Source organism: Coptis chinensis, chromosome 3, assembly GCF_015680905.1.
Source record: "Coptis chinensis isolate HL-2020 chromosome 3, ASM1568090v1, whole genome shotgun sequence".
Classification (NCBI taxonomy): Eukaryota; Viridiplantae; Streptophyta; class Magnoliopsida; order Ranunculales; family Ranunculaceae; genus Coptis; species Coptis chinensis.
Genome location: NC_141458.1, coordinates 100994937 through 101139115, shown reverse-complemented (window position 1 = coordinate 101139115; position 144179 = coordinate 100994937). Strand labels below are relative to the sequence as shown.

Below are 144179 nucleotides of genomic sequence, written 5' to 3'. Positions count from 1 at the left end.
CAACTTGTGACATGTATAACCTGTTTAAAGATAAGTTTCCTTATTTTTTAAGATCTCATCATCCCAACTACCTAAAATAAACAACTAAAAGGAGAATGATTGAATTAACCGTCATATTGGGTCATTCGATAAAAATATGTTTCGTTATTCAATTTTCATTGATATGTAATTGAATTATGGATGATTTTTGAATTTTTTTGATAAATAAGATCGTGAAATACTAAATATTTTGCACAAATGTTATCTGTGAATCCAATCTGAAATTGACCGTTTTGTCACCCGTTTGGTAATTTAAGTTTAAGAAACTCGACACGATTAGTAATTGGGTCAGGTTTGGGTTTGCTCTCCTAGACGGCTAGACTTTTAACATGTGACCCGAATATGACACGACACGAACCCGACCCAACACGACCCATTGCCACCGTAAAATACCATGTAATTTGATCTATTGCCGAAAGTTTGGTTCAATATAATGATATATTGAGGTAAAAAGAAAAACCTTACTAGAGATATCAGGACATATCGGTCAAAATATATCGGAAGTATCGATATTAATTAGGCTATTTACTAATCTGTAAGTTCCAATTACTAGATTATTTTCTCTACAATGTTTTATCACTTTGTTTGTCAAAATTCAAGAATCAGTACCACGACCCCGTTGAATTGTTATTATTTGCTTCTTCAAAACCCAGCACCCGGATTCATCTCTAGTCTCAGTCCAAAACCAAATGTCACCGTGGATTACCTCGTAAACTCATGTGGGTTAACCCCAGGATCAGCTCTCAAAGCTTCCAAACACATTGTGCTCGATAAATCCACAACAACTAGACCCGACTCAGTTGTCTCCCTCTTCAAATCTTATGGTTTCACTGATGCCCACATTTCCAAAATCATTGCAACCGACTCTAGACTTCTCCTAGCCTCTCTTGAGAATAGGTTAATACCAAAGCTTAAATATTACAATAATATTGAAATTTCAGGAGCTTTGTTCAAAGTTATCTTTTGCTTGCTTCAAGTTTTGTTTTATGCAGCTCATCAATGCCATTTGTGAGGTAAAACTTAAAGCTTCAATAACGTGTATGTTTGTTTAAGTAGTCAAACAATCTCTTTTGTCGTCATATAAAAAAAATAAAAATAATTCAATAATTATGTAATACATTAAAGATATATATTCAAACTCATTGCACAAATAAACAATTAAATATTCTAAGATCCATTTTATATATGTAAAATAGATAATAAGTTCATATAATAAATGAAAACAACAGCAACAAAAATGAAGAAAGAAAATACGAGAGTTTGAAAAAGAGAGACGTTTATGGAGTGATGCAAGAGTTGAGAAGCGAACGTCATCTTTTGTTTTAATTGATCAAATGAAAAACAAACTTCAGTTATAAGACTGGTTTCCCAAGTATATCGCTCGCTCTGCCTTTTATTTTTCTTTTCCTAAATAATCCTAGATAATAGTGAGTCGCTTGATAACAGTGTTGTCCTAAATCATTGTTCCTATGAGAATAGGTTAATACCAAAGCTTGAATATTATAATAGTATTGGAATTTTAGGAGCTTTGTTCAAAGTTATCTCTTGCTTCCTTCAAGCTTTATTTTATGCAGCTCATCAATGTCATTTGCGACATAAAACTTAAAGCTTCAATAATGTTCATGTTTGTTTAAGTAGTCAAACAATCTCTTTTGTCGTCATATAAAAAAAATAATTCAATAATTACGTAATACATTAAAGCAATTCAAACTCATTGCACAAATAAACAATTAAATGTTCTAAGATCCATTTTATATATGTAAAATAGATAATAAGTTCATATAATAAATGAAAACAACAACAACAACAACAAAAATGAAGAAAGAAAATACGAGAGTTTGAATAAGAAAGACCTTTCTGGAGTGACACAAGAGTTGAGAAGCGAACGTCATCTTTTATTTTAATTGATCAAATGAAAAGCAAGCTTCAGTTATAAGATTGGTTTCCCAAGTATATCGCTCGCTCTGCCTTTTCTTTTTCTTTTCCTAAATAACCCTAGATAATAGTGAGTCGCTAGATAACAGTGTTGTCCTAAATCATTGTTCATATGAGAATAAGTTAATACCAAAGCTTGAATATTACAATAGTACTGGAATTTCAGGAGCTTTGTTCAAAGTTATCTCTTGCTTGCTTCAAGCTTTATTTTATGCAGCTCATCGATGCCATTTGCAAGGTAAAACTTAAAGCTTCAATAACATTTATGTTTGTTTAAGTAGTCAAACAATCTCTTTTGTCGTCATATAAAAAAAATAATAATAATTCAATAATTACGTAATACATTAAAGATATATATTCAAACTCATTGCACAAATAAACAATTAAATATTCTAAGATCCATTTTATATATGTAAAATAGATAATAAGTTATATAATAAATGAAAACAACAACAAAAAAAAGGAGAAAGAAAATACGAGAGTTTGAAGAAGATAGACCTTTCTGGAGTGACGCAAGAGTTGAGAAGCGAACATCATCTTTTATTTTAATTGATCAAATGAAAAACAAGCTTCAGTTATAAGATTGGTTTTCCAAGTATATCACTCGCTCTGCCTTTTCTTTTTCTTATCCTAAATAACCCTAGCTAATAGTGAGTTGCTAGATAACAGTGTTGTCCTAAATCATTATTGTTCATATGAGAATAGGTTATATTAATACCAAAGCTTGAATATTACAATAGTATTGGAATTTCAGGAGCTTTGTTCAAAGTTATCTCTTGCTTGCTTCAAGCTTTATTTTATGCAGTTCATCAATGCCATTTGTGAGGTAAAAATTAAAGCTTCAATAACGTTTATGTTTGCTTAAGTAGTCAAACAATCTCTTTTGTCGTCATATAAAAATAATAATAATAATTCAATAATTACGTAATACATTAAATACATGGTTGTGCCACTAGCAAGGGATTTGGGGATATCATCCGGCATGGGAAGATTAGGTCTTGAAAAGCTTTTTGGCGAATTACATGGAAATAACATTAATGAGTGTGAGATTGGGCATATTGGGGATTGGTTTGGTCACCGATCAACACATTATGGAAAGGGAGAATGAAGACTACCATGTAGTTTAAATATTTTATAATCTGCGGTTTCACTTTCACTAAGGACTGAGTAGTCAATTGGGAGCTTATTTTTGGGTTGCTAGGGGGGTGTTTTTGTTTTAAAAGAGTGCTTTAAAGCGGCCTTTAGGTGGTGGTCTCCCAATAGTACTGGGTTAGTAAGATTTTCTTTCACATCTGTATTATGCTTTTGTTTTGAAAGGGCAGTATTGATGCATGTTTTTTGTGTTTCTCAACATTTTTTTAGCCATAAATATCTTCAATTCATTAGAGTTCATAAAATTTACATCATGGATATGGTTTGGTTGACTGGTGTTGTTGGTCTTTGTCACAGCCCAAATTTCTAAACAATTAAAAAATGAATATTTGAAATATAAATATCTCAAACATCACTATATTCAATTGTCTAAAAACCCAGGCTATGACGGGGTGGATACTACACATGCCAAAACCGAAAACCCACATCATAAAAGAATCTTAACAACAAAAATAATCTCCAAAATTCTCTTTATTACTTTAAAAAAAATCTATCTTCCGTCCCAATAAAACATCAAACCACTCTAAGAATACCAGGTCTTCAACATCGTATTTTCATGTCATATGAAAAGAAAACTACGTTATTACATACTTCCAAAAGATCAGACCTAATAAAATAACCTCCCTGGACTGCTCCAGGGCAAGAATCCAAATCACACCACGGTTCATGCTTCAATCCCTTCCACCTATGTTCCCAAGAACACACCCACGCTAAAAAAACAAAGCAAACATGGGTCAACAAAATGGAATTTGCTGGTATGAGTAGACTAACCACATATAAACATTATCATACTTTAATTATCCAAACAATCACTTTATATTTTCCCATTACTGAATCATTCTCAGCTTGGAAGACAGGTAGTTCCGTCATTTCAACCGGCATAGTTTCTTCCCAAGCAAAACTTCCATTATATTAACTCATTCTAATAACTCGTTTTAATATCTAAATCATTGAATTAAAACTTACCGATATCCACTGATGTATAAAGGTAGGACCGCGTCCCTACACAAAATGTTATTAAGTCCTACCCTCCTGCAAAAGAAAGTTAGAACTTCTATATAACATATGTAGATATCCTATAGGTATTCAAAAGTAAACCCAAACACTCGCATAATCAAATCAATCAATACCACTAACCCGCAAGGCGAATACCTTAGTTCCTCTCTAGGGCAGTCCAAACAATCTGGTCATTCATGGCACATTCAATGAATACCCGGGTCATTCATGGCACATTCAATGAATACCCCTATATAACGCTAACGGGCCATTTATGGCACATTCAATAAATGCCCACCTAACATATGACATCAACAATTATAAAACTAAATCCAAAACTTTAGGCGTGGAGAGTTATAAAAGAGGTGGTAAATTGGTTTACGCATTATTGAACCTTATTGCATATATTATTTCAGAGAACGTAGGAGTATCTTGTTTCATGTATTTTTGGTTTACGCGTTATTAATTAGATTGATGTCGAAGTGTCATAACGTTGCATATCATAAAAACTGAAACATCACATAGTAGTTAATACACATACACACGTATACATAAAGGTCTTAGCCTAAAGCCAAGCATGCTAATAGCCCTAGACCTATCTTAATAGCCCAAATCATAATCCGAGTTAAAATGTCAAATTGGGTCAACTAGTCAAAGTCAACCCTGGTCAAAAGTCAACTCTGGTCCTAAACCGATTTATCTAAGCTAACCAGGTTCAACAACTTAAGCCTTAACCCGGCCCATAAACTGGTTTGGCCCAACTTGAAGATCCACTTAAAATACTATGGACCAGCCCCAAAAACCAAGGCCCGAAATCGAGGCCCAAAAGTCTAAATCCTTAAAGGCTCACCTTACCCATTTTAAGTCAAATGGGTCGGCCCAAAATAAAATAGAACCTGGCCCAACACTCTATTTAGTTTGGCCCCAAAACAAATATATAACTCGGCCCAAAAACTAAACAAGTTAAGGCCCAAACAAAACCAACTAGTTTCGGCCCAAGGCCCAACTGACCCAACAGGTCGTCCTCTTCCTCCAACATCTCTCCAGCAGCTCCTCTCCACCGCCAGCCACCACCATATTTCTCCTCCTCCTCCAATTCCATCATATCGGTTTGACTCCTCCCGAAAAACCCTACATGCCGATATCACCCAATTGAAATTCCATCACTCTTCAAAACGCGGCGTTTTGACGCCATTACTGGACATTCAAGCCTCACACCACCCATTAACAGCCCTCACACACACACTACACTACCCCATCACTAACAATCCATTCCAGTACACAACCAAAACCCCAACAATAAAGTTTAAATAATCTAAGCTACTGGGTGATTTCTCTGGCCGCCATTAACGTCCTTACGAGCTCCAACAGCCCACCCAATCATCAAATCAACAAATCCACAATCCATACAATATACCCATCACTTCATAACAATAGGAGTTTAAAAACCACCACTAAACAAAACGTTAAAATCAATGCAGCACAATTTTTGTGGGGCGGCGCCATTAATGCCTCCAAGCTTTGACAGAGCTTCGACAGTTTAAGTTCAGAGTTTCAAAACCACAGACAAAAAGAGTCTAAACGAAACACAAGCCGAAATCTTCTTTGTGGGGCTTTATACCATTAACGAACTGTTTCAAGCCCGACGGTTTAAGGCACAGTATCACAGTTTAACAGTTAAATATCAAATTCAGAGTTTTAAGTTTTAACAACCCGACAGATTTCAACCGAAAAGAAATCGATAGTAACAAGGATTTTATAAACTAAAAATCCATAAAATATCTACTCACCTTTAGCGCGCTCTGACTATCAACCAGCTACCAGGAAAAATCTTCCTTTTCTGTTGTCAGTAAAACTCCCTCTCTTTTTTCTCTCTGCTCTCTATAAAACTCTCGCTGTGTTTTTTGACCAACCCTATTCTGTTTTTGTCACAGCCCGAATTTCTAAACAATAACAAAGTGAATATTTGAAATATAAAATCTCAAACATCACTAGGTTCACTTGTTTAGAAACCCAGACTATGACAGGGGATACTACACATACAAAACCCTAATAGCCATGTCATAAAAGAAACAACTTAAATTAAAATAATCCCAATAATTATCTGCCATTGCTTTATTAAGATATCATCCATCCAAATAAAATATCAACCAAACTCTCATAAATAAAATTTCCTCACTACCATGTTCTCATGCCATTCAAAAGGTAAACTACGTTATTACATTCTTCCAATAAAGAATCAGACCTAAACGAAAACTAACGGACTGCTCCATGCACGAATCCCAATCACACGCCGCGGTTCCACTGCCTTCCACCTATGTTCCCAAGAACACACCCACGTTGCCAAAACAAAGCAAACATGGGTTGACAAAATGGAATTTGGCTTGGTATGAGTAGACTAAATACATATAAACATTTCAAACTTTACTTATCCAACTAACACTTTAAATCTATCATAACATAATCATTCTCAGCTTGGAAGACAGGTAGTTCCGTCATCTCAACCGGCATAGTTTCTTCCCAAGCAAAACTCCCATTTTATTAACTTCCATTTTATTAACTCATTCTAATAACTCCTTTTAATATCTAAATAATTGAATTACACCTACCGATGTACGCCGCTGTATAAGGGTAGGACCGCGTCCCTGCAAAAATATTATTAAATCCTACCCTCCTGCAAAAGAAAGTTAGAACTTGTATATAACATATGTAGATATCCTATATGGATTCAAAAGTAAGCCCAAACACACTCGCATAATCAAATTAATTTCTCTTGTCAATTAATCAATTTCTTTTCTTATACACCCACCCTTTAGTACCTACTCCACGATTTGCACTCCACACATTTGCCAAATCACACATTCCTGTGTGCCTCTCTCCCACCAATTACCACAATATCATAGCCATCTCTGGGCTTTCATACACATATTTCACAGCCTCTTTGGGCACAAAACTCAGGTCATTCATGGCACATTCAATGAATACCTTAGGTCATTCCCGCCACATTCAAGGAATACCTATCATATCACTAACGGGCCATTCATGGCACATTCAATGAATGCCCTGGGTCATTCCTACCACATTCAAGGAATACCCAATCCTACATTCCCGTACACTCAAGGAATACAACTAACCCGCAAGGCGAATACCTTAGTTCCTCTTTAGGGCAGTCCAAACCATCTGGTCATTCATGGCACATTCAATGAATACCCGGGTCATTCATGGCACATTCAATGAATACCCTTATATAACACTAACGGGCCATTTATGGCACATTCAATAAATGCCCACCTAACATATGACTTCATCAGTCATAAACTCAATTCTAAAACTTGAGGCGTGGAAAGTTCTAAAAGGGTGCGGTAAATTTTGTTTACGCATTATTGAACTTTATTGCATAACTTATTTTAGAGAACAAAGGAAAAATCTTGATTCAATTATTTTTGGTTTACGCGTTATTAATTTCATGAAGGTATAAGTGTCATAACATTGTGTATCGTAAAAGACTGAAAAATCACAAAGCAGTAAATACACGTACACAAGTATATTTATAAAGGTCCTAGCCTAAGTCAAACATGCTAATAGTCCTAGACTTATCCTAATAGACCGAATCATAATTTTAGGAAAAAGTCAAATTTTCGGGTCAAGTGGTCAAAGTCAAAGTCAAAGTCCACTCTGGTCAACAGTCAAAGTCAGAGTCCACAAACTCTTCTAACCCAAAGGGCCAAAGTCTAAGGACCAAAAATAAAATCCAAAAGTTATAACATACAAGCCCATCACGATTTGGCCCAAGCCCAAATCGTGATTCACTGTTCATCTCCTTCCTCATCCAACTTCCTTCCAGCCACCACTGACCACCACAACAGCCACCACCGGCCACCTCTAAACAAAAGGAACCCAACGGTTTTCATCCTTTGTCAAACCCCTACCTATCTATACTAACAAAACACGATTTCATCATACTGCAAAAATCCAAATTGACACCATTGATGCTCTACAGAGCTCCAATCATCCCTCCAATCGTCCCCTCTCCAGCACCCAAACAACCATTAACAAAACCTCACAACAAAACAATCAAACCCGACAACAGTTAAACAACAACAAACACGAAACGGTTAGGTTCTTGCTTGAACGCCATTAATGGTCGCTCAAGCTTCACAAAGACTTCCCTCATCTTAAACAACCACCTCTACTTCACCACGCCCAGTCCACAACTCCACAGTTCATCCATCCCAACAGTCTAACATTCATAAAAACAAAACAACCCATACTGACACAACAAAACTTTGGACGATTTGGTTATAGCGGTGACACCATTAACAACCCTCGTCAAGTCTTTGACAGTTAAACTCTCAATTGTCAGAATTGATTTACTGTAGTACTTAAAAAAAAAGGTAATGGTATCTAATAGAGTCGGCACCATTAACAGAGTTTTACATACTGTGGTACTGCAACATTCGTATATATCAGTCGACACCATTAAAGAGGTTTACACTATCTCAATTCGGAAAACAAGATATTTGGGATGAATAGCATAAACACATATAACAAAAAAAACTTCAGACTACTCACTGTTATAAACCGAACAGCTTTCCTTAAGCAGAAAACCCCCAAAGACTGAAGTCGACTGTCGCGCGAAACTGGACGATCTTTCTTGTTCAAACCCCCCTTTTTTTTTTCTCTCAGTAAAACTCTCCTTTTTTTTTTTCAAACTCTCGTTTTGTTTTTCCCTAAAAACTCTACGTGAGAAACCCCTATTTTCTAGTTTTTAAAGCCTCCCCGAAAAACAAGGGTTTTAAACCTATCTACTTACTTACGGGCTTTTATCCAAAACTACTGGATATCTTATCTCTGTTATTTATTTACATTATTATTAATAATATTAATATTAATATTATTATAGGAAAAGCAATTAAAAGACGGGGTGTTATAATATACACACCTTAAAAGGATCTCGTCCCGAGATTCAAGGTAGAGTGTTAGAGAAGAGCTCAGGGTGCATCTGCCTTATCTTATCTTCAAGTTCCCAGGTCACGTCATTTTCCCTTTCACTCCACTGCACTTTTACCAAGTTTACAATCCTCCTCCTAAGGTGTTTCACATCCCTATCTACTATCGTGATAGGCCTCACCGTAGTTACATCATCGTTCAACTCTAGCTCACTTTTGAACAACCTCGATGGGATCTTTCACACATTTTCGAGCATAGACACATGGAAGACATCATGAATCATCGCTAAGTTAGGCGGCAAAGCAAGACGGTACGCCAAACTACCAACGGAGGCTACTATCTCATATGGTCCAATATACCGTGGACTCAACTTTCCTTTCATGCCAAACCTCATAACTCCTCTCATAGGGGAAACCTTCAAAAACACAAAATCGCCTATAGAAAACTCTACCCGTTTCCTCTTCAAATCTGCATAACTTTTCTGCCTACTCTGTGATGTCTTAATCCTTTCTCTAATGACTTTAATCTGTTCAGATGTCTCTCTCACTATCTCAGGCCCAAGCAATACTCGGCCTCCCACATCTGCCCAACAAGCAGGTGATCGACATGGACGCCCATACAAAGCCTCAAAGGGTGCCATACCAATGCTCGACTGGAAACTGTTATTATATGCAAACTCCACCAAAGGTAAATGCTCCTCCCATCCTCCACCAAAATCCATTACACAAGAGCGTAACATATCTTCTAATATCTGATTCACCCTCTCCGTTTGTCCATCTGTCTGAGGATGATAAGCAGTACTCATCGCCAAACTAGTGCCCATAGCACGCTGAAAACTCTTCCAAAACTTCGGAAGTGAACAAAGGATCTCGATCACGAAACAATACTCACTGAATCCCATGTAACCCGACCACTTCCCCGAATGTACAAGGAAACCAACTTATCTCAGTATTTCTCGATGTTAATTAATAGGAATGAAATGAGTAGATTTCGTTAGGCGATCAACAATAACCCAAATAGATTCATTACCTCTCCGAGACTTAGGCAAGCCATCAATGAAATCCATAGAAATGTGCTCCCATTTCCACATCGGTATCTCTAATAGGCTGCAATAATCCGGAAGGCCTCGATGCTCGCCTTAACCTGGCGACAAGTTAAACACCGAAATATATTCTCCGACATCTCTTTTCATTCCTTCCCACCAAAAGGTCCTCTTCAAGTCTTGGTACATCTTCGTTCCTCCGGATGAATTGTAAACCGAAACGATGAGCTTCATATAATATTTCCTTCTTTAACTCTCTGCATCATCATCTGTACACATAATCTCTCATGAAATCTCAATCCTCCATTAGAATCTACTACCCAATCGACGGACAATCATCCAAAATATCAATGACCGGATCATCCAACCGACTTCAAAAGAAATCGGTCTCGTGGTTGCATGGCAATCACTCTCTTCAAAAATCACCGGCCTAACCTCCAAACTACATATATACCCCTCATCTGTATCTGGTGTAGTCCGGACATCATAAGCTGCTATAGTCTCTAAACTCTTCCACTCTTGCACCATAAGAGTGGTCAAAACACCAGCCAATCGACTAAGTGCATCCGCAACTACATTGCCCTTGCCTGGGTGATACTGAATCTCGAAGTCATAACTACTTATGAACTCCATCCATCTCTGCTGTCTCATATTCAACTCTTTCTGTGAATAAAGATACTTCAAACTCTTGTGATCTGTGTAAAGCTCGAACTTCTCACCATATAAATAATGTCTCCACACTTTCAAAGCAAAAACCACTGCCGCTAACTCCAGGTCATGAGTAGGATAACGTCTCTCGTGTATCTTCAACTGTCGTGAAGCATACGACACCACCTTCTGGTCTTGCATTAGCACACAACCCAAACCAGTTCCACTAGCATCTGTAAAAACCACTAGCTTTCCGCCTCTAGTCCCGGATTACTATAATTGAGTCAGAGTCAACCTCTGTTTCTTTCAATTCTAGGAAAGCTTTCTCCTGATCATTAGTCCACATAAACTTCACATCTTTCCTAGTTAACTTGGTGAGCGGAGCTGCAATAAGTGAGAACTTCTCAATAAATCTCCGATAATATCCAGCTAACCCCAAGAAACTTCTAATCTCTGTAACAGTGGTTGGTTGTTTCCATTCTTTCACTGCAGCAACCTTCTCAGGGTCTACAACAATCCCTTCACTAGATACCACGTGTCCCAAGAAAAGAATTTCTTCTTCCCAAAAATGGCACTTGCTAAACTTAGCATACAACTTCTGTTCCCAGAACGTTTGCATCACTATCTTCAAATGCATCTTATGTTCTTCTGTGTTTTGTGAATACACTAAAATGTCATCAATGAAAACAATCACAAATTTATCCGAAAAGGGCCTGAATATACGATTCATCAGGTCCATAAAGAATCTTGTGCATTAAATCAACCCAAAAGGCATCCGCAAAAACTCATACAACCCATACCGAGTTTTAAATGCAGTCAAAGGAATACTCTTCTCTTCAACTCCCATCTGATAATAACCAGTCCTTAAATCAAACTTCGAAAATATCTTAGCCCCTTTCAACTGATCCAACAAGTCATCAATCCTAGGAAGCGGATACTTATTTTTATAGTTACGGTTCAAATCCACAAGTCAATACACATCCTCAAGGTACCATCCTTCTTGAAACAAAATAGCGGTAGCACCCCATGGTGAGTTGCTCGTCATATGAACACGGTCATACACACCTTAAAAGATTCAAACCCATATACTCAAAAGATATGGTTAAGCCAAAACAAAATCATTAAACATTAAACTCTTTACCCCTTTCTTGAGTAATTCCTCGACTTGCACTTTCATTTTAGTCCAATAGCTTAGGTGTCAACCTCAGAAGCCGACTTTGAAACCGTGCGATCTCCTAATAAGTCTATCTGAAAACTCCACCTCCCTCTTGGGTGGCAACCCTGGAATCTCCTGAAAAACATCTTCGAAGTCTCTCACTACTTCCACATCACTGATATCCCTCGTGGGTATCTCTATAGAGCACAGGAAACTAGACATCACCGAGTCCTCCTTACTAACACAGGTGTGAATCAACCTCGGCATGCCAGGTGTATTCACTATAACCTCCCTCCTCGCACAATCCAAGGTAACATGATAACGCGTCAACCAGTCCATACCAAGTATATAACAACCCCAATTTTTAAACAACATAAATTAAATTATTTGATTGAAAATAACTATTATATTATGAAGTCTAGCTTATTATAAAATTTGTTTAGCTATTGTTGATTTTAAAAAAAAAAATTCATGTTTTTACTTGAATTGTTTGTTATAACTTATGTGGGTATTTTATAATCATTTTGGGCTTGAAAACATTGTTAAAATGTACCCATTCATATAGGTATGGACCTTGGGTGTTTTTAGACCCATTGGAGGCCCATAGGTTAACTTAAACAGACTTAAAACATGGAATAAAGAAGACCTGCGAATTTTTCTCTGTAAAAAGATGATTATTCAAAATCAAAACCCTAGCCTCCAATAAAAAGAAGGGGAAGAGGAAGAAAAGAGAAAAAGGGAATGCAAAGCATTAGGCCCACCGCACTATTGATATTCATAGTTGTTTACATCTTGTAGACTTAATAAGGTGAGTTATATTTCTTTCTTTTATTGTTTCCATAGAAATAGGATATGTTGTTTGTTATATGTGATCATATGGATTGTATATTGGGAGGATAAAGCCATTAATAAATTGTATAAAGTTTTGTGAAGAAGATGAACAGTTAACGGTAAACACCATTCTAGAAAAGTTGTCTGCGCAGTCTTTTAATTCTGTTCAGATGGAGATCTTTCCGTGCACGGATGTCTCTCAAATTTAATCTATAGTTTCCTGACACATTGTAGTCTGACATATTAAAATTTTAGACAGATCCAACGGTTGGATTTCTGTCGAGGCGCGCATAAGCGTGACAGGTCGTAGTGTTTCTACACCAGAAAAACTGCAGTGTGCAGTTTTTTGTTTCTGCTTAGATGGTGTCGTTTTCATACTCAGATTTGTATGAAATTTAATCCATAGTTTCCTGACACATTGTAGTATGACATATTAAAATTTTAGACAGATCCAACGGTTGGATTTCTGTCTAGGTGTGCATAAGCGTGACAGGTCGTAGTGTTTCTACACCAGAAAAACTGCAGTGTGCGGTCTTTTGTTTCTTCTTAGATGGTGACCTTTCCGTACTCGGATTTGTATAAAATTTCATCTATAGTTTCCTGACACATTTTAGTCTGCCATATTAGATTTTTAGATTTATCCAATGGCTTGATATCTGTCGAAGCTTCCATTAGTGGGACTAGTCGTAGTAGAAACTACACCAGAAAACTGATGGGTGCGGTCCTTTGTTTCTGTTTAGATGGAGGTCAACCTATTATCGGATTGATCTCAAATTTAATCCATAGATTCTTGATATCCAGTTAAATGACATATACAAATTTTAGGCAGATCCAATGGTGGGTTGTCTGTCAAGGCACGGATTAACAAGGTTGTTAGAATTAGCTAAAGTTTAAAATAGATATAGTTGGGTGGTTACATGATGGCATTAGATGGTCAGTGGTTATTATACTTTCGATATATTCTTACTATTGTGAAAATATTGGTGTGAAATGAAAATATATCTATATGTTTTATTTTATCGTGATTATTAAAATATTTGGAGAATTGGTTAAGAGCTACGTAAGGCTTGATTCTAATCTTAAAAGATTGGATACGTAGGCAGCCTTATGTACAGGTGCAGTCACTATATCTATAATATATATATTAGTTTGTGTGATAACTATGCGATTGTGTTAGAAATTACTGTTGTTTTGAGACTACATAAATATATATGTGTGAGATAGAAGTTGTATATGAATATAGACTTTAGTATATGTGGATATGTTTTGGACATTAGTGTGTGTGGACTTAAATTTGGGCTAATAAACTATTTGTTTACGATATTGTATATATGAGTGTGGTTATGTAAATTGTATTTGTTTGATTATAAATCTATTTATATTTAATGATATTTAAGTGCTTGATTTGCCTTGACGCGCGAAAATGACTCTCTGCATGTGTGGTCTATTTTGACATGAGTAATGCTAGTATAAGAATAAGTGATAATAATATTTTAATGTGTCGCCCACATCTTTATAACTCTCCACGCCTCAAGATTTGGTAATGAAAAGAAATGTTTATGACTTGTGATGTCATGTGATAGATGGGTATTCATTGAATGTGCCATGAATGACCGGGTATTCATTGAATGTGCCGAATGACCCAATCGTTTGGATTGCCCTAGAGAGGAACTAAGGTATTCGCCTTGCGGGTTGGTCGTATTCCTTGAATGTACGGGAATGGATGTTTGGGTATTCCTTGAATGTGGCGGGAATGACTCAGGGTATTCATTGAATGTGCCATGAATGACCCGTTAGTGTTATGATGGGTATTCCTTGAATGTGGCGGGAATGACCCAAGGTATTCATTGAATGTGCCATGAATGACCTGATATTTTGTTATGCCCAAAAGAGGCTTTGTGATTATGTGTATGGAAAGCCCAGAGATGGCTGTGACTCACAAGTTCTGAGTTTACAAGATGAAAGTATGTTTCACGGAGGCGATATCCCGCTTGGGACATATGTCTTGTAGTGGTACTTTCGGTGTGAGTGAAATACGGATATGTGTGATTTGGCAAATGTGTGTAGTGCAAATCGTGGAGTAGGAACTAAAGGTTGGGCTGTGTCTTTGAATAAATGAGTCAACAAGATAATTAATAAGCAAAGTAAAAATATTGATTTTACGTGTGATGGAGTTATTGCATATGATGTCTATGATTTCTTATGAGAAATGTTTACGTGGTTTGTATGAGTTGATACTCACAAGGGATGAATGTACTCCTTGGTTGTGACTTTTCCTCGTTCTCATAAGTACGAAAGTGATACTAAAGTAAAAGTATATGAATTGTGTGATGTTATGGATATGAAGTGTGACGGTGAATAATACTAGTAAATGATTGTGAGTTCTATGTGACTGTGAATTGACTATAACTTGATATGTTATTACGAAACTATTAATGACTTGTGATAGTCTGAGATCTATGATTATGCACGCATAAGCTTTATGACGTAATGATGTCATATGAATGACTACCCTTGATATAGGTATTATGATAAGTGGTATTCCCGAATATCTTGGGATCGAACCAGTCATATCAATTAGACTTAAATGTCTTAAATGAGGTTTGGTTATGAATGGAATTTTGACTGACTGGATAAATCATTTTATGGTGATGTCTAACTCTGTTTTGCAGGAGGGTAGGATCTATTAATCTTTTCTGCAGGGACGTAAATATCCTACCCTAAGACGACGTGTTGGCTTAAATAAGGTAAGGTATACCAAACTCATTTTTAATTAGGTTATCATATGTGCAGTTAATAAATGGAATGTAAGTGGTATTGTATTGTGAGTTATTTTGGAAAGTGGGAATGACGAGTGCTGTTATAAGAGATTCTTGGAATTTGTATGTTGGGGGTGAAATCTTACTTGGGAAGAAACTACACGCCGTTTTTGGAAAACGGAACTATATTGTCTTCCAAGTTGAAATTGTTTGTAATGTTATATTTATTCATTTGAAATATTATTATATATATTTTGTTGTTAGTCTACTCATACCAGCAAATTCAATTTGCTGACCCATGTTTGCTTAGCTTTGTTTTGCAACGTGGGTGTGTTCTTGGGAACATAGATGGTGGAGTGCAGTGGATAAGGACACGTGGTTTGGAGTTGCTCTTGGAGTCTTCTGGTTTAAGATTTTCTGAAGGGTACGGTTTTGTTTTGAGACAGATGTAATAGTTGGTTAGTTTCTTTATAGTTTAATAATGTGATTTAAAGATTGTTCATTTTAAGTTTTTTTTTTTTTCAGTTTTGTATATATCGTGTTTGATAACAGGGTTTTGGGGTTTTGTTTCACCCCGGGTTTCCAGATAATTGAATATAATTGTTTTAAATATTGTCTGGAAATTTGGGGTGTGACAAAGTATGAAATGGAAACCCTCAAACCCCAACACGATCAAGTCTACCATAAAGACACGGTCTAAGAAACACAACTTAAAACCTTTGCACTCGTCATATAAGGTAACAGAACCTCCTAACGGTGTCTCAACACACAAGGGCTTAGATAAAATGGTAGTTTTAAAACTTTCTTTCTCAACATACTGACGAGATATAAAGGAATGTGAAGCACCCGAATCAAACAAAACTCTGAATGTAAACTGAGATGAACTAAATGTACCTTCAACATTCCCAGGTCCTGGCATAGCTGCATAGGCTCTAGCACGAGTGACTGGTGCTGGTGCTCTGTTCTGCTGATTACCCTGCTTGGTAGGGCAATAACGAGATAAATGCCCCACCTGCTTACACTCCCAGCAAGCCCTTTCAACAGGAACTATGGCTCTGAGCATTGGTGTTGGTGCAGGTAAAAGTAATGATGCTGGTCGATCAAGAAGAGGAGCTCGACCACTGAAGGCTGGGACCACCGCCTTCGCCATCGATTCCCCGAGGTCTATAGCCTCCACCGCCTTTTGGCCTATAACCACCCTGCTGATGAAATCCTCCCTGGGGTCGGTATGCACCCTGCTGATGAAATCCTCCCTGAAACCCCTGGGATGGTGGTCTCTGAAATGGAACCCTCTGAGGTACATCATAAGGCTTAAACCTATTCGGCTGCCTGTTCTCAAAAGGCCTAGGACCAACAACTGGTATCTCACCAAACTTCCTCTTCCCCCTCGACTCTCTTAGGACTGCATTCTGCTCCTCATATCTCAAGGCCAAGTCCAACACACGATCAAAAGTGTCCCCATCAAAAAGAATCAACTTGCTGGACAAATGACTCTCTAACCCACGTATGAACTTTTGGTTTTTCTTCTTGTCAGTATCCACAAGATAGGGAGCAAACCTCGATAACTCATTAAACTTGGTCACATAGCCAGTCACAAACTTCCCGTCTTGAGTCAACTCAGAGAACTGTTGAGCCAACTGCTCTTTTACTGCCTTAGGAATGAACTTACTCTCAAATCTAATCTTGAAGTCTTCCCAAGTCAAAGTTCTAGTGTCCAGACTAGGGGTGAGAGCTCGCCACCAAAACCTAGCAGCGTCATCAAGTTGGTGAGCTGCCAACTCCTGCTTCTGAATCTCAGTAAGCTGCATACGCTCAAATACATTTTCACAACTTTGAATCCAAGACTCTGCTGCAATCGCATTCCCAACACCAGTAAATCGCTGCCCACCAAGAGTACCAAACTCCTTATTGCGCTTAGCAAAAGGATCTCCCTGAAAAGGATGGTTATTCTCAAGATAGCCTCGAATAACCGATTCAACTGTCCTCCCGACATCATCAGATGGAGTGTTCACCGCAGTCCATGAGTATTACCATTACGTGTCTCAACCATGATCTACAGTTCAAACAAAACTCCCATTAATATTCACATATATCCAAAACTCTCAATACTATAACCCATATTCCACATCCGAGGATCACTTCGACTTTCTAACACTAAGCTAACCTAGGCTCCGATACCAAAATGTCACAGCCCGAATTTCTAAACAATAACAAAGTGAATATTTGAAATATAAAATCTTAAACATCACTAGGTTCACTTGTTTAGAAACCCAGACTATGACAGGGGATACTACACATACAAAACCCTAATAGCCATGTCATAAAAGAAACAACTTAAATTAAAATAATCTCAATAATTATCTGCCATTGCTTTATTAAGATATCATCCGTCCAAATAAAATATCAACCAAACTCTCATAAATAAAATTTCCTCACTACCATGTTCTCATGCCATTCAAAAGGTAAACTACGTTATTACATTCTTCCAATAAAGAATCAGACCTAAACGAAAACTAACGGACTGCTCCATGCACGAATCCCAATCACACGCCGCGGTTCCACTGCCTTCCACCTATGTTCCCAAGAACACACCCACGTTGCCAAAACAAAGCAAACATGGGTCAGCAAAATGGAATTTGCTGGTATGAGTAGACTAAATACATATAAACATTTCAAACTTTACTTATCCAACTAACACTTTAAATCTATCATAACCTAATCATTCTCAGCTTGGAAGACAGGTAGTTCCGTCATCTCAACCGGCATAGTTTCTTCCCAAGCAAAACTCCAATTTTATTAACTTCCATTTTATTAACTCATTCTAATAACTCCTTTTAATATCTAAATAATTGAATTACACTTACCGATGTCCGCACAAAAGGGTAGGACCGGCGTCCTACAAAAAATATTATTAAATCCTACCCTCCTGCAAAAGAAAGTTAGAACTTGTATATAACATATGTAGATATCCTATATGGATTCAAAAGTAAGCCCAAACACACTCGCATAATCAAATAAATTTCTCTTGTCAATTAATCAATTTCTTTTCTTATACACCCACCCTTTAGTACCTACTCCACGATTTGCAATCCACACATTTGCCAAATCACACATTCCTGTGTGCCTCTCTCCCACCAATTACCACAATATCATAGCCATCTCTGGGCTTTCATACACATATTTCACAGCCTCTTTGGGCACAAAACTCAGGTCATTCATAGCACATTCAATGAATACCTTAGGTCATTCCCGCCACATTCAAGGAATACCTATCATATCACTAACGGGCCATTCATGGCACATTCAATGAATGCCCCGGTCATTCCCTCGCCATTCAAGGAATACCCAATCCTACATTCCCGCATGACACTCAAGGAATACAACTAACTCCGCAAGGCGAAATACCTTAGTTCCTCTTTAGGCGGTCCAAACCATCCGGTCATTCATGGCACATTCAATGAATACCCTTATATAACGCTAACGGGCCATTTATGGCACATTCAATAAATGCCCACCTAACATATGACTTCATCAGTCATAAACTCAATTCTAAAACTTGAGGCGTGGAGAGTTCTAAAAGGGTGCGGTAAATTTTGTTTACGCATTATTGAACTTTATTGCATAACTTATTTTAGAGAACGAAGGAAAAATCTTGATTCAATTATTTTTGGTTTACGCGTTATTAATTTCATGAAGGTATAAGTGTCATAACATTGTGTATCGTAAAAGACTGAAAAATCACAAAGCAAGAAATACACGCATTACAAGTATATTTATAAAGGTCCTAGCCTAAAGTCAAACATGCTAATAGTCCTAGACTTATCCTAATAGACCGAATCATAATTTTAGGAAAAGTCAAATTTTTCGGTCAAGTGGTCAAAGTCAAAGTCAAAGTCCACTCTGGTCAAAAGTCAAAGTCAGATTCCACTCTGGTCAACAGTCAAAGTCAAAGTCCACAAACTCTTCTAACCCAAAGGGCCAAAGTCAAAGGACCAAAAATAAAATCCAAAAGTTATAACATACAAGCCCATCACGATTTGGCCCAAGCCCAAATCGTGATTCACTGTTCATCTCCTTCCTCATCCAACTTCCAGCCACCACCGACCACCACAACAGCCACCACCGGCCACCTCTAAACAAAAGGAACCCAGCGGTTTTCATCCTGTGTCAAACCCCTACCTATCTATACTAACAAAACACGATTTCATCATACTGCAAAAATCCAAATTGACACCATTGATGCTCTACAGAGCTCCAATCGTCCCCTCTCCAGCACCCAAACAACCATTAACAAAACCTCACAACAAAACAATCAAACCCGACAACAGTTAAACAACAACAAACACGAAACGGTTAGGTTCTTGCTTGAACGCCATTAATGGTCGCTCAAGCTTCACAAAGACTTCCCTCATCTTAAACAACCACCTCTACTTCACCACCCAAATCCACAACTCCACAATTCATCCATCCCAACAAATCTAACATTCATAAAACAAAACAACCCATACCGACACAACAAAACTTTGGGCGATTTGGTTATAAGCGGTGGCGCCATTAACAACCCTCGTCAAAGTCTTTGACAGATTAAACTCTCAATTGTCGAATTGATTTCTTGTAGTACTTAAAAAAGGTAATGGTATCTAATAGAGTCGGCACCATTAACGAGTTTTACATATCTTGTGAGTAATCGCAACATTCAGTATATATCGGTCGACACCATTAAAGAGGTTTACACTATCTCAATTCGGAAAACAAGATATTGGGATGAATAGCATAAACACATATAACAAAAAAAAAAGACTACTCACTGTTATAAACCGAACAGCTTTCCTTAAGCAGAAAACCCCCAAAGACTGAAGTCGACTGTCGCGCGAAACTAGACGATCTTTCTTGTTCAAACCCCCCTTTTTTTTTCTCTCAGTAAAACTCTCCTTTTTTTTCTCAAACTCTCGTTTTGTTTTTCCATAAAAACTCTACGTGAGAAACCCCTATTTTCTAGTTTTTAAAGCCTCCCCGAAAAACAAGGGTTTTAAACCTATCTACTTACTTACGGGCTTTTATCCAAAACTACTGGATATCTTATCTCTGTTATTTATTTACATTATTATTATTATTAATAATATTAATATTATTATAGGAAAAGCAATTAAAAGACGGGGTGTTTTAGTTTCCTTTCGGTTTAAAAACAAACCCCCGAAATAGGGAAGAAGGTTTATCCCATAAACCCACGTCTCCTATTTCCACTAACACTTATCCTATTTTATTTTATCTACTATCTATTATTATTATTATTAGGAAAAAGAAAGAATAAAACACGGGGTGTTATAGTCTTTTTAAAAACAATAATTACTAGTACACTGTGGCTAATGTGTTGTTCTCGCTAATAACTGTATTTAGCATTGGACACAAGGTGTTACCTATGTGAAATCTACGTTTTGTTGTTTTAGTTTATGTTAGCAACCCCCTTATACCGCTATAATTCTTTTTCGTGAAACACCAATTAAGTTGTTGAACTCTTGTGATAGTGCTAGTTTTGAATGATTTTGTAGTTTGAGGTTTGTAATTTGATTTGTAAGAGGGAGATAAAATCGTGATTTGGAAGAGTGAGCATATTACACTATTTGGACTTGAACTCTGTGAGTCTGTCTATGGGTGGTAGTTTTGTACACAACCCACTAACCTGACACGAAATTAGCAGGTTCGGGTTGGAAAAAAAAGGCTTTTGGGTCATTTAAGGGTTGATCCACCGAACCCGTCAAATAAATGGGTTGAGTTAGGATCACATATGTTAACCCGAGTAACCCGTTAGTAGACCAGATTTGTTTTCGGGTCTAATAGGTCGGGTCATCAACTTGTGACATGTATAACCTATTTTAAGATAAGTTTCCTTATTTTTTAAGATCTCATAATCCCAACTACCTAAAATAAACGACTAAAATGAGAAGGATCAGATTAACTGTCATATTGGTTCATTCGATAAAAATATGTTTCATTATTCAATTTTCATTTATATGTAATTGAATTATTGATGGTTTTTGAGAATTAATATATATTTTTTGATAAATAAGATCGTGATAAATATTTTGTATACATGTTATCTGTGAATCCGATCCGTCATTATCGGAAAAAAAAAGGTGAGTCATATTCAAAATTGATCGTTTTGTCACCTGTTGGGTAATTTGTCACACCCCAAATTTCGATAGAATTCGGAAAAACAATATTTGTTCCCGACTCTTCGATTTTCGAGGTGTGATGCACTCTCAACTCCCAAAAACCCATAATCAGTTTAAATACGCGGATAATTAAAAACCAATAAAAATTTCAAATAAACAAAAGTTCTCTTCATTACAAAAATTCACAAATCTAATTAAGTTACAAATCTCCTTTCAACCCTATTTAGTTATAATTACAACTGAAAATATAAAACAACATTTGTCTCAACTAAAAATCTATTTCACCTCAAGGGAAAACAAAACCTATCTTGAAATGTGACGCTAACGCAAACCACAAGCAGCAACCAACCTTCTTCAACACTAAACATGTCAAGACTTATCAACTATGTTCATTTAATGAACACACCCGATAAGCAAACATGCAAATCGGGTCAGCATTATAAACAATGCTAGTGTGAGTAGCCCTAAAATACAACATATACTTATACATATATATACACACTAAATAAGGCAATTAGTTCCTCCACCAAGGCGCCTTAACATCCAACGAATGATACAACATCCTTAAGTACAATAATTAAGGCAGGTAGTTCCTCCACTGAGGCGCCTTAGGTTCTAACTAAACTAATAACCAGCCAAACATATTATATATTTACCGCATTTCATGCTCAATTACAGAGTGGGTCGTCTCTGCACAAGTAATTAGGTTGACCCACCCTTCTGCAAAACCATAAACAATAATATATTTAAAGATATATCATTAACCAACATATTACCTTAATTATATTATTTAAGGTTTTCTTTGCGTGTCCCTAAAATCACGTCGTATCTATGTCTTACCTAGTTTCCCTCGCTACCACAATCGCTTCCCAACGCCGAACACGTACATCCACATGCCTCCCCTCACATAATGCACCACTCCGTGCGCAATTACCCTGAGCGGGATGCCGCACACCAAGTAACCCTCACACGGACGTCATTATGTGAGTACTGCCACTATTCGGCATAAAATATCACGCGTCTCGTTCTAATTTTGTGAACGGAATAATCAAGCCACCATTCGGCTATGCTAGAAGGGCCATTCCGCTTCACTGAAACGCCAGAAGGGCCAATCACATTACTTACGCCAGAAGGGCTATTCAGATTCACTGAAATGCCCGAAGGGCCAATCATATCACATACACCCATCACTAGGGCCAAATCACATGAGTTGTGGTAGCTAGGTTCTAGGATTTTCGTTACGTAATTTATTCATGTGTCATACCTTAGTATCTCATAACCATTTCACTCTATCACGTGCAAAATAAATTATTGCACTAAGCCACCATATTTGGAAAATCTCAATAATAATTCTTGTTCTATCTCATGCCAGTATACTTAATTGTACTGAAGCTCAACGTTTCTTATTAGAATAAAAATCCACATTATCACGTGCCAATACTATTCATTGCACGATATCCAAACATCTCTATATCAAATCTCAAAACTTATTATTTCACGTGTCAATCATATATTGCACTACACCGTATGGAAGGTATCAAGCCTTCATAAATATTACAATTCATTTAAGTAGTAACTCATAATAGTAATCAATCATATAACGTATTCATTCAATATATTTATGTGAACTCAATTCACCATCAAAGGCACGCATTATTTCAATTTGTGCATAATATAAATAGGAAATAAATAATCAAAATATATATCCATTATACCAATGTCAAAATGAAACGACTTTAAAAAAAATAACAACTCAAGTCCAAATATCACGTATAATTATTCAAGTCCAAATCACAAGTCACATCAAACTGATCAACCGTCAAAAGCCCAATACTAAAGTCCATGAATCTGAGTCCATGTGTAGTTTAATTCTCATAAAAACGTATATATCTAAGTCTTATAAGAATTCCCCTCTTGTTACGTGCCAAAATTTATATTATTTGTACACTACTCACGTCAAATCTTAATTAGATAATGAAAAACAAGGTTATACCATTTCGACAACATTTTATTACTACATTTGTCCATATTCTTAAATATGTGAAAAATCTAGAAAAATCAATATTCCACAGTCAACGGTCAACGGTCAATGTCAAAGTCAACCTGTCATTGTCAAAGTCAAACTGTCGTTTCCATGTTCAACAGGTTCAGGGTCATAGCCCTGGTTCATGGCTAAGGGCAAAGGTGCATGGCTCATGGGCTCATGACTAAGGAAATAAATAATCAAAATATATGTCCATTATACCAATGTCAAAATGAAACGACTTTAAAAAAAATAACAACTCAAGTTCAAATATCACATATAATTATTCAAGTCCAAATCACAAGTCACGTCAAACTGATCAACCGTCAAAAGCCCAATACTAAAGTCCATGAATCTGAGTCCATGTGTAGTTTAATTCTCATAAAAACGTATATATCTAAGTCTTATAAGAATTCCCCTCTTGTTACGTGCCAAAATTTATATTATTTGCACACTACTCACGTCAAATCTTAATTAGATAATGAAAAACAAGGTTATACCATTTCGACAACATTTTATTACTACATTTGTCCATATTCTTAAATATGTGAAAAATCTAGAAAAATCAATATTCCACAGTCAACGGTCAACGGTCAATGGTCAACGGTCAATGTCAAAGTCAACCTGTCATTGTCAAAGTCAAACTGTCGTTTCCATGTTCAACAGGTTCAGGGTCATAGCCCTGGTTCATGGCTAAGGGCAAAGGTGCATGGCTCATGGGCTCATGACTAAGGAAACGGTTCGGACCCAACTAGCCAAGCCCAAACCCAAACCTTAGAATACTAGGTGATCCACTTAAATTCTAGGGACCAACCCACATAAACCTTTTAAACCGGCCCAAAACAAAAGACTAATTGAACTGGCCCAAGCAAATGTAAACTTTTCAGCCCAAGGCCCAACCAACCAAACACAGTGTTGTCTTCCTCACCTCTAGCGCCAGCAGCCTCTTCCACCACCAGCCACCACCGTATTTCTCCTCCTCCTCCAATTTCATCATATCGGTTTGACTCCTTTTGAAAAACCCAACATCTTTAATTAACACCAACACCGATTTTGGCAACTGTCGAGATCACTCTCCAACAAATCTCGACCACCATTGCCGGCTGTTCAAGCTCCCCACAGCCCTCATTTGACAGCCCTCATCCCCTCAATCAAACCTCATAACCCAACTAGAACATCAGCCGCATAACCCACCAAACAAACAACAAAAAAATGAGTAGTACCAATTCGAGGTCGAGCCTCCATTAACGCCTATTCAAAGCTTCGACAGAGGTTCAACAGCCCACCCAATTTCAACCCAACAACACCCAACCACTGATTCTAAACCCGACATCCATCTCTAAACTCCCGACATCAACCAAATAAAAAAAAAAAACAACCCACACAACAACAGTATAACAGTTTCAACAGTATACAATACAAAGGTTAGTTTGGGCTCGGGCGCCGCCCTTAACATCCCCTTCGTAGTTTCGACAATCCTACAATCTAACCAGCTTTAAACAGTAACGAGACAAATAATGACTCTAAACTGAACGGAAACATTGTACTACAGTCAAGTTAAAGCTATCTCGGTGTACCGACGTGAAAATGAAAACTAAACTACTCACTTGTCTTAAAACTCTACGAATCCTTCATCGTCAGAATCGTCACGCTCTAACGCTCTAGCAATCAAGCTTTTTATCTCCGCCTCAATTTTTATTTTATTTTTATCTCAAAACCCTATTCTCTAGAAAAATATGTATATATATCTCTCAAAACCTGAAACTAAGCAAACATTTTCTCGCCCGTAAATCGGCCCACATATCCCAAATCCAATCTAGAGAATTTTAAATAAATAATTAAATTAATTAATTAATAAATAAATACGTATTTTAAATACGGGCGTTACATAACCCGTTATATAGGCGGGTTGGATTTGGGTTTGACAAACTCAACATAATTAGTAATTGGGTCGGATTTGGGTTTGCTCTCCTAACATGTGACCCAAATATAATGTGCCACCGTAAAAGTACCCGTGTAATTTGAACTATTGCCGAAATTTTGGTTCGATATATTGAGGTAAAAAGAAAAACCTTACTAGAGATATCAGGCCCTTGCCATCAGGGTTTTGAGTGAACAAAGGCTGCTCCCGCTCTTCACTAATCTGTAAGTTCCAATTAATAGATTATTTTCTCTACAATGTTTAATCATTTTGTTTGTCGAAATCTCATTACTAGAGTCAGAACTGTTCGAAATTCAAGAATCAGTACCACGACCCCGTTGTTGAATTGTTATTATTTGCTTCTTCCAAACCCAGCACCCACCAGATTCATCTCTAGTCTCAGTCCAAAACCAAATGTCACCGTGGATTACCTCGTAAAATCATGTGGCTTAACCCAAGAATCAGCTCTCAAAGCTTCCAAATGCATCGATTTCACAGTAGATTACCTTATAAACTCATGTGGTTTAACCCCAGAATCAGCTCTCATAGCTTTTAAAAAGGTTGCTCTGAAGAAACCGACAACAACTAGACCCGACTCAGTTGTTTCCCTCCTCAAATCCTATGGTTTCACTGATGCCCACATTTCAAACCTCATCTCTAGCCTCCCTCGACTTCTCCGAACCTCTCCAGAGAAAACCTTGAAACCAAAGCTTGAATATTTCAATAACATTGGCATTTCAGGACCCAATCTTGGTAAACTCATCTCTAAGGACACTAGTATTTTGAAGTCAAGCTTAGAGAAGCATATCATCCCTATCATCAATTTCCTAAGAAGCTTTGTTCCCACTGACATTGGCATTGCCGTCATTCTTAATCGGTTAAAGTGGTCCACTGGTATACAACGCAAAATGGCACATAACATTGCACTCCTGCTAGATCATGGTATGCCCAAATCACATATCTCAATGTTGATGGTGTTGAACCCTCAAACTCTATGTTTTGGACCCGACAAGCCTAATGAAGTCGTGTTACAACTCAAGAAAATGGGTTTTAGTCCATCAAGTAAGGTGTTCATTACTGGATTCCGTGTGCTTAGTGGGATGAAGACGTCTACATGGGACGCAAAATTGGAGGTTTATAAGAGTTTTGGCTGGTCAGAGGATGAGGTTCTCTGTGTGTTCAAGAAGCAACCCCTCATTATGGGTGCTTCGGTGAAGAAGATCAATGCAGCACTAGATTTTTTCATGAATACCCTTAATTGGACTCCAGATGATTTTTCCAGGAACCCAGTATCTATCACTTTCAGCTTGCAAAAGAGACTCATTCCTAGATGCTATGTTCTTCAGATTCTTCTCTCAAAGGATCTGATAAGTAGGAATTGTATTGGCCAAGCATTAAGAGTAGCTGAAGAGGTGTTCTTGACAAAGTACGTCATCAAGTTTCATCACGAGGAACCCAAACTCTTGGAGGGGTACCGAAGTGAGATGGGTACACAAGGCTTCGAAGACTTCTTCCAAACAAGGATCTGAGATTGAGGAATTATAGACTGTTACTTCAAAGTAGGTGATGAAATGCAGATACTTTTTAAGTTTGATTAGTTCCATAAACATGTGCCTCTATAATATATATTTCTATCATCTCATGTTTCTAAGAAGTGAGTTTCAAAATTTAATCACCTGGAACTGATTTTCACAACCCTGTTCCCCATCTTAAACTGGAGTGTTATCTGGGAATTATATTTGGTGCATAGATCCAGTAATCACTCTGAAATATTTCCTTTATCATTTGTTCTGCTTGGTAATTAGTTCATAACTTCATATATGGTGATAAGGTGTGGGTAGGAAATCTTCATAATGTTCTTACTTGTACAAGATGTTTAGATGACTTTCTGCTTTTTGTTTCTCTGCATGTGTTTATTATTTTCTAATTTTCATCAGTTCTCATTTCTTTCACTCAATCACAAAACAATGAATTCTTCTCCACTTCCATATTTTACATCCTAAGCTGTAGGTATATGTCCTTTGAACTAGCCTTTTACCTGATTGTTACAAGGAATTATCAGAAAGGCTGATAGTACTTGTATATTGGACTAAAACAGTAGGGAGCCACATAGACTAATTTGTTTATCTCAAGGTTGTGTTTGTTCTATTCATATCTAAGATCAGTTTTTGTTCAAATTCTTGAAAATTAACAGTTTAATTCAATATTTTTTCATGTTTTTCACTAAACTGCTAAGCTAGTTAGACTATGCAAGGCCATATCTTGGTCTCAAGTGTTCAGAGGGACAAGTGATGTTTAGTTTTTGGGCTTCTCAACAACTTTTCTACATTCTCACTAGTCACTATAACAGGGTTAGAGCCCTGAGTGTCTTAAATTCACTGGAGTTTATAATACGTGGATCATGGAGATGGTTTGGGGGCAGGTGATGACATTCTATTTGTAAGGGTGGAATTTGAGCCGAGGGGCTCGGGCTCGAGCTTGTTCATTTAGGTAAATGAGCCAAGCTTGAGCCTATATTATAGTTTGTGTAACAAACGAGTTTAATGAAGCTCGACTCGATAAGCTCAAATAGCATCTTTGCCGTGTAAAATAGGCAAGCTACTCGGGCTCGTTCATATAATATATGAGCCAAGCTTGAGCTTATTTCAAAGCTCGCTTAATAAACGAGCCGGCTTGAGCATAGTAAAGCTCGGCTTGATTAGTTCGAATTCCACCCTTATCTATTTGAGAACAAACATCATTTGTGCATTGTGCATTTGCGCCTAATGTGTCACTCGCCAGTTGTGTTTAGCATTGGACAGGGTATCACCAATGCGAGATCTAAGTTTTGCTGATAAATTTAAGTGAGCAATCCCTTTTACTATATATATATATATATATATATATATATATATATATATATATATATATATATATATATATATATATATCGTATGCGGTTTGTCTAGAGTGCCACTTTTATAGTGACACCCTTATCTCACACTTCTCTTGGTCCGTCAGATCTGTTCTTTAGATTATCAGATCTAATTCACTAAAAAATCGCGAAATTTCAAAATTTCACACTATTTCAAAAACAAAAAAAATGAAAAAACGCGAAATTTGTTTGCTTCTTCATCTCGGTCTTCTTCTTCTCCAAAACCAAAACCCTTCAAACAAATTTCATAAAGTATTCAAACAAATCGGTTAAAAGAGGAAACCCAAAATTTCTTGATACAGTTGTTAAAAGAGGAAATGGATTTCTTAAGAAATCCAGGTTGTTTAGAGGAACGAATTGTCAGCGTGGGTGAAAAAGAGGTAAATACTGTGTCATCACTTCTCTCTTGAAATTATTTGTTCTCTCTTGAAATTATTTGTTCAAACTTGAAATTATTTGTTCAAACTTGATTAAAGTGCAACTTTTGGTTGGGTCTTGAATTTAGAAATCCTTCTGGACAAGTGAAATTGTCCATTGTTACTTCGTGTTACCTGTTAATACACCAAGTTCCCCATTCACACCAACTATCGCATGTATTTCATTGAAGGATGAGGGCTTTCCAACCTTCCCTCCACGCGGAGGATTTGGATTCATTTATGTGAATCACTAAAAATTATTTTACTGCTGAATTATTTGGCATATATGAAATGATTTGTGTCAAAATGCATCTAGAACCCTCTTCTTGTAGAATACTTAACTTGTAAACTTCAAATTTCATCCATCTCTATTTTGCCCAAATTAATCATGTATTATATGAAATGACTAAGTGAATAACACACTCTCCCATATAATTGGTCAAGACGCGTCAAGTAATGCTATGTCCTTAATCTCGTATAGTTCTCTTAATGGAATACTATATGTATAAGAAGGCTCACTATACTTTGAAATAGCAATTTCTTATGGATATTTCTCATTTATGTTGTGGTAATTTTGGCAAGCATTACTGCATTAGTTAAAAAGTTTATTTTACTGTCATCTTGCTCTGTTGTGAAAGCATATCCAATTTAACATGAGTAATAATTTCACTAATTTGATGAACTTGTGTAAATGAGGTTTTCATTTGGGTCGACATCACTAAGACATTTTACTCAAATTTCGATTCAAGACGCAGTGGGTTCGCAGACCAATCACATCCATTGCTTGGATTCCATACAAATCGAAACATTGCATACGAATTGATATCTAATGTCTAACAGTTAAAACTGAAATTTGGCAGGCATGGAGGGTGTGATATCAGTGTTTAGGAGCAGGACATTGCGATTGCATACAACTCGTAGTTGGGATTTTTAGGTCTTATATTGAACAACATGGCAAAGTGACTTCAAGAGCCATGAAGACAAACAAAGCGTCTCAATGCAAATTAATGAACCTAGCCGCAAGCCTTATTTGACACAGTCTTTCGGTGATGAAATCGGTGTGGCTTGTTGAATTGCTGCAGCCTTGTGATTTGAGTTACCGGTGCTTGGACCACTTCGAGATTGGCTAGTAGCAACCGGCCTTGTACAAGTTGCAAAAACTCATTTGGCCTTGAGAAATGAATTCCTTTTCAATTGTAAATGAAATCCTCGCGGCTTAAAGCTTTTCCGATTAGGGGTTGATGGCCAGGTCTACGTGGTACACCATATCCTATGGATTATGAGATATGGTTGAAAAGAATGAGAAGAAGATTCCATGAAGAAGATCATGGGAAGGAAGTGGAAGTTTCGGTTAGGATTAGTCCATAAGCCAAAATCGAGAATGTTCGATGGTTATGGAATAATCGGACCATTTTCACTTCCCGTGATCGAAGTTTCCGGAAGTCTTGGGGTGCTTGAATGGAATCATGTGATTTGGTGTTTATTTTCCTACAGATTTGAGCACCGGCCCGATTACTTTCGGACACAATGGTTTGACACCGAGGTGTCGATTTAAACCGAAGCTCCTAGATGGTTGATCTTGTTAATTGAGCAACAACCATCGTCCGAGCTTGGTTCTCACTGAGAAGACGAGCCACACATCCTACGAGCTTTGGTGTTTCGGGAGTCTAATCCATCACAATCATCCCTTATATATCGAAGTCTCTGCTGTCGTCCACTCGTCCCAAAATCACAAAGAAATTGAAGGATATCATTTTTCTGCAATTGTATCGACCACGCTCATTTCAAACTGTATGTATTGCTATTTTTTTCTTTGTAAAGATATGAGCTCTTCCTGTTGTCTTTGGCGCCAATCGTAAATCGACTTTCACGATATATTTTTTTTTTTTTTTTGTAATATTAGAAAAGTTGCATAGCGAACTTCTTCCATTGTGTTCATTAGACGACTCGAGGGTGCAACTAGGCAATGGTACTTTGCTTTAGTGCAAGCGATGACACTAAAGGATCTAACTTTGCAGTCTTAGGAAATAGTAGTCCGAACTTACACCGGAGTTGTCCATTAGTACTCAATAGGGCTGCCTTCCACTAAAACAAATTCAAAATTTGCATTCACTGGAGTATTTGAAATTGAGTCCGAATTTCCACAAACTTATTCTGTTTCAAATTTTGTGTAATTTTGCAGTCAAACTATTTCTCCAACAGTAGGAGAAGTTGTTTTTTTCCCACTACACGCTTAAATCCTACTCACGCCAAATTGTCAATAACGTCCTGCATTATTCAATGATTTAAGAACTTCGGAAATGCAAAGGATCAAGCCGAGCTAAATCTCAGGCCGCTTCGAAAAGCACATTATGAAACCATACCACCAAAGCCATCGCTGAAAATGGTTTAACCAACAGCAAAAAATTTAATTGATACTCAGAACTTAATATGCTCAACCAAACCTGTACACTCAACAAGATCACAGACAAGAAGACCATGAGGAGATAAACAGATTCAAATTATCCATTCTTTTAGCTGCGTATAAAAAAATGGCGTGTCTGTTTGGACTTTGTCCCAAACGGCATGGCCACACCGTTTGGACTTAGTCCCAAACGGCATGGCCACACCGTTTGGTACTAATACCAAACGGTGTGGCCATGCCGTTTGGGACAAAGTCCAACAGACCGCCATTTTTTGCAAGTTCAAAGTCCAACGCGGCATGGCCACACCGTTTGGCCTTAGTCTCAAACGGTGTGGACATGCCGTTTGAGACTAAAACGGTAACGGTGTGGCCATAGTCTCAAAACGGTGTGGCCATGCCGTCTCTCAAAAACGGTGTGGCCATGCCGTTTGAGACTAAGGCCAAACGGTGTGGCCATGCCGTTTGGACTTTGAACTTGCAAAAAAATGGTGTGTCTGTTTGGACTTAGTTCCAAACGGTGTGGCCATGCCGTTTGGGACTAAGGCCAAACGGTGTGGCCATGCCGTTTGGCCTTAGTCTCAAACGGTGTGGCCATGCCGTTTGAGACTAAGGCCAAACGGTGTGGCCATGCCGTTTGGACTTTGAACTTGCAAAAAAATGGTGTGTCTGTTTGGACTTAGTCCCAAACGGTGTGGCCATGCCGTTTGGGACTAAGGCCAAACGGTGTGGCCATGCCGTTTGGGACAAAGTCCAAACAGACCGCCCATTTTTTGCAAGTTCAAAGTCCAAACGGCATGGCCATTTATGTTGTCTTGATGTTATATTTTTTCTGTTGTCTTGATGTTATATTATGAGAACTATAACGGCTTATGAGGGTTGACAGTAACTTGAGAGACACTACTATTGTATTGTTGAATTGCATCATTTGTCATCAATATGACAGGTTGATTGTTGATTTCATATGCATTGGCTAACTGTTACATCAGGATACTAACTTTCTCTCGATAAGTAGCTCTCGACAAGTTTAAGGTCATTCCATTGATTCTCGATTGAACACACCATCGGCAGGCATCGTAATATTAGTTTTCCATCGGTAATAAGTTTGACAACTCTAATGAATTATTGTTACTAAGTTTTGAAGTTTCAGGCATCCTCTTCCTTTATTTGTATCTGCAGACTCATAAAATCCCTACTAATTCCACAAAATCAAATCACTAGCGAATTGTCAATATTATAGACATTGTTTCGAGCACTGCCAGAAGTTATTGAGAAACTTATACCACCCAAATTCTTTACAAGTAAATTCTCGCAACCATGATGTCCTTCTATCAATACTATTATGGGATTTCATTTACAATTGAAAAGGAATTCATTTCTCAAGGCCAAATGAGTTTTTGCAACTTGTACAAAGCCAGTTGCTACTAGCCAATCTCCAGAAGTGGTCCAAGCACCAGTAACTCAAATCACAAGGCCTGCAGCAATTCAACAAGCCACACTGATTTCATCACCTGAAAGACATGTGTCAAATAAGGCTTGCAGCAGTTCACAAGGCCTACAGCAATTCAGCTAGCTGCATTGGAGACGCTTTGTTTGTCTTCATGGCTACTGAAGTCACTTTGCCATGTTCCAATATAAGACCTAAAAAATCCCAACTACGAGTTGTATGCAATCGCAATGTCCTGCTCCTAAACACTGATATCACACCCTCCATGCCTGCCAAATTTCAGTTTTAACTGTTAGACATTAGATATCAATTCGTATGCAATGTTTCGATTTGTATGGAATCCAAGCAATGGATGTGATTGGCTGCGAACCCACCTGCGTACTGAATCAGAAATTTGAGTAAAATGTCTTAGTGATGTCGAATTCAAATGAAAACCTCATTTACACAAGTTCATCAAATTAGTGAAATTATTACTCATGTTAAATTGGATATGCTTTCACAACAGAGCAAGATGACAGTAAAATAAACTTTTTAACTAATGCAGTAATGCTTGCCAAAATTACCACAACATAAATGAGAAATATCCATAAGAAATTGCTATTTCAAAGTATAGTGAGCCTTCTTATACATATAGTATTCCATTAAGAGAACTATACGAGATTAAGGACATAGCATTACTTGACGTCTTGACCAGTATATGGAGAGAGTGTGTTATTCACTTAGTCATTTCATATAATACATGATTAGCTGGGCAAAATAGAGATGGATGAAATTTGAAGTTTACAAGTTAAGTATTCTACAAGAAGAGGGTTCTAGATGCATTTTGACACAAATCATTTCATATATGCCAAATAATTCAGCAGTAAAATAATTTTTAGTGATTCACATAAATGAATCCAAATCCTCCAAGGGAGGGAAGGTTGGAAAGCCCTCATCCTTCAATGAAATACATGCGATAGTTGGTGTGAATGGGGAACTTGGTGTATTAACAGTAACAACGAAGTAACAATGGACAATTTCACTTGTCCGGAAGATTTCTAAATTCAAGACCCAACCAAAAGTTGCACTTTAATCAAGTTTGAACAAATAATTTCAAGTTTGAACAAATAATTTCAAGAGAGAACAAATAATTTCAAGAGAGAAGTGATGACCGCGGATTTACCTCTTTTTCACCCATCGCGACAATTCGTTCCTCTAAACAACCTTGGATTTCTTAAGAAATCCATTTCCTCTTTAACAACTCAGATCAAGAAATTTTGGGTTTCCTCTTTTAACCGATTTGTTTGAATACTTTATGAAATTTGTTTGAAGGGTTTTGGTTTTGGAAGAAAGAAGACCGAGATGAAGAAGCAAACAAATTTCGCGTTTTTCATTTTTTGTTTTGAAATAGTGTGAAATTTTGAAATTTCATGATTTTTAGTGAATTAGATCGATAATCTAAAGAACAGATCCGACGGACCAAGAGAAGTGTGAGATAAGGGTGTCACTATAAGAGTGGCACTCTAGACAAACCGTATATATATATATATATATATATATATTTTTTTTTTTTTTTTTTTTTTTTTATCATCAAGTGAGGTTGTCTGTCATTGGATATTCATGAAACATAAATTCTTCTAATTATTTTGGCATCGCCTTGTCAAATTGTCTGTCATTGGATTGTTACGTTGGAATGACTAGAACTCTTCATTTTCTTCTATTATGTTTGCTCTGAATTTCTGATCACTCTGACTTTGTAGTTTGAGCAGGTCAACCAATTTACACAAAGTTATCCATTATGTTTTGTTCTGGTTTTTGGATAAGCTATTGAGGGTGATGGCCTGATGGGTTTGTGGACACTGAAGGAGACATTATGGAGGAGGAGGATGAAAATGGTAACAAAGATGAAGATGAGAAGACAATGAAGAGGAAGGTATGGACGAAGACTAATGATCATGGTGTGCTTGAATGGTATATTTCAAAGTTTACATTCTCGAGCCCTGGAACTCTACTCTGTAAACCTGACAGTTTCATCAAATTGTGTATTGTATCATCGTGAGATTCATGAACTGTTGAAGGCATACCAACAAAAGATGTGTACCCAAGGTTTTAGTATTGGGTCCAGAAATTGATGTAAGATTAAGAAATTGTTGTATGGTTACATCACATTTAATGAACATTAAAGCTTCTTAAGTTTATTCTAGTTGTTTGTGTAAACAAATGCATTTAACTTCTCTTAGATTAATGATGTTTCAATTTTTATGGATCTCTATTTGGTCTGCACATCCACTAATTTCTCAGAGTTCATAGAATTTGTGTTAGGAGATGATTTGGGGGAGCAGATATGGTCTCTTTGTTTTCATATATTATGAGTCTTATTACTGACGGACTCTTTATTGTGTTGGGTAGACTCCAAAAAAAAAAAAAAATATTACAAGTGTGTCATTGGTCCCAAAAAGTTGAATTCGAAAACCCCAAGTTTAAACGACCCGGCTAAAGTCGTTCATTGTGCAAACCCAATGATGTGGCCACACCGTTTCAAACTTAGTCCAAACAATGTGGCCACATCGTTTGGACTAAGTCCCAAACGACTAGGCCACATCGTTTGAGACTTAGTCCAAACGGTGTGCCCACACCGGTCAAAAGGGCAAAAAACTGAACTTTATATTTTTTTCAAAGTTCAAATCCCAAACGGTGTGGCCATATCGTTAGGGACTTAGTCAAAACGGTGTGGCCATATTGTTGGAGACTTAGTCCAAACGGTGTGGCTACACCGTTTGAGATTTGAACTTTGAAAAAATATAAAGTTTTGTTTCTTGGCCTCTTGACTGATGTGGCCATATCGTTGGGGATTTAGTACAAACGATGTGACCATATCGTTGGGTTTGCACAATGAACGACCTAGCCGGGTCGTTTAAGCTTAGGGTTTTCGAATTCAACTTTTTAGGACTAATGACACACTTGTAATATTTGTTTTTTTTTAGACTTTTTGAGACTAATGACACACTTGTAATAATTGTTTTTTTTTTGGAGTCTACCCAACACAATATGGAGTCTGTCAATAACAAATACCTATATTATTAGCCTACTAATATGTTGTTCACAGTATTAGTATTAACTTCCGTGGTTGGTATATACATTTTTGCAGTTTTAACTTCCGTAATCAGCCCTTTGATGAATCTGATCGAGCTCCTAAACTTCCTAAAGATAGGGACATAGGGTCTGATGCTGATTGTATGATTGAAAAATAAATGATACTTCACTTTTAAATTGCATTTCCCTGAACGTGTGGTTCCTTGAAAGCTTCCATTCATCCTGGAAGGTTTTTACCGAAACGGAATCTCAGAATACAAGAATCGATTATTTCGGTTTTTCGAAGAAATCGAAATAACAAGAATCCCGGTTTTTAGAACTTTCAAAATTCCGACAATTGGTAAGGGTTTTGGCTTTGGGGGTAAAGGCATAAGAAGCCCTCACTGTTCTTGAAAACTCCCAAGACAACAAATCGGCACCCATAAAATCTGTAAGTTGAACTCAATACAATGTTTCATTTTGTTTGTAGATATATTAGAGTAACAAATGTTAGAGAATCAGGAACAAGAATTACCCATTTGTATATGTTCCAAAAACCACCACTCATTAGTAGATTCATTTCTACACAAAAACCCATCACCTCCTCCAAAAGCCGGAATTTCACGGTAGATTACCTCATAAAATCTTGTGGTTTATCACAAGATTTAGCTCTCAAAGCTTCTGAAAATTTTGTACTTAAGTCGACCACTAAACCAGACTCGGTCCTCTCCCTCCTCAAGACCCATGGTTTCACTGATGCCCACATCTCAAATCTCATTACAAGACGCCCTTCAGTGCTCGTTTCTAACGCTGATAAAATTCTAGAACCCAAGTTTAAGTTTTTCAGCGACCTTGGCATTACTGGACCCGATCTTGGAAAATTTGTCGTGTCCTACCAAGCTGTCTTGTCAAGGAGTTTAGAGAAACAAATTATTCCTTCGGTCCGTTTTCTTAGGAGTTTGCTTCACACAAATGAAAGAATTGCCATCGTTCTTAAGAAGTGGGGTTGGTTGCTCCATGAGGCAGAAATGAGTATGGGACCGAACATAGCAATCCTGAGACAACATGGTGTGCCGGAACCGAATATATTAGAGTTCACAATGATGCAGCCCCGGCTTCTCTGTCAGAAATCTGGCCATGTTGACAAAGTGGTATCTGAACTCAAGAAAATGGGTTTTTGTCCCTCGAGTAAATTGTTCATACATGGGATGCGCGTGATATCGCAGATGAAGAAGACTACATGGGACGCGAAGTTCGCGTTTTTGAGGAGTTTTGGGTGGTCAGAAGATGAGCTTATCTCTATGTTCAAGAAGCAACCTTTTCTCATGTCCTATTCAGTGGAGAAATTGAAATCATCTTTGGATTTTCTTATGAAGAGACTAAATTGGACTCGATTTGATGTTTTTAGCAATCTAAGTGTTATTGGACATAGCTTGGAGAATAGAATCATCCCCAGGAGTTCTGTTCTTCAAATTCTGCTCTCGAAGGGTCTGCTAAGTAGGAATGGCATGGGTCAAGGGTTTAGAGTAGCTGAAGATGTTTTCTTAAAGAAGTATGTGATCAAGCATCATCGTAAGATACCTGAACTGTTTGAGGCATACCAACTACAGATGGGTACTCATGGTGTAGATATCAGCTCCACAAATGGATGTAAGACTGAGACATTGTAGAATGTTTACTTTACAGTTGATGAAAGATTAAATTTCTCATGTTTAATGGTCCTAGTTTGCATAAACATGTTTTTCGTGGTATGTAATTGAGATCAATTGTTTGGGAACTCTAGTCTAGTTGGTTCGCCCATCCGCTAATTTCTCCGAGTTATTTCTTTTCTTATATGTTCTGCTTGGTGGTTAGTTTATATGTGTGGTGATAAGTTGTGGGATGATAGTCTTTATGTTTCTTTCTTGAATGTGTCCTTCATCTGAAATCAATACTTGGATTGGTTAATTTCACATGCTGCCGGGGTACAACATCATAAGCATATTTGTGCAATCGAAAGTTCAAGTATTAAGCATGATTACCTACTGCACTTGCATAATATTATCAGCCATATGCTTCTAGTTGACTGAAGAGAATCTTGGGAATGGCAATGTAGTTATTGGTTCTGCCATGCAATTAATTAGATCTGGATTGGATAAGTGCATCTTCATGTCTTAACCTCTCTTTAGAGATGCAACTCCTTGCATCCCAAATAACAGGTTAGTTTTGTTCCTTTCTGCCTTGTGTTCACTCGCTTGTAATACCTTTTGTACATTTTATCGATCCCCATTTCTGTCGCCTACTTTCAAAAGATCAAACTGCTCATCTTTACCATGTTTTATGGCCTAAACTGAACGGGTATCTCCTTAAATACCTTTGGTACTTCGAAGTTGCTTGCCTTAGCAGCAATCAACTCCATAAGCTGAACTCTATATACCTACAAAGTTCATTCATTTCAAATTGATGCAGATTTGTGAAAGCTTCTCTCATTCAGATTCGCCCTCTTGGGAGAGACCCCTAGAAATTAACTTTATTTGGCAAGTACTCTTCAATATTGTTGTTGTAGCATTTATGATTCAAATTGCCAAGAGGAATTTGCAAAAAAGCATCCTCCGATGCTGAGCTTTGTTGTGTTTGGCCAGATTGTGTCTATGGTTAATGCAGTTAAGATAATTCCCTGCTCCTATCAACTGGCTGCCCTAATTGGTCTAACTCAAAGTTTTTTTTGTTCTATTCGTATGGTGATCAGGATTGGAATTGGTTGTAGTTCTCCAAAATATAAAGGTTCTATTGTTTTTTACAGTAAAATGCTAAAGCTGCTTGAGCTAAGCAAGCTGTATTTGTTTCCAAAGCATTTGAGGGGACAAAAGCAATGCGTGGTTTTGTGTTTCAGATATTTCTTCTGCGTTCTGACATTCTTATTTGAACAGGACTGGAGGCTACTTATCTTCAATTATTGTAGTAGTGTTTGTTCTTATGACTCTGACTTTGTAGTTTGAGCAGGGCAACCATCCGAGACAAATTTATCCAATGCTGTGTGATGATTTATGGCTAAGGGTGATCGGGCTGTGCACATTGACACATTGCGTTGAGGTGGATGATGGAGTTGGTGACAAAGATGAAGACTGAGGATGACAAAGAAAGCAAAAGTAGAAAGTAGTATGTAGTTATGTACAAATCAGAACACCAATTCGGACCTGCATTCAATATTTCGACTCTTCAAACAAACTGAATTCCGTACGAAATATCATCGAAAATTTGAGCTTATCTTGTCAAACTCGTTAATGTTCCAAATTGGCCCATAAAAACCAAAATAACGTTTCTAGGCTCGTCTACTAAGTACTAACCCAACTTGTACACACCAACAACACAAGATGTGTCACAACAGTAAATTTACGAGAATCTCCTCCTCCACCTCGTGTATCAAATATACAAAATTTTAGACAAAGAAACCTTTGTTCCCGTTACTTATTATTATATTATTATTATTATTAGAATTTGCAAATAAACACACAGAGAGAGTGAGAGATTTGTATTTTTTTGAAGGGAAGGAAAAATAATAATGGCTTGGAGGCGACTACTTGTGCAGGTAATAATTTTTTTTTACCAAAGATTAAATTTTTAGCGATGTTTTTGTTCTAATTGATTGGAAATCTCAAACCCCTTTTCTGTAATTAGACGAATTTAAAGTATTTTTATATGAGATTTGTTCCAGGAGGGTGATAATATCTTCTTCTATAACAGGTTTCAAAACAGGAATTGGAGTTGCAATGTTTCAGGAACATGTTTAGACCTCATCTCTCTTTGCAAAAGGCCTTAGCTGGAGGTATGCTATCTAACCACATCCTTTTTTCTTATGTCATTTTCTCTTTTGTTATCTCATTACCGACTTAACTTTCTGGTGGACACGCTGAAATGAAACTTATAGTGTCCGTGCCCCTTGTCTTTTGGTAGCCTTTTTTTTCTGAGACCAAAGATCCATGCCTTGTTTGTCCTGGCAAACTCCTTGTCTTTCATTTCGATGTCTCTGTGGGGATTTACAGTTGTGCTCTTTTGAGCTTGGTTAGATGCATATAGTTGCATTTCATTCCTCCCCCTCCCCAACTTGTCTTGTTATTAACAAGTCTGATGGGGCTCTGGAAGATTATACCTAATACGTGTATACTAGAGGTCATAGAAATATCAGGGGAAGTCTCTTCCATATTGAACTCGTGCTGTCTAAGGCATCTAGTCACAGCTTTTAAAGTTCAAGTAGTATATTAGTATTTATTTTCTATATGCGTGTGGTTCACATACGCTAATGAGATATTGCATTTTCATATAAGACGGTTGATTAAGAAGTCTCCCAACCTGATTACAGGGAGTACCTGTATCCAAATGTTGCCTTTTTTTTTTAAATTTAATTTATTTATATAATTATTATTTTTTCAATATTATTTATATATAATGTCATTTACTATCTCATTATTGTTGACCGTCTCACTGGTCTGCAGGGAATGGGTTTCTATATCATCAAGGAAGGTTTCAGTCAAGTTATGCCGGGAATTTCGCTCGTAGAATGCGTGATTCGGATGGAGAGAATGACGTATCACTGCTCAAAGAGCTCTACCGCAGAAGCGATCCAGAAGAGGTGATACGACTATTTGAGAGTCGGCCTGGTTTACATTCCAATCCATCAGCGCTTTCCGAATATGTTAAAGCATTGGTCAAAGTTGATAGGCTGGACGATAGCGAATTGCTCAAAACTTTGCAGAAAGGTGCGTGCTGGAATTTGAAGTGTTTTTTTTTTTTTTTTTTTTTTTTTATGTATTTATTTATTATTATTATTATTTTTTTTGTTGTGAATACTGATTTTCAATTGACGGTTTTTCTTATTTTGTCTATTTATGTTTTGTCTTTCCCCTCGAATTGATATATCTCAATCAATGTATTTCTTATCCTAATGTAGTCTTCAGTCTTCACCATTTACTATTACAAATAGGCTTCATAATAAGGTGTGTGAATTGTCTTACCGGCACGAGTAATCGACTGTAAATGTTGTTATGCATATGTGTTTATTACTTTTTTTTTTCCCGGTCGGAGGCAGTTATTGTAGTTAGGCACGTAAGTTGGAGTTTTTGTTGAGTGCCTCTTACTGGGGCCTATTAGTTTGACTTGGAGTGTAGCGTACATTGATTCCCCCCTCCCCTTCTTTCCTTTTTGGGCTGGGAGTGGGTGGCTGGTATTTCCTTCTTGGTATAAAGATATTGAGTTTTAGTTTTTTGAAAGTCAATTTTGAAAAGTGTTATTGATATGAAAATTTGGATGTCTAATTTTACCCCAATTTCAAAACTCTATTAATTATCATACATCAACGTATTAGCTTTCTGAAAATAAAATTAAAATAAATAAGCACAGGAAAAACATATTAAAAGTACGTGCAGCACATGCAATTTGGTATTAATGAATTCACCAATATAGCATAAAGAAGAGGATGATGTACGTGTCAGGAGAAGAACTGTGTGTCTGTGGGGGCTATCCTACACAAAGCACTGATGTATACAATTAAATTTTTGCCCTTTGACAAGGTTGCATATATTTGTGCACCATAGTAGTGTCTCACTGCAATTTTTATAATTTTATCCCATGACCCACCTCTAATGTTAGGTCTAAGAAATTCCCACCACTTGATGTGGGTTCTCTTAACTTTTTCCTTTTCAGCTTGCAATTCATAATTTGTAATGATAAACAAGTTTTGTCTGCAGGAGTCTCCAAAGAACCAAGGGAAGAAAACAGTGTTGGGGGTCTTACAGCTTTGAGGAATGCGGGAAGGACCACAAACGAGGGTATCCTTGGAACTTCTGGTGCTCCTATTCATATGGTCACTACGGAAGGTAGCCAATTCAAGGAGCAATTGTGGAGGACATTCCGTTCTATTGCATTAGCATTCCTCCTGATATCTGGTGTTGGAGCATTAATTGAGGATAAGGGAATAAGTAAAGGTATCAACATTGTGTTATAATCAGTAAATCATCCAGTGAAAATACTAAGCAGTAACCTTTATGTTCAATAATTCATGATGCATGTTATCGTTGATATATTTTTAGCAGGGCTCGGATTAAACGAAGAGGTACAGGCTAGCATGGAATCAAGCACAAAGTTTAATGATGTCAAGGGTGTCGATGAGGCTAAAGCTGAGCTGGAAGAGATTGTTCATTATCTTAGGGATCCTAAGGTAAATGCTCCATCTGACTTTATTTAAGATATTTATAATTGTTTTTCTTAATCTGTGATGCTTATGGAACTGTTTTTGTTTTTTAAAACTTATGGAACAGTAGAAGTCTCTCCTCTTCCCTTACCCTTCCTCCCAGGGATAAAGAAACAAATTAGGAAAAGGAAAAGGCCTGTACATTGTCTATTGGCTTCCAATTGCATTAAGTTTCAGTGTTCGAGATTTTCATGTGAACTCAGTTTCTCAACTGCTGTTCCTAAGAAACTACTACCTACCCAATTCAACATTTCAACCACAATAAATTATTAAATTAAATAAAAGTGAAAAAATCATGGCTTTTGATAAAATTAAACAAAGGAATGTACTTTATCTACCTGATTTATGAAAATTGAGGTAAGGTTGTGTCAGTGTGTTGACATACCATTATATTTTCGTCATTCTTGTCTGTTTTTACTTTCTGCTAGTATGGCATGTTTTAAATGAGCTTATAAATAGATATTCAAATGGCAATGTCTTCCCTGGCTTGTGGTCCTTCTGATGTATCTTTGTCGCGGAAGCAAGAACAATAGATACACAATGTATAAAAATACCCAAAACTAGGGTTTAATGAATAAAAACGAATTCTCTTAATTCAATAATAATAATCAAGTCTGAAAAAAATCTTAAGGTTTACATCCGCTTATAGAGAACTAGTTAACAAATCCTAATCATAATAGAACTAGAGAAACTAAAATAGAAGCTAGTCTAATTCTAATTAACTAAGGATTTAAAATAGAAATAGAATAAAAGATAAACTCTAGTCAAGCATTATGCATGTTTTCACATGATAATCTATTGTGTCCTCGCATCAATCCCCCAGACTTGAAAGAATTAGTGGTTTGATGTCATATAAGTCCGGTTTACACATAATCATTATAGGCCCCCCTCCTTACGTTGCCTTGACCTCGAAATTTGGCTTTTAAGCTCACAAAGAGAACTTTTGCAAAATCTTGCTAATGACAGCGATTAGAAACCAGTAGTTGTTGGGATTATTAATTAATTAGAAGTTTCTATTTTATTTGGTTTCCTAATTCAATTAGGAATAGGACTTAGAATAGTTTCCTATTAGGACTCTAAATAGAATTAGAAACAAGGTTTATTATATAAAGGCATCTAGGCCTTCATTGTTAGGTTAGTTGTTTTTGGATTGTTTAATCAAGAGATTGAATTAAGGAAATTCATTTTCCCTTTGAAACCCTAGTTTTTGGGTGTTTATCAATTTTATTCATTGGTGTTATTGATTCGAAGTTGCTTCCGCCTTCGTATACATCCACTTCTTTTATTGAATTTTGTTTTGTTGCCAACTTTGAGAACACTTTTTTTCAGATGTTCTGAAATTTTTAGGATAAGTGTCACTATCAAGGGTGTTTTCAGCTATAAGCTTTATCAAGCTTCCGCTACAGATCGGTTAGGGATTAATCCTTAATGGGAGATTTTTCATAACACTCTTTACAAATAATTATTAAATATATTTAACTTTGAAATACCAACATAATGAAGCCAATTAAGAACCCAAATCAATAAACAATTAAAACACTCAATCAACTAAAATAAATATGATTAAAGATAGAACTTTACAAAATGTTGCAATCAGTGAAATGTCGAGTTCAATGTTTAACATTGAAATAGTTGAAATAGTGAACACAATTATATTAATCGGGCCTAATCGGCCAAGTACTCGGGTTTTTGAGCCCGATTGTGATCGGGATTAAATTGTTAGTCAGTCGGCTAAGCAGTAAGTACTCACCGATTACTAGTAAACGATTTAATAACCCAGTTATCAAGGTGGTGTGCTGCTTGGTTGACTTCAACTTCCTTGGCTCAAGTTTTTAAACAAAAGTTCATTGTAAGCGAAATTGATGCACAGTTTGCAAGATAGTAATGTCAACATAACAATATTAAAACAATTACATTTTTTCATTCCAGTTGGAAATACTATTTGAAAAAAAAAAAAAAGTCTTTGTATAAAGATGCTTTTCTGAGTTTTACCATACTCTTCCCTACAGAGAGATCCTTTGGAGAATATCTTTGGTCATTATAAATTGTTCCAAATGAATGTGGATGATCATGTTGCATCTCGGATTTGTAAATAACTATATAACATTTAGAAGAGTTGTAGTTTGTTGCGTGAAGATGCCTGTCATAATAAAAACACAAACTATAAAAGATGATAGGGTGAGAAAGTGATGGATAATTAGACCTTGAAAAGTGTAAGGTCTAAACCTGCTCAATGATAATATTGATTCTGTTAAAATGCAAAATATGGAGGAATTTGTTTTTCACACGCATTTTGTTTTGTCCCAACCATAATAATTTTTTGTTTGGATAATAAACAGCTGCAACATTTGAATTCGTTGGGCTATTTGTTTGCCCATATGTAACAGATTCAGGATTCGTTTCTCTGAAATATGGTATTGAGAAGAGATTATAATTGTATTCAAATGGTTACAATTTCAATTGGATTTTCTTTGAAATTTATTTCCCAGTTCTGTTGCATTAGTTGGGCAGGGAGAATAATTGTTCATTGTTTATTAAGATATATACTTAATCTTGTTGAATGCAGCGCTTCACTCGTTTAGGAGGCAAGCTCCCAAAAGGTGTTTTGCTTGTGGGCCCACCTGGGACTGGTAAGACTATGTTAGCAAGGGCCATTGCAGGAGAAGCAGGAGTACCTTTTTTCTCATGCAGCGGTAGTGAATTTGAGGAAATGTTTGTGGGCGTCGGAGCTAGGAGGGTAAGGGATCTTTTTGCTGCGGCAAAGAAGCGATCTCCTTGTATTATCTTCATTGATGAAATTGATGCAATAGGAGGGAGTCGTAACCCAAAAGATCAGCAGTACATGAAGATGACTCTGAATCAGTTGCTTGTGGAATTGGATGGTTTTAAACAAAATGAAGGGATCATTGTGATTGCTGCGACCAACTTCCCGGAATCTCTAGACAAAGCACTGGTGAGACCTGGGCGTTTTGACCGTAATATTGTTGTCCCAAATCCAGATGTTGAAGGAAGGAGGCAAATCATGGAATCACATATGTCAAAGGTATTATAAAATTTTAAGTCAATTTGTGGTACTGCTTTTAAGACCCCACTAATTGTGCAATAGATTTCTGATGTTCATTTTCCTATTTGGATTGTGAATTGTGGTACCATTTTGGTATATACTAGCTCACCTTTGACATGTAATTTACACGTCATTTTTTGCATATAACCTGACTGCTTCGGATGACAATGTAAAGTTGTTTTGACCCTTGGTCAAATGTCTATGTTTTAAGGGTCCCATGAGGGCAACAGATGGGATGTGCATAATACCATGTAAAGTCAAATATATTGAAGATGAGTACTTGGTGAACCAATGAGATTGTCACCATCTCTATATGCTTATACCCGTATACTGTTAATGATATTTGTAGTAGAATATCTTTAGGTTCTTCCAAGTTCCAGCTGCTACCTCAGAAACCATTTGCCTCGTGATCTGATTTGTGTATGTTTCAAGTGTCCCCTACTTGCAATTTAGAATACCCTAAATATTAAATTTTCTGTAATATTGTTCTTGTTGGTGAGGTAGTCAAATTGTCACAACCTCTATTTGCTTGTGTATGTACCAGGATGCTTGTGGTAGAACATGTTTAGCTTCTGCGAATTGAGAACCTAATTACTTTTAGTTTTACCTCCCAAAGAAATAATGGACCAAAAAGAACCTTCACGAAGAAATAAATGTTTAGCTGAGTGTAGTTTCTCTTGATGTATGTTGGATACCTCACCTTTCGTTTTCAGATAATTAGTATGACACAGTTGCACATTTTACCGATCAAAGGTTTTACAATTTTCTGTTTCTTTGCAGGTTCTCAAGGCAGATGATGTTGATCTGACGATTATTGCCAGAGGAACACCTGGTTTCTCTGGTGCTGATCTTGCAAACTTGGTGAACATTGGAGCTCTTAAAGCTGCCATGGACGGTGCTAAATCTGTGAGCATGGCAGATCTGGAGTATGCAAAAGACAAAATCATGATGGGAAGTGAGCGTAAATCAGCTGTTATCTCCCAGAGTCGCGTAAGCTGACAGCTTTTCATGAGGGTGGCCATGCTCTAGTTGCAATTCATACTGATGGGGCTCTTCAGGTTCACAAAGCAACTATTGTCCCACGAGGTATGTCCCTTGGTATGGTTGCTCAGTTGCCTGACAAAGACGAGACAAGTATCTCTCGCAGGCAGATGCTTGCTAGGTTGGATGTTTCCATGGGTGGGCGGGTTGCAGAGGAGCTCATTTTTGGGGAGAACGAAGTGACTTCTGGGGCATCTTCAGATCTCCAGCAGGCAACCAAACTAGCAAGAGCGATGGTTACAAAGTATGGGATGGGCAGGCAGATCGGGCTTGTTTGTCACAACTATGATGACAATGGGAAGAGTATGAGCACCGAGACAAGGCTTCTAATTGAAGAGGAGGTCAAGGAATTATTGGATAGGGCCTACAATAACGCAAAAACTATTTTGACAACTCGCAACAAAGAACTCCATACACTGGCCAATGCTTTGCTAGAGCACGAGACACTAACAGGGAGTCAAATCAAGGTTCTGCTTGGCAGTGTTGATTCACACCATCCACAGAAGCAACAGGAACAAAAAGTTGAATCACAGAACAGTTCCCAATCAGCACCTGTACCGCCTTCAACTCCTAATGCAGCAGCATCAGCCGCCGCTGCCGCAGCTGCTGCTGCTGCAGCAGCTGCGGCAAAGTCAAAAGGTGTAGCACCTGTAGGGTCGTAATGGAGTTGGGGAAACAAGGTCATGATGCTGCTATATAAGGTTTGATGTGCATACGGTAATATAATGCGCGGCGGTTTCACACAGCTCATCAGAACTTAGGAGGCAAGTTTAAAACTGTAGTTCATTGCTCTAGAAGTTTCTGTTTGTGTGACAATCATTCCAGAGTTCAAGAGGAGGTATGATGTAGAAATTAATGGTGGTAACATTATCATATTTAATGTAGAAGCTTGAAACCCTTAACTTATTCAGAGTTGAGGATCAGTTGTGGTATCTAGAATTCTAGATCATAATCTTTGCAGTATCACATTTTAGTTCCCCCACCTTGTAACTGTTCAAATCCTGGCATCTTTTATAGACCAATTTTCCGGCAGTGCAGTTGGCCTCTTTTTTTTTTTGCTAGTGTCAGAAAGTAAGGCAGCTGATCACCTTTCTCTCTGGAGATTATTTTCCCATGCATCTGATCTGAGAAGTGATATGTTTTAGCAACGAAAAATGACCACAAGGATCTTTTGACATTTCAATAATAAAGATGTATATGTCCTGAACACTTTGATTTTATATTAGGCCGAACGCATAAATCTACCAATTCTAGCATCGCCCATGTATTCAGATGATAATCTACATGTTACATTTCAAACGGAGCACCAGCCAAGCTTATTTATCAACTTTAGCTGGCCAGCTAAAGCAATGCGGGTATGCCCGGTAAGATGTTAGCTAATAGAATAGGTATAGGTTCTGAATGTGAATACGTGATTAGCACTGCAGTCTTCTAATCCACTTCAAAAAGCCCTCTGCGTTGTTAGTGTAGAACAAGATAACTGATCTTTAATTGCAGAAAGGCAATCAACAGTCAACACAAAGAACTCTTATACGTGTACTGATGGTAGCTGGTACTATCGAAATAATAAAAAATTAACATAATAACTTCAACGTCCTCAAGGAAGACTGTTAGCAGACGAGTTGCATGCTACTTTTTATCTTCATATAACATTGAAATGGGGTTGTTTCCGAGGCTTCTTCAATTTTATCACATGACTAGCGCATGTCTTTTGGCAAGTGAACGAGATGCTCTCTCCCATACAAGTATATTTAGTAGACGTACATCGTAGTGTTCTCCAACACCAGCACACCACCTCCATCTAGGAACGTCAAATTTCCGTTTCTGTTATTTAACCAATTGGTTGGTTCCTATTTGCATTATTTTACCACTTTTAATAAACCAATCTACGCGATTCCCATTTTACTTATTTTCACTGATAATGTTTTAACTCTTAACTACCTCTCATTGCATGAGTTCTCTGCTAAGCATTTATAGCAAGAGAAATGTTAAAACCATGCATCGACTCTCGACTGTTCTTCTCCTCACAGTGGACATCCTATTCTTTGTTATACCCCTTGTGACTGCACAATCTACTTGCCCTTTGGATATTCAAAGTATTCGTGTGTGTCTTGTCGATATTAACCGTTTTTCAGCAATTAGAGTGCATGAAGAATGTTGCTGAAGACTCGGTGAATTGAGCAAATTAGATGCAGCAGCGATGTCCTCATAAATCGCATACTCGTCACAGTTGCTCCTGGTGTTTCTCGAACTAATATGGTACCACCTACTCTGTCTGAATGTTGCAACATCCTTTGAGAGTATAAATGAGCGTAGGGCTTTTTTGCCATTAAATGGATATGTACTTCTAAGTTCTAATGATATTGTTTGATCTCTTGTTTGTTGCTATGTCTACTATTTTAAATCGCTTGATTAATTATATTGCCAATATTGAGATTCACTGTTGAGTACCGCGCATAGATACAAGTGACTAGACTGTTGAGTGCCGCGCATAGATACAAGTGACTAGGGATATGTTGGCCTTTATATTGCAGTTAGAAAGTGTCTTTCTCTTTCTGTTTTGTTTTTGTTTGTCGAAAATTTCAGATAGTAGGTTTGGGGCAACCACGAACTCAAAGTAGACTTACCAAGGAATTAAGGGCTCATTTCTTGTGGATATGTTCATCCCATCATGGAGATCCATCAAATGGGCTGATTGTGCAAGTTAAATTGGGATTGGGGTAAAGCTATTTGGGATGACTATTTCCATGAAATTTCTGCTATGTCCAAGTTCAATCAAGTGACCAACTAGCCAAAGTTTTGTGTATCCATATATGAGATAGAGCCATACATAGGGGCCTCCGATTTCGATTTTACACAAATAAATTTGCAAAATCATCAATCATCGAATATCAACTTGCAGCACTAAGCCGCAACCGTACGGTTGGCAACAAGATGCATACCTTACATCAGAAGAAAGACAAAATTTAAGCAGCACGAAGCAACTATGAAAGAGCGGCACAAGGAATACACAAGGCTCCTCCATGCAAGGTCTTTGGCCCAATCCCGTATTCATTCTGAATTGGGAAAGGAAAGTCTCCAAACAATCTATAATAACATTTTTCAGTAGCTTGGATATTATTGGGATGCAACGATTCCATTTTCTCAGTTCTCACTTTTCAAACAACAAAAAGCTGATCAACAAAAAATAACAATTAAACGACCATCTTACTTTATAAAGATGTACAGTTCCTGAACACATTGATTTGATTTTAGGCAACATGGGGCATAATTAAATCTACCTATTTTAACATTGCCTATGTACAAATCACAAAATTGCTTTCTACAAATATTTTCCAACACGAGTAGGTCATCTCAAGTGAACAGTTTGGTGAACATGTGATTAAAAAGGTGTTACACTGGGTATAAATAAGAAATTTAAAAGAGTAGACCGTCACATAAATAAAGTATAAAGTGAACCAAGTAAAGAGAAGATGATCCCATTCTCTCCTGTACCGCACAAGCTTGTCCATAATTTGTTATTTTGTCAAAAGTCATCAGAGTTTTTTCTTTGAAGACATGGATTCAAGCAGCAGGAACCTTTCTGCCATCTTCAATGAAATATATTGCAGTTTCTGGAACCTGGAAAAGGTACATTAACAATATGAAATTACTTCAGAACACTAGCCAAAACAATTAGATGTTTACTTCTTTTTTCGGTGAACATAAAATGCTGCAACGATCACAAACTTTTTAAGTAACTACAGGGAAAGAAAAGGAAATGAAGAAAAAGCAATAACATCTAGATCCCAGAAGCAAGCTGCCACTACAAAAGCATAAAAATAAATCTCACTAACATCACAAGGACTAGGTTGTGTCACGTGAACACTAATAAAGCTGCTCAATAATGAATGAAACACACACACAACCAACAACAGCAAAAAATCCATTATAAAAATTACTCTTTATTAGAATCTGGGTAAGTGGGTAGAATTTTCTAGAATCCAATAATATCTAACACTTATTATTTGTGTAGAGGCATCACTTATCAGATAATTGTATAGCAGCCCATGTTTTAACCAGATTGGACAACTGTCTTGATTACAATTTGGAACATTCTGGGATAAAGTTACGGCGATTCCACTTATAAGCTAATAAAGAATAATACATATGCACATTGGTCTTAAAAAGAATGTAACTCCCTGGTTTTCAGTGCCATTACAAGAGATGGGACACACCTAGGAAGAGTGTTATTGAGGTTGGTATGGCCAGAGTAGGAGGTAGTTTCCATCATTGCTGAGGCAAATATTTATAAAAATTGGGGAACCTTGAAATAAAACAACTGTAATCTGGGTTCAGACTTCAGAGCAACTTTTAGACAGATTTTCTTATCAAGTATGTAATGTTCATACAAGGATTACTGATGTGAGGTCATTAAATGCCCTTATGAGCAGACCGTATGTGGAAGATAGTCTTGCACTGTTAAGTAAAAAGTATGCAAATGCTTGGTATAGTATTTATCTTATACTGTGTAACATAGTACTTAATTATAACATTTTTCAGTAGGCAACATATTTAATGATCAAATGAACACCAAAGAAACATTTCAATATTTTTTATGTGACATGAAGAAAAAAAAGTAGGGAATAAAGAAAATTACGTCAGGCCAGGTAGTCGTAATAAACTCCACAATGTCATAGGCTATATCCCCTTGGACATCAATTTGCTCCTTCTCAGTTGGACCCTAAATCAAATATTGAGAAAAAGATAACATTACAATAATTGAAAAAGATAAATTCATTGAGAAAACACTCCATTATACATACTAGATATTCTATACCTTAACAACAGAAGCTCCAGTGGCAAACTTTTTCCCAAGCTTTTTAGAAGCATCACTGAGTTTAATACCTGAAATTGGAGTTAGAAAGTCGACTTATACAGCTATAATAAGAAGAGAAATTAATCACAGAGCAAACTACTCACCAAAGAGTTCCAGTCCTTTCACTATGGTGACACATTTGCGTTTGTTCCGTACAACCTTTTCAATCACAACTTCTTGCTTGTCCTTTTAAAGAACATCCAAAAATCAATTTTAGTCTCCAAGCACATGTTTTGTATCATTGGCATGCAAATAATGCAATAATTTTCTTGCGTGTTAGTCACTGCAGAACTGATTTTATTCATGCAATGTGTAAAAATGATAAACACTTAATGATGTTCAAATAAAAGTCATCTTCCAAGGACACATGCCTCACAACTGCAAGCATCTAAATAAGCCACTAGAACTTGATTCTCAAGCTCCATGTCTTGAAACAAGATATACATTAGGGCGACTGTAATATCATAATTCAACAAATAAAGTCTTTCAAGACACTTATTTGATGTAATGAAATAAAGCAAAGATAGAAAACATATATAGCATAGGAATATACTCTGGGCATCAATTTAGATGTCGAACCACATTTCAATATCAGAAAGATGATTCGGTATATCCACAGAATCAAAACTTAAATTTTTTTGGATCGATGCACCCCAAGTCCCTAAGCAAGAATTATACCACTAGACTAAGCAAGTGCAGTTTCAGAGAAGAACTACTCAATGGTGCCAGTGGACTAAGCCTGATAAAGATGAGCTGATGCTCAATTCAGATGGATCTGTTCCAGACCAACAAAATGGCTATGGGGGCCTCATCAGAAAGCCATCAAGCTGCTGCTTGTTTTGCTCATCTCTGGAAGCTCAACAATCAAATCTGTGATCAAGAGTTTACTGCAATTGATATAGGAGTATAACTTCAAGGAGCTATCTCTTTGGAAATAAAGATAATGAACATATAATCAGACCTCTCTGAGAGCTGTCAGAGCCATTCAATGGAAACCTTGGTATTGTATAAACCTGTTAGCCTCCATCATGAACAAAGGTGAAAACATTTGACAGAGTGGTGGTGATGCATGTGTTTAAAGAAGCCAATCAGGCTGCAGAATACTTATCAAAGTATTCAAAATACAGTGATGACAATGTAAATAGTTGCATTTCTCCTTTTGATGTAAACCTGTGTGGCTGTGTGACATCCTTGATAAGTATGCAAATGTATGCAAGAGTTTAAATTTGTTAATACATAGTGGGGTTTGCCTAACCTAACCCCTAATGGCTTAAAAAAAAAAAAAAAAAAAAAAAAAAGAAAGAGAAAATACTACTAGACCCAATGCCCATTGATTTTGATGTCCTTTGAAACCTCAAAGTAAAAGGAAGAGCTGTAACAAAGTTTGTTGCACTCTTTAACCTTGGAAACACTGCTCTCTTTGCTGTTACAGTGTATAAAACTTGGATTTTCTTTTCAAATAATTTATGCGTACCCATCCTGTACCATTTAAAATTTTACTTATTTTTTAATGAATTGTGAGGCTAAGGCAGACCGCAACCTGTACCATTTAAAATCCAAACTTTGATATAACAGGTAAAGGAATAAGCTACTGAGCATCATTCTTTTCTTTTTTTAATAAGAAATATATGAAATCTTTTCAACAATTAGTAGAACATAAGTGTGTCATAGAGGGATCCAAGTGTAGTAGTATATAACAATTTCATTGATGTCTATAGAGTTTAGATTCACCTTTCCACAAAGAAAGAAAGCACACAGTAATGGCATATATACTTCCTAGTTGAAGATTATAGTGGGAGAAGCAAGAGCTGTTGACACACCATAACTACTACCATTACCATAATTTGATAGAAATTCACAAACTTTAGTGATCATCATCATGGTCACAGCACATATCGGGTTACACAAATTACTCTACAAAGGACACTCATACAGAAATGTTTTAGAAAAATTCAACAGGGCGTAACTTTGAAGAATAAGATTAAAAATATCAATCAACACACATGAATTGAGCGTAAGCCCCCTTTCTCGATTTCGTAATTCATCTTGAATGTACTTAAGCAACTATTGAAGATACTAAGGTGAATATCTGACTGATCAAAGATTTGAACCCCTAAATCTGGACGTGATATACACACATACACTGAATGTTATCACAACAATTCTTCTCTATACTCATCTTGGACATAGTTAAGGCAACCATATGTTTGTATTTCACCCAACTACCCAAGTATGAAGCACCAGTCTCTCTTGAAAGAAACTACTATATAACATAGTGCACGGAATAAATGCCAAGCCAAATAAGAGTAGATTTAATGCTACTAAGACTTAAGAGACTTACTTTCTTCTTTATCTTTCCTCCAGGAAGTCGCTTTACTTCCTCTTTCTTAGTTGTCGACGTACCTACAAGAAGAAAACATTTTACACTACTAGCATGCACTGCTTTCCTATAACACATATCAGAACATATATAACAATAATTGCTCTTTGTGCCAATTTCTTTTCTTGGATCCTAGATGGGCTTACATGACAATCTTTATCTCTCTTTTTTTATATATTACAACCACAAACCACCCTATATAATAACTGTTAAAAAAAACGTATTAGCCTTTATACCTGAATTAGCTGAAGAAGGAGGTGGTGCAGTTCCATCAGAAGAGATACCAACAGATTGAAGTTGCTCAGATACTTTATCAGCTTCTTTACTATTTGCTTCTAATCATACACAAAACAATAAACAAGTTAAACTTATTTACTTTAAAAAAAAAAAAAAAATTATAAAGGAATGATATTTATACCTTGAATAAGATCTGGGTAAACATCAGGAGCATTCTGAATCAACCAAGGTTTGCATTTCTCAAAATCAGGACCAAACTCACAATACTCTGCCGGTAAAGTACATACCCCGCAGTACAATACTCTAAACGGTTCCGGCTTTTCCGCCATTAATTAATTTTTTTTTTGCTGCCTTTCTTTTCTTCTTCTCTGTTGCGTCAAGTTTTCACATAAAAGAATAACAGAAGAATAAATGGGCCTGGGTTTGATTGGCCCAATCTAGTTTGTTGGGCTTAGATGCAGGCCGGGCTGACAAACTGTCCCCTGTAAGTGAGTGTGTACTGTGTAACATGGAAGTAGTGGTGGGTTATGGCGACGTGCTGACGTGTGACGACTACTATAACTTTTAGCACAACTATGAATGTGGTTAATTCAAATATGGAAAGTTGCAGGTGAATGCATTTGTAGCATGTTGAGATTTAATGACCAAGATTCTAAACAGATATAATTGTCTCTTTTTAGACACAATTTGTTATGAATAGATGTACATTTTTTAATGGAGAAATGAGTCTAAAAGCTTGGTAGTTCTGTTTGTTTTTCAAATATATATTGTTCTTGATTGCCCTTTTTTTTGTAGTCCATAGTTGTATTCTACATTGTTTTCTTTGCTCTTGTTGTGTCCATATATGTAAAGAGTGCTCAATGCCTTAACTCATCTTTCTTCTTTTGTACAAGTGTTCAATTCTAGTTCTTTTCTTCACCCCCTATATATTTACTTTAATTTGTTTCTAATAGTTTTACTTTTTTTCTTTTCAAGCTCTTAAAATCTCTATTATCTTCTACTTGTTTGATAGGATTTAGAAACATGAATGTTGGTAATATGAATAATGAGCCTAATGGGAATGGAGGAGCGCTTGCTGCTTTTGCAGCCTGTGCTTCATGCAAATTTCAGAGGAGAAGATGTGGTGCGGATTGTTTTTTACGACCGTATTTCCCTGCTGAAAGATATAAGGATTTTGAATTGGTGCACAAACTTTACGGCGTAAGGAACCTGGTGAACTTGTTACGTGCCATTAATCCTGATTGGAGAGCGAGAGAAGTTGCTGTTGCTACAATAGTAAGGGAGGCTTGGATAAGGCATGCAGATCCTGTTAGAGGTTCTCTAGGCGTCGTTCATAATCTCTTGTCGCGGCTTTCTTCTTTTAATAGGGAGCTTGAACATGTTAGACAACAACTTGAATATCATCGACATCGTGAGCAACAGAGACAACAGCAGCAACTGAAGTTGCGACAAGTTCCACCTTCAACATCTGAACTGCAGGAGCTTACAAGGAACAATGATCAAGCATCGCGACCCAATAGCCCTGTGAGAATCTGATGACCCTTTGTTTATTTTTCGATAACTTCATGAAATATTTCGGTAACTTCATTTCGTTTTAATAGAATTCAAACTTACCGAGCAAAAAAAAAAGTGATTAACTTTGATTTTAAATTTTAGTGATGGAGTTATACATGATTCATTAAGACAGTAAAAAATAAATATATATATATATAGTCAACTGATTGATTTTCCGTCATTTTGGTAGCAGAATAAGATATCTGGTGCAGGACACATGAATGGTTCTGACCCTGGAAGCACTTCATATGTGAAACACCTTCAATCCTATGGACCTGGTATGGTTCCTAATACCTCCCACCAAAACATGGAACCCATCTGTGTTGATTCCGAAGAATCAAGGTATGTAGGTCATATCTCCATCAGTGATCGCTCCTTTTTATGATTCAGTTTCATTCTATTTTATATTTGTTGTTTATTTTGTGGGTGCACCTAGAAACTAAGGTCGAGATTTAGAATTTACATTATTTAATACTTGATAGATGAATCTAATTTAAGGTGCATCTGCATGGATTCGGAAGTAACTATGGCGGCTTCTGATCCCACCGATGCGTAGACCTTCTTTCCACAGTGATAGGCACCAGAATTAGCTCCTATTGATGAAGAGGAGAAGTTGATCCAGGTCACCCTGTGTTTCAACTTTCAACCTATTCCAGGACTCCACATTATGATCATTATCCTTTTAGAATGCTTTACAGAACCACCAACACCTCTCTAGAGCAGCGTAAGGTTGTTTCCCATTGTAGGCTTGTAGCACAAGGTTAATTGTAAGCAGCCTTATTAGTAGAAAATCCAATACCCCCAATTAGAGCACATGTAATGTCTATGTGAAGTGCTCGTTAGCTCGCAAACAATCAAGAATCGCTATTTAACCAAAAAACGATGAATAAAATTGATCCATCCTATTACAAAACCTCAAGAGCCCTTAAATAGGCGTCTAAAACCTAAATATCAAAAACTAATTCTCTTCGAATAGCCCAGAGCGCGTGCACCCCCATCAGAAGGCTAAACCAAGGGCGTGCGCGCCTTCAACTAAAAACAAAGGCCCGACTTCGAATAGCCCAGAGGGCGTGCTCCCTTGTCAGAAGGCTAAACCAAGGGCGTGCACGCCTTCAACTAAAAACAAACAATCAGACCACCGAGACATCATCATGTGCATCCATATATGTATCTGCAAGATCCTGTACTGCATCAACATGGCAATCCTGCTAGTTTTGGATTGCCTTTACAGGCTCCCTTTGTGTTCACCTTCACACTATTAAATTCGTAAGTAGGAGGGATGCAGCCAATAGCACTGTAGTACGTTTGGAGTTTTTCTAGCTCTATTTAGTAGGAAACTTGAGCTGAAATAGATCACTGAGGCCTTCATTTCAGTATAGTACAGGTAGCAAAAGTATGTATATTTGTCCTGGTTGGATGTACAATAAACAAACTTGGACCATTATCACCAAGATTTTGCTTCTCGTCTTACCAATTGTCGCGTATGCCATCCATACATCCTGTGAAATGATCAGAGCAATCTTTCAAGTCACTCGTCAATTTATTTTATCTTCAACCTAATGGTGTCTTGATCTTATGTGACTGAAGTTCAGTGGTTATACCCGTGTATATACAACTATACTACCGATCCTTTCTAATCAATATGTTGTTTGGTCATTGTATTATTGTACTTACCAAACACTTGGAATGTGCAACGAACCTAAATTCTACTTGCTGATACATAATTAGTTGGCTGTTCAATCAAATTTTACGTTGCAGGAGTGTTGTTCCATTAATTTGGCTCACATATTTCCAGTCCCCTGTATACAATGCAGCACATAGTTTCTAAGTTTATATTATTTCCAGTCTCCTGTACCACATCAACAGATTAGAGGTCCTTTTCCATCGTAGTACTTCTTGTAACATTTGGAAAGCCTTTTCTGGTAGCTATGATTCATACCATATGTATCTTCAGTTGCAAGTATGGGGACAAATGGCATAGAACCGTAAGAGAATCTATACATGCACTATCTATAATTGCAATTTTTCAGTCCTCTGTTGAAATTATAATTGCAGAAGTGGTGAACAGAGATAAAAACGTTATTAAAATTGTGATTGTAATTTTAATTGTAATTTAATTTAATTTTTTTTACCTCTGTTTTGAGTTTTAAAATTGTGGCTTTTGATTTATGACAATTAATGCTCATTACAGTGCAGAATCAGCTCCTGGAGAAGACCCACCTTCTGATCATGTTTGTGATGAGGGAGATGAGACTGATGTTGCTGGACCATCCAATCCATCTAGTGTGAACGGGATAGAGGGAAGGAGCGCATGACCAACTCTTGCAGCAAAAGGTTTACCAAAAGAGACCAAAACATAGCATTAGCTATCTCTAAATGATTATGGTTTAAATATCTCTTTCTTATATCAATATATCATGATTCAAACATTTGGTATGTATACTGTAGTTTCTTTACTAGAATGGAACTTGGACGTATCTGTGTTGCAACTAATGGCATTAGATGTGGCTTGTCCCAATTGAAAACTGATGTGGCTATATATTCCGAAGGCCAACAATGAAAAGTTACGAATTGTTGGATGATTTGAAGCCAACACAGCTCTCTAGATTCATAATGTAAAACAGAATCTGCGGCTTCAATGGTTGTTATGCAACTCTGTGTTCTAGGTTCTTATGCAACTCTATTGTTGCTAATTGCAAGCCAAGTAGCTAGACATTGACATGGAGTTTTAGTAATGGCCCAACTTATATCCTAGCTTACTAATAGAATTATAACGTTAGTTCTAATTGGAAAACAACACCAATACCTACACTTATAAATAAGGGCATCTCCAATGGGGGGTGTAAAATTACACCTCCACATAGGCGCCACCTAGGTGCCATTATGATTTTACTACTCCAATTGTAAATTATTGTAGAGTCCATAAATATCCACTCTCTATTGTTCCCAATGGAAAAGTGTAAAAAAGTTCAATTTTAAATTCGGACGTCACTTGAAGTGACGTCTCTTTTTAAATTAAAGTGGGACGTCAAGTGACGTCCGAGTTTAAAATTTTTAAATTGTGACTTTAGAAATAGATAGGGACGACACTCCAAATGATGTCCGAATTTGTTTTTACTCAGACGTCTATTCAAGTGTCGCCCGGGCTTTTTATTAGCTGATAGCGAGAGGGAAATTCCCCACTTTCTCTATTAACTAATACTCTATTATCTACGGTATAACACCCCCATTGAAAAGAGTTTTTTGACATTTGGGGTGTAAAATTTCCACTCTATACGATTTATACCCCCCATTGGAGATGCCCTAAGTGATCACTATCCCGACCAACTGAATCAAATACCATCAAAATCTAGACAATCCGTTATTTAACAGTCTTTCTAGAACACCAAGTATAGGGTTTTGAAGAGCTCAATGAAGAAACGCAAGTCAAAAAGGTATCTCCTACCTGAGATCGTTGAACATATTCTCTCAAGACTACTAGTCAAATCACTTTTGCGATTCAGGTGCGTATCTAAATCATGGCTTCGGTTGTTGGAGTTAATACCGATACATACCAATCGATCCCCACTACACAGATAACTTGTACTAGGACCAACAACAATCTCCAGACAACAATCTAAATATTAACTACAACCTAGCTAATATGCCTAACTATCTAAACAACTATTAACAACAGATAATAATGTAAGGAGAAGAACAAGCATACCACAACACAAAGATATACCGTGGTTCGGCCAATGGTGCCTACTTCTACAAGAGCTACTCCTTTTATAAAGTGGGAAAGAATATTACAATCACTCATTTCAGTTTCTCACCTTACTAGATCACTCCTCTCTCTTTATAGGCTTGTCTCTCTGTAAATGTCATATCTCAATCTTGATTGCTTTCAAGATTGGGTTTTCTCTCTCTTGTGTTGCATTGGTTCGTGTTGCTTCTGTGTATTAGCTAGGTTTTGCCAAAAACCCTAACATATATTGTAAACTCGCAGTTTCACAAAAATAGAATTCTGCGGAAAATAGGCATGGGCGCGGGCGCGCTCTCGGCAAGGCCAATGTCGAGCGCGCCCTATTAAAGTACTGGAAGTTGTTCACGGCATGGGCACGGGTTGCGCCTTGCACAAGACCAAACTGAGCGCGCGCGCTCAGCCTTTTTCACAGAAATTGAACTTCTTTCTCTCCTCATGTGAGGGATAACTCCAACAATCTCCCCCTCCCGAACAGTGAGGGGGGATACCTCCATGCAATTTCCAAATCAACAGGAGGAGTCTGCTACCATTCCGGCGGTAGCACAGCAAACATCAAACTTATCTTTCGATAAGCCTTTGGTCATCATGTCTGACCCGTTCTTGTCGGTATGGATCTTCTCAATACACAAATGCTTGTCTTCGAGTACTTCTCTAATCCAATGATAACGCACATGTATGTGTTTGGATCTAGAATGAAAACTCGGATTCTTGCTCAAATGGATGGCGCTCTGACTGTCACATAGAACTACAAACAGTTGTTGCTTTAGCTCTAGTTCATCGAAGAACCTCTTCATCCATAGCATCTCTTTGCAGCACTCAGTGGCTGCAATATACTCGGCTTCCGTAGTGGGGAGGGCAACACACTTTTGCAACTTAGATTGTCAAGAAACTGCTACCCCTGCAAAAGTAACCAGATAACCGGAGGTGGACTTCATCGAGTCAACATCACCTGCCATGTCTGCATTAGTGTAGCCTTCAAGTAAGGGCTTACTTCCACCAAAACACAAATATGATTTGGAAGTGACCTTAAGATATCTCAATATCCACTTAACACCTTCCCAATGTTCCTTACCCGGATTTGACAGGATTCGGCTTACAACACCAACGGCGAAAGCAATATCCGGTTTTGTACACACCACTGAATACATCAAGCTGCCTATTGCGGATGTATAAGGAATCTTTTCCATCTGACTCTGCTCATGCTCACCCTTTTGACATATTTCTTTGGTCATACGGAATTGGCCACCAAGCGGACAACTGACTGGTTTTGCTTGATCCATGTTGAATCTCTTTAACACCTTCTCAATGTAGCTTTCTTGAGAAAGCCACAACTTCCCACTCTTTCTATCATGAGTGATCCGCATCCCAAGTATCTACTTTGCTTGACCCAAATCCTTCATCTCAAAGGACTTACTCAAGTCTTTCTTCAGCTTGGATATTTTGTTGATGTTTGGGCCAACTATCAACATATCATCCACATACAACAAGAGCACTATGAAATCCCCGTCTGAAAATTTCTGAACAAACACACAATGATCGGAAGCAGACTTTTTGTATTCTTGCTTCGCCATAAAGGAATCAAACTTTATATACCACTGTCTCGGTGCCTGCTTCAACCCATACAAGCTCTTTATCAGCTTGCATGCTAGGTGCTCCTTGCCTTTGACATCAAACTCCTCTGGTTGGTCCATGTAGACATCTTTTTCAAGGTCTCCATGAAGAAAAGTTGTCTTAACATCTAGCTGCTCAACCTCCAGGTTCATACTTGCGGTCATACCCAATACCACCCGGATAGAAGTCATCTTCACTACAGGAGAGAAAATCTCATCAAAGTTAATACCTTTCCTTTGACCAAATTCCTTCACAACAAGGCGAGCTTTGTGCCTTGGGTGTAGATTATTCTCCTCATGCTTGACTTTTTAGATCCACTTATTCTTGAGAATTTTTCTTCCTTCCGATTTCTTAACTAACTCATAAGTGTGATTCTTATGCAAAGAATCCATCTCATCATGCATGACCTTCAACCACTTTTCTTTGTCTCTACCTTCAAGAGCCTCTTGATAGTACATAAGTTCTCCACTATTCGATAGTAGAACATATGTATGTGGTGGATACCTGGTTGAAGCTTGTCTCTCTCTGTCTGACCTCCTTGCCCCATCTATTGGTGCCTCAGGAGGATGCACTTCTGCTTGCTCTGGTGGTGGTTCATGCACTTCATCTGCATCTTCTATATCAATAGGTTCTATCCAGTGTAGTCAAGGCGCAAGGAAGCGCGCGCCTAAGGCGCAAGGCGCGGAGAGGCGTTTTTATGCGCATCGCCTCAGTCAAGGCGCGAAAACTAATATGAGGCGTGCGCTTTATACGCTTTTGTGCGCTTTTAAGTGAGGCGCAAGGCGCACCAGGCACACGCCTGACTTGAGTTGTTTATTTAGGTTGGTATTCACAAATCTCTAAAGCATCCAATGGTCAAAAACTCAAAATAGAATCAAAAAGATAATAAGAAAAGATAATAAGAAAAGTAGAAAACAAAGAGTCACAAAAACAAAGAACAGAGTAACAGACGCAAGTCACTCAACACAGTGAGTACGAGACCAAAGAAGTGAAGAACAATTGAAGTACTGGAATACAAAGTTATAGAGTGAGTACGAGACGTCGAGAACAACTGAAGCATCTCTTTTTATCCGCTTCAAGCCTTCAACAAGGTATTTCACTATTTCTTCTTATGTTTTTTCTTAAATCCATCACGATCTCTTTTTTTTTTTAAATGATAACAAAATAGAATGAAATAAAATAAAAACTTATGCCATAACTTTGGCTTGAAGAACAAAGTAATCATAATTTCGTCAACTTCTACATTTTTTCAGGTGATTAATTAAACGTGAGTGATGATGGCAATGGCCGCAATGCTAGTAATGTGGGGGATGGTAATGGTAATGAAGGGGAGAATAGCAGTAATAAGAAAACTGATATGGGATGGAAGTATGGCTTTTTAAAAGATAAGAACAATTCGAACGATGTGACATGTGTATTCTGCAACAAAACTAGTAAGGGTGGAATTTACCGTCACAAATTGCATCTTGTTGGAGGAGGTGCACACCAAGTTACTGGATGTAAAGAAGTGCCAGCAGCCGTGAGGAAAGAAATTCAGGAATTTATGGATACAAAGAAAATGGCTAAATCATACTCGTCTCCTTCAAGTGCGTTTGATCCTTTTGATCGTGATGTGTTAGGGGACGATATCGATTTAGATGGAGCAGATGAAGTGGTTAATTTGGGGGATGGTGTTTCTGGCAGTAGTTCAAAAAAACGAAAAGGTACAATGGATGCTTTTGTTATTCGAAAAGTGGACAGTAATCGAAAGAAAGCGAAAGTAAGACAGACTACTATTGATGAGGCACTGGATCCGAAAAAAGTTGAATATGCTATTCAATGCATAGCGAGGTGGTTTTACCAAGCGGGTATCACCTTTAATGCCGCTAGGTTTGAGAGCTTCAAAGTCATGATTGAAGCTGTTGGGCAATGCCCTGGAATGAAACCTCCAAGTTACCATGACTTGAGAGTTCCTCTGCTGAAAAAAGAGGTGGAGAACACGGGTAAAATGTTGGAAGCAAATAAAAAGGAGTGGGAAACGACAGGTTGTTCACTTATGTGTGATGGATGGACTGATCGAAGGAATAAATCATTGGTCAATTTCTTGGTGAATAGCCCTAAGGGAACGGTGTTCTTAGAGTCAATTGATACTTCGTCATTTTCGAAGACTGGCTTTAAAGTGTTTGAGATGGTGAGCAATGTGATTGAGAGAATTGGACCAAAGAATGTGATACAAATCGTGACTGACAACGCCTCAAGCTATGTATTAGCTGGTATGTTAATCTAGTTTAGTTATTTAATACATATTATTGACATTTTACTTTTAAATATACTATTCTACATGCATGCTTGTATTTATTTTTTTAATTATTTGTAAATTATGGTAGGAAAACATCTGGAAGCCCATTTCCCTCATTTGTTTTGGACTCCATGTGCGGCACATTGCCTTGATCTTACTTTGGAAGATATTGGAAAAATGCCAGATGTGTTGAACATCATAAAGAAGTCGATTAAGTTGAGTGGGTACCTCTACAACCACCTCAAAGCACTAGACATGATGAGGTTCTTTACACAAGAAAGGGAGCTGCTTAGGCCTGCCAAAACAAGATTTGCAACTTCATTTTTGACCCTCGGAAGCATACACAAGCAAAAGGGGAATTTGAGAAAGATGTTCACTTCAGAAAAATGGGAATTATATAAGGCAGCATTGAACAAAAATGAAAAAAAAAAGTCAAAGAAGTGGAGCAGATTGTTTTGTCAGAGTACTATTGGAATGGCATTGTTTATGCTCTCAAGTTGACTTCTCCACTAGTTAAAGTCCTCCGAATGGCAGACAGCGAGAAGAAACCCTCAATGGGGTATATGTATGGGGCGATGGAAAGGGCTAAGGATGTAATCAAGGTATCATTCAATAACGACAATGACAAGTATGATACTGCTTTTGAAATCATAGATAAGAGATGGAATTGCCAACTCTATAAGCCATTGCATGCTGCTGCCCACTTGCTAAACCCGGAGTTCTTTTACAGCAATCCTGATAAAATTGAGGAAGATGCAGTAATCGCTAAAGGCATTCTTACTTGCATTGAAAAGCTAGTGCCTTCCATAAGTGAGCAGGTTTTGATTACGAACGATCAATTACCAATGTACAAGAGAGCTGCAGGCCTATTTGGGAGTAACTTGGCAGTTATAAATCGAACGAAAGTAGCACCAGGTATGCTATTTCTTAATATTTTATATGTTATAATGAGTTCAATATGTTAGATACTTAGATCATGTTATTGTACAAGCTTAAAGAATCAAATGACTTATATATAATTACTAATTTGTTTAATACCCTTTATTTTATTTTATTTCACTTTTAAATATAGCTGAATGGTGGAGAGCATACGGGCAAAGTACTAAAGAACTGCGAAGACTTGCAATACGCATACTTAGCTTAACAACTAGTGCTTGCGGTTGCGAACGTAATTGGAGCATATTTGAACATTTAAGTAGCATACTAATATTAGTTATTACTAATGTGACCCATCAAATGTTTGTTGTTTCAATGCTATTCCTATCATATGACATATATTTTGCTAATCACTACCAAATCAATGTGGTTAAGTGTTGAGGTTCATGACTTTTTAATGAATTAAATTGGTTTTTAAATGAATACATCAAATTTATGGTGTTGCGTATTAACTTGCATTTCTTTTGGGAATTAATAGATTCACTCCAAGAAAAGGAATAAGTTGGAGCAAACAAAGTTGAATGATTTGGTGTATGTTAAGTACAACCAAAGCTTGGTGGACCATTGCAATATTAGGGACGTCGTTGATCCTATTTCACTTACAGAGTTGATTGAAGAGTCTAATGAGTGGATCACCGGAGAACTATATGTTGATCCCAAAGATAAAGTGCATGATGGTGCTGACTCACTGCCGGGGGATGCGGAAATGGCTAGTGGCCTATTTGAGGCATCTAATTCTATGCCAAATGTACCACAAGCATTGGCATCAACTAGTGAAGGCAGAAGCAAATTTACCACAAGGTTTACACCAAGTTCTTTTGCGTTCACTCTTAGAGATGAAGAAGACGAAGAAGAAGAAGCAACGACGGAAGAAGTTGACTTAATTGAAAGTGATAAAGAAGCTGACCAAGAAGACGGGTTGATGAATGTGCTAGAAGATGATATTCAATTTGATGATGAGTATTAGACTATTAGTTATGTTTTTTAGTTAGGCTATCAGTTGAAATTTAAGACCATGGCACTTGAATCTCTTTTGTTTGTTTAGTGTTTGACATTTTGGAACTTTGAACAAGTGCTGTAACTAGCATGATAATCAGATTTTGGATTTTTGGAACTTTGAAGTTTGAACAATTGTTGCAAGTTTGTAACTTCCTATATCTCATTCTACGTGATGCCTTTTTGCCTTTTTGTGTTTGAAAACTCATGCATCTGAGTTCGCAATCTTCAAATCATGTTGAAGGTTGTTTGTCATAATTGTACTTAAATGCTTTTATACTCTGATATGCCTCCTGATCTGTTGTTGGCACAAGTATTGTTGTATGGGGAAATTGACAAGAAGGTTGAGGGGTTTGATATCAAGACAGGGAAGTGGACAGAGTGGGTTAAGTTTCATTATAAGACAGATGAAGCTGCAAGGGCTTTTACTAGTCTAACCCACCAAGACGATTGATGGGCATCAGATAGCTTTTCATCTTGTCAAGTACGTACTGCTAGTAGGTTGATGATTGGAGAATTGGAGCATCGCTGTACGTTTAGGCCATGCTATATTTGTAAAAATTAACTACGTAGTAGTTTTATGACTTTTATCTGCAGCAAGGAAAGGCCTGGACAGTACGAGAGCCATACTGCATTCACATTACCAGGCCTATCTTGAGTCGTCTCTGGTATAGATGTCTTTGATCAATTGATCCTAAGTTCAACATTGTTGCACCTGGTGCCGACCAAACTGTTTATTTTCCCTACACACAAAAACATAAGCGATTAACCTCATTTCATCCTGCCATTGAAGATTTACTCTACAATAAACATGCCAAGCTAAGAGCTTTTTTTTATTATTTTTTAGTATTGTCGCCTCACTTCAATCAAACTTTCATCCCCCTCTCCGATGCATGGCGATACGCGACTAAGGCACGAAGAAGAAGGTGTTGTTTTAATTTTGAATGTTTCGCCTTAGGTGCTTTTAAAGCCTTGACTACACTGGTTCTATCCAATCATGAGCAGTAGGATTCTCATCATGAGCTTCAAGCCCATGGTTTTCTGCATTCTCAATGCCTTCTGCATGCCATAGTAGGAACTTCTGGTTCTGAATCAACAAGATCATTAGTGAAAGCTTGTAGCTTCTCACCCTCCTCGAAATCTGCTATGGTTTGGTCTTCCAAGAACACAATATCTCGACTTCGGATTACCTTCTTGTTAATCGGATCATAGAGTTTGTAGCCAAACTTCTCATCCCCATAACCCAGAAAAATGCACTGCTTGGCTTTGTCATCAAGCTTGGATCTCTCATCCTTCGGAATATGCACAAATGTCATGCACCAAAATACCCTCAAGTATCCATAATCAACATCTCTGCCTGACCATACTCTCTCTGGATAATCACTATTCAGAGGCTTCAACGGTGATAGGTTGATCACATGTACGGCTGTGCGCATTGCTTCTACCCAGTAGCTTCTAGGTAGCTTAGAGTGAGACAACATGCATCTATTGAAGAGTATTCATCCTCTCAGGCTATACCATTTTGCTGCGGAGTTTTGGGAACGGTCTGCTCATGACGAATCCCATGACTCTAGCAATACTCTTCAAACGACCCAATATACTCACCCCCATTATCTGAGCGAATACACTTTAAAAGCTTCCCTGTCTCTTTTTCCACCATGCTATGAAATTTCTCAAACACGCCAAGTACTTCATCCTTGGTTTTCAGACCATATGCCCATACCTTTCTCGACGCATCATCAATGAAGGTCACGAAGTATAAAGCTCCCCCGTGGGACTTTACTTTTATAGGACCACATAAATTTGTGTGCACTAGTTCAAGGACATTGTCCTTTCTGTGAGACGAGAATCTTTGGAAAGACACCCTGTGTTGCTTTCCTACCAAACAGTGAGTACATCTATTTAAATGTGTACCTTTGATGTCTGGCAAGGCCTTTTGCTTGGCAAGAACTTCCATCTCTTTTTCGCACATATGACACAGTCTCTTGTGCCACAGTTCGGAGGAAGCTTCTTCTTCTGCCGCATTTACTTCTACTTTACACAAACTAGCCTGTGTTTTGTAAATAGAGCAAGTTTTCTTCCCCTTGGCTGCTACAATGGAACATCTGCTCAGTTTCCATACCCCGTTACCAAACAAGTTTAGAAAGCCATCATCATCTAACTTCCCAGTGGAAATTAGGTTTAGCCGAATGTCAGGGACATGTCTTATATCCTTGAGTGTCTAGGTGTATCCGACATTGGTTTCTATGTGAACATCCCCAATGCCTGCAATCTTCGAGACTCCACTATTACCCATCTTCACTTCACCATATTCACCACAGCCGTAGGTAGTGAAAAATCCCCTGTGCGGTGTGACGTGATAAGATGCTCTTGTATCTATCACCCACTCTGTATCTTGGCATGAGGTACTAAGACAACACTCACCACAATCTGACACGATTCCCACTAGACCATCATCGACTAGTGCGGTTGTATCTCTGCCTGAGTTTCCGTTCCTCTTTACCATGTCTTTATGTACACAGTTATTCTTCTCATCCCTTTTCAGTGTTTTGCACTCATACCTGAAGTGACCCTTGGTAGTACAGTAGTAACATTGCCTCAGCTCTCTGCCTTAGGAGTTCTAGTTTCACCCCTAGATTTACTTCTGTCATTACCTCTAGAATGAGATGGTTTTCTGCTTCTACCTCTCCCCCGTTTCTCTGTGACAAGGATCTCTGAGTGAGAGGAGCTGCTTTTTGAACTCCTTCTAGTCTCCTCATTCAACAAAGACGCGCACTATGTCAAAATAGCTGATTTAGGACGGCTTATATCTGTTGAGATTGGTCAATCTCGACGGCTACTGACTGTCTCATAAGCCGTTGTCTAAGCCATTGTTAAAAATGTTGTGGTATCGATTCTCGACGGTTAGTGGCTGTCCATTATTTGAAATACAAAGACAGCTATTAGCAGTCGAGAAATGAGTTTTGTGGACGGCTAATGGCTGTGGTTTAGGGTTTAAAACAAGCGCCAAGATCGTCTAGAGTTGCGTCCCCGCTTTCGATCAAAACATGAAACCTGAATAGTTTCAATTCCTTATTGCGAGAAATGCTAATGACAAAACATGTAGTATTTGAAAATCTAAATCAACCTGCTGCTTCAATATGATTGGCTACCCAAATAATTTAAATTCAAACTGCACTATAATTAAGAAACCATAATCAAACTTAAGTACCAAAACATCTTTATATTTATCATTCCATCCAAAATGTTTACATTGCAATACCATATACTATAAAACTTGAAGTCTGACAAAATACTAAAATATTTGAACTCGATCTTGTTGCTCAAGTATTCAATAGCTAGCTAAAAACACTATCAAAAGACCAAAAAACAACTATGTACTTGGATTTACAAGGCACGCCAAAAGAAGATAAGTTTTTGTCAATTTAAAAGCTTCATCGATCAATGAAAAACCACATAATTTTTTGGCCAAGTAATCACGTCACGAAGCACAATATCTCCAAGTCTTCCATCTCCTTCATACAACGGTGCAAAATCATCAAGTATCTCATCGATTCGGACATTATACGAACTTGGAGGCGTCGTTAAATAGGTGCAGACTTCTCCAAGTGCAAACACAGTCTTTGTTATGAAACTCTTCAAGTGACAAGTTGTAGATTGAGGTCGGATATTGCGGGAATCATCACAAACTAGTGATTGTTGTATTTCTTAAGTAAATAAGAAAAAACAATGAAGTTAATATAGGTTATTCACAAAGAATAATGAATATAGAGATGATTACTTACTATATCATTTATTCAATCTAAGACATGATACAAACTCAACAACTAATCTTCACTGACTAGAAACATCACAATGACCAAAACATATAGGAAACAGACATAAAAAAAAATTCATACCATTGCAAATTAAAACCAAACCTTAAAGTCACCTATCATAAAAAATTCAACATACCCACATGACCAAATCATAAAACAATCCCAAGAGAATCAAAATTCCCAAGATCACAAAGTACTCAAACTTCCAACATTTCATTAAAAATCACAGCACCAATACTAACCTGCGCTCACTCGCAGCACCAATACTAATATGTGATAAACTGTGGCATACTTACTATCATCACATACTTGTATAGTATTCAGTTTTTCTGTTGTATGATTTGAATCATGCAGCAGATGTGTTTTTCTTGTACCCAATCCTCTATTTAACCGTATTTAATAGAGAAATATAATTGTTGTATCTTGTATACAGTGGTAATAGAAATAGTACAACCATGTCTCCACTGATTTTGTTTATTCTCATTTCTCTTTGCATAACTCTGTTACCAACTACATCATAATCAGCCACCATGTTATATGCTTATGACGTCCTAGGATACCGGCTAGAAAGAGATGAGCATCTGTATACGGCATTCCAGTATTTTGATAAAGATAACAGTGGGTATAAGTGTGCTACTTGTTTATTTATGTACTGCTTGCTTGCTCATCCGTCATTTGCAAATCATGGGCCTGTCACTCCAGTAGCTGGATATGCTCGTCATATCTATGAACCAATCTTTGACATCCCTTTTTTCAGTGATAAAATGCATAAAGACATGCACACATAGGCCCTTAATGATTCACAGATTGCTGTTGCTACTCAGCTCTGTCAGCTCTCTACTTTCGCCGTGAAAGATGTTAAAAATTATACATGGAATCATGATGAAATTTCTGCCAAAATTATTTATCCCACCTCCCCTTCTAAACACCAATAGAAAACAAAAGAATAGTAGAACCTGGTAATCTTTGAGACAGGCTGTGGTCGCAAGTGAGTTAGAGAATAGACAGTATGTTACCACTGTTCAAAAGCAACTTGGACGAGTCATGAATATTATCTATAAATAGCATTTTTACTCACTGTTCCAGTTCTCCTTGTTTGATGAACTTTTTTTTGTTTTACAGTGTACATTTCATTATGAGTTGTCATTTTTTTTTACAGGTTTATCACTAGAGATGAACTGGAAACAGCCATGAAAGATCATGGAATGGGTGACGAGGCAACTATTAGGGATATAATAGCAGAGGTGGACAGTGAATGTTGGGGACCTTCAGTCTATCTTTCATCAAGGCTCTTTGTCAAGTGAGGGTTCAGAGGCAGGATTTGAACACTACGAATTGATGAATGTCTTAAAACCGAAAAATGACCCAGGCTTAATGGCTTATATACTACTCCGGACTAATAAGTCGAGTTAGTTCATAGACTAGTGGGAAAGGCTAAACTGAGGAGTATTCATAAGTTATACAAAGAATGAGTTCCCCTCAAAAGTCCTACTGCCTCCATTGATCGTACTTTTGTGATTCTACCTGCCGCCACTCTGCCAGCCTATATGGTTTGTCCTTTACACGTCCCAGCATCTTCTACTATAATAGACCGAAAGTAGACAGGGGCACAGAAGATGACGTGAGAGAAGACTAGAGCGCGAGCTAGCTGATTTAGGACCAGCCTTCTTGCTTATCCGCTTTGATTGCTATCCGAAGGCAGACTTGAATTGCTTTCCTTTTGGACTAAGGGGTCGTTTGTTTTTCTGAGCCTATGAATGCTGAATGCTGAATGCTGAATGGCTCATCCTCTGAATGCTAAATGCTGATTGCTGAATTCTAAAAAACATGTTTATTTTCTGTTAGAATAACCCGCTCACGAAGGCTTAATATAAATCATTCGGACAATTTTACTCATGCTATCTATTTTAAACACTAACTTGATTTCTTGTTAAACAAAATATATATTATATTTGAGGAGAAGAGATGGATTATCGAAAAAAATAAATGATAAATAAATTTATTTAAAATATGCTTTCACAAATATATTTTAACAGTTTATTTTTTTCATATTTTGTTTATTTTCAGAATATATATATGTAATTCTATTTTTAACAAAGTGGATATCATTCACCCAAAAAATGAAAAACCGTGGACGCCAACATCAAATTTTGAAGAACTTATTTTGAAGCCATAAAAATCAAGGTAGGAAAGTAGATGGGTTCTTAAGAAAAGGCAAGAAGGGACTTTCTTGTTTCAGTATTAGAATTCAAAGATTCGAGGAGAAATTTTGGTCTTTGAATCTTTGAATGCTAAAAGTAACACCGAATGCTTAAACTACTTCAAAAAAACAAACAAGTTTTGAACCTCTGAATGCTTAAAACTTAAGTTTAAGAGGCTCTGAATGCTGAATTCAAAAAAAACAAACAACCCCTAATTGAAGAAAAGCGATCAAAGTGAAGACCAATGAGACCGAAAGGCTTTTTACAAAGAAGCCTTGACCGTAGACGAGTGAGATAGATGAAATTCAAAGCAGAACAAGTAGCGGGGGATGAACGCAGATAAGATTGGACTGATCGACTAGTAGGCACCATAAAGCAAGCAAAAAAGGACCAGGGTGATATAAAGAACTGAACATGTTTCCAAGATCATTGCCAATATGATCAAGCCAGTCCTGCCCCACCGCGGATGTAAGCAGCAAACGACATTTGTTGAGGGAAGGAGAATTGGGGACAATAATGCAAGTAGAGTCAGTCAGTTAAGCCTCACGTTTGGACCCCAGCCATGGGTTTAGGAGATGCAATAGAGCGAGTTTCAGAGGAATTGAAAGTGGGTACCACATCTGAAACCAGTCTCATATAGCTGGCAAATTAATAAACATAATTTGACTTAGTAAAGGCGGTATTACAAACCTGCGCATACCCACATCAAGTTAATACTAAGACGTCTAACTATCATCACAATTTGTAGACGCCTATATAAACAGAATAATCTTAACTTGAAGGCCTAAATTAACTCCAACATTCAACTGATAGTATAAACGGCGAGCTATAGATACTTATGCTCATACTATATAAGGATTTGCGATTACGCCTATCTACACAATAAAGAGACACATCTCCAAAATTTCAAGGTGTGGAATGGGAGGAGCAACTGCGACACACTCACTGGAGAAGTATTAATGACAAAGAGGGTGGTACAAGGTTTGTCCTATTCAAGAATTAAAAGCTAACCTAGTAAGCCTACAAGGTTGCAAACTGATTGAACAGAAGGTGGTGGTAGCTATAGATTCTCAAAGAGCTGTTCAGAGCCTGAATAAACATCTTGCAGCTCTTCCCCCATCGCAGTTGTTTGAAGTCAATTAGTTTTAGGATTTTTATCAAGCTACAGAACTACAAGAAAAGAGAAGTGCTACAGACCTTTTATCTAAATTATTACCTGAGATGCATTTCCAAGCCCTGAAGATTGTCGCTTAAGGTCTGCAACTTCATCCTCAAGTATCTTGCGAGCCTTGTTTGCTTCATCAAGTCTCACCATGATCGCCTCATAACCTGACTCACTGTTTTCACGCGCTCTCTTCTCTCTTTGAGCAATCTCCTTATAAGGAGCTGAAGCATGGTAAACAGTCTTAGTGACACCACTACCTATACCACGAACACGCCATCTTCCATCACGACCAATAACCTATTAAGCAAACAAAAGTTTAGGTAGAACTTTGAAGAAAACCTACTAGAAAAAATAAAACAAGATGGGAAGAAGCATCACACCAAAGCAACGGGATCATTGTCTAGATCCCTTTCCACTATATCAGGCTCATTGCTAACAAGTCTGTCAATTTCCTCCTACAAAAGAAATCAAAGTCACCATTTCTTAAGTACATAATACCTGGTCATACAAACATAAGAAATTACTATATAAATGTCTCGTTGTCTCTTACAAGAGTTGCTTCGTTTCAAAATTGATGCAACTCCCATCTCTCCTCGTATGGATGGCCACATATCCTTCTGTCCTTGAAACCTCACCAGTTGGCCTTTTTTTTTTTTTTTTTTTTTTTTTTTAGCATATTAAACTTTTTTTTTGTAACATATTAAACAAATATGTAGATAAAGACTAATAATAGTTGAGTGCATACGATAATTTTATGGCATTAAATAGATGTTTACCAACTGCTCAATAACTAGAACTGCTCCCATTCTACCAGTTGTATGTGGGTTCTTCATTTGTTCCCTTGCTAACTTTCCATTGAATCGCTTGGTTTTATCCTCTTCTGTTGAGCACATGTCGACGAATGCCTCCCATTCTTCCTTTTTCACCCTCATAGGAACATTTCTTTTTCGCTCTGCATCTGTTGGAAATTTATCATACACTTGACGAAGTTCATATTTTTTCTGCTTCCAAGCTGTATTAAGCTTACGAAGAGTGCATTCTTTTCGGATGAGTGGAAGATCAATTTCAACCTGTAAATTGGACATGTCAAAATCATTAGTAAACAAATTTGGATACAATACAAATTAAAATGTTTATTGAAATAAAATTAGGTGGAGTGACTTGCACTTACCAATACTTTCTCCCACAAAGCATCCTTTGTTAAATCTGGAACCTCTACCTAGTCCTTGTACATAGGTGGGCAATGTGTCCTAGCCACCTGCCCGACTATAGTGGCATACTTTGCTCGATATTGTCCAGTAGCTTGTCCATAATCAGTAAACTCCACTTGGAATCTTGGACCTAAGTGGATTAATTAGCAACCGATTAAGTAAAAATAGGACGCAGAAAAGCTTCACTACTAGAAAAATGACAATAGACAAAATCAATTTATTGTGATCTATTTTTCAAATGATCTGTGGATAAAAGATCAAATGACCTAATTAACAAGAATATGAAAAAGAATAAGATCTAATTAACATCAGAACTATGAAAAAATATTAGTACCTATCAACTGCCCTCCCTTAAGACTCCTGCTTAATATATTAACAAGTTTCTAAAATCTGGTGCCATGTTTCATGTATCTAACTTGCACTCCAGTCCATATTTAACCATTGATCACCAAGAACAAAACAGTGAATGAGGCAGCTATAGCTCCCGTGAAAACAGCAAAATTCCTAGAAAAGTCCTAAGTCGATTATACTAATCAGAGGAATCTAAAATACTTGAGTAAAAAAACCCTCGGAACCATCTTAAAACTGAAGTTACATAGACAACACCATATCACTTTTCATTAGCTAGAGCTGTTCTTGCTTTGGCTTGGCAAAAAATAGTTCCCAGTTCCCACCGTAAAATATAAGTCATGAATACAAGGGTACCCACATTCCCCCAGCCTTTCAGTTAAACCATTTTCTTGTCGCCACAAGTCTTCAAAAGAAAGTAGTCTTCCCATGATATACCAAAAGGTATAAAAGAAAAGGAGAAAAATAAAATTTGACTTTTCTTTTATGCTCAAAGACTCAAAGTTGCGTCCGCAGATCAATAAATACAAAAATCATATACCATTTCATTTTGCATTCACATGACCACAAGCAGATTAGGTACATATAGGTCAAAAAATAAATAACATAACATCTAAAATAGAACTCTTGTCTAGTAAGGCTGACATCATGATGATGTTGGAAGCTATGCTCTAGCATTACTATCACTGATTAACAATCTTGTAAAATTGTCTTCTCTTTTTAGTTTATACTTCTAAAGTAATAGTGAATGTTGACTCAATAACAAAGGGGCCAGATTGTACAGAAAGAGTTGAATAAAGGATCAGAATCAGCAGCATGGTTTGGTCAAGTGGCAAGCAATTTGAAAATCAATACATAACATATAAGAAAAGAACCGTGTATGAGTTTCATGGAAGTGGGGAAAGCGATTAGCAACAAGCCAATACAAGGAACAAGCACCCCTAAAGTCTCGTTTTTTATCAACAATACATTTTACTGATTAAAAAAAAAATGGAAAGTACAGACCTAAGACATCCCAAATAGGTTGGCACCCCTCGATCACTCATTAATTTATTTTTAGGTTAGTATCCTTTACCTTGGGCTTTGCTTATAAAGCATGATGACATATGATGAGATATTCTACATAAAAATACAACAACAACTGCAAAAAAACTAAAACAAAATCGACTAAGTCTCACTGAGCTAACAAAACTTCTCATCTATACACGGTCTCCGAAAGAGGAGTGTCACGCCATGCCTCCCACATCTTTGACCAAAGGAATATAAATTATTCTATCAAAATAATCACCTCCTCCACTGATGCATCATCGAAGTGCCTCCAATTCCATTCCAACCAAAGGCCCCACATGATCGCGAAAGGAGTAATATTCTATATGAGAATGAACCTCAAGACCCAGGACTCCAATATATCCTTCACAGAGCGGGGAACAACCCAAACCACCCGTGATTGTGGAAGGAAATGACACCACACCTCCCAAGAGTAAGAACAATGGATGAGGGTATGGTTAACCAACTCACCATCAAACAAACACCAAGGACAAGTTTACAATGATTTTCTTTCTTTTGATAAAGTTGTCTATGGTTAGGATTTTATTTTGTGTAGCACATCACATAAAAAAAGACACTCGGCAAGGAATCTTCGACTTCCAAATCAAAGTGCTAGGGAAATTAGTTAAGAAATTATCATAGGAAGATAGGAGTAGAGAGCGAAATAGAAAGATTTTGAGCTAAAATTTTCATCCTTTCCAATATTCCAAAGTCAGTAATCTCTGCTTGGTCTCCCATCTGGGATAGTGTACAAACTGCGTAAAAGGGCTGCACTCACAATATCCTTATCTGCCATGGCATTGTGGATACCAAAGTCCCAACCAAGATGACCACTATCAAACCGTATGAAATGATCACTAAGGGGGTGACTACATGGGTCATTTTTATAGGTTTAACACTTTCCCAGCCAACTTATGTTATTAAATAAAAAATTAATAATCAAATAAAAAATGTTACTTTACGTTTTGGTTTTGTCGTCGTCTCACTTGCTTCAGATTCATTTGCTTCAAATCCACTTGCTTTAGATGCTTTTGACATGAATTCTTTTTACCTAAATATAAAGTTCAACAAAATGGTTAAAATCTAAGGCAACGAAATTAAACAAAACATGGAATAGATGTAGCATGTATCATATGTTGCATCACTCGAAGAAAAAACTAAAAACAGAAAAACCCACTAGACAGAGAACACCCAAGATGTTCAAGCCATACTATTTAACTCACCTGTACCATGTTGAGAATTGGAAAAGATGAACAAAAACAAAAGATACCTAATTCAAAAAAAGCTTCCCATAAATATCAACCATACAAAAAAAAGATTATTCATTGATAAGTTTCCTAAGAACGTCCTCAATTAAGATTATTCATCAACATAAAAAAATAAAAAAAAAAAAAAAAAAAAAATAATAATTAAAAAAATTATTCATTAAGATTAAATCCAGTCTTCCGCAATTTCTAGAATGTCCTCAAATAGAGTTGTTGATGAAGAATCATTAGCACTTGTTCTGGCCTCGAAGACCAATGAGTCTTTATAAGCATCTATCTCTTGACTCAACCTCTTTGGAGCATCCAAGACAACATGCCAATTATCTCTACTCAAATCTCGGCAATAAAAGACTTGTTTAGCTTCAGAAGCGAGAATAAAGGGCTCGTCAACCTCACTTGTATTCCTCATGAACCTCCCAAGATTTACAAATACCAAGTTCATATCAGGATCAACTGTGCAACCATTTGTTTTATCCTCAATGCGCACCCAATCACAGTAGAACACAGTTTGTTTAAATTCTACATAATCAAGTTCAAGAATTCTTTTGACAACTCCATAGTAAGTGACTTCGTCATCAACAAGGTTCCTATCCTTGGTGCTTGCCCTAAAACTAGTCACAGCCTTCATGGAAACCCCACTATTCTTTGTTGTAGTCGTTGATTCGGAATCCGGCGTATAAAAAACATACCCATTCGCTGTGTATCTGTTATATGACACCGCTGTAAAAGATGGACCATCAACAATCCTCTTGAAAGGAGATACTTTTTCATTTTGTAGTTGTAGTCTTAACCAACGAATGTAGTCCAACTCTTTTGCTTGACTGCCCCAACGATTTTTACCCCTTGATTTATGACTTTGGAGGTATACTTGGTACTTTCTGTGAAAATAATAAAAATTCAGGACAGTTGACACACATAACTCAAGTATTGACTACCAAAACAATGGTAAATGCACGACTTACTCTTCCCACTCAGCATTTTTCAAAGAATGCGTCAAAACCCACTTGCTAACTTGTGGATACTCTATATTTGGAAGAACATATTGCTTTCCCTTTTTATCCATAGGGTGTCCACTTTCAATATCCTCATTCATGATCACCCTTCTCCCATTCTTATGGCTTGCCAAGTTGCCATCATGAATGTACTCCATATAGTACATCATCGCCTCTTCCACGAGGTATTACTCTTGGATGCAACCCTCAACAAAAGTCTGATTGGTCACATACCTTTTATAATTTTTCATCACCCTGTGCATGTGCCATTAATTAATACAAAATGACTACATACTAATCACAAGAAAGATATATATAAAGAACTTTACTCACCTCTCAAAAGGATACATCCACCTATATCTAACAGGTCCACAAATTTGTACCTTTTCCGCTAAGTGCACAACAAGGTGTATCATTGAAACAAAAAACGAAGGCGGGAAGTATTTTTCAAAGACACACAAAGTTTCCACAATGCGTTTTCTCATGTTCGAAAGGTTCGCACGACAAATGACTTTGGAGCATAGGACGTTAAAGAATAAAGACAACTGGCGAATAACTTCATGCAATGGCTTGTGTTTTTTGAATAGATGCATCAATAACACGTGTAATAAATGTTGTAAAAGGATGTGATAGTTATGAGATTTTAGGTTCTTGAGCTGAAAATCCTCCAAGTCCACATTATGTTTCCAATTTCCACTATATCCAACAGGAACCTTCAATTGGTGCAAAGTCCTACAAAACAAAACTCTCTCTGCACGTGAAAGAGAAAAAACACCTATTGGATAAGACCACTTGTCATTCTTCATTACCGGCCACAAGTGTTTCTTTATCTTCCTAGCTTTAAGGTCCAGACGGGCTTCGAGTCCATCCTTACTCTTACCTGTACCCATGATTGTTGCAAACAGATTCTCCATAACAACATTTTTTCCACGCATCACATCTAGATTGTGGCAAATAGGCAGATGTTGTAGGAATTAAATATATAAGTGAATATATGGATATGTATACATAAAGTTACATGATATACTACTACACAAATGTTAAAAATACCTCCCAATACGGTAATGTATAGTAAAGAAGATAGAATCCTTTGAAAATGCTGAATTTTCTAGTTCTTTAGTCCTTTTTCTCTTCTTCTTCCTTCCTTCCGGTGTATCCGACACCTTGCCAAACTTGTTCTGAATTTGGCTCATTTTAATTTTTACTTGAGAACCCTTTAAACGAATAGGACGCTTACCATGCATGTTCTTATTTTCCATTAAATTGTGCCTTCTGGACTCTAAAGCGATGATTCGGGTCTGCTAGGAACTTTCAATGACCCATATAAGCAAACTTTTTTCCATGCTTCAGCCAAGTATAATCTGTATCTTCACTACAAATAGGACATGCATACCTTCCCGCCGTTTTATGTCCAGAAAGATGGTGAAACGCAGGAAAATTGTGTATCGCCCATAAGCAAATTGCCTTCATAGTGAATGTCTCTTTAGCATGGGAGTCATATGATTCAACTCCAGCACCCCATAACTGTTTTAGCTCTTCGATTAAAGGCTGCAAGAAGATGTCGATGTTATCCCCTAGGCTACTTGGACTAGGAATTAGAAGTGTCAACATAGTAAACTCTTTCCGCATGCACAATGATGGAGGCAGATTGTATGGAGTAATCATAACAGGCCAGCAAATATAAATGCTATTTTTGTTCCCAAATGGATTAAATCCATCTGTTGCAATCCCTAATCTAACATTACGTGGCTCCGCTGCAAACTCAGGCTATTTAAGATTAATTGAGTTCCACATGGAAGAATCAACAGGATGACGCATATAGTGTTGGTCAGAAACTACATTTGCATGCCATTTCATATTCTCTGCAATCCATGGTATGCTATACATCTTTTGCAATCTCTTAGCCAAAGGAAAATACCTTGGCTTCTTCCATGGTTTAATCTTAGCCTTTGGTTTTAACGGGTTCACCGATTTCCATCTGTTTTCACCACAAGTGGGACAACTAATCAAATCCTTATATTTGTCACCCCAGTATATAATACAATCATTTGGGTATGCATCAATAATTTCGCACTTCATGCGAAGAGGTTTGATCAAGTTCTTAGCAGCATAGGTCTTCTCAGGTAGTGTATTCTCTTATGGTAAAGTCTTTTTAAGGAATTGCAACAACTATGTGAACCTACTATTAGACCACTTGTGTCTAGCCTTCATGCTCAACAACTCAATCGTCATCGATAATTTCGAATCTTCACCCCGACATGATGGATATATTGGTTTTAAAGCATCCTCCATCAACTTGTCGTATTAAACATCCTGCGGTATGGCATTGGGTGAATCTCCATTATCAACTTCGTTAAGACATGCATCTAAGTCAACAGGATGACTTCGCCCAAATGTGTCATTGACCATCTCTTCCATCCTTGGCACATATTTTCAGGACCCCTAGTAGAAGAACTAGTGGGAGCTTCAACATAGTTACTACTTCTGGAAGATGACTAACTCTCCATGACGTATCCATGATGTATATGTCTCGTCTATACCATCACAGATAAGATGCTTAGCAATATCTTTTGCTGTTGACTTCCCCCCTAAATTACGACAATTAGCACAAGGACAACAATACCAGTCAAGTTCCTTTCCTAATTTCTCTTTTGTGAACTGGATGAATGATTTAACACCTCGAAGGTATTCAGTAGACGAAGTCGGTGCTTTCATCCAGTTCTTGTTTGGAAGCATTGAAGACATTTTCTAGATAAATACATCAACATATATAATATTAGTATGATTTCAAAAAGAGTATTTGACTTGAAACCTAGGAAAGGTATATATCATAGAAAGTGGTACTCAAATTCCTTTCTGCCTCCTAACACACTTAGCCCCCAACAACTCACCTACCAAGTCTAAATGGTTTTCTCAAGATTGGAACAATTACAGTAACAATGCAACATACTAATATTTATATATATGTAGGGCACTTGGTTATTTCATGTTAATAACAACTTCCTTATTCTCTATGGCCAAGACCAATTAATGCCAAAGAAGTCATATCATTTACAAACAAGAAATCAGGTTATTTGAAAATATAAAGTTTGAAATAAACTAGTCCAACTCAAACTAAAATTTGTAGATATATTTTGTAAATCAGTAGAGGTTGAATATCCAAACAATGAAAAATAGCTAACTTAATCGACCATGCACTTGATGTTCTTAAAGACCGACAAAAAAAAATACAACTCATAACTATACTTATACTTATACCATCGGATAAAAACAATAATACCAACGACATAATAACATAAAATAACAAGAGAAACACAACAAATGACAAACAAATGATAAATAAAGTTAAACCATTTTATACCCTATCTTGGAGAAGCAGTGAGAAAAATTCAACCTTTCCTTGAAGAAAATTCCAACTGAAGAAGAACCTATTAAATCAAAACAACACAAACTTGTTAAACTGAAAACTAAAAATAAAAGTTTCAAGCTTTGAAAACTCAAATAAGAAAAACAAGCAAACCCCATAACAAAAATAAAAGTTTCAAGCTTTGAAATTTCAAATAAGAAAAACAAGCAAAACCCCATATATACAGATAACATAAACAGAAACAGAGAACATAGAACAGAAGTAGGTTTACAACTTCACGAATCATTGGACATACACTTTCTTAAAGATTTCCCCTCATGGATAACATGTCTATTGTGGAGTAGGAGAACAAATTTCTTTAGGAACAAATATATTTGTTTCTACGGAAACTAGAATGTATAGTTCATTTTTTGTACAGAATATTAAGTTCTAGCCTCCAATCTTTTATTTTTTTTCGTTTTTTGTTTTGTTTTCCCTACAGGGTACATGACATTCAGTTCTGGTTGTATTAAATAAAACCAGAATAGTAACACATGATCACTATAATAATGTCAATCATGCATAAAAACTACTCTTGCAAGTTAGAACAGAAACTAGATAAATATGGATTGCAGGAAGATGATTAAATTTATACGAACCACGCAAGTACGTTAGCTAAATTTACCTCTTCACAATCAAACACTACTTATCACACAAAAAAATGTGATAGAGAGAACAACCTAATTAAAGCTAGAATATTGTAAGCAGCTTCATGATGCTCAGTAAGCTACAATTTTCAAGCCAAATTCACTTTGTGCAAAAGCTACGAGATACATAATTTAGTTATCATCAAGCCCCAAATACTACTTGATCATGCATGAAACAACAACAGCCATACGCTAAGCTAGCATTGCAGGCATGCAATCATCTTAATATTTAATTGTGGATGTACTTCAATATTAATTTTCTATGTTTGCAAGGAATGCCAAGCTTCTTAAGCCCAAGTGTACAAGTAACAATCAGTTTTTGAAAGCCCCTAATCTCAATTTCAAGTTTCTTAACATGGGTTTCAACTCCTTTCCCTATTCCACTTAAAATTCTGGTATCCCATCTTCACAACGTATGGGGAAGAGGTAGAGAACAATCATTTGTTAAATCTTTTGAAACAGGATTGTTCCAAAATGTTAAGTCAGAGCCACTTAAAAGCTTGTCACTAAAAACAGCTCTGACATAAGCTTGACAGGATTGTTTCAAATCTTCACAATGTTGGACTTCCTATGTTTCCACTTAAAAGCTTCACAATGATTGTTCCAGACTTAACATGGATGTCAGAGCCATTTTCGACAGGTAACACTTCCTAGTTCTAAAGTTAAATCTTAGAAACAAAGAATAAGTAAAGTTAAACCATTTTATACCTTGTCTTGGAGAAGCAGTGAGAAAAATTCAGCCTTTACTTGAAGAAAAATTCCAACAGGAGACTAACCTATTAAATCAAAACATCACAAACTCGTTAGTGAAGAACAAGCAAAAAGTGAATAACACGCAAACCCCATCGAGAAGAGGCAAAACAGAAGAAAGACACTAATCCCCCGGGTATGTTTTCTCACTCAAGACTTCTTCCTCCTCCTTTTCGAAAGGATTGTTGTTGGGCCTTTTTGCATAGCGTGATGCCAGTGGCTACCGAGTGAAGGAATTACCTATGTGAGGATCTCTTTGTTGGCAAGTCGTAGTACGGCTGGGAAAAGAAAAGAATGGATTCTCCCTTTATTTTTAGTTTGTTGGATATCGAGAGTGTAGCTTAATTTCGTGAATGTTGTGATGTTGAATTTGGGGATTTAAGTGCGAAACCAATTTCAGTGGAAAAAAAGAAAGAAAGAAAGAAGTGGTTACCTTCTTTTCGCAGAAACGTCGTAGTGAGAGAAAGACGGAGTGAGAGATTGGTATTTGTTGGGAACCTGAAATTTTAAGAGGGAAAACAAATTGGGTCAATTTTTTTTGGGGGGGGGGGGGAATGGTCTAGGCGCTAAAAGGAGAGGGGAGTAACTCGACAACATGCTGAAGATGGAAGCGCATTTTCGAAGACCGATTTTAATATGAATAGACTGATATAAGCTGTCTAATGCCAGGAATTAACCATGGTTTAGTTTTATACAGTTAGAAGACGTCCTATTCTGGGGCGCCATGCGTGTCCTAAATCCTCTGTTTTGACGTAGTGGCGGTAGCCATCTCCATAGAAATGATTCCATCCTTAGCTAATCCATATAGAGAAATTGTTAACGTCTCCCAACTTTTGGGTAGAGAGTTTAATAGAAACAAAGCCTCAACTTCGTCTCCTATATTAATCTTCATCAAATGTAAGTGATTGATGGTATTTTGCACTTCATTAAGATGCTCATGCATTGAAGAACTTTCTTGGTACTTTGTGTTGGCAAACTTCTTAACGAGCATCACTTTGTTTTCGCCCGACTTTCTCTCATAGAGGTCTTCGAGTTTCTTCCACAAGCCAAAAGTTGTAGTCTCTTGGGATACATGGTGAAAGACACTGTCGTCAATCCACTGTCGAATGTACCCAATTGCTTTTCTGTCAAGTTTGCTCCACTCAGCTGCAACAACCGATTTTGATTTTTCTCCTCCATTTTCAATGGGTTGTGCCAAGTCCTTGCAGTAGAGCAAGTCTTCCATCTTGGCTTTCCAAATGGTGTAGTTCTTCCTATTCAGACTCGTCATGTGAGTGTTCACGAAATGGTCCATCTCTACAAGTTATTTTCAACTCAAACCTCCTCTTAAGAATTTGTTCAAACACCTTCTGGGCTAGATTTGGATAACACCCTAGGTTAATCTAACCTGGCTCTGATACCACTTGTTGGGGTTAATACCGATACCAATCGATCCTCACTACACAGATAACTTGTTCTAGGACCAACAACAATCTCCAGACAACAATCTAAATATCAACTACAACCTAGCTAACATGCCTAACTCCTTAAACAACTATTAACAACAAATAATAATGTAAGAAGTAGAACAAACATACCACAACACAAAGATATACCGTGGTTCGGCCAATGATGCTTACTTCCACAAGAGCTAATCATTTTATAAAGTGGAAAGGAAGATTACAATCACTCTTTTCAGTCTCTCACCTTACTAGATCACTCCTCTCTCTTTACAGGCTTGTCTCTCTGTAAAGGTTATCTCTCAATCTTGATTGCTTTCAAGATTGGGTTTTCTCTCTCTTGTGTTGCCTTGGTTTGTGTTGCATCTGCGTGTTAGGTTTTGCCAAAAACCCCAACATATATTGCAAACTCGCGATTTCACAAAAATAGAATTCTGCCGAAAATAGGCATGGGCGCGCTCTCGGCAAGGCAAATGTCGAACACGCTCGCCCTTAAATTACTGGAAGTTGTTCACGGCATGGGGCACGGAGTCGCGCCTTAGGCAAGACTGAGCGCGCACGCTCAACCTTTTTCACGCAAACTGAATTTCTTTCTCTCCTCATGTGAGGATAACTCAAACATCGGTTACTCACCAACCCACACTTCGTCGAGGAACACCTTAATCAATCAAAGAAAAACGTAAAGAGCCTCAAGGTCATGATTGTTGGGGATTACACCAATACCAATCGGTTCCCCACTACACAGATAACTTGTATGAACACACTTCAACTCTAGATAAATCTCAAATATCACAAACTACCTATACTAACATGCCCAACTCGCTAAACAACTATCAACAACAAATAATAATGTAAAGCAGTTAAACAACAAACCACAACACAAAGATTTACCGTGGTTCGGCCAATGATGCCTACTTCCACAAGAGCCAGCTTCTTAATAAAATGGGAAGGAAGATTACAATCTCCTTTACAAATCTCACCTTACTAGATCACTTTATCTCTTTACGTGGTTGTATCTCAGAAGGTTATCTCTTTTGTTTTAGTCCGATTCCAATCCTTCCGACTTTGTTTGGTTCTCATAGTTAGGTTTTCCAAAACCTTGATTTTTGGTTTTATCTCCAAAACCAAATTCGGGTAATCGTGAAGCAAAGCCCACGAAAAATAGACCGAAGCGCTGGCGCGCCACTCGAAGCGCGAAGTCGCTACCAAGACTGAAGTTGAGCTGGCGCTTTTTCTTTGAGCTGGTCGCCTCTATGTTATCGAACTCGAAGCTGAGTCGTCGCTTCTATCCGAAGCGGGCGCCGCTCGCTTCGCGATGCCGAATTTGCCCTTCTGCCCTCCAAACTCTCCTCATGTGAGGGATAACTCCAATAATCTCCCTCCCGCAAATAGGGGATACCTCCATGCAATTGCCAAATCAATCAGAGGAGGAGTGTCCGCCATTCCGCAATAGCACAACAAACATCAAACTTACCTTTCGTAAAGACTTTGGTCATCATATCCGACCCGCTCTTGTCGGATGGATCTTCTCGATACACAAATGCTTGTCTTCGAAAGTACTTCTAATCCAATGATAACGCACGGTATGTGCTTGATCTAGAATGAAAACTCGATTCTGCTCAAGCTGATGGCGCCTCGACCGCATATAACTACAAACCGCTTTCGCTTTAGCCCTAGTTCGTCAAGAACCTCTTCATCCATAGCAACTCTTTGCAACACTCGCTGGCTGCAATATACTCTTCAGAAGGGGAGAGGGCAACACACTTTTGCAACTTAGATTGCCAAGAAACCGCCTCCCCGCAAAAGTAACCGATAACCGGAGGTGGACTTCATCGAAGTCAACATCACCGCCATGTCCGTGACATCGCTGTAGCCTTCAAGTAAGGGCTTACTTCCACCAAAGCACAAACATGATTTGAAGTGCCTTTGAGATATCTCAATATCCACTTAACACCTTCCCAATGTTCTTTACCCGATTTGATGTAAATCGCTTACCACCCCAACGGCGAAAAGCAATATCCGGCCTAGTACACACCATGGCATACATCAAACCCCCATCGCGGATGCATAAGGAATCTTTTTCCATCCGACTCGCCATGCTCACCCTTAGGACACATCTTTTGGTCATGCGAACCGCCACCAAGCGGATTAACCGATCGGGTTTTGATCCATGTTGAATCTCTTCAACACCTTTCTCAATGTAGCTTTCGAGAAAGCCACAACTTTCCACTCTTTCTCACACGAAGTGATCCGTGATCCCAAGTATCTGCTTTGCTTGACCCAAATCCTTCATCTCAAAGGACTTACTCAAGTCTTTCTTCAAATTTTGATATCTTGTTGATGTTTGGGCCAACTATCAACATATCATCCACATACAAAGAATAAAGCACAATGAAATCCCCATCCGAAATCTCTCAACAAACGCACAATGATCGGAAGCAGACTTTTGTATCCTTGCTTCACCATAAAGGAGTCAAACTTTATGTACCATCGCCTCTCTGCTTGCTTTCAACCCATACAAGCTCTTTATCACCTTGCATACTAGGTGCTCCTTGCCTTTGACCTCAAACCCTCCTCGGTCGGGTCCATGTAGACATCTTCTTCAAGGTCTCCATGAAGAAAAGCCGCCTTAACATCTAGTCGCTCAACCTCTAGGTTCATACTTTGCGCCATACCCAATACCACCCTGATAGAAGTCATCTTCACTACAGAGAGAAAATCTCATCAAAGTCAATCCCTTTCCTTTGACCGAATCCCTTCACAACAAGGCGAAGCTTTGTGCCTTGGTGGTGGATTGTTCTCCCCTCATGCTTGACTTTGTATATCCACTTATTCTTGAGAACTTTTCTCCCCGGGGTTTCAACTAACTCATAAGTGTGATTCTTATGCAAAGAATCCATCTCGCCATGCATGGCCTTCAACCACTTTTCTTTGTCCGTACCTTCAAGTGCCTCTTGATAGTACATAGGTTCTCCACCATCCGATAGTAAAGACGCACGCATGTGGTGGATACCCGTTGAAGCTTTTGTCTCCTCTCTCCGCCGCCTCCTCCTTGCCCCATCTATCCGGGTGCCTCGTGAGGTTGCACTTCGCTTGCTCGTGGTGGTTCATGCATCTCATCTCGCATCTTCTATACCAATAGGTTCTATCCCATCATGAGCAATAGATTCTCATCATGAGCTTCAAACTCATGGTTCTCTCAGATTCTCAATGCCTTCTCGTGACGCTCCACAAGAGGAACTTCGGGGGTTCTCAATCAACAAGATCATCGTGAAAGCTTGTAGCTTCACCCTCCTCAAAGTCCGCTATGGTTTGGTCTTCCAGAACACAACATCTCGACTTCGATTACCTTCTTGTTAATCGGATCATGAGTTTGTAACCAAACTTTTCATCTCCATAACCCGTAAAAATGCACCGCTTGGCTTTGTCATCAAGCTTGAATCTCTCATCCTTCGAATATGCACAAAATGCCCCGCACCCAAATACCCTCAAGTATCCATAATCAACATCTCTCGCCGACCATACTCTCTCGATAATCACTATTCGTGGGCTTTGCCGGTGACAAAGTTGATCACATGCACGGGTCAGACGCATTGCTTCTACCCAAGAGCTTCTAGGTAGCTTTTAGAGTGAGATAGCATGCATCTTATCCTCTCTACAATGGTACGGTTCATTCTCTCGCTATTCCATTCTCATATGTGTCTTGGGAACGGTCCCGCTTCATGACGAATCCCATGACTCGCAATACTCTTCAAATGGCCCAATGTACTCACCCCCATTATCCGAGCTTAATACACTTCAACAACTTCCCAGCTTCTTTCCACCATGCCGTGGAATTTCAAACACGCCAAGTACTTCATCCTTGGTCTTCGACTATAGGCCCATATCTTTCTTTGACGATCATCAATGAATGTCAAGAAGTACGGCTCCCCGGTGGACTTCACTCATAGACCACATAAGTCCAGGGCACTAGTTCAAGGACGTTGTCCTTTTCAGGGAGACGGAATCTTTGAAAGACACCCCTGTGGTTGCTTTCCTACCAAACAATGAGTACATGTATTTAAATGTGTACCTTTAATGTCCGGCATGGCCTTTGCTTAGCAAGAACTTCCATCCCTTTTATGCCCATGTGACACGCCTTTGGCCACGCTCGTATGATGAAGTTTCTTCACAGATTCGCTTCGCTTTTACACAAACTAGCCTGTGGTTTTGTAAAGAGAGCAAGTTTTCTTTCCTCCGGCCGCTACAATGGAACCTCTCGCCAGCTTATACCCCGCTACTAAACGAAGTTTACAAAGCCATCATCATCTAATTTCCCAAAAAATTAGGCTTAACCGTATGTCGTGGACATGTCTTACATCCTTGAAGTGTCAAGGTGTAGCCGACATTGGTTTCTATATGAACATCTCCAATGCCTATAATCTTCGAGACGCCATCGTTACTCCATCCTCACTTCACCATATTCACCACAACCGTAGTAGTGAAGAATCCCCGCGGCGTGTGACGGATAGATGCTCCCCAGATCTATCACCCACTCAGATCCCGACATGAGGTACTCGACAAAGACACACCACAACCGACACAATTCCCACTAGGTCATCGACTAGTGCGGTAGTATCTCCTCGCCTGGTTTTCGCTCCTCCGCACCATGTCTTCATGTACACGCTTATTCTTCTCATCCCTCTTCGTTCTCGCGACTCATATCCGGCGGGCCTTTGGTGGCACAATAGTAACATTGCCTCTCTCTCTTTGTGAGTTCTAGCTTCACCCCTAGATTTACTTCGCCATCACCTCTAGAACGAGATGGTTTTCTCGCTTCACCTCTCCCCCGCTTTCTCTCGCGGAAAAGGACCTCCGAAAGTTAGAAGAGCCGCTTCTTCCACTCCTTCTAGTCTCCTCATTCAACAAAGACGGTAGCCATCTCCATGGTAACAATTCCATCCTTGGTCGCTCCATGTAGAGAAACGCTAATGTCTCCCAACTTTCGGGTAGAGAGCCTAATAGAAACAAAGCCTCAACTTCGCCTCCCAAATTGATCTTCATCAAATGCATCCGATTGATGATATTCTCAGACTTCATTAAGATGCTCGCATTGAAGAACCTTCTTGGTACTTCGTGGTTCCGCAAACTTCTTAACGACTAGCACTTTGTTTCCACCCGACTTCCTCTCATAAAGGTCTTCGAAGTTTCTTCCATAGATCGGGGTCAGTAGTCCTCTGGGCCACATGGTGAAAGACACCGCCGCCTATCCATTGTCGAATGTACCCAATAGCTTTTCTCACAAGCTTTTTCCACTCAAATTTCATCGCCTTTTCCGGGTTTTACTCCCTCATTCTCAATGGAAGTGCCAAGTCCTTTGCAAGATAGCAAGTCTTCCATCTTGGCTTTCCAGATGGTGTAGTTCTTCCTATTCGACTCATCATACGAAAGTGTTCACTTTAATGGTCCATCTCTACAAGTTATTTAACCTCAAATCTTCTCTCGTGAATTTCACAAACACCTTCCTCGACAAAGATTCGATAACACCCTAGGCTATTCTAACCAAGGCTCGATACCACTTGTCGGGATTACACCAATACCAATCGGTTCCCCACTACACGAGTAACTTGTATGAACACACTTCAACTCTAGATAAATCTCAAATATCACAAACTACCTATACTAACATGCCCAACTCGCTAAACAACTATCAACAACAAATAATAATGTAAAGCAGCTTAAACAACAAACCACAACACAAAGATTTACCGCGGTTCGCCAATGATGCCTACTTCCACAAGAGCCCTTTTAATAAAATGGGAAGGAAGATTACAATCTCTCCTTTACGCCTCTCACCTTACTAGATCACTTTATCTCTTTACAGTGGTTGTATCTCCGTAAAGAAGGTTATCTTTTGTTTTAGTCCGATTCCAATCCTTCCGACTTTGTTTGGTTCTCATAGCTTAGGTTTTTCCAAAACCTTGATTTTTGGTTTTATCTCCAAAACCAAATTCGGTATCGAAGCAAAGCCCACGAAAAAATAGACTGAAAGCGCTGGGCGCCACTCGAGCGAAGTCGCTACCAAGACTGGAAGTTGAAGCTGCTGGCCACTTTGAGCTGGTCGCCTCTATGTTATCGAACTCGAAGCGAAGTCGCGCGCTATCGAGCTGGCGAGGTCCTCGACTTGTGCGCACCGACCACGCCCTCGAGAACACCTCCAGTTTCTCTCCTCATGTGAGGGATAACTCCAACAATGATCACGACTAATAAGACTTATTTATTAGATGCATGTGATTATTGGGGTTCTTGTAATGGACTACTTTGCATAGGCGACAAACAGAACCGTCTAGGTTTATGGAATCCATCTACTAGAGAATACAAGATCTTACCAAATAACGGTCCTGTTTTAGCAGATCCAGACTACAATACTTTCATGTATGGTTTTGGTTACAATGTAGCAACAAAGGATTACGAGATTATAAGAATCGCGACTGTTTACAGAACTAATGGTGCCTATTATTGTACAAGGAGTTGTATATACTCCCTCAGATATGATCGGTGGAGAAGGATCAAAAGCCTCAACTATGAAGTTCCTAATGGACAGAAAGGTGTACTTGTTAACGGTTCACTTCATTGGATGGTGAGCACTCAATGTAGCACAGCAAGAACTGCATCTTATAACACACTCATTGCTTTTGACTTCACGACTGAAAAATTTAGAGAGGTGAGACGGGAAGACTATGATCTTGATGGCTTGGTCAGCACTAACCTTGCAGCGTTGGATGAGAAGCTTTGTACTGTGAATAACTATCACACTCATGCCCGTTTATGGGTCATGAAAGAATATGGCGTCATGGACCATAATGGCTAACATTGTTGCCGTTCCTAAATTGTCAATAAATGTGTTATTTGGTAGCGTTACGCTCTATCAGTTATGGTAAAGCCCTACTACTAGAGGATCACAGTAGTCTACTTGTGTATGACATTAAAAACCAAACTGTAACGAGATTTCCAGTTGAAGGTTTTCCAGAACATTTTTTCGGAACAATTACAACCTACGTCGAGAGCCTTGTGCCCTTGTTCCTCTGCATTGACAGAATGTTGAGACATCCGATAAATACAAGAAAGGGAGCATAAGCCCAAAAGCCGAGTGTGGTAACATTGGAAAAACTATGCACATGTTCTTAACTAGCCAATTTCTGTATGAATTTGTCGTGAATATCCTCGTTGATAAATGAATTCTATCCAAAATTTACTTCCATATTCCTGGCGAATTCTCTTTCCAAAATAGTTCATGGTCATGGACATTATTTTTGAATTCAGTTAGTGCAACTATGTTTTCTTGAGAATCTTCAGTATGTTCTGTGTTTGTTGTTCGGAGAGTTCATATCTAATTCTTACACGGAAATGAGTACCAGCCGAGGGTATGGCCGTATGGGGTACGGCACATAATGTTTGAAAATCTAGGACACGGAGAAGATGGATCCGGAGTTGTGATTACAGATTACAAGCAAAATAAATACGAGTTAGTTCCTCTTCCTATTCTCAAATGTCTTGATGGCATCGTTCATATGAGCAAATTCCAGTTCTCATTCCTCAACGCTACAGAAAACATGTAAAGGGAGAGAGAGATTTCGATTCAGGCTTTCCATTTATCCTGTACACAAAATGAAGGCCCTTTTACATTAATTAAGAAGCCGAAAAGAACACAAAACAATATACAGGCAAGCTACAAAAGTTCCCACAAAATATTTCACGCAAGAGAAGGTAAAAGAAAACGCTGCAAGTATCTAAGAGCATCATCAACACTCAAATACCTCCAACAATTTTCACGCAAAAGACCCACAGTCACTTTCTCAACTTTCATCATCTTATTCCTATCTTTAGACAAGCTAAACAACCTTAATTCTGAAACAATATTGCTCGCCCCCAACGAAAAGCAACATCCTTTCAAAGGAAGTTCTTCCATAAACCACCGCTCACTTCCAGAAATAGTCCCTTTCTTTCCTCTCTCTTTACAATCCAATGAATCCATAACCAGAGCAACCCCTTTCCAATCTTTCAACACAACACTCCATTTCACTCTCAACTCATCTAACAACTTAAACGTCATCGAAATGCCACTAGCATGTACATCAAGATCAAATCGAAAAAGCCCGCTAGAATCGGGCATTATATCTTCTCCAGCTTTTGTAAGAGAGAAAATATGAGAATCACCATCAAGTACATCAATAGTAAAGAAAATATCATTCATTGAGATATATGGCTTCTGGGGGCGGACATGTTTGCACATTGGAGAAAGATGGCCTAGAATGTAGAGTTTGCGATAAGAAACGGTAGGGTGCATGACATGAAGATTGAAAAGTGAAGGGTAATGAGCGAAACAATGTGATTTCCAAAGATGATCTGATGACATTAAAATTGACCATGTTTTGTTCACACATGATGTATTTGCCAAAGCTTTAGGATCAAGATACTCAGAAACAAGATGAATGATTTCCCAAGAAGGCGGCTGACAAGAATATTTTTGCTTCAACAAGTTAGACATGGTTTGAACTGAAGGAAATTATTCTGGGGATGTAAAGATTTATACAGTTGGATTGTGGTTGCATGGGCATATGTTGCCACGTTAAGAAAACCGAGTGACGTGGTTTTTGGTCAAAGTGACATGTGTATATGTGAGCTTTTACGGAGAGAGAATTAGAGACAGTGTAATTTTTTTTGATAAAGAGACACTGTAATTTGGTCTCAGGGTGCTCGCAAAATGCTGTTATAATATTTCGACACGAAGAGTTCACGTGTATTGGGCAGGTTAAATTGTGCTTAGGCGTGTCACGGCACAGAATTTAGTGAGGCAGCACAATTTGTGTTATAAATGGAACCTTAAATTGACGCAACCCGGGCCATATCCTCTTTATTATGAACCTACGCTTTTAGGAATGCTGATCAAATTGCGTATATGATTTGCTATTAGAAACACACTTTTCGTATTGGTATTCCAAGTAAGTTTAGCATCTATATACACTTACCAACAATTCAAACCAGAGCTCAGGTTATATAGTAATGTATAATGCAGAACATGGTTTTGGCAGAAACTATTTTCACATACTATACAAGTATACGTTGGTAACAAAAAACACAAACCATGTTGTTTAATTTATTGTTTAATCCATAATACGGAGTTACAGAATATAAATTAAAAATCAAGTGAAATGAGATTGTTACTGAACTTTTTCTAATACAGATTACACACTACATGAATTTGAGGACGCATCATCCACACGTAGGAGACAAACTGAAAGTATCAGTAGAGTAATCAGCATTGTAAATCCCAACTTTGAAATAAAGATCATTACCAGTTACTGTAACTTTGTCAATACCTATCCAAAACAAGAGAACCTTGACACTGACACCTACTAAATCAGTAAGCTTGTCATTTGAGATGTTGCCTGTTATTGTAGACTTATATTTCAGATGGCGACCTGCAATGTGTACATTACAGCTCCCTTTCAAATAAGCTGTAAACTTCCCACTTTGGTCTATTTCATACCCAGTGATCCCTTGAGGTAAGAGTCCCACTGGGAAACCATATGATCCTAGGACGTCATAAGCAGATAGCACGGTGGCTGATGACGATGTAGTTGGTAACAGAGTTATGCAAAGAGAACTGAGAAAAAACAAAATCAGTGGAGACATGGTTGTACTATTACCACTGTATACAAGATACAACAATTACAGTTGTCTGTTAAATACGGTTAAATAGGGGATTGGGTACAAGAAGAACACATCTTCTGCATGATTCAAACCATACAGCAGAAAAACTGCCTAAAAGTAATACCAATACAAGCAATTACTCAAACGACACGCATGTATTTTGTTTCCAGCGCGCAAAAACTACTGCCAATCACTATTTCCGTAAATAAACTCTGTATTTTTCATTTTCATTATGCTCCCTATGCCATCCATATTTTTTCCAGGGACTAAATTTTGTAGATAAAAAATCCAGAACATAACGGAGGACTTGTTTTATTCTATTCTATTCTATTTGTGTGTTTCAGCGTGTGTTTGTATTTTTTTTGTTAATTTTTTTCACATTTTTATGAGCTCGGTACAAAGTAACATGTAATTCAAACAAAACTGTGTTGATTTAAGTAGACGTGAACTTTGAGGAGTTAGTTAATAGGGAAAAAGTATTATTTTCAATCGTCAAAACAGGGAAGTGAGTTGCAAAGGCAGGTAAAAAAGCAATCGACATTGTGAATGAATTGATATGGAAAGTGAAAGATCTCGAAGGCGAGCTAGAGGTACAACCAGACGAGGGTGATAAGTACTTTGGCAATAATAACGATATGAAAAATATTTACCGAGATAAGCTTAATCAAAATGGATGGAGCTGTACCTGAACCTGAGCCTGATCCTGATCCTGATCCTGAGAAGGTGTCACCAACAGAGGAGAGAAACTCCCAAGTGCTGAAATGTGTTCAACTATGTCAGAGAAATATTATAACTATGCATCATAGCCATTCAAAGTACCAGCTGAAATTGCATCTTATACATATTCGACAAACCCTCATGGAAACTACTAAAATGAAACAATGCCATGTACAAGATGCAATTTCAGCTGCATGGTACTAGATTAAGGTGACTGAAATTGCATTTTGTACATATTCGACAAACCCTCATGGAAAGTACTAAATTGAAACAATGCCATGTACAAGATGCAATTTCAGCTAGTGTTTTTCCCTCCACTAGATTAAGGCGGTGGAGATATAAATCTGAAGAATTCAGAAGTGATTCATAAGGAGAACTATTTGTATTTGAAAAACGACAAGCTCTGAATCCTCTTAGTCACTGGAGGGAAAAACAAATCTCATCTAGGTGTTTACCGATGAATTCTATGACATAGTTAGTCAGTTAGTCCTTCCTAATCAGCATAAGATTTATAATCGAGCACATTTATGTTTTTCTCTTTTCATTTGTTTACTTCTTATTTTCCTTTTCGTAAACACCAATATATGAGAAGGCTCTCATATCAACAGAGAAAGATCTGATGATCAAAAGAAACAAGAGCATCTCTAGGTGGTGGCAAACAACTGCTTTTGCTACCAATTTGACAAAAAACCCTGAAAAACCAAGGTTGCTGGCAAACTTGTTCTTCACAAACTTGTTTGCAAATCTGCCTCCAAGGTTGCGGATACGGCATGCCACTTCAACTGGTGCGGGACATTTTTGTTTGACATTTTGAATGGTTTGCAGTTTTGCACACAACTAGCCAACTAGGCGCCACTCCAACTGCGCCAGGACTTCTTTGTACTATTCACACAAGTGGGACTCGCGCGTGGGTAGGCTCTATACAATTTTGTGATTTCTACTTGCAACCACCTAGTAATTGGCATTGATTTGGCACTGCAAACTTGTTTTGGTAATTGTTATATGCGCTAAAATTTCAAACTTTATACTAAAATCTTTGCAACTATAGTTTGTATAACGATGATCACTTTCAAAGCATTTCACAGATATGAGATATCATAGATGGAGTGTAACTCTGAACTCACCTTACAATATGGGACAGTGTCTAATCCGTCTTTTTGGGAGAAGCATGGGACAAAACCAACTGCAGGTTTCTCCTGTCTGTCCTCATCTTTTTTCCACTCCTCCTTCTCCATCTTCCTCTCCCACTCCTCCATCTTCCTGGTTTGTCCTCATCTTTTCCACTCCTCCTTCTCCATCTTCCTCTCCCATATATCTAGCCTAGAATATGATCTTTAATGCAGCTGCAGACTCCTTTTAATCTGTCGGGTCTATGATTTGGTGGTTTGACTCATTCGAGTGCCCGAGATTCTCACCATATATCTAGCCTAGAATATGATATTTTCGCTGGAAGTAATTTTAATATCGGCATATGACCCGACAGAGTTGTGAAATGGTTCAAATACCAACCAAATAACCTTTTGTCCACATACCTCTCGGCCCAATATACAAGTTATTTTCCCCCAGCCGTCTACTTATTATAGGGCAGCGATGCCTAAGATAAATTGAACTGTCGCATTTCCAAAGTTTCTTATTTTCTTTAGAATGAACTCTGGAACTTTAAAACAAGTGAAGAATATTAGAAATGGTAAAATAATGAGAAAGAACAAGAAGAAAATAGTTGTGAAAGAAAAAAAGGAACTGGTTTGAACTACCTCAAGATGTAATGCTTCACATATTTTTATATACTCTATAGATGCATTGATTTGCGTTGTGGTCAAGACTATTTTAATAATGACTATATAAAATTGGCTAAGGGTAGCGTTAAGTAGAAGTTGTGGGGAATTGGTGGAATTCTCTATAAAGGATTTCGGCACCAATAAGCTTATGGAAATTGCTATCAAGGAATCTAGATCGTCGCTTAGAGCTCTACGACTTGTATCTTGTGATTCGCTGTTAGGAAAAATCCTCAGTTGGAGGAGATTGAACTGTGCACTTCTCATTATTTGGAAGAAACGATTGAAGCTGTTGCGCATTCTTGCCCACAGTTGAAATCATTTCGATTGAATCACCCTTGATGGAGATTACCAGAAATACCTTGGTTTGAAGATTCTGCAGAGGATAATGCTGCTCTTAACATGGAGGCATTGTTTATTGCGAAACATATGTCTCAGTTACGCCGTCTCCATCTCTTTGGAAACTTTTTGAATAACGATAGTTTGAGAGCAATTCTCAAAGGGTGTCCCTACATTGAATATCTTGATCTTCGCCATTGTTTTAGGCTCAAGTTGAAAGGGCGTTTGCTGAAAATGTGCATCGACAAAATCACGGAGTTAAGGCTTCCTGACGATCCTACTGATGATTTTGGTTCGATGAGATGTTCACAACTTCACATGATGAGGCTGGATTAAAGCCCAACTTTTGCTCTTAAAGACCTTTTCTAGGTATGTCGGCATACACATCATCATATTTTGTTCCTTAGAGTTAATGTATTTCAATTCTAATCTAATTTATGACTTTTGTTTGGCAACCTTATGATTCCCTGTTATTTGCGTCCACGTAATGAAATATCTTGAATTCTTTGTTAAGAGGATATCCTGTTAGCAAGTTATTTGCAATTGTCACATAGCAAATTTGCTAGTGGCAAATGGTGACAAAATTCGCACAACTCTTATCAAACATAGTCTTGATATGTTTGTTAGTATATCTTGCTAAAACTAGATGTCTTCGCCCAATGCATGCTGTTAGTGTTGTGACTGCATTATATTAAACGTGTTAGTCAGATACGTTATCATGTGGCTTGCTAGTTTCATATTTAATATAGCGCTAGTTTTACTAGTAATGGTAATGCACGTAGATGAGTCGGCCTAGAAATGGGGATGGTGGCGCGAGTTTTCACTTTTGATGGTAATGCACGTAAACTCGAGTACCATAATAACACACTAACGTAACATGTTTTAGAAGTCTTCAAGTTTTAAACTATCAAAGCAAGGAGATTGACGTATATGATTTGGGTGATTATAACGACGTGTTTTTCATTACAAATTCTTCGTTTTCCATCTCAACTTCAAACCTTCCTTGAATTCGAGCGCAGTTGCATATACATCACTGATGGCCATTTTGAATGTGACACAAAAAATATAAGTTATATGAGAGAGGGTTTGGTTACAAGAGAAAACTGTTCCATTTTATCCCAGTCTCTGACTGTTTTTAGTTTTTAGTGTAGTTGCTACTGGAAAAGAATGCAACATGTTCTGTGTTATGACTTGATATTTGACTTCTTGTCCTTATATAGCAAATTTAAGTGGATGTGATAGCCAGGTTATTTCAGTATTTGAGTTTAGCTCAAGTCACGCTACACATAATGGGGCGTGTTGAGATTATTATTCTCACACTGGCAGTTTAAAGACTAGCAATTAGTACAGATTTTCCAGGGGCCGCTCCACCCATTGCCAGTTGTTAAGAATTGGATCCTCAAGAGTTCAATAGTGTGTTCGGTCAGGTCCAAGTGAGGATAATGTGAAATCGGTTGTCAGATAGCTAAACATATGTCAATTGATCTTTTTATCTTTCTGTAGGCAACATGAGTTTTTAGCTCACAATACTAGGTGATGCGTAGAGTCATGCAAATATTGCTTCTTCAAACTGTGGAAAGTTGTTAGGATTTTATAAGGAGAAAGGATTTGGATTATGTGAGCCATTCCGCAAATAAATCACCTTCGAAGTCCAACAATACTCTTATTTATATCCTATGACTGAAGAATGTAAAGTATTTTATAGATGGCTGAGAACCTAGGCAGCGCATTTCAATGACCATATCTTGGACGGAAGTTCATACATGTCAAAAAAAATTAACTGCTGCTGAGGGAAAGGAGCAAGAAGCTCAATGAAAGACTATGTGCTCGAAGTGCTCTTGTTCCCTTGATTACGGTAATAAATTAATAATCTTTGCCGTATTCATCAATTCCACTGGGTGATTATCATGATCATCATTTTTCGACTTTGAAGCATATATCTGACTTCTAAATTCCTGCACTATATTTTAAAGATGAGTAGACTTCCAAGATGCCATTGTTTATGTTGTGGAGTGGAAGCAGCAACTGAAAGATCTGCTAGGGGCAGTCTAAGAATCCTAACGACACTGAAAAAATGCAGGTTTAGACATGAAGGGTTGAGGCCGATTGGTACCTGAGGAACACAAATGCAGGTTTCTCAAGGAAATAAAAAGGAGCTTGGGTTCTAGTATTAATAAAAGTGCAGACTAAGTTTTTATTGTAGCATTTTAGCTCCTCGAAAGACATTTTAAAATTCATGTAGGCAAAGGATTTGATCCTCAAATAGGTGGAGAACATAAAGGTTTATGAAATCACGATAACAACGTGCAAAGAGATCAATGATTTGCAATCGGTTATCAGTCGGGGATGCTCATAGTTTGGCGTTTCTAAATTTATCCCAAAGGGCCCATTGCCGTACACAGTTTTTTTTTTTCCGTTACTAGAACTTTCCTTTCTAAGAAGAACTCTTCTTTGAGACGGAGTAGTATTCGAAAAGTGGGAGGAGATAAGCCCTATCTGTGATTTTCTATTTTATTTGTGGAAGACTAGAACTGTTCTCTTAAATTGGTGCCTATGGCGAATTGGTCCGAATTACCAGAACACATCATTGATCTCTTTGCACGTTGTCTACATTGTGTTGAAGATTTTGTGAGATTTAATGCTGTTTGCAAATCCTGGAGATCTGTTGGAGAGCAACGACAGCTGCAGCGGCTTAACAGTTTTGCTCCTTGGCTGATGCTCTCCAAAAGGGCGAACGACCAACGTGATAACCAATGCTAATAGCTATGAAGGAATGCGATTTTTTATAGTCATTCCACTGAATCTCTTTTCAATATTCAACTACCAGAAGCTCAAGGAACAAGATGTTGGGGATCTTCATATGGCTGGTTATATACTACAAGCATCGATAACAAAACCCATCTTTTAAATCCATTAACCCGGATTCAAATATCTCTTCCATGGCAACCATTTAGCCAAACCATAATGAAAGTTGCTTTTGCATCGGATCCATCTTTCTGGGTACTCCACCTACATCCCTGTCCAACAATTATCGTGTAGTTATATGGCTATTGGTGGAGAAGGATGTAGACTTTCCTTCGCTTCTCAGGAGATGAAGTTTGGACACACCTAGAAGATCCATATCGTTCATACCATGATATCGTGTTCTATAATGGCCATTTTTATGCTGTCGATTGTAGTGGAATGCTAAGGATATGTGAGATCGAGCATCATCATCAACGCATTTCTAAAATCGATTTCTAATGTGACAGTTGACAAAAAAATTGACAATTTTCGTCCCCAACGCGCTATCAAAACACCGTTTTTATTTTAACAATTGTCAAATCCGAAACCAAATTAGGTCAGAAATATAGAAGTGACTTGCACGGGACAAGTTGTCCCGTCCAAGAGTGGGGCGGGACAAGTTTTGCCATCCAACATTTTTCCTTTTTTTTTAAATAAAAAATTAAAACTTCTCGATTTTGTACCATTGGACTTTTGTACCGTTGGGCCTTTGTATGAATTGGATTGAAATGAATTCGACTGGCACGGGACAAGTTTACCCGTGCCAAATAAAAAAAGTTTTGCACGGGACAAGTTGTGCCGTCCAGAAAACGAAATCAAATTTTCAGATTTTTTGCATTGATACTTAACTTTGATTTGGCAATTTTATTCGCTGAAAAACGCTGACGTATCACAGCCAATTATAACAATGCGTTAAGTTGATGATGCTCTTAACTCACAGGAAAACAATAGATATTGCACCTCTTCTGTTGAGGATAAAACAACTGCGGAAACAACGTTATTCACTACAAATAGATAAACCTTACACAATGATTGATCATTCTCTCCAGATAAGACTTCAACACCCTCCAAGTACTATCTCAACACTTCTCAATATCACAAGCATATAAAGTAAATAGAGAAGATAAAATCATACTCATACAAGACCAAGTTTTACGTGGTTCGACAATTTGGCTACGTTCACACGGCGAGCCTTTGATAGATTAGATGTACTAGATATATACAAGATTACAAAGAGGAGCACTCAACACCCACTTAGAATGTATCACTCACACTCACAAAGAATGTTCACTCTCTTTTCTTCTTGGTTTAGTTCTCTCACAATCTCTCTCACTTAGAAAAAGATTTCTCTCACAAAAAAAGGTTAAGTTTTTTAAAAAAAAACTTTCCTTTTTGTACTGAACCGAAAACGATCGAAGACTATGAATTTGGTGGGGCGCGTGCGCGCCTTGGGCAAGGCATAGTAGAGCGCGAGCGCACCCTCTACTTTTCCAACTTCAACTTCCAGTACTGTGTGTGCGTGTGCACCCTCTTCTCTGACAGCAAAAAACGAACAGTACTAAAAAACAACATTCTCCACCTCGGTGAGGTTTTAACATATAAAACCGAGTCGAACACTATTCACTATCCACCAAGAATCACTAGTATTCAAACCACATCTTGAACTCGCCATCAATCGCCCTGAAGGGCCATGCCCACAAAGGGCTATCTTCACAGAGAGTCATGCTTACTAAGAGCAATCACGCCCATGAAGGGCCATGCCTATGAAATGCATCAATCAACAATGCATGAGTCTCCACCGTTTGTGGAGTACCTCCAACCAATGTTGGAACTTAACTCCATAGTGAACCTTCTACAACCCAAAACCGTCTTGCCCTTAGGCAATGAAACAAATTCCCAAGTACAAAACTTGTCACGAGCCTGCACCATTTCATGCATATCCACCGACCAATCTTTGCAATGACCATCTCTAACAACTTCTTCGAAGTCGTTTGGTTCATCAGCCTCAATATTCAGTGCGTAGGCAACCGAGTCCGATCAACCATAATGCTTTACTGGCTTATCATGCCCATACTTTGTAACTTGTTTCACACTTCTCTTTGGCTTTGATCTAGTCAAAGCTTGCTGCTCAAGTTGTTGTAGCTCTACTTCTTGTTGAATAGTTCTTTCATTAAGAACCTCACTCTCTATAGCATCCTTTGACTCTTCCATCTCAATCACTTGAGATTCTATAGAATCACCACTATTTCCAGCCTTCTCCGGCCTACTAAAATGTAGCACCGAAGTCTCACCAAAGATAACCTCATTGCTGACCAGGAACTTGTGGTTCTCAAGACACCACAATCCGTATCCCTTTCCTCCCTTTGTATAGCCCAAAAATATAGCTTTCTTAGCTTTAGAATCAAGTTTACTATCCTTCATGTGGTAGTAAACACTAGATCCAAACACACGCAAAGTATCATAATCAGCTGGTTTCCCTGTCCACACCTCATAAGGTGTCTTGTAGTCTATCGCTGGAACTTGTAATCTATTATACAAGTAACACGCCATGGCCACTGCATCTGCCCAGAACTCTTTGCCAAGATTGGCATTGAAAAGCAAACACCGAGCTTTCTCAAGCAACATGCGATTCATTCTTTTTTCTGCTAACCCATTTTGCTGCAGCTTGCCCTTCACTGTCCAATGTCTAGCAATACCCTGTTGGGCACAGAACTCCTTGAAAGGACCATAGGTATACTCAGTACTATTATCATACCTCAAAGTTTTCACCTTTCTTTCTATGTGTTTCTCAACTATTGCTTTCCACCTTTTAAATGTCTCGAAAACTTCATCCTTGGACTTCAAGATATATACCCACACATAGCGTGTATAATCATCAATAAAAGAGACATAATACTGGTTACCTCCCTTAGAATCCACTCTAGAGGGTCCCCACACATCTAAATGCACATAATCCAGGATGCCTCTCGCCTTGTGCTTGTTTGTACCGAACTTGACTCTACACTGCTTGCTATAGACACAATGCTCGCAGAATTCCATACTTGGTTTCTCCAAATCTTTCAGTAGCCCCACCCCACCACTACTAAAAAAAAGGCTTGTTGTGTCGGTTTTTAAGTGACACAACAAGTCTGATGTGTCGGGTTTTTTTGATTTACAAAGCGACACAAGTAGTGGTGACACAACAAGTTTATATCAAACCGACACAATAGATATAGTACTTGTGTCGGTTTTTAAGTATAAACTGACACAACAGGTATACTACTTGTGTCGGTTTTAGCCTTGCACAACTATAAATTTGCTCTGGGGAAAGCACAAACTGACACAAGAAATAAAGTTGTTGTGTCGGTTCTTCTTTAAACGGCACAAAATTGGATCCCTTCTTGTGTCGGTTTTAGTGGATCACCTGTTTCGAAAAAAAAAATAGAGAACAACAATTAACCTGTATAAAATCATTGCCATCCACATCAATATAACACAACTAACAATCTCAAAAACAATTTTATTTCATTACTAAATAATTTCATTATTCAACGTAAGTTTACAAACAACCAACCGACCAAAATACAACTTCAAATGTTTACAAAACTTGCAAAATAAAATTTATTCAGCCTAGCCTAACACCATGCAAGAAAATGACTTAACGTCTAGCATATCCATGCATCTATTCAGTCATCATAGCCCCGATCTATTAAGTTCAATATACAAAAAAGAAAAAAAACAAACAAAAGAACTAGTTAGATTCAATATATCGTAAAGCGACAAAATCCAGTATAGTACATCAAGAAGAACTAGTTAATTGGTAACAATAAAACTACGAAACCAATAACAATTAGAGGACTCCGACCTCAAGATTAGACATATCAATTCTTAGAAACCCGAGTTTACGACAAACCAATAAAGATTAGAAGACTCCTCATAATAACAATTCATCCATGAGAATAGTATCAAGGCTGAACTAGACTATAAGAACTCTTCCCTTCGTGAAGGATACAAAAAGCTTCTATGTCGTGATGCACTAGTAGATAAATCCTTAGACGTAAAATACTAGAGTCGATGAACTCATAAAAAAATGTTCGTGAACTAAATTAATAAGGCCTATTAAGTTGCTAATATATATATATTCAAGGTAACAAAATTAAATTCAAGAACTAAAACTTGTAAAAATGATGTAGACAATAAATACTTACCCACGATTTTTAAAAAAAGCTTTTATGCCGGATACAATGCTTGGGAAGCAAAACAATCAAAAACACCTTAGAAAAAAACCAAGAAATGTAGAATTATTAGACCTAGAATCAACTCATGATAATGAATCAACAAACTTAAACTACAATTAAAACACAACAAATGCAAATAAGTCTCAAACACACGCAATTCTTGAACATTGAAATTGATAACTTAGTGTTGGGTAATAACAATACCAATCGATCCCCACTACACAGATAACTTGTAATATGAACACATTACTACTCCAGACAAACTCTAAATTTTCACTTCAACCAACCTAGCATGCCCAACTCTCTAAACAGCTATCAACAACAAATAATAATGCAAAGAAAGTATAAAGCATACCACAACACAAAGATGTAACGTGATTCGGCCAATGGTGCCTACTTCCACAAGAGTTAATCCTTTTATAACATGGGAAGGAAAATTACAATCACTTCTCTCAAGTCTCTTCACCTTACTAGATCACTCCTCTCTCTTTACAGGCTTTTCTCTCTGCAAAGGTTTTCTCTCAATCTTGATTGCTTTCAAAATTGGGTTTCAATTTCGTGACTTTTTTGTTGGCTAGGTTTTGGCTTCTTGTGTTAGGTTTTCCAAAACCTTGTTTTTGGTTTATATCCCAAAAAACTGATTTGTGGTTACTTGCAAAAATAGACATGGGCGGGCGCGCTCTCGGCAAGGCTAAATCTTAGTGCCATACCCTCAAGAGTCTGTTCGTGAGAGGCTGAAAAACTATCTTCTTTTCCAGTATAGTAACAAGGGCGCGAGTGCACCTTGGGTTTTGACCAATCTGAGCGCGCGCGCACTCAGACCTCTTCACGCGAAGAGTCTTGATTTCTCTCTTCTTCTTCCTCATCCTCATGTTAGGAATAACTCCAACACTTAGGACGATAGAAGAACGAAGGTTCATACACTAGACCATACAATAACAAATAGAATATGGTATATGTCCCAAGCACTGATAGCATTTAAAGGTGCACATTGCGAGACAAGAAGCAAAACCAATGGACTTCGTTAAATGTCATGCATCCAAAATAAACCATGTAGGTAGCTTTTGCATGTTTAGAAACTAGTAAGTAATTGTCGCACCCCAAATTTCATAATGACTGATTACCAAAGACACATGGCATCTACAGTCATTATGAAACTCAGGACGTGATTGGACCAACTAAGCAAAACCAAAACTAAACAAAGACAAAAAAATCTTACAAAAATTTCGGTAGTCTCCTCTGTATTTTCAACATTTCATAAACTTAAATTCTGTCATAACCTAAAAATCATAACAATATAGATATCTCATTGTTTAACCCAGTTACTTAACCGTCTGGACGAAACCCAGTTCTCTAGCGCGTCTAAAATATACTAAAAACATTGTATAATTTACATCATGACTGTTAGTTCCTTTATATAGTGTGAGACGTCCTTTTATCAAAGTAATCTAACAAATAAAATAGATTTGCCTTGTCCAAAAATCTTTATATGGTAATCCACCCCTACAAGAAGGTTCATATACTTACCATGCATCTTGCAAAGCATATTTTAAACAAGTGAAACTAGTTAACATATCCAAATTCATTATACTATCATACACAAAAATCCCTAGCTACGACCACGATAGTCACTTCTACACACTGCTGTAACTGACACATATATCCATGTGTCTCCCCGTATAACCTGATCCACTCTCGGTAACAGGCATCCATCGTTGTCGGGATATCGACTAAGACCACAGAACGCTGAGAAGATAGGATCTATACGTTGGCACGTTATATATCAAATCTTAAATATTACAACAGCCACTCTTGGGCTAAGAGCAACACTTGGGCCAAAAATATATAATCACACCTTGGGCAGTACAACGTAACCAAAGAATTTCCTAACCCTACACACCTTAGTGATCAAGCAAAGAATTTTACTACTCACTACACCCCAAAAGATTCACCCGAGGAATTTTTATACAATAGAATCAGTCATTACATGACTTTCATATCAAAAGAGTCATGGCGGACTAGGGATTAACACACAAACATACAATTATGAATATTTCCTAAACTAGGTTCATACACATAAAAAGTGAACCTTGGTGCCAGTAGCTATCCCATGCTTAACAATCCAAACAATATAATGTAGTTAAAATTGTAATCTGCAAGCTTTTTAACCCATAGCTATAAACAACTTTTCCCAAAATCCAAAGGTTCTAACATGAAACACTTTAAGCAAATAAAGCCTTGCCGATGCTCGACCATAGAAACACCCAGGAAAACCAAAGTATCTTAACATCAATAACATAAAATTTATAGTTCTCATATATGTATTATTCAAGATACTTCAAAACAAATAAAAATTAGGCATATAAACACTTCAAGCAATACATTGACTTTCACACAGGGTTACCATCGAAAATATAAGCTTACCCACGAACCCATATCTAAAAAAAACTTGACAACAGAACAAGCGTGACTTCGAGTAACTTAATATATTTTCATCTCATAGATCCAAATAAACTAAGTCAAACAATTAACAAATAGAAAAAAAAAAATCAATTATTAATCCATTTAAATTTATAGACTACTCACATTAAATTGAGAAGCAAAACCAATTCCTACAAGTGAATTTGAATTCTCACGCTTCGCTTTGTCGTCAACAACAACATGGCTACTTCTTTCAATTTCCTCTTATTCTCTCTCTCTCTCCTAGGGTTAACAATTATCACCTCAAAATAAACTCCACAGATTCGAAATAACAATTCCATGATAAAACACAAAGTGATTTCTTCAAATAGAAAGCAACTCACCTATGAAATTCTTGAAATTGAAGCACGAGAACGAGAAAGGGAGGGTGCCGAGCCTAGAAAAATGCATGCTCAATTCAGAGAGAGAGAGAGAGAGGGAGGTGGGTGTGAGAAAGGAGACCGTCTGTTTTTGAAGTGGGATGGGTTTCGGTTTCGCGAGCCTGAGATTTCAAGTTTTTTTTCTTTTGATATCTTCTCCATAGGGGTAGCGAGTGTGATGTGTCGAGAACAGAGAGATGTTCAAATTTTGAAGAGTTTTTCTCTTTCTTTTTTCTGTGAGAGAGAAGAGAGGAGAGAGACTTTGATCTGAAACAAGAAAAAATAGAAAAAAAAAAGAGTTAACGTGCTGTCAACTATGGCCAACCCAGCACCTAAAACCACATCCATAACCAACTTCTAAAATCCCATTACAAATGCTAAATCATTAACTCAAGGGGACTACACTTTAGTATACCCAAAAATGTCAAGGCCTTAAGTCTCGACATACACCGACCCACAACAAATGACGACCAATTGATAGTACTAAAGCGCTAGTTCTGAACATTTCAATAGTTCCAGAGGATGCTTACTAAAATCACAAAGACAGCGGTGAAAACGGTTCGTAAAACTTAACGGATTTGAAACGACAAAGATATGGCCAAAACAAGATTTAGTTCATATGACACCGAAATTATACCGTACTCACTCGCCTCTATGATTTGTTTCGCATACGTATTCAAATCTTCCAACATAGTTGCAGTCCTAATACTGTTGTTGAAATAACCATAACAAAGCATAAATAATCTACCACAAGCCACAAAAATAGTTCTACACAATTCTAAATGCATCATAAACTATATTAGAAAGACTGTTTATTATACATGGTTATAAAAATCAGCACTATGCATGAACTAAAGTCCAACAAAATCAAATGTAATATAACACAAAGAAAACATGATTAAGTATTGAGTTAAATCCCTAGCATGCTCGTAACACGGTGGAAGTAAAGAGGAGGAAACACCTACCTCAACTTTGAGCAACTAATGAGATATACAACAAATAACAACTAACCCACTCCAAAACCAACAAGATGATGAGGAAATTTAAGAACTCCAGTCTCATTTCACAGCAAATTAAAACCAAATAGTCCATATGCAGAAATTCTAACATGCACAGAAACAAGAAAAGCACGAATTAACTAAACACCAATTTAAAAAATCAGAAACTTTACCTTAAATAGATATTGCTTGGATAATTAAGACTCAAATCTTCATTTCCTACAGATATAGCGAACAAACAATCACTTTCCAAATCCCACCAAGAAAATTAAGTTGTAAAATATAAACACCCCCCCCAAACAAATTTCTATCCTTCTAATATATTTAGGAGGCAAGTTTGAATTGAACTTACCATGAAAAAAATCAATCATAAACGTACAATTCAACAAAGTACACATGGATTAGTCATTATTCTATCTTTTATACACTAGCAGTAGCCACATATATCTTAATCATCCTCACATGCTTGCAAAGTTAATTTATACAGACTTTCCAAGATGCACACAAATATAGCACTTATGAATTTTCCCAAATCTATTTTTGTTAGTAAAAGATCAAACAATTAAAAATAACAAACTGATCTAACAATAAAATTTCACACCTTTAATACTAATTTAGCCTACAATTTGACTCTAATCACAAAAAATGAAAATTCAGCTACATAATAACTTGAAACAAAAAGAAAATTAAATTTACTTGGAAGTAGAAGCATATTCTGTTAGAAAAATGGTTGTAATTATGAAATTCGTCAAAGCCATTTTTCTTCTCTTCTCTCTCTCTCTGTAGAAAACCAAAGTCTTAAACCGTACCAACATAAGAACATCAATTCAAAGACAAAATCTTAAACCGTACCCTAATTACATTGAAAGAGAGAGGGATATATATATATATATCAAACAAATTAACTAGTAATAATCTAGTAAAGATCAATATATAGGATAAAAGGAAATTCGATACCTTTCATGCACACACAGATTTACAATGAACCCTAGAAATTAACTGACGCGTTGAAGAATGGGGAACGAAGAGGGTTTGATTTGCTAGGGTTAGTGTTTTGTGGTATTCAAATTTTGAAAGTGCGAAAAAGATAGAGTTTTTTTTTCTGCCGAAGAGGAGAGAGACAAAAATATTTTGGAGCGGGATACATCAAACATTTCACTGCCGAAATTTTGATATGTCGGCCTCATGAAGCATAAAAAACACTAAACTTAAAGTTTTCACCCAAGCGACACAACAACTTGTGTTGTAGTGTCGGTTTGAGTAGAACTGACACAATTGAAGAACTTGTAGTGTCGATTTTCGATGAAGTGACACAACAAACCTGATTCTAATACAAACAAACCTCAAACCGACATAAAAAGTTGATGTGTCGGTTTCCCACATACCCAACACACCAAAAATCGATACAAAAACCCTTTTTTTAGTACCCTCACTTGCACAACTCAGACAATCCCTTTTGGCTCATATTCCCAAGACGCATATGTCACAATTTTGTGCACTCAAAATCATTACCACATGTACCCACTGCTACATCGCATATCACTGTACTACCCAATAAAGTATACAAGTTTTCACGTCTTTGACCCTTCATAATGACTAAATAGCCACTAAGGATCTTTAGGACTCCACCATTTCCCACAAAGTTGTGGCCTTTGAAATCTAAGGTACTAAGAAAAATAAGGTTTTTCTTTAGCTCAGGAATATGCCTCACATCGGTTAAAGTACTCACTATACCATCATGCATCTTGACCCGAATAGTTCCAATTCCTACTATCTTACAAACAACGTCATTACCCATCAAAACGGAACCTCCACTCAAGTTCTCATAGGTAGCAAACCACTTTCTATTTGGACACATGTGGTAGGAACACCCGGAATCAAGAATCTACTTTTCAATCATGTGGCGTCTTGTCTAGACACCAAAAGACTTACATCATCCCCATCAAAGCCGGAAGCAAGACTTGCTTCACTAACATCCTCATTCTCAAACTTACCACTCATCTTGTTACTCTTTTTCGGGCTAGAGCAATCACATAGATAATGCCCCTTTTCCTTGCAATTGTAGCACCGTACATATTTTAAACGCTTCTTAGAACTACCCTTCCACTTGCTTGTGGAAGTCATCTCATTCGACATCACCCTCATCGTCTTTTCTTGTGCTTTTTTTTTTTTATCAAACTTCTCTTGTTCAAACTTTGCTATTGACATCTTGGGAGTCATTTCTACAAGTCACATAAAGTAACCCACAAGAAAACTCACTCGAGAATTTTATCAAACACTTTGTCTACGCAAATTCCGAGCACTATGGTTCTTCACCAAAATTCAAAATCCTAGGTCGTAAACCTGGCTTCGATACCAATTGTTGAGGATAAACACAACTGCAGAAACAACGTTGTCAACTACAAATAGATCAACCCTACACAAGGATTGATCCTTCTCTCTAGACAAGACTTCAACACCCTCTAAGTTAGGGGTGTAATACGGGGCGGGGCGGGTCAACTGCAGGTCAAATAGTGATGGGTCGGGGCGGGGCGGGTCTAGGAGATACAAATCCAGTAGTCCTTGACGGGGCGGGGCGGGGCGGGGCGGGTTGAAGTGTCATGTCTTAGTACCATCACCCGGCCTGTTGGGTCAGCCTACGGGACGGGTCATCCGGGTCGGGTGGAAATTATCATTTTAACCCAATTTCACCAAAAAAAAAAACTTTCTAATTCTGCAAGTAATATATTTCCAATTCACAACATAGAGAAAAAAATAGAATCAATCAATAAAAAATAGAGGACGTCTATGGTGCATCACGATGTAATTTGTCTTGCAGGGACATCTAGCCGCTCACAAATATTACGCCTTGCAATACACACGAACCCCCTGCCTATATGAGTGGCCCAGAGGCCTGCGTATGGGTACACCCTGCGCACACTAGATTTTCGCTAAAAAATAAACAAAAATAAAAAAACTTGAACTTGAACCCAAAACCATATTTGTAAATTTGAAACTTTTTTCTCCTGATTTACCATTTGTAAATTGATTATTTTCCATAGCATGATAAAATAAAGATGTTAGCGAGGATCTATAGTACAAAACAATAAAATATAAACTAAAAAAATTCGAAATTAATACAAGGATGAATGATTTATCTTCTCCTTGTATTAATTCGAAATAAAAACTAGGTATTTATTTCAATTCATTAATGGTGGCCTTTAGTGGGCGATTTTTTCATTAAGGGTATATTTGTCTTTTAGCAAAAAAAGATATGGAAAAAGAAAAAACAAGAGAGAATGAGAGCGGGATTCCTAGACCTAATAGGAATTCAAACAATGACGAGGAATCAGAGGAACTGGAAACTGAGTTCGAGAGAACTTATGGTAAAGGATCACTTGAAAAAATGCTACAGCGAAGAATAATGAAGATACATGATGATCTTTTAAACCAGAGAGAGGATGAGGATGAAGTAACAAATGAGGAGGAATTCTTAAAAGCAAGAGAAGACCCAAAAGTTCGCAGACAGGATGAATACGATATCGAGGCGACTATGGATTTACAGAGAAAGGCGGCTAGAGGTTCGAATGGAGATGTGGAATCGAGTCATACAATAGCTGACCTGGGAACCATGTGCCCTACTACTGAGGGTACAAATGAAACATTGGGAAAGTCTGCGATAGATAGTCAGAAGCATCAGCAACCCACAAAGAGTTCATGGGCAGATGTTTTGGGCAAGAAGACGATGGGGAAAGATGAGTTGGAATACATACCACCAACTGTAGAGAATGGGAAGCAAGTGATTCATATCAAAAGCGATCAGTTCACCGAGTACAACAAGAAATTCGAGAACCTGATAGTGGGATCTTTTGTTGGTAAAAAACTTAACTTTAATTATGTGAAGGAGATTGTTACCAGAACATGGGGCTTGAAAGGGTTTTCAATGAAGCCATATGGGGATGCAATGTTTACATTCAAGTTTGATCGGGAGGAAGATAGAAGGGAAGTGTTAGATATCGGATCATTCCACATTGCAAGCCAACCGCTTGTTTGGTAAGGCCATGGAAAGTGTTCGTGGAAGTTAACGAGAGAACTTAAAACAATACCAATATGGGTTATTGTCAAGGGTTTACCAATGGAGATGTGGAATAAGCAAGGGGTTCAAAGTTGCAAGAAGTCTTTGTGGGCATACCAATGTTTACGCATTGACAAGTTAACAGAGAACATGACGAGAACAAGTTATCGCTACAAGATTTGTGTAGAGGTGGACACCAAGTGTGCATACCCGAGAGCATTCCTCAGTTTTTAAGGGCTTTATAAAGTCTCTTTTGAATACAACCGGAAGCCACCTAGATGTTCAGTTTTATGGAGTGTTTGGCCATTTGGAGCATAATTGCCCGAGGAGAGTTAGCAATAAAAATACCGATCTTGGTATGGCTAAAGAAGGATAATAAAAGAAGAGGAAGAGGGAGAGAATACAAGCACAATATGTAAGGAAAAAGGTGAAATTGAGAAAGGAAAGCTCATGAGGTACAAGAAGTACACACAAAGGAAAGAAGTGGAGAATACCGATATCCAAGAAAGACAGATAGTTGAGGAAGGGAAATGGGAGACCCCAAAAAGGAAGCATACAATCGAGCAAGGAATGATAGTGAAAATGAAAAAAGACAAGAGTATCGATAAGAATGAAAAGAGTAATGAGCGAATAAGCGGAAGAGTTCAGGGAAATTGAAAAGAGTAAAATAACAATCGCCAGCCCCGGAACTCATACAAGACAAAACATTTCACGGGAGGTAATCAACACAAAGGAAGTAGCAAGTAGTGCTAAGAGGAAAGAGGGTGCCAATAATGGCTCTCTAAAACAAACTCACCTCTTTAAATGATGAATGTGGCATCTTTGGAATATCGAGGGTTCAATCAGAACTTTAAGCATAATGAGGTGAAGGAATTAGTTAGGAAGGATAATATTAATATTATGGCATTGGTGGAAACAAAAGTGAAGCAAGGAAACATGGATCGCGGTGATTACCAAATGCTTTCCAGTGTTGAAGCGTGAGAACATAACTATGAGTTTAGTGACAAAGGGAGAATTTGGGTGGTATGGGATACACAAGTATGCATAGTGTCTAATGTAATCAAGAGTTTGCAAAGTGTCTCCGATGGAAGTGACACTTCTGAGAATGGGAAGAATTTTATGCTCTCGCTTATCTATGCGAGCACGCATCTTATATAAAGGCAAATCTATGGGATGAAATGAGTAATTTTTCATTCACCTTTCAAAAACCTTGGATGGTAATTGGAGACTTTAACTCAGTTCTACATTCACATGAGAGGGTAGGGGGGCTACCAACGAGACACCACCATTTTGCAGACTTGCTGCAATGTGTAACTGCTACAGACCGATATATAAAGTTTAAGGGGAATACGCTAACATGGAGTAACAAGAGGATTGATAGAGCATGGAGGAAACTAGATAGGGTTATGGTGAACGCAGAGTGGTATGATGAGTTTGAAGACTACGAGGCTGAGTTTCGAAATCCGGGAACAGTTTCAGATCATTCTGTCATGGTAGTATACTCGGCACAGCAGAGACAGCAAAAGAAGAGAACGTTCAGGTTCTTTAACTTCTGGGTCCGAGAAGAAACTTATAAGGAGGTGATCAGGAAGGCTTGGGGAACTGAATTTAAAGGAAACCCTATGTACATCCTAATGAGAAAATTGAAACAAGTGAAGGGTGATTTGATTGTATGGAATAGGCAGAGAATAGGGAATGTGGTTACAAGGGCTGAAATAACCAAGAAGGAGCTCTTAGATGTACAAACAAAGCTACAGATAGACCCACTAAATGTTTCGCTCATCAAAGAGGAGAAATCAGCCATTCACATGCATGTTAAAGCGGGCATTATCGAGGAAAGAGTTCCATAGACGAAATCTAGAGATCGATCCATTGTCCTTGGGGATAGCAACACCGCTTTATTTTTCAAAACAGTTCAAGCAAGAAGAAACACAAATAAGATTACCTGCCTTTGAATGAACAAGGGAATTTGATAGATGATGTAAATCAGATTGAGAAGAATGTGCTAGATATTATGAGAAAGTTTACAAACCCGAAGAACTTGCCGGAAGTGAATTTTGATGTCTTTAAAAATATACACCAAAGGTACGGGATCAACGAAGAGATGCAAACAATTAAGGAAAACTCAGAACGCGAGATGAGATCATAAAAAGCTTTATCAAGGATTGACAATGACAAAGCACCGGTAATGATGGGTTCTCGCCAAATTCTTCAAATCAGCATGGAATATAGTAGGAAATGATGTGGTGAGAGCAAAGGCGAGTTTTTCAGGTCGTGGAAAATGTTAGGAGAAGTGAACTTCGACATGCATAACTCTAATTCCAAAGGTACAAATCCCAGAGACTGGGGGATTATAGGCCAATGCGTCTTTGCAATGTGGTCTATAAATGCATTACGGGTTCTAACATCTAGAATGAAGGACTTCATTAATTTGATTGTATCCAATAATCGGTCGACCTTTGTACCGGGTAGAAGGATACAAGATAACATACTTTTATCACATGAACTTTTGCATAACTATCACAAATTACTCACCACCTAGATGTGCGGCAAAGATAGACTTGAAGAAGGCATATGACTTGGTTAGATGGGAAGCGGTGATCTTTGCTCTAAGGAGATATGGCATGCCCGAGGAATTCATTGCATGGATTAAAGTATGTATTGAAACTCCTTTTACTCTATCATGATTAATGGAGCACCGTATGGATATTTCAAGGGGAGAGAGGGATAAGACAAGGAGATCCGATGTATTTATTTGTTTGTAATGGTCATGGAACTATTGACGAGATTATGCATCATAGTGTCGAGAGAAGGCGGTTTAAGCCGCATTATAAATGTCTGAGACCCTCTAATCACCCACTTTATCTTTTCTGCGGATGATTTGCTAGCATTTATGTATGGAGACACGAGAACAAAATTCAAACAACAATCTTAAAGGAATGCAAAACAAGAAGTGAACATTCGAAGAGTCGGTTATTCTTTTCGGGGATAGAGGAGCCATTACGTAATGATATCGGAGAAGTTATGCAATTTACGAGTGGAGAATTGCCCAAGAAAGTATCCGGGAATGCCATTGATCACTACAATGTTAACTCATGAGAACTACCGGCTCTCATTGATAAGTTTACAAAGAAGGTTCAGAGTCGAGGGGAAACTTTTGTCATATCTTGGGAAGGCTACAACTACTCAAGGCTATCAGTACTAAATAATTTGAGTAACTACCGGTTATCGACTTATATACTACCTATGAGTGTGTTGGATATGATAGAGAGCATTTGTAGGAATTTTCTATGGATCGGTCCAGTTGCCTTCAATCACATGCTTTGGTAGGATGGGAAGAAGTATGCTACCCATATGATGAAGGAGGATTAGGGATAAGGAATGTGAGAATAGTGAATAAGGCAAAGAAACCTTAAACATTTATGGCATTTGATATCAAGGAAGGATAGCTTATGGGTAGCATGGGTCCGGAAGAATTTGATCAAGACCAAGAATTTCGAGCATGAAGGTACCGCGATAACAGTTCTTGGGGATGGAGAGCAATCCTTAACAAAGAGAGTGGAAGGGAAAGGAATAGCAGTGCATCAGATTGGGAATGGACGAGATACGTTATTTTGGCAAGATCCATGGCATCCGAGAGGGATTTTAAAACAAGCTTTCCCGCAAAATTATACGTATAACACCTTATGCCATATGAAGGCACCGGTTGCAAATTTTATAAATGAGGGCGAATGGAGCATTCCACCACATATGGAGAATGAATGTAGAGAGATTGTGACAGAAATGAGAGAAGAGATAACACTGGGAAGAGGAAACGATAGAGTGGTATGGACTGATTCCTTACAAGGAGAATATCAGCGGAAAGACACGTACCAATCTCTGAGGAGGAAGCTACAATCTAATGATCGGCATAAGTTAATTTGGTTCCGAACCAGATACCCAAACATTCTTTCATTGGGTGGATGGCCATGAAACAAATTATGAAAACCTTGAGCAAGTTGTTTGAGTTCAAGGTGGTTCGATCGAAATTATGTGTTCTCTGTTGGAAAGAGGATGAAACAGAGCAACACTTATTCTTCTATTGTAATTTCTCCTCAGATATATGGCAAAATATCTTATACTTCGCAGGTTATAGAAGGCAAACCTATTGACATGGCGGGAGGAGCTCCAAAGGGTCTTTGCCGCTAACAAGTAATGGGAAAGGTGGGCAACAAGACTCACTAAAGCCGATGGTGAATGCGTTCTTCTACCGGATATGGCAAGAAAGGAACAATAGAATCTTTAAGAATCAGCACCGACAATCACAAGAGCTCATTCATGGAATCATTGGAGATGTAAAAATCAAGATACAAGGAACAAAGTACAAGATGAAGGAAGGGCCGAGAGAGACAAATTCATGGAGACTTGGAATGCAAGCACCAAATAAGGAAGGAGGAGATACAATAAGCAAAATGGAACAGAGCCGGAAGTGGTAATTACATTCTAAAACTCATGGAACGCGTTACAAGGCTTGATAGGAGGATGGGTTGCAGTGGTTCGAGATGATACAGAGAGGTAATTGTTGCGCCCATGGAAAATCAAAGTACCATTCTATAGCTTTAATAGAACTACAGGGGGCTGCATCAAGGGCTAAAAATAGCAAGGGGAAAAAAAACATAAAAAGGTCAAGAAGCATGCATTGGACTCATCGAATGTGGTGTCCTTTGTCAAAAGTAAAGGAAGCCACCCTTGGCAAGCCAATCAGATTATGGATGAGATCAAATGGATGATTCAAGAATTAGAGTATTTTGAGTTAATTCATGTTTTTAGAGAATCTAATAGATCATGTATTAGCATCAAATGTACCTATCCTAGCTCATTCTCATTAGAGGTTAGGAATATTGTAATTGAGGATGCTAGTGGGAAAAAGTACACAAGATGTAAGTGACTCGAGTTATAGTTTGATTATCAATAAAGGGGTAGGGGACCTCGTTAAAAACCCCGCTTGCCAACCAAAAAAAAAAAAAAAAATTATCTTCTCCAAAATTCGAAAGTTGAATTTAAACTTTTGATATTTGCCCAATGTTCAAACTTGAATATTTGAAATTGATGTTGAACTCATAAGTTTGTGTTCATATCTCTCAAATTCTTACAAAAATTAAAAGAAAATATAAACAAAATATAAAAATATTAGAGTTAGAGTCTTGAAATTGTGCGGGTCAACGGGGTTGGGTCAACGACTTTTGACACGGTGCAGGTCGGGCGGCTTGACGGGTCGGATTTGAGCATAGAACCTACACCCATAGCCCGACCGCGTAAAATTCGTAGCGGGGCGGGACGGGTCTATTTTCGGGTCGGTGCGGGTTTGGGTGGCGGGTGAAGACCGAGTACCATACCGGATGATGGGTCAACGATTTTTTTTTACACTCCTACTCCAAGTACTATCCCAACACTTCTCAATATCAACTACCAAGCATATAAAGTAAATAGAGAAGATAAAAGCATACTCACAGAAGACCAAGTTTTACGTAGTTTGGCAATTTGTCTATGTCCATACGGTGAGCCTTTGATAGATTAGATGTGCTAGATACAAGATTACAAAGAGGAGCAATTTACCTACGTCCACACGGCGAGCCTTTGATAGATTAGATGTGCTAGATACAATATTACAAAGAGGAGTACTCAACACTTACTTAGAATGTATCACTCACACTCACAAAGAATGTTCACACTCTTTTCTTCTTGGTTTAGTTCTCTCACAATCTCTCTCACTTAGAAAAAGATTTCTCTCACAAAGAAAGGTTAAGTTTTAGAAAAAAAAAACTTATCTTTTTGTACTGGACCAAAAACGATCGAAGACTCTCCCTTTTAGGCAAAGCATAGTATAGCAAATTCTCTAATTTTCCAACTTCAACTTCCATTATTGTGGGCACGTGCACCCCTTGGGCCTGGCTGTAGAAGAGCGCGTGCGCGCCCTTTTATCTGACAGCAAAAAACGAACAATACTAAAAACACAACATCTTCCAAATATACTTGTCCCTGGCGCAATATTTATCTACTTGAGATATTTGGGGATCTTTACTTGATTGTGGCAAGGTTTAACTCCTTGTAGATATGCACTTGTATGGGGCGGCTACACAACACGTTTCGAAGTCTTAAAGTTTGATTTTTGCGAAAGCAAGTGGATTGACATATGTGATTTGGGTGATTATTTTTTTTTTTTTTTTTTTTTTTAACAACATTCTCATATATTAAAACATAAAGGGAACAATACTACTGTCCAGTAGGTATTGTGGTAGCAGACTCACATCCTGGCCATGGAATGCCCATTGAGCCAGCTCATGAGCCTCTCCATTATACCTCCTATTAATCCAACTAAATTTACAAAAGTTAAGAGGTCTACATAGATCCTCTATATATATATCAAAAACTTAATGGGTTCTAGTTTCCAACTATGACAGTTATGCTCCAAAAGAGATATAACTTTTTGAATTGTTAACAAACTATCTCCCTCAAACAAAATAAAGTTCTCTCCTGTACTTCGAGCAAGCTTCGCGGCAATCTCCAAGGCCACCATCTCAGCCTCCTCCGCATCTACTGCTCTGAACCTTTTGATCGTTGCTCCCTTTAGGGTGCCTTCATTATCCCAAGCCAAAGCTCCATCTGCTGCATCTCATGTCCCCCTATCAAAAAGCAGTATCAAACCTTATTAGTATAGTCTCTAATTCAATAATAGGAAATAATTCATTATAAGGGCTAGTGTTATGAATCCTAGTTTGTCTTATTTGGGAACTATTGCTCCCTACTCCCTGATTATCTCCAAAGGCTTTGAGACATCTCGTCCATAGGGCTGCTGTTCTTCTGAGCAGACCCTCTCTGGTGTTGGCTATGCCTTCGAACTTTGCCTTGTTCATTGTCTCCTATATGCCTTGTAGTATAAGGAGAGCCAGACTTCCTTTTTCAGCAATTCCTGGATCTTCCTCCTTAGTCCACTATATAAGGTCAACCCAATCTCTTATAGTGTAGTGTCCCAGCTCGTCTAGTTTCCCCCCCAAGTTAGAGGCAAACCAAACAGACTTAGACCATTCACATGCACTTGAAGAAAATATGTATAGGGTCCTCTTGCTCCATCCAGCATAAAGGACAAGAGAATTCTCCTTTAATCTCTCTTCTCCTTAGCAAATCCCCAGTAGGAAGGATTCCCATGTACAACTTCCATAGGAACAAATGTATGTTGGCTGGGACTGGAGCTTTCCAGATAGCTTTGATGGTATTAATGTTGAAAGAGGAGAAATGTTCCATGCCACCATTCCCTACCATTCTTTGATAGGCAGATTTGACATACAAAATACCATTTCTAGTATCCATCTAGCTAATAGTATCTTTCCCAGCAAACAGAGGTCTAATTAGGACTTGCTTTATAATAGTAGATGGGAATAGGTGATCAATCCTATTTGTGTCCTATCCACTACCATTAACCAAAATAATATCCTTAACTTTGAGAGTTTGAAGGTCTTGTCTCAAAGGAAGGATATCATTAATAAGGATAGGTTGATTATTAAGACTAAGCCAATGATAGCTCATGACCAGCACTTCCTCATCCTTTCCAATGCCCCAGATACAACCCTCCAAAACCAACTTTATAGACCCCTTTCCAAAATCAAGAGGCATATGGATAAGAGTTCCTTTTAACATCAAACCAGCGCCTACCATATATGGCCCTGAAAGTTCTGGCCCATATGGACTTTTTATCTGTGAGAGCTTTCCAAGAAAGCTTAGCTAGCATAGCTTGATTCATATCATGTGCTTTTCTTAAGCCTAAGCCACCACTAGCTTTAGGTTTGCATATGTTATCCCACCCAATGGTGTGGATGCTTTTGCTATCTTCTATGCCATGCCGCCAGAAGTTCTTGCATGCCTCATCAATCTTCTCACAAGTGGAACTTGGGAGGAGATATGTAGACATAGCAAAGAGAGGAGTTGCTTAAACTACATATTGAATCAGAGTAGTTCTGCCAGCAAGGGACATAACTTTAGCCCTCCATCCTTTAATCTTTTCATGGACTTTATCCACCAGATAATCAAAATCATCACTTTTTTTCCTAAATATAACTATAGGTACTCTTAGATATTTCTCATGATAATAAAAAAAACCTCATTTTTCAAAACTTTTTTAAAATCTTTTTATGTCTACAATGCACATTTTTACTACAAAAAATACTAGACTTATCATAATTAATCATTTGACCAGAGATATCACAATAATCATCTACAACCTTTTTCAACTTACGACTTTCTACTAAATCAGCTTTTGTAAACAGAATCAGATCATCAGCATAAAGTAAATGAGTAATAGGTGGTGCATTCTTTCTTATCTTGATACCATGCAAATCTTTAGAGTGTTCATCACAGGCTATCATCCTAGATAAGTCCTCAGAGACAAGAATGAACAAGTAAGGGGAGAGAGGATCTCCTTGTCTAAGGCCTCTACTAGGAATTACAGACTCTAAGAGGGCACCATTCAGCAAAACTTTAAAAGAAACAGTAGATAAACATTGAGAGATAAGCAATCTCCATTTTTCATTAAACCCCAACTTTTGAAAAAATTTATCAATAAAGGACCATTCCACCCTGTCATAGGCTTTTGACATATCCATCTTTAACGCAACAAATTTTCATCAAACCTATATTATCCCCTATACTTCTACCTTTAATAAAAGCCCCTTGAAAAGGAGAAACAATCTTATTTATATGAGCTTTTAACCTTATAGCAAGGATCTTAGATATAATCTTGTAACAAAAATTGCATAAGCTTATAGGTCTAAACTTAGAAACATTGTCAAGATTGGAAATCTTAGGAATTAGAGTAAGGAAAGTTTCATTTAAGCTAGGGTTCATCCTACCATAAGTAAAAAAATCCTTAACACAAGCATTTATACTATTTCCTACCACATCCCAACATTGTTGATAAAAGATCCCTTGGAACCCATCTGGTCCAGGTGATTTCAAAGCCTCAAGTTTTTTAACAATATGCCAAATATCATCATCAGAGGGACAAGCAGTAAGGATCTGATTCTCCCTACCAGTAATGCAAGGTTTAAACAAATCTAAAATATTATCATTGTCCATAGGATTCACATATTCAAAAATATTATCAAAATAAGAGTTAACAACAGCTCCTACATTGTTCCTACCTTCTTGCTAGATACCATTATCATCCTTAATTTTATCAATATTATTCTTTCTCCTTCTATAAACAGTAGATAGGTGAAAAAACTTAGTGTTCCTACCATTTTCTTTAATCCAGTGTTGACTAGATTTCTGTTTCCAAAAAACTTCTTCTTTTTCATACCAATCAAACATCACCCTTTTTAGCATCGTAGCTTTTTCATGATTATTAGGATTAAAAGGATTTTGAAGCACTTTATCTAGCTCTTTTTGTGTTTGTTTGATATTAGAGAAAATATTCCCAAAAAGTTTCTTATTCCAAATCTTAAGGCTATGGGCAGTCTTTTTTAACTTATGAATCACATTCCAATCAAGTAAGTCATGAGTTATGGAGTTCCAAGCTTTATCTATTTCAGGTTTACAGGATGCATCTTTCAACCACATATTATAGAATCTAAAAGGTCTTTCCGCAAGGTCTTCAGAAACTTTAAGATTTATCATCAAGGATAAGTGATCAGAAGTAGCATTAACAATATTTTTAACAAGCATATTAAGGAAAAGATCAATCCAATCATGTGAAGCTAGAGCATGATCAAGTCTTTCTAAGATATTATCTTTTATCCTCCTGTTATTATTCCAAGTGAACTTTGGGCCTTTATAGCCCAAGTCCACTAAACCAAGATCATCAATCACAGATTCACAGAGTTAAAATCAGACAGGCATTTAGAGAAATTTGACCTCCCTCCAATTTTCTCATCTAAAGTTCTAATAACATTAAAATCTCCAAAAACCAACCAAGGCCAAGGTATATAAGGGGCACATTCTCTCAATTCTGTCCAGAATCTATGTCTCATATTAGCATTTGGTTCCCCATATATAGACAAAAGAAAAATACCAGGGATCAGTACTATGATAATTAATAAGTTTACCTGAGATTTGGTTAGCCGTAGCTCCTAGCACTTCCAGGTTAACTCCAGCCTTTCATAAGATAGCCATCCCTCCACGAAGTCCCGCAACAGGAACACAAAACACATGATCATACTTCATCACTTTACCTAACTTACTTATCCTATCATCTTTCACTTTTGTTTTAGACAAACATATAATATCTGGTTGGTGTTGACATACTAGATCCTTTATATTTTGAACTGCCGTGAAGGAACCCATTCCCCGGCAATTCCAGGCGTGAATAATTTTTGATGAGACAACTATTTGGGGACAACCACCGCGAACCCTGGAGGAGGACCACACAGACCTCCACTGCTACCAGACTCAGCACTGACACTTGTACTCTTATCTCCACAATACCCACTATTAGAGCCCCTTGGGTCTTTTGAGCTGTTACCTTTGCTTTGTTGCTTGAACTTGAGTTGACGACAGCACCTCACAGACGAACCATCCATGGCCAGAGGTAGAGGTTGAGAGATACTATCCTTAGAATCATAACCTGTCCCATCTTGACTTCCTTGAACCAAATCCACCGGCACATTCCCAACCGACACCTCCTCATGTTGGTCACCATTATACACCACCATATTTTGTTCAGAATCTTCAAAAGGTTCTTCTTCATCAGAGAACGCATCCGATGGTATCTCCTCTTCAGGAATATAAGGTCTTGAGACTTCCGATGGTACACTAGAGTCCAAAGAATGATTTGAGAATGATGGCTCACTTGACTCTATAGTATCACTAGACACCGAGATGATAGGGGCATCCTCCGGGATCAGCAAGTGCCCTAAACCCCTAGCTCGCAAATCATCCGCATCCCTTTTAGCCTTCTTCGAGTTCTTTTCACCCTTTCTTATACTCTTTCTTTCCCAATTGTTGTTTTCCATATCTACTTCTTCTGTTCATGTACTTGTTTGCAACTTTTCCTCTTAAAACCCACACAAACCCCTTGCAACTTCCTATTACCTCTTTTTACCCCACTCTTTCTCGAACCCCGAAAAGCTAGCGTCTTGTACCCCCTTCCATGTGTAGGTAGACCAATGAACCGGAAGCTAGGATAAACTGGACATGGAGGGAGATAGGTATTAACAGACCCATCTGTATCGATATTCTCAAGAAAAGGAATAAAATCCTTGGAAATCGAAGGAAACAAAAGCCTGGGATGTTCAACCACAAGATTATTCCTTGTTCCCAAGATAGAGCCCCCAGAAGCTAGCGAGTGTACCTCACCAGGTTCACTGCCCAAAGCCAACGCATCCCTTAACTCTCCAGAGACAGCTGTGTTAGATTGGTCCTGACATCCTTCATCCATCCCAGATGCCACCACCAAGACCAAGCTCATCTCCGTACTAGACTTATTTCCCCACACAACTAGAGCCCGATCTTGTAACCATAAGCTGTGTTAGATTACTCTCTTCGATGGTACTAATGCTTCTTTTTCCATCTCAACTTCAGACTACCCTGAATTCAAGGCAAATTGCATTACTTCACTGATGACCATCGTGTCTGCGGCACAATACGCGTCTGTGACATGGGAGTGTTTGATTACATTACGAAAACTGTTGAGCCATTTTATTTGGGCAATGACAATGTTGTATTGATGCAAGAGGATTGATAACAACATGGCGGATGTCTCTTATGTCTAGTAACTAGCAGTTTTTATTTTAATTTTTAGTTTTAGTTTTTGTTTTTGTTTTAGAAATAGGCTTAGGAAGTGTTTATCGGAAAATAGGCGTAGGAATGGAAGTCTCTTTTCTGGTTTCCTATACTATTTAGGAGTATACTTTGGTATTTAAAAAGGCGTAAACAGTTTATATATAGAGATTAAACACATTTACTACTGTGCTTTTATTTTGCTCTTTATTTGTAGGTTACAGATTTCCCTGTTGTCCCTTTCACTCCCAACATGCATTTTTTAACAAACTTCTTTTCACCAACTTCACCCCATAACTCAAACGGTACTCACACCAGTCCGGCCAATGCCCAGTACACTAAAACAATATTTTATAGACATGGAGTCAACCAGTGCTGGTGTGTGTATCTCTTTTTTTTTGGTTTTTTCTGTCGAGAATATTGCTAACTTGGCGAATCAATAGAAGATAGGGTCACATGCTCACAGAATAGATTTTCGGTGACATTCTATCTCCTTCTTCAGCGACCAGGTCTTAGTTGATACTTGAGGCCTTGAGTAGTCTGAAAGTGACAGGGCAGATTGAAACTCCTGAATTAAGGGCATACCCCTTTTGGTGCTTGATATTAATTTCTAATGGTATTATTCTAAATCTCTGCTTCTAAATTCCGACAGAAGGGAACAAGATTACAAGAAACATCTGTGATACATACAAAATTCTGAGAAGTCAATTGCATCGCTTTGCACACTACCATGGCGCCTCACTTAACGTCCATTAAATTTTTTCCAGCACGGAGTATATGTCATTGTTTCAAAGGGGTTTTTGGGTATGGCGACTAACATTTGGTTTATTGGCATGTTGTTCTGGACAAGATACTTACTAGTTACTACGCTCTTGTATATGTTCTCGTAACTTAGACTCTGAGGTGCCATATTTTCATATCAATTGGACCACATTTACAGCTCCTATGAAGGACTTAGGGCCCCAATGCCAACCCATGACACGATTGATGGAAAATGACCTATCTTCACTAAAGTATCATGGAAGAAATAAGATAAATCATGTGAATCCCTTTTTGTATGTATGCTCCTCTCTCTGTAGGCTAATACATTTTCTCCTGTCTCTTTCCATCCAACATTTATTCCCAATAAAACCTACTTCTCCCCAGCCAAATCCCACATCTCAAAAGACAAACCATATGTAATGCCAAACACAGAAACAAGATTATACAAACATTGAGACAACAAATGCAAATCCAATCTATTTGGTTTATGCTAAATAACAAGATAACTAAACAATCAATAGAATGCAAGAACATCCCACCTAGTATGGAGTTTCTCTTTATTAGGCTACTTAATTACACAATGAATTAATGGTACCTCCTTGTTTAGCAATCCAATCAGCTACTGGTGGTGAGAGTGTCTTCTGATAGATAGGGAGAAGAATCAGATGTGAGTCCGTTAGTGGTGGAAGGAGTCACTCCTCCCCATTCCTTGGCTTTGATATCTTTGATCATTTTGTGCACAATGCTGATCTTTGGACGATCACGCGGTGTGGGTCTCAAGCAAAGTAATGCAACTTGTAGGAGAGCCCCCATCTCTTCTTCAATCGCCTTATGCCTCAGTAGCTCGAAATCAAATACTTCAGATGTCCATTCTTCTCGCACCACAGATTGCACCCACTTAACTAAACTCTTTTGTCCTTCAATCGTTATAGTTTTCCCAGTCAAGATTTCTAATAGGATCACCCCGAAGCTATACACGTCATTCCTTTGAGAGAATTTCCTCGAGTTATTAGAACTAGTCATTAGTTCAGGGGCGTTGTATGTGTTTGGTGCTGTTGCTATAAGAAAAAGCTGGTGTAGGGCAACATCAGAGATGCAAGCATTGCCTTCTTGGTCAATTACGACATTCGATGATGTAAGGTGACCATGAGAGAGCTTAGGTTTGTTAACATTATGTAGAAACAATAAGCCTTCAGCGACACCTAATGCGAATTTCAGCCTTGTTGTCCAATTCAAAGGAGTTCTCCCTGGACCTCGATTTCCTGCGGCATTCCAACTTTGTAAACTTGTTCATAAAACAGCTAAAATATATATTTGTATAAGCATCTAACACTGCTACATTATAGATATGATATGACCGTGCTCAAAGGGTTCATGTGTCTCTAAAAAACCAGAAAGTAGCACAAGATGCAACCAGAATTCTATAAATGTTTTGAACAGAAGTCACAGAAGTAAAGAAGAAACACGAGTTCTGGAACCTCAAGTCTATAAGTTGGTAATAAAACCTATTGCCGAACCTCTTATCTATCAACAGAACGCTGCATTTTACATATTACTTAAAACTAAGCAGATATGAAGGCCTATAGCTCCAAACACGTATAATTAGCTAATTCTGTCATTCAAAAGAGTTAAACCCTTATTGGCATTTTTACTTAAAATAGCTGATTGCACAAGCAGCATTCAGCAATGTATCAATCAAGTAAGACCATCTAATCATCGTAATATGCAGGGCTTTCTCAGTAAATCAAACAGCTAATGTACATTATAAAGCAAAATACTTGTAAACTTTTTGAATACCGGTTGCAAAGGGGAAAATGAGTTACCATGTAAGAGAGAATGTAGGCTGCCATTGGGGAGATAATCATAGACCAAAAGTAACTCATCTCTGGAACCATAAAATGCTCTAAGACTCACAATGTTATGGTGCCTCAGTCCACCAATCTCCTTCAACAACCCTCCAATTTCCTTCTTCTTCCTCCTCTCCTTTGCCCTCTTCACAACAACAACATCCCCATTATCCATCACAACCTTATAAGTAGTCCCAACATTTCCTTTCCCCAACATCTCAGCTGAAGATTTCAACAACTCATCCACTTTAAATCGCTTACACCCTTCGAAAAACACAATTTCCTCATTATCATACACAACTCTCTTCTTCGACTCCACATTTTTCTTCTCAACTCCACGACTCTCTTTTCGTTTTTTCATCATTCGACAACACAAGAAAATTCCAAGTCCTAATAAAGCTACTATAGTAACATCAATAAGTAATATCACAAGAATTGCTCTACCACTCAATTTCTTCTTTCCATGTCCAATGGGAATCTCAACAGGCAATGGGTGATCATTCTTCGCCGTTGGCTTTACGCATTTTTTCCCTAGTACCTCTCCACATAAGTTTTCATTTCCTTCAAAACTTGAAGATGGAAAAAACAAAGAAAGGGGCCTTGGAATTTCTCCAGATAGATTGTTATCTGATACATTGAAACCTTCTAAAGCCTTTAAGGTATCAGTTTGAAGTGATCCATTGAAATAATTCGATTCGAGACGAAGAGTAAGCAAATGACGCAAATGAGTTAAAGGAGTTAATGGAATCTCACCAAAGAATTGATTATGAGAAAGATCAATGCGACGTAAACGAAGAAGCTGAATAACTCCAGAAGGAAAGTTTCCAGAAAACTGGTTATGAGATAAGTAAAGAAGCTTCAAATTCTGCAATGAAGAGAAATCCAAGTTTGAAGATGAAGAAAAGTTGTTGTGTTTGAGACTTAAGAGTCTAAGTTGCTTAAGTTGAGTTAGAACTTGAACTGAGCCTGTAAGATTAAGGTTTTGAAGAACAAGCTGAGTGACACGGGTAATGTTTGAGTTACAAGTAACACCAAGCCATGAACAGAAGTGAGTTGAGTTTGACCACGAAGAGAGTGAGTTGTAATGATCTGAAGAAGCTTTGAAGGAAAGTAGAGTTTGGAAATCTGTGCTTGAAGAAGAAAGTGAGATGAGAAGAAAGAAGAAGATACTCAGCTTCATCCTCATTTCTGTCTTTCTCTGTTGAGTGAAGAAGACAGGAAAACAGAGGTTTTAAGAAATGAGTTCATTAATGTTCGTAATGCTTTTTTTTTTTTTTTTTTACCGTTGGGAATTTATACGTGGCGTGTGTGGAGAAAACGGGACCATGTTAGATTTTAGATGTTGGGTGTTTTTGTGGATTAATGGTTGAGATAGTGCGATGGGATTGAATTAGAATAGGTGTGTGGGACCGTGTGGGTGCTCTCGTGTGAATGAGAGTGGTGACTGGGGACTGGGGACTAGCCGTTTAAGAGTCGAGGCCAAAAACATGGTGCCTTTCATGGAAGGAAATAAATTTGTAGAGCTAGAAAATGAGTCCTGCTGCTTAATAACATATAATAGTAGATCTACAATAACGAAGATTGTTAACTAGGCTTATAATCAACCAAAAAAAACTAAAAGTTAATACGGAAGATGTTGGTAAGGAACTAAATTTAGGTTTTGATGAATGTTTTTAGGAGCACTGAAAAATAAACATTTACGAAAATTTCATGAAATATTTGGAAAATATTGAAAAATCAAACAAAAGCTAGTTCTGAAATATGCACTTATACTAAAAACTTTCAATACACTGAAAGTTTGGATGACAAGGGAAAATAAAAAAAATTATGAAAATTTCAAAAATTTAGTTCCTTGCCTTCCGGTATACTCTTCATTATATGCTCCGCATCTTCATCATACACACAAAACTTATGAAGTACATAAAACCTCAAACAAGCTGAGCTAAATCAAGTAAAACTAATGCCCAAAATATCGATATCGATGAATATATCGGTGTATCCAAAAATCGATATATATCAGATATATCGGATATATCTATTTTTTTGGTGACCAGTCCAAACTATTTAAAATATCAGAAATATCGGATATATAAAAATATCAGAAATATATCAGAAATATATTGGAAATATCAGATTTATATTAAAAAATGGTCAAAAAGTCAACCGATACATATCGTAAATATCGGATATATCGATTATATCGGCGATATAAAGTTTTATATTGGAAATTCCAATATATATTGGGAAAAAAAAGATTCTATATTCGGTGGATATATATCGGAAATATCAATATCGGTGTACCAAAATACCGATATATATCGGATATATCGACGATATTTTAGTCCTTGAGTAAAACAACTTTCGGGTATTCTTTCCAAAACTACATAATCGTCATACTCATCTACAAGCTTTTGCCCTGGTCCTTTTGGGTTTAAAAATAAAGAAAATAGTATGGGTCTAAACTCTAAAGCCCAATTGCCCAAACTAAGAATATATATCCAAAAATTTCTAAATAACAAATTTTGAAGTTTTGGGTCCGCTTCAGGACACAAAGTTCCCAAAGAACTCATTTTTTTTTGTTATTATTACTATTATTATTTTCTAGGGTATGCACGTGCCTACGGCCCGTGAGACCTCAACGCGCCTGCGACATTACCCGGACAACTCATCGCTACGCCCGTGCGCGCATTAACTGATCTTAAATAAAATATTCGCACAAGACCAAAAAAAAAACAACTCAATTTATAAATACAGCCGCAAGGCCATCCCAATTACCCATTATCTATAAGCCCAAATCAATTGGAGGCGCTAACAGTTTATGGGCTAGCTCAACAATTTATGAGTCTAGCTGCAATTGTTGACTTTTGGATAGATCCCATAGTATTGATTACACTTAACAAAATTACATAAACTCTCCAAACACTTGGATCTGCCATGTCACAACTTAGAAAAGACAATGACAACTATTAGATGGAGTCTCTGTGGGCTCCACACCATTGCTTTTTATTAGATAAATTTATGTTTGTTATAAGTTATTAGGGGTTGGCCGTGACTACGGCCCGGCAAAGAATAGTCAAGACACATACCTTTTAAGCTTTTTATCCAGAGGCCCAAACCCAACAACTTTTGTTGACTTGTAAGTCTGATCTAGTGTCACGTAGTAGCCTTTAGCTAATCATCACACTACTTGAGCTCAATTGAAAGTTTCATGTTACAACTTGTGAAATACAATGTTAGCCGTCGAATGGGACCTTGCGAGCCACCACACCAAGCCTTTTTATTAGATACATAACTCTAGTGGACAATCTTTCTTATTATTGTTATTCACACATATGATTCAATAGTTTACTATCATTTTGCAAGTGAATTATCATGTGTAGGTGCTTCTTTATGAACTTAGATATATCTAGTCATGTCGCATTTATCCAGGCTTCTCATGATCTGTTTTGATTTCTTTTCATAGTAGTGTTTCCATATATTGGTGCATGACACGACATTACTACAACTAAAGATCTAGAAGAGGTAGCCAATTTAAGAGGAATAGAGGTAGCTAGGAAAATGGAGCTCAAGGATCTGATGATCTCAACGGATTGTATGTCATTGTACGTTAGTCCGGAGTCCCTCATTTTATGTGGGGCTGACTCCCTTTTTGCTAAAAAAAACACACACACACGCTCTCCACCCAATTCTTGTGTGCAATTGCTACAGGAATACTACACTTGATTATGGCATATCATAGCTATTCAATTATCAAACTTATATGAAAACTCATAATCTTTAGATATATATTATAGCTATACCCTCTTAGCTCTATTTTTTTAGCATTCACAGAGTTTCCAATATTTGTAAAACTCTTTGACTAATTATGAAAAAACCAGACTCCAGTTTTTTCTAAACTCTATTACTAATTACTAAAAAAAATATGATATAAAGAAGGAAACAATCCCATCTAGAGTTTCATAGATTCTCCAACTTTTTCTAAACACTATAGCTAATTATGAAAAAAATAAGAGACAGAAAACTAAATTGCTAAAAACAATAGTTTTCACCGAAAACGATTTTTCTAAAACTCTTACGCCGCGAAGAATAGTTCTACACTAATCTTAGGTGAAGTTTAACATAACAAAGTTTCTTTTTAGAAAAAGACAATGAAATAACGAAAGAAAAAATAAATTGAGTTGCCTGAACATTTACTTTATATATTTGTTAACTACACATGTGACTGGGACAAAAAAGGAAAAATAAAAGTCAACTAATCATAAAATAAGTAACGGTGTACAATCAAAACTAAGCGGACAACAAATAAAATTGAATTGTATGCACTATATGTCTTTATGGGCTTAAATAAATAAAGTTGGATATATTTAATGCATCATCCACTTTGGATGCAAATTCATTGAACTAACCTTAAACAATAATTAACGGGAAATCGAAAACTAAATGCAAATGCAACCTTATCGAATAATAAACGAGAAATCAAAAATTGGATGCAAATGCATTAAAATAATCTCAAAAAATAATTAACGGGAAATCGGAAATTGGATGCAAATGCATTGAACTAACCTCGAAGAACAATTAATAGGAAATTGGATGCAAATGCATTGAACTAACTTCAAAAAATAAATAATGGGAAATCGAAAACTAGATACAACTGCATTGAACTAACATCAAAAAATAAATAATGGAATTGAAAATCAGAAACTGGATGCAAATGCAATAAACTAACCTTTTTTTTTACTTGGTAAGTGTAAATTGAATTAAGGAAAGAAACGAAATAAAAGAACTGTATAGGAGTTGTAGAACCAACATGCTATACGATGTAGGCTCAAGATATTATAAAATAGCAACCATATGGAACCTCCCATTCATATAGCCATGGGGGTCTGCCATTTGATACAAAAGCCTCATTCTCAGTTAAGAAAGATCCAAATTTTGTCACCTGGTCTGCGGCTAGGTTAGCCTCTCTCCAGTTGTGCGACACTTTCAAGCTTTGCACCTTCGTCGTGCAAATTTTCCATCTGCATAGGAGTTGCCAAGGGATGCCCCTGAGTTAAAAGCTATGACAGCTACTGCCGAATCTAATTCCACCCAGAGATTGCTCTATCCTTTTGAAAGGGCAAGCTCCACACTCTCCAATATAGCCATGCACTCGGCTGTATAGTTGTCTGCAATTCCGATACCCTTGCTTAAGAGTAAGACAAAATCACCATGAACATTTCTAAAGGATCCACCCAACCCGGCCAGTTGGACCTGGGTTTCCTCTAGAAGCCCCATCTGTGTTGACCCTAATTTGATCACCAATTGGAGGAAGCATTAAACTAACCTCAAAACATAGTTGTGTTATATGTTGTGGGAAGTCTCAATAAGTATAGTTTTGCATTTAAAATAGTGTTTATCTTATCTCTTTTCGTATGATTGGGAATGCCTTGCTATTCAAGTAGCGTTAATATGAACTTTGCCTTATTAGGCAATCTCACAAAACTTTAATCAAACTTATATTATTAAACAACAAAATGAAGTTGAAGGGTTTTATCAAGGGTGAGTTTTTTTTTAATGGATAGTGGGGTTTTAATGTTATAAGAAATTTGGATGAGTGATTAATATAATATTCATATATAATAGTTATGTATATATAGTTGCAAATATTTTTCAGAATAATTAATATAACATCACACGTTCGTAGATAATCTTTGAAGATCCCACATAGTGGGTCATGTATAATTTAAAGAATAATTAACGGGAAATCGGGAAATGGATAATTTTTTATGATCCCACATAGTAAATAAAACATAATTTATTTTTATGCCCTGTTTGAAGTTGATATTACACACCACATTGGATAATTAAAAGGAAATCGAAACTGGCTTCAAATACATTGAACTGAGCTCAAAGAGTAACTAACAGGAAATCGGAAACTTTATGTAAATACAATAAACCAGACTCAAAAAGTAATTAACTAAAAATAAAAAATTGGATGTAACTGTATTAAACTAACGTCAGAGAATAACTAACGAGAAATTAGAAATTGGATGCAAATCTTTGAAAAATATTTAACGGGAAGTTGGAAACGGTATGCAAATACATCAAACAAACTTTAAATAATAATTAATGGGAAATCGAAAATTGGATGCAAATACATTGAACTAATCTCAAAAAATAATTAACATAAAATCAAAAACATAATGCAACTGCGTTGAACTAACCTCATAGAATAATTGGCGGAAAATCAGAAACTAGATGCAAATGCATTGAAATAACCTCAAAGAATAGTTAATGAAAAATCATAAACTAGATGTAATTGCATCGAACTAACCTCAAAACATAAATAATAAAAAACTAGATGCACATATATACATTTTTTGATGCATGGTTGATGCATATATATTGAACTAACCTCAGAGTTATTAATGGAAAGTCAGAAACTGTATGCAAATGCAATGAATTAATCTCAAAGACTAGTTAACGAAACATCGAAAAATGGATGCAACTGCACTGAACTAATCTCAATGAATATTTAATAGAAAATCATAAATTTGATGCAACTACATTGAACTAACCTAAAAAAATAATTAATAGGAAATCGAAAACTTGATATTGAACTAACCTTAAAGAACAATTAACTAGAAATCGAAAATTGGATGCAACTACATTGAGCTAAGAATAATTAACGGAAAATCAGAAACTAGATGCAATTGCATAAAACTAAAATCAGAGCTTAACTAATGGTAAATCAGAAATTAGATGCAATATCTTGAGGAATATTTAACGGGAAATCAGAAACTTGATACAAATGCAATGAAATAACTTCAAATAATAGTTAACTAGAAATCAGAAATCGAATGTAACTGGTCAAAATAACTTCAAAGCATAAATAACCAGAAATTTAAAACTAGATACAAATGCATTGAATATCGAACTAACCTCTAAAAATAATTAACTGGAAATCAGAAACTGGATGCAGATGTATTGAACTAATCTGAAAGAGAAATTAATGAGAAATTGGAACCTGGATGGAAATGCAATTAACTAATCTCAAAAACTAATTAACGAAATATCGAAAAATGGATGCAACTACACTAAATTAACCTTAATGAATAACTAACGAGAAATCATAAACTTGATGCAACTGCACTGAATTAACCTCAAAGAATAATTAACGGAAAATCGAAAACTTGATGCAACTGCATTGAACTAACCTCAAAGAATAATTAATGAGAAATAAAAAACTAGATGCAATAACTACATTGAACTAACCTCAATGAATAATTAACAGAAAATCGGAAACTTGATGCAAATGCATTGAACTAACCTCGAAACATAATTGTATTATTTATAGGGGGAATATAATGTCTCAACAAGTATAGTTTTGCATTTTAAATAGTGTTTATCATAATCCTTTTATTATGATTGAAAGTGTCTTGCTATTCAAGTAGTTTCAATATAATCTTCGCCACATTGAACATTCTCATAAAACTTCAATTATTAAACCTAACAACTAAAAGAAGTCAATAGGTTTTATCAAGGTTTGGTGTTTTCTTTTTATTGAGAGGTGCAAGAAATTTGAATGAGTGATTAATATAATTATCATATATATCTCATAGTTCTGTATAATTGTTAATATTTTTTAAATTAATTTAATATAACGACACCCGTTCGTAGGACGGGTTCGAAAACTAGTATATAACTATATAAGTATTCATGGAATATGTATAGGTTATAACTTTAGACTCCTAGAAATTCAACTACCCGAAGACTGCATTGGGTTATACTGTAATTCTTCACTGAGTTCATCTTGTTTATCTTTAAAAATTCAAATTAATTAGAAGACCAGGCTTGAACAACCATGGGGCAAGTTACTCTTCATCAAGTCTGTGTCCCTTGCCAGAAGCCAGAGGTATAGGCCTTTGGGTAATTGCCTGATTCAACCATGATAAAAGCACATTGTGCTCCAACCGGCCATACCTTTTAATTTTGACCTTTTCAATGAGTTTTTGACCTTTTTGCCCTTCCTTATCAATTACAAAGTTTGTTGTTCCAAACTTTGCTCAAAAGGTGTTTGTTTAAATTTCTATGAGGAGGTTTGAGTTAAAATAGTTTGTTGAGATGGATCATTCTATAAACACTCACATAACTAGTCTAAATATAAGTAACTACACCATTTGAAATGCCAAGATGGAAGACTTATTTTATTGCAAAGACTTGGCATAACCCATTGAGAATAGAGGAGTAAAACCAGATGCAGTATCCGTGGCCGATTGGAGCAATGCAAGTTTGATAGAAAAGCTATTGGGTACATTCAACATTGGATTGACGATAGTGTATTCCGTCATGTATCCCAAGAGACTACCGCTTTTCGCTTGTGGAAAAAATTGGAAGACCTCTATAAGAGGAAATCTACGGGAAACAAAGTGTTAGTCATTAAAAAGTTTACTAACTCGAAGTACAAAGAAAGTTCTTCATTGTCTGAGCATCTTAATGAATCACAAAATACCATCAATCAGTTGCATTTTATGAAAATTGATATGGGTGACGAAGTTGAGGCTTTATTACTATTGAACTCACTACTCAATAGTTGGGAGACTTTGGTAGTTTCTCTTGGCAGAGTCACTAAGGATAGAATCGTTTCAATGGAAATGGTTATCAGTGTATTGTTGAATGAGGAGACAAGAAGGGGTTCACGGAGTAGCTCCTCTCACTCAGAGATTTTTGTCACAGAAAAGCGGGGAGAGGTATGAGTAGAAAACCACCTCATTCTAGAGGTGATGATCGACAGAAGAAAATCTATGGGTGAATCTAGAACTCCTAAGAAAGCCAAGGGTCACTTCAAGTATGAGTGTAGATCACTAAAAAGAGATGAGAAGAATAAATGTGTACATGAAGACATGGTAAAGAGGAATGGAAGCACAAACCAAGATACTACCGCAGTAGTTTCAGATGATAATCCATTAAGAATTGTGTCAGATTGTGGTGAGTGTTGTATTAGTACTTTATATTAGGATATAGAGTGGGTGGTAGATACCGGAGCGTCCTATCATGTCACACCACACAGAAGTATCTTCACTACCTGCAAATGTGGTGATTTTGGTGAGGTGAAGATGGATAATAGTAGAGTCTCAATGATTACAGGGATTGGTGATGTTCATGTAGAAACTAGTGCCAGTTACACCTTTACACTCAAGGATGTAAGACATGTCCCCGATCTTCGACTAAACCTTATTTCCGTTGGGAAGTTAGATGATGATGGTTTCCCCAAGTAGAATGATGCTTAGTCCTTGAAGTATCAAGAGATGCAGAAAGAAATTACCTGATAACCATGAGTAAAATTTGGACTAGAAATATATTATACCAAAAGGAAAAATGATATCACAGCAACCACAACTATATACAGTTACATATATATACACATTGTACGTACTACTCAAATTTTACCAACCACTAGCTACTGGCTTCCTCGCATCCACTCGAGTGGAATGCATTTCCTTAGCATCGTGCCAATATGTAATGGTTTTCCAAATGGTGCTACATTGTGGTGCCCCTGATTCAATCAAATGTGCCAACATCTTTTCGTTGTCAGGGAAACAGCGGACGTACCTCAGGTACCGTGACGGTCGCCACCATGCCTGAAATCTTAATGAACAAATTATTCTGTTCGTAGGGCATAAAGAATCTACTTTAACCCAGTCGTTGAAAGTGGCCGAAAACTGTGGGAAATGTGTCCTCATAATTCGGCATGTGGTTACAGGTAAAAGTAAATATTCATGCCGAAAATTGCGAGCTCTTTTCAAATTAGCGATAACACAATTTGTGATATCAAAAAGTGTATGACCTTGAGCAATAACATTGAAGACACACATGCAATGTCATTGGTAGTAGAGAAATGCCAATCTCCCATGATGTTTAGAAGTACAAACAACATCGCAGTTCCTACGTTCATGGTCATGCATGTAGGAACCGTTATGGTCGCATCAAATGACTACGAACCGCGAAACACCATACGCAGTGGAATAAAGGTGTTCACGGTTTGGTTTAGGAATTCATACCTTTAGATCGGCTAAGATAACTCTGAGAATTCAAGATCAGTTGCTGAGGTATGTCTGCTGTTTCCCTGAGGTACCTAAGGTACGTCTGCTGTTTCCCTGAGATTGGCTAAGATAACTCTGAGAATCCAAGATCAAGGACATAAGAAGTTGATTAATGAATCATCAACCTCTTGATCTTCTATTGTATTCCTATCCTTAGAATGGACATTGTGTGGGTAACGATCTTCCAACCTCTTCTTTCTCTCTTGGCCTCTCTCACTCACAAAATTTGGAACCGATTTTGGATCTACTTTTCTTGAGCAAAACCTTGAGAGAAAAAACGGCCAGAGAAAGAGGTTTCTATTTATAGGCTACATCAGGGACCATGAGGACAAATCAGGGTTAGGTCTCCTGACGGGCTTGGGCTTCCCATGTTCGCCCAGAACATACCGCCCAAGTCCGTTAACAAATGGCTTATTCCACTAAAGGCCATTGTTGCACTACTGCCCTAATCCCAAATTACGTGTTACGTTTATGGGCTCCATATTATATGCTCGTTGATCTCCCTGTGTTTAAGATATCGAATGCCCGTTGATTAAGTCAAGTTACTGACAACTACATTAATCAACTTCTTATGTCCTTGAGTAGTACCACTTAACCTCATTATCATGTCGGATTAAATCCACCTGCAGGGTTTACATGACAATCCTTATGAGCTCCTCAAGGGGACATCATCAAACCGACTTCCTACGGGTCACAAATTCCTTCTATAATCAACAGCACACCTTACATACAATGTCATTACCCAATCCATCGAGTTTGTTGATTCACAAATGAATCTCACTCATTGATGATTTAAAGTAATGTACAATGCATGTAAGTGCCCGTTATTATATCCGGATTAAGAGGACAAGCATCCATAATAACAGAGGTGTTTGTTCTCTTATATAGTCAGTATAAAGAGAAACAACCTCACTTGGTCCTGTTGAATACACACAAAGTGTACTAGTATAATTCTATAGTCAAGATAGACTAATACTAGATTATACTACAACCGTACCAATGGTTTGTCCAAATCCATCTAGGTTATGAACGTTTACTTATACTTTATAAGGTACTGATGATATGATCTTCTGTGTATCACCACACACCATATCATCTACAATATAAAGTATTAGACGCATGCATATAACTAATAATATATATAATATGCATAACATTTGCCCATATGATTCTCATTCAAAATATAAAGAATTAGAGTTAATACAAAAGTAATGTTTTTAGTATATAACCCTATCAATGCTTGCTAAGGGAATGGTAGTTTATGGCCATCTGCCAGGTCCTGCTTTGTCTATCCGTGCTAGACCATCACCATATCTCAAGCGAAAATGAGGCCATGAAAATAAACGGTATGAATTCTGACTAATGTATGACCATGTTGTGGTTGGCTGGTGATAAGGCAGATCCAAAGTTAGGGCAATCGTTGGCTCCAAGAAAATATGTTGTGTGTCCCCAACTGTGATTATGAACCCATCTAGGAAGAAACCGTGTTCATGGTTGAATGCTCGGGTGTCTTCCATATTGGCATAAAAGTATGCAGCCAAACTTGGAGAATAAGTTTGGTATGGTGAAAAAAGTAGAGAAGACCACCCAATGTTGGTGATGTAGTCACGAAAGTGAAGGCCATAAGCTGGGCAGTCCATCATAACCTGGAAGGATTGCTCAGGAATGATTTTCGAAGTGTCCATGCTTGATGAAGATGATCCTTGATGGAGTAGAGAGAGATGTGATTTATAGCAGGGAATCCTAACAGACTAACAATCAGTGTGGTGAGAAGTCCAAAAGGAAACAGTCGCCTTGCGTGAAACCATGATAAGGGCCCACCGCAAGGGAATCAAATATGTTCCCCACACTTACTGATAAAGTCGAATAACGTCTGTCGCGATGGATGGAAGAGTATGGAAAAAGATAAGGCCCTCCTGCAAACAAATTTAAAACAATAGTTTAAAATTTGTCTTGAAATGATGGTTTATTGATAACAACACGAATTATTACAACCTAATGGTACACTATCCTCAACCACTGTTGAACATGATAAAACACTAAAAGATAAAAAGAGGTACGGTGAACTAAGAGATAAACATAACCTAAAAATCTAATTTGTAAAGGTGGAACCAAATCCAGGGATTTGTTGGCAACGATGATGGTTAAGTGGAAGCAGATCATTTACAAGACTGTTGAGTTCATCAACTTTCTGGATGAGCTACTGCTGAAGTTCAGCCTGGTGTGTGGAAAAATCGCTTTGGTTCTGCATTATGAGAGTATGATTTTACATAAATTGTGAGTGGGTTTGCAAGAATTCTTCCTGTGCCACTTCGTGTATTGCCTGAACTTCCTGTAATTCCAGCAAACTTGTAAAGAGGACTTCCTGTTGGGCGTGCAGGGTTCGCAGGCCTTGGTGAAGAAAATGAATGCCTTCCATAGGATTAAAGATGTTATGCATGACATTTTCATCAAAGAAATGTTCAGAGTATGGATTTTGGTCCTCTTGTTCCTCTGCCAGGTTTATTGGAGGATTTGGAGTCCAAAAACCAGCGACGCACTCTGCGTGAATTATAGTAAAGCCAGCTATTTGAAGAGGTATTTCTGGATAAATAGCTTGATAACCCCAATGCAACATAATTTTTGTGACTATAGTAGGCAAAGGTGATAGCCGTTTTTTAGGCCTCGTGATCAAGTTCCAGAGATATTGGATTATGCAAAAGTTATCCCTTTGAGTTTGCATAACCCAGAGTAGGTGGAGAAGAGGTTTGGTCACTTCAGATGTTTGTGATGTTCCCGCCACATTGTGTCCTAACCAATGGAGCACGGTACGTTGATTCTGTTTCAAAGAGAACTGAAGAACAACGTGGTCTCGGTTTCCGAGTTCGCCATGAGATATAGTGGCCTTCAGTAGTTGTTTAACTGTATCAAATGGTGACTCCTGAAAATGCATCTCCGGGTTCGTCATTGGAATTTGAAGGATGTCGGAGATGATTTCCGTAGTCAATTCAAAACGTTGGCCATGGGCATGGAAATAGAATTTACCATGGTCAGGTCTGCTAAATTGGTAGAACATGAAAACCAATTCTCTGGAATAAACAAGTGTCGAATGATATAGAAGAGTAATCCATCCTCAACGTATAATTTCTGTGTCAAAATATGGAGCAAATAGGCCTTCATGAAAAAAATTCAAATAATTTTGCTCGAGCACTATTTTTCTGGGTCGATCCATTTGAAAGTATAAGTGAGGGAAGAATAGTGAAGAATAAGTGAAATGAAGATAGCTGAAAGGAAGAGATTTATAGCCAAGATATGAACATATACAGAGTAGGATAGCAAGTGCAGTTAGATCCAGAATTAATATGTGGAAAAACACAGATAAAACATGTGCTCTTGTCGCATCACATTTATGTGGTAGCACGTTCAAATGAGAAATTCCCTGGTGGGTCTTTAACGTCAGATTCCCGAGATGATGAAGAGGTGTTCATAAGGATTAGAGAATATGGAAGAAGGTTTCATAGGGCGGTTAGACCAACATGTATTTTCTATCTTGAGTTGTCAAATGGGGCATGTAAAGTCACGTCCCTAAGACTGTTATCGAGATATGCAAAGAGATAGAACATACAGAGGAAGGGGCCACAGGGTAGTTAGACCTACACGTAAAATTTGAATTTATGTAGCAAGCCTCAATAATAGAAGCTGGTTAGAGCTTACAGTGTGGCCTGCATACCTAAGTAGCGCGCGCGAGTTGATTTGAACATAATGATGCGAGCTTGTGATGTTTTTGTGTGTTTTTTTTTTTTTAATGATGAAGTAAAAATACAAATAATACATGCAAACATAAGGTCCATTTAATATGTAAACCGTACAAATGTGTGAGAATTATTTAACACACCACGTTAATGTACAAAAATATTAAAGAAAAAGAAAGATATACGTTACATAGATCTAGATATTTTAAGGGATGTTATGCATAATTAACAATATGACAACGATAAACACCGTTATCAGGACAACCTTGAATGTAGCATCACGTTGTTGTTTTTCAAAATTTTCAATATGATCCATGAACAAAACCGAAAGAGAGTAGTATATTGAATAATTATTTTGTTGAGAGATAGAGAATGGGATGAGTGAAGTAGTGGGAGGGGGGTAGATATTTATAGGAATAGATAGGACCATTGGGGAAAGCGTGCAGAATAGTAGAGATCACGTGGGCTAAAAAGCTCAAGCATGTGCCGTGGATCGGGTCAAAAAATTTGGTCCTAGCCCGAAAAGTGTGCTAAATAGTAGCGATCACATCTTTTTAGGAACTATATACAAATGTACAAGGGGAGATTAACGTGTTAGCAACACTGGACGGCCAAAAAACTCTCCTCATAAAATCCTAGGCAACTATCACGTCGGCTCTGGAGCGAAACCAATCCAGCCAAATTGTGGCTTAACCTTTATGTTTTGAGGGCCTAGGGTGTAGGACGGTACCATCCTTGACCGTGTGAGGGTTGCAACAGTTTAATAATATTATCCTTATTACATATAGTATAGCCTCAAACTGCCCTGAAACGAAATCAATTAGCAAACAGCTAGGGATTGGCCTGGTGGAATCCATTGCCCGTGTCCTAAGTAGGCAACATCCGAGGTTGAACACAAATCTCTTTGTGCACACTGGTAGTGCAAAGGGGAAATGTAAAAGACACGAGTATATACATGTTGAGTCTTTTAACGTCAGATCCTCAAGACGATTGTGAGTCTTTTAACGTCAGATCCTCAAGACGATTATGAGTCTTTTAACGTCAGATCCTCAAGACGATTCCCAAGTGGGAGCAATGGCACGGCGATGAAGTTTATCCTTGCTTAGCCGGTGTCAAACAAAAGTATACCTTATACCAGCACATATCGAATAGTAAATCAAGACCTAGACAGGAAGGTGTTTGACAGCGTATACACCACCCCATCCTTCGCACACATCATTTACGAGCAAAAGTACTACGACTATTACCTATTCGTGATGAGCGAGACTTACACCAAATAATTAGCTGAAGTTCGTGAGGCAGAGAGTAGAAAAGGGAAGAAAAGGAAGGAGGGGAGATTTTTGGTACCCATCGTTTACCAGATGGCACGTTTGCTCGACTATCAGAAGACATTTATACTTAGGTCTGAAATAGAGTTGTTGTGGACTACAGTTTTGGCACTTGCAACCACACACTCCAAGTGATATGAGAGAAGAAAATAGAAGAAGGCCCAGCTACCAAAATGGTGTACTCCCTTTTTAAAACACATGAAATGAAGTACACCAAGCAAATCTATCAGTTGGTGTAGACTAGATCTTGTAGAAGAGTCTTGCTGACATCTGGAGACCGTAACTCATGGTAATACACGCGAAAAAAGATTCGAAACAGAGATTGATCCGATGGATCCTTCCCTTGCAAGAGTTTACTTTGGAAATTAGAGATAAAAAAGGTTGCAAGAATGTTGTTGCCGACCATTTATCAAGGATCGTCAGTGATGTTGATAACTACTTAGATCTCATCTGGGATTCTTTCCCTGATGAACACTTGTACTCAATCTTTTCATCTTTTTGGTACGCTGATATAGTGAACTACCTTGTTACCGAGGAAGTTCCTTCCTCTTGGTCTCGTGCTGACCAAAAAAAGTTCTTCTCTACTGCAAAATATTATTTATGGGATGATCCCTACTTCTTCAAGTATTGTTCAGACCAACTCATACGCCGTTGCATTCCCGACTAGGAATACAATGAGGTGCTATCCTTCCACCATGAACAATCTTGTGGTGGTCATTTCAGTGGTAAGAAAACTGCGGCAAAGGTTTTACAATATGGGTTTTACTGGCTCACACTTTTTAGAGATGCACATGAGTATTGCAAAGTATGCGTTCGCTGCCAGCAGCTGAGCTGGGCCGCATTACTCAACGCAATATGATGCCCTTAAATCCAATTCTAATTGTGGAAATTTTTGATGTCTGGGGCATCGATTTCATGGGTCTTTTCCCAAATTTTCATGGCTTTCTCTACATTCTGGTATCCGTTGACTACAGGTCAAAATGGATTGATGCTATAACATGTATTGCTAATGACCATAAGACTGTTGTAGTTTTTGTAAAAGAAAATATTTTCTCTCGTTTTGGTGTCCCCAGAGCTATCATCTGTGATGGGGGAAAATATTTTTGTAATAAATTTTTTGAGTCCTTAGTAAAGAAATATAGAGTTACTCACAAGGTGGCGACTCCGTATCATCCTCAAACCAGTGGCCAAGTGAAAGTCTCTAATAGAGAGATTAAGTCCATTATGGAGAAAATAGTTAATCTATCTAGGAAAGACTGGTCTCTCCGATTATCTAATGCCTTGTGGGCATATAGAACGACCTTTAAGACACCTATAGGGATGTCTCCTTACCACCTCGTTTTTGAAAAACCTTGTCATCTGTCGGTTGAACTTAAGCATCGTGCTCTATAGGCCATCAAAAGCCTCAATTATAATATCAATGCGGCAGGTGAAAAGTGAAAATTGGAAATCAATGAGCTTGAGGAAATTCGGAGTGATGCATATGATCTCTCGAAATCCTATAAAACCAACATGAAAAGAGTGCACGACAAGCACATTTTGCGGAAAGATTTCAAAATTGGTCAAAAAGTTTTGCTTTACAACTCCAGATTACACATTTTTCCAAGAAAATTGAAAACACGATGGTCTGGTCCTTTCATTGTCTATGTTGTAACCTCTTATGGGGCTATCTCTTTGAAAAATTTAAACGATAACAACAAATTTCAAGTAAATGGTCAACGTCTCAAACATTGCACTATACCAAACCAGGACATACCTAACGGTCAGAAACTGTTACTAAAAATATTTGTAATGGTTTTTTTGCGTCACAGTTTTGGCGTTTCTAATTCGTTATTAATATTCGTAACGGTTCTAAACCGTTACATAATTATTTATTGTAACGGTTTTTTGTCGTAACTAAAAATATTTGCTAACGGTTTTCTTTGCTCAATTGTGTTACTTTTTTTGTAACGGTTTTATAAAGTTAGTAATGTTTTTTTGTGTTACTAATGTATAAAGTTAGTGACGGTTTTTTGCCGTAATTGAAAACATTTGCTAACGGTTTTCTTTCCTCAATTGTGTTACTCTTTTGTAACGGTTTTATAAAGCTAGTAACGTTTTTTTTTTACTGATTTATAAAATTTGTAACGGTTAATTTTCTTTTGGTAACAGTTTTGCTGCTTCATAAGTGTTACTCATTGCAAAGCTTAGTTACGGTTTTCCACCGTTACCAAACTATTCCATATATAAAAAATAATAATTTCCCCCAAAACCACCCTTTTTGGGAGACTAGTGAACCTGCCATAAAGATGCCCCACTTATTGGGTATTATACAATCGTCTATAACATAAACAAGAAATCTCACAAGTACATCCAATCACATAATCTTTTATTAAAATAATATCACCAAAACGTCGATCTTTCATAAATAGGACTTGCCACGAATGAAATACACATTGTTTTCCAAATCAATGGGACTTGTCCTTAAACTCAAACTCTCACGTCATTTGTACAGAACTCCCACCTTCAGTAGTTGCAAGCATCATGGGATGACTTTGGGGTGGTATCATCAGAAAAGTCCCTTTCATCGTATACACCAATAGAAATAAATAAAAGGGAGTCAGGCAGTAGAAAACAAATATGTATAGATATATACTTATATCTTATTCTTAAGTAGTAGCTCTTTATACTCAAACTACGGAATTCAAAAAAGAAAGTATGGTAGCAGACTAATAGCAATAAAAGCATAGTATAGACATGAAAGACATAAAAATTTCGGCAAAGTCTCCTATGTATTTTCAACATTTCATAGATATAAATTATGTCATAACCTGAAAATCAAATAATATACTTCCATAACATATATTAAAACCTCATACCTCAGTCGTAAACCCAACAACTCAAATATATATTGATTCGTAGAACCAGGTACTTAACTATCTCAACCAATGTCAGTTAAGTCAAATAACCAATCCTCGAATCAAAAGAACACTATAAATTATATACCACAATTAAAATGAAAACAACATATACATCACTTCCACTTATATAAGTGTTATACACCTCTATTAGTTCCAACCAGAGATACCACACTTCAAATGTATATACACTATACCTTCACACTACTCACATGTAAGAACCCATCTTCCAAGACAAAACTCATGAATATTCCAACATCCACATACAATTGTCACATATGAAACGAAAAAAAAACCACACAAGGACCTTACCTTTCATTAACTGCTAGGTCTCCTGTTGCTGCTCTCCATCTACGTTCCAACACAGAACACTAAAGCTAGTTCCTCACTCGGAGGCATTTTAGTTCCTTATTCCCCTAACAAAATAACTAAAGTAACATATATGCGATTATACAAAATAACTACATTTAACTTAACTAAAGTAACATATACGCGATTACCAGTTCCATGAGATAAATTCACATATGCTTTATGTGCCTTAATAGAAACTGCAGGTATTTTTCCCAAACGGGTATCCCAAACGTACCATTCACAAAACATGACGCAAAAACATCAGCTTCGGTAGGGTTCCATTGCATGAAGGAATTTAGACAACTTTTAGAACGGAATAAACTTCAAATTAAGGGCTTACCGCATTAAAACACCCACACAAAAAATGAAGAAGTTTTGTTAATCAAGTTAAAGTGTACCTGGAGATCCTCAACACTTCCGGCATGCCCAACAAAAGGAGTAGATTCTACTTTCCATGTTCCACTAGACAAAGGCTCCCACAAATGGAATAGCCTTCTTGTAATCCCCTTAAGACATGAAAAAATTAGAAAGAAAATAGTAGCAGTGTTAATTTTGAGTAGATTGTTTTGTGGTAGTGTAATTCAAATACATCACCAAACAAAGATATATCACTTCAAATATACAACGATTGCTCGGAATATTTTTACACTCCTTCATTGCCCTATTAAAATAAACAAAACCAAAATTGTACTTTGTAGTTTCGTCGATAATAATTGCCACTAAATAAGAAATAAAAGTAAAGGCATTTTACATACCGTTCAAACCGAAACATCCACCTAGGATACACGGGGTCCACAAATCAGCCTTTCATCAGCCAAATGCACCAAGAGGTGGATGCTGATATAAAAAAAAAAAACGGTTGGAAAATACTTTTGCAATACACACAATGCCTCTGCAACCATGTATTTGGCAACTTGGATTTCTTTTCGGATTAAGACTTTCGAACA

At 37.5% G+C, this 144179-nt stretch overlaps 12 protein-coding genes and 2 long non-coding RNA genes across 15 annotated transcripts; 8 read left to right on the top strand and 6 right to left on the bottom strand.

Annotated features, from left to right (window-relative positions):
• The first annotated feature begins 25771 nt into the window (after positions 1-25771).
• Positions 25772-34980, top strand: LOC147512196 (uncharacterized). Of its 2 annotated transcripts, none has more exons than XM_086595161.1 (2): positions 25772-27184; positions 34543-34980. In XM_086595161.1, the coding sequence occupies exon 1, from the start codon at positions 25883-25885 to the stop codon at positions 27152-27154; it is 1272 nt and encodes a 423-aa protein (XP_086451287.1). In that variant the 5' UTR covers positions 25772-25882; the 3' UTR covers positions 27155-27184; positions 34543-34980. The 2 variants fall into 2 exon arrangements, with proteins under 2 accessions (XP_086451287.1, XP_086451288.1); XM_086595162.1 differs by lacking the exon at positions 34543-34980 and adding an exon at positions 29816-29887.
• Positions 34981-36222: 1242 nt separating this feature from the next.
• LOC147512195 (transcription termination factor MTERF8, chloroplastic-like) lies at positions 36223-37685 on the top strand. Its single transcript, XM_086595159.1, has one exon. It carries the CDS (start codon positions 36325-36327, stop codon positions 37522-37524), a length of 1200 nt encoding a protein of 399 aa, XP_086451285.1. The 5' UTR covers positions 36223-36324; the 3' UTR covers positions 37525-37685.
• A 1605-nt stretch (positions 37686-39290) lies between these two features.
• FTSH4 (FTSH protease 4) lies at positions 39291-47167 on the top strand. The gene is given in 8 exon segments (XM_086595158.1): positions 39291-39422; positions 39578-39659; positions 40327-40590; positions 41578-41814; positions 41923-42047; positions 44647-45123; positions 45925-46123; positions 46126-47167. Coding segments are annotated over 8 exon segments (2133 nt in total). The 5' UTR covers positions 39291-39395; the 3' UTR covers positions 46848-47167.
• A 2208-nt stretch (positions 47168-49375) lies between these two features.
• LOC147512193 (Translation initiation factor SUI1 family protein) lies at positions 49376-54074 on the bottom strand. Its single transcript, XM_086595157.1, has 7 exons — positions 53842-54074; positions 53660-53758; positions 53385-53446; positions 51148-51229; positions 51005-51072; positions 50825-50908; positions 49376-49806 (listed from the first exon to the last, which is right to left on the bottom strand). The coding sequence occupies exons 1-7, from the start codon at positions 53987-53989 to the stop codon at positions 49750-49752; spliced, it is 600 nt and encodes a 199-aa protein (XP_086451283.1). The 5' UTR covers positions 53990-54074; the 3' UTR covers positions 49376-49749.
• A 609-nt stretch (positions 54075-54683) lies between these two features.
• On the top strand, positions 54684-55196 carry LOC147512192 (LOB domain-containing protein 24-like). The gene has a single exon (XM_086598679.1). The coding sequence runs from the start codon at positions 54684-54686 to the stop codon at positions 55194-55196; it is 513 nt and encodes a 170-aa protein (XP_086454805.1).
• A 174-nt stretch (positions 55197-55370) lies between these two features.
• On the top strand, positions 55371-57689 carry LOC147512191 (uncharacterized). Its single transcript, XR_015217147.1, has 2 exons — positions 55371-55556; positions 57406-57689. It is a non-coding gene; the product is annotated as an uncharacterized LOC147512191 (long non-coding RNA).
• Positions 57690-61848: 4159 nt separating this feature from the next.
• Positions 61849-64039, top strand: LOC147512190 (uncharacterized). Its single transcript, XM_086599452.1, has 3 exons — positions 61849-62822; positions 62937-63763; positions 63921-64039. Exons 1-2 carry the CDS (start codon positions 61928-61930, stop codon positions 63347-63349), a joined length of 1308 nt encoding a protein of 435 aa, XP_086455578.1. The 5' UTR covers positions 61849-61927; the 3' UTR covers positions 63350-63763; positions 63921-64039.
• Positions 64040-68166: 4127 nt separating this feature from the next.
• LOC147512189 (uncharacterized) lies at positions 68167-75802 on the bottom strand. The gene is made up of 5 exons (XM_086598678.1): positions 75794-75802; positions 72741-73034; positions 72345-72419; positions 72016-72261; positions 68167-68487 (listed from the first exon to the last, which is right to left on the bottom strand). The coding sequence occupies exons 1-5, from the start codon at positions 75800-75802 to the stop codon at positions 68470-68472; spliced, it is 642 nt and encodes a 213-aa protein (XP_086454804.1). The 3' UTR covers positions 68167-68469.
• A 199-nt stretch (positions 75803-76001) lies between these two features.
• On the bottom strand, positions 76002-76985 carry LOC147512188 (uncharacterized). Its single transcript, XM_086598677.1, has 2 exons — positions 76798-76985; positions 76002-76713 (listed from the first exon to the last, which is right to left on the bottom strand). Exons 1-2 carry the CDS (start codon positions 76983-76985, stop codon positions 76002-76004), a joined length of 900 nt encoding a protein of 299 aa, XP_086454803.1.
• Positions 76986-89301: 12316 nt separating this feature from the next.
• Positions 89302-89919, top strand: LOC147512187 (F-box/kelch-repeat protein At3g06240-like). Its single transcript, XM_086598676.1, has one exon. The coding sequence runs from the start codon at positions 89302-89304 to the stop codon at positions 89917-89919; it is 618 nt and encodes a 205-aa protein (XP_086454802.1).
• A 761-nt stretch (positions 89920-90680) lies between these two features.
• On the bottom strand, positions 90681-91600 carry LOC147512186 (putative F-box protein At5g04010). The gene has a single exon (XM_086599451.1). It carries the CDS (start codon positions 91594-91596, stop codon positions 90802-90804), a length of 795 nt encoding a protein of 264 aa, XP_086455577.1. The 5' UTR covers positions 91597-91600; the 3' UTR covers positions 90681-90801.
• A 963-nt stretch (positions 91601-92563) lies between these two features.
• LOC147512185 (uncharacterized) lies at positions 92564-94628 on the bottom strand. The gene is made up of 3 exons (XR_015217146.1): positions 94604-94628; positions 93448-93518; positions 92564-92715 (listed from the first exon to the last, which is right to left on the bottom strand). It is a non-coding gene; the product is annotated as an uncharacterized LOC147512185 (long non-coding RNA).
• A 17072-nt stretch (positions 94629-111700) lies between these two features.
• LOC147512184 (uncharacterized) lies at positions 111701-112336 on the top strand. The gene has a single exon (XM_086598674.1). The coding sequence runs from the start codon at positions 111701-111703 to the stop codon at positions 112334-112336; it is 636 nt and encodes a 211-aa protein (XP_086454800.1).
• Positions 112337-123447: 11111 nt separating this feature from the next.
• Positions 123448-126104, bottom strand: LOC147512183 (putative leucine-rich repeat receptor-like protein kinase At1g68400). Its single transcript, XM_086595156.1, has 2 exons — positions 124820-126104; positions 123448-124258 (listed from the first exon to the last, which is right to left on the bottom strand). The coding sequence occupies exons 1-2, from the start codon at positions 126027-126029 to the stop codon at positions 123612-123614; spliced, it is 1857 nt and encodes a 618-aa protein (XP_086451282.1). The 5' UTR covers positions 126030-126104; the 3' UTR covers positions 123448-123611.
• Positions 126105-144179: the final 18075 nt, after the last annotated feature.

Excerpts from the sequence above, each read along its gene's own strand:
- LOC147512196 (XM_086595161.1), top strand. The coding sequence starts at position 25,883 with ATGTTTAATCATTTTGTTTGTCGAAATCTCATTACTAGAGTCAGAACT.
- LOC147512195 (XM_086595159.1), top strand. The coding sequence starts at position 36,325 with ATGTTTCATTTTGTTTGTAGATATATTAGAGTAACAAATGTTAGAGAA.
- LOC147512193 (XM_086595157.1), bottom strand. The coding sequence starts at position 53,989 with ATGGCGGAAAAGCCGGAACCGTTTAGAGTATTGTACTGCGGGGTATGT. Across the intron at positions 53,759-53,841 it reads TTACCCAGATCTTATTCAAG|AAGCAAATAGTAAAGAAGCT; the intron begins GTATAAATATCA and ends GTGTATGATTAG. Across the intron at positions 51,073-51,147 it reads GAAAGGACTGGAACTCTTTG|GTATTAAACTCAGTGATGCT; the intron begins GTGAGTAGTTTG and ends CTCCAATTTCAG.
- LOC147512192 (XM_086598679.1), top strand. The coding sequence starts at position 54,684 with ATGAATGTTGGTAATATGAATAATGAGCCTAATGGGAATGGAGGAGCG.
- LOC147512190 (XM_086599452.1), top strand. The coding sequence starts at position 61,928 with ATGGGATGGAAGTATGGCTTTTTAAAAGATAAGAACAATTCGAACGAT. Across the intron at positions 62,823-62,936 it reads CTCAAGCTATGTATTAGCTG|GAAAACATCTGGAAGCCCAT; the intron begins GTATGTTAATCT and ends AAATTATGGTAG.
- LOC147512189 (XM_086598678.1), bottom strand. Across the intron at positions 72,420-72,740 it reads TTCTAGTTATTGAGCAGTTG|GAGGAAATTGACAGACTTGT; the intron begins GTAAACATCTAT and ends TTTCTTTTGTAG. Across the intron at positions 72,262-72,344 it reads ACAATGATCCCGTTGCTTTG|GTTATTGGTCGTGATGGAAG; the intron begins GTGTGATGCTTC and ends TTTGCTTAATAG.
- LOC147512188 (XM_086598677.1), bottom strand. The coding sequence starts at position 76,985 with ATGGAGTACATTCATGATGGCAACTTGGCAAGCCATAAGAATGGGAGA. Across the intron at positions 76,714-76,797 it reads AAAAATGCTGAGTGGGAAGA|AAAGTACCAAGTATACCTCC; the intron begins GTAAGTCGTGCA and ends TTATTTTCACAG.
- LOC147512187 (XM_086598676.1), top strand. The coding sequence starts at position 89,302 with ATGATCACGACTAATAAGACTTATTTATTAGATGCATGTGATTATTGG.
- LOC147512186 (XM_086599451.1), bottom strand. The coding sequence starts at position 91,596 with ATGTCTAACTTGTTGAAGCAAAAATATTCTTGTCAGCCGCCTTCTTGG.
- LOC147512184 (XM_086598674.1), top strand. The coding sequence starts at position 111,701 with ATGGTAATTGGAGACTTTAACTCAGTTCTACATTCACATGAGAGGGTA.
- LOC147512183 (XM_086595156.1), bottom strand. The coding sequence starts at position 126,029 with ATGAGGATGAAGCTGAGTATCTTCTTCTTTCTTCTCATCTCACTTTCT. Across the intron at positions 124,259-124,819 it reads CCTACATTCTCTCTTACATG|GAAATCGAGGTCCAGGGAGA; the intron begins GTAACTCATTTT and ends GGAATGCCGCAG.